The sequence below is a fragment of the Rattus norvegicus genome, chromosome 4 (genome assembly GCF_021556685.1).
Source record: "Rattus norvegicus strain SHRSP/BbbUtx chromosome 4, alternate assembly SHRSP_T2T, whole genome shotgun sequence".
NCBI lineage: Eukaryota > Metazoa > Chordata > Mammalia > Rodentia > Muridae > Rattus > Rattus norvegicus.
The window spans coordinates 79365945-79510123 of NC_141537.1; the positions used below are offsets into that span (position 1 = coordinate 79365945).

Genomic DNA, 144179 nt, shown 5'->3' on the forward strand with positions numbered 1-144179 from the left:
CTGGGTTCGGTCCCCAGCTCCAAAAAAAAAAAAAAAAAAAAAAAAAAAAAAAAAAAAAAAAATCTAAAAATGTTTGAATAGAGATACTTTACTTAAGTACCTAAGAAGATATATGAAGACGTATGGGAAACAAACATACAACAAAAAGATACCCAGTGTTTTTATTTAATAGATAAATAAATGCAAACAACCTCAAGGAAGTCCCCCACTATATAAAAATATTTAAAATTAAACGCGGTGATCATATTAAGTGATGGTGAAGGTATGGAGCAACTAGAATTATTACTTTTTATTTTTTTAAATTTTTTTTAAGATTTACTTTTATTTAATATATGTATGGGTGTTTTGCCTGCATTTATGTCTGTGCAACACATGTGTGCCCAAGGAGGCCAGAAAAGGTGTTGAGTTCTCTGGAACTGGAGTTAGATCTTTGTGAGCTGCCAAGTGGGTGGGTTCTGGGAACAAAACCCAGGGCCTCTGAAAGACCAGACAATGCTCTTAACTATTGAGGCATTTCTTCAGCCCTATGCTAGAATATGCAAACTTCAATAGCAGTAATAAAAATTGCAGTAGCTTCTTGTTAAGTAGTCTGGCAATTTCCTGTACATTCTTCTATGATTTAGCCATCCACTAGGAAACATTAACCCAAAAGAAATGAAAGAATATGTCCACACAAAGACTTGCAGACCATAACAGCTTTATTTGAAAGAAGTCTAGAGCCCAAACAATCCCTATACACAGAAATGTAGAAAAACTGTTATGTGTCGACAATGGACTAGTACATGGAAAGTTACAAGCTGTTGATATATAGAAGAAAACAGATGGAATTATCTTAGAATACCCATGCCATTTGAAAGAAGGCAGATAAAATGGTCTTTAACATTTTTAGGAAAAAAAAAAATGAACATTCAGTAACAAGAAACAGAAAGGTACATAGGAGGGCCAGTTATTGTAAACCGCATTGAGGAAACTTTTGAGGTCGACGGTAACGTTTTATTATGGGGATGACTTCAACAGTGTGTAATAATATTAAAATAGTTTACATTTAATATTTGTAGTCTATGCAAATTATACTTCAAGCTTTAGAAATTAATTGGAGAGCTCCTTGGTAGTGACCTTGCGAGAGGCCTTGGGCTTAATTCTTTCCTTTGCAAAACAAAAGACCTAGACAGAGATGGTTTTCAGCTGTGCAATGTTTTCCTATAAACCTATCCCATCCCGGTACCCACCAATTCCTGCTGTCCCCTTTAATGTTTGATGTGGATGTGTGTAAAGCTATTGATCTACAAAATGACATTGTCACTTATTACGCTATTCTTCCCTTTGGGAAAAGAATATCCAGTTTGCCCCCCATTTTGGCTTTTTTTTTTTTTTTTTTTTTTTAGCTTAAATCCCGTGTCCAATTTAGGAAGACCCACGCAACTTCACGTCACGGTCTTACGTCACTGGCGCCTGGGGAAGGGAAGCAGCCATTGGTCTACAGGTGTGGGGGCGCCTGGCCTATAAATTCACAGCACACAGGGCCACGCGGCTACTTTCGGAGCGTGTGTGGACTGTGTGCGGCCTAGCAGCGCTCGAGGCCTTGAGGCAGGCTACCCACGTGACCACCGCTGCGCTCCATCCGCTATGGCACGGCAGCATCTTGTGCGCAAGCGCAGTGTGTATCCCGAGGCGCAGAAGCTCAGGCGGTAAGCGCGCCGAGGGCTGGCCTGAGAGCTGGTGGGCTGTGGGTGGAGCGCTGGCATGTGGGGCCAGCGGCTCTTTGCTGGTACGGCTGTGGCAGAAAGTGTGAGGTTAGTGGTAGTCTTGCTGGTGAGGGCGACAGGGGCTGCTTCCAGGGCGTTTGTGTCCACGCTGTTGGCGTTTTAGGGCTCAAGGTCTGGGGTGAGGCCTATTTCCGGCCTCCCGCCGCCCTCGGGCTGCCTGCCTCAGCGAGCTCGAAGTCACTGCAGCTTCTCTTTGAGGTGCCCTTGGACCCACTGTGTGGACGTATTTCTTCCCCTTCTGGTGAATTCTGTGGTTTAGCCTTCCAAATCTACCAGAAAGCCAGTGTGGAGAGGCTTCCTTCACTTTCCGTAGTTCCATTTCCAGGCGAGATTTAAACTCACCATTCAGCCATCCGCCTCTGCTTAAAGCCATTACAGTTCCTCGGCAAGCCTTTTAAAAACGATTTAAAATACGTCTAGAAAAACAAGTTTCTTAAAAACAAGTGGCGGGATTTCCAAAGTAAACTTTTAATTTTTACCAAGCACATGGCAGTGGTAACACGCTTTAATCTCAGCACTTGGGAGGCAGAGGCAGGCAGATCTCTGAGTTCGAGGCCAGCCTGGTCTCTAGAATGAGTTCCAGGACAGCTACAGAGAAACCTTGTCTCGAAAAACCAAAAAAAGGCGGGGGGAGTGTTTTCCAGAGAAATATTCTCTCTAAAAGATTCCAAATTTTTTGTAACAGCTTCTCATACAGCTGATTTTCAAAACTGCTTTTTAAAGGATCCCTGATTTGAAGATGCTTCAGTGACACTATTTGAAGAAAATTAAGCTAGACAAAAATCGGCAGTTTTAGAGTCCTATAAATAAGCTCCGCTATTTTCTGTGATGAGTTAATTTCTCTTTTATAGTTGAGAGCATTTGAAACTTTGATGAGGATGTTCTTGGATAATTTAAATACTCTCAAAAAATGCATTTCAAAACATGACTTGTACCCTACGTTTTAAAGGCAGTTTTGTGAAAAATGATTTTTTCCCCTTTTTATTGGAAAGTGTAGGAGAAACCAATGCTCTAACCCCTATTCCCACCCCACCCCGCAGCTTTGGACAGTGGAGATTGTGCCTATTTGAGAATAAAATCAGTTGGAATTGAACAGTGAAGTAAATTACAAATTTTATCATTTTAAGATTCATGAGTGAAAAGTGATTCCTGTATTTTTGAGAATCAAATTGTAAAGTAGTAGACACTTCTTTTGAAATATTTTTATGTAATGAACATGAGTTTTGAAGTAATAGGAAATTTGATATATTTCAGTTTTTAATTTTAGGGCATTTTAAAAAATGCAATAGTTACTCTCAGGCATGTGTTCTATTTCTTTCTTCCCTTTTTTTTTTTTTTAAATTGTGGAATTCTTCCTCTTGTTTAAGAGGGCTTTTAAAAAATTTTTTTGAATATGGGTCTAGCGAGATGGCTCAGCAGTTAAGAACATTGTTGCTTTTCTAGAGGACTAGGTTCAATTCCCTTACTCCATGTTGGGATTTGGGATTTGGGCAGCTTGGTTCTCTAGAAGTATCAACATGGCAGTACATCTGGTTTAACTTTAGTCCCAGTCCATCCGAGCCCACTTTAGGCCCTCTTCTGGCCTCAGCATGCACTGCATGTCCACAGATGCACATTCAGGCACAACACAGACAGACAGACAGACACACACACAGAATATGCATATTGTTTCAAAATACTGATTTATATAAGTGATCGAAATAATCTATTTGAATTATCTTGTAAATCTGTAAAGGTTTGGCTAAAGATAATGATAGGGATCGAGATGATATATTTTACCATTGGAAACTAATATTTTCAGAACAAACACCAGAAACAGTCATTAGCAAACAGGCAGTTTTTAGTATAGAGTTTGAGTTGTGATAATCACCTTAGGGCAAATGCTTTCAATATATGTGGTTTAGATTTTTTTCATTGTTAATAGATATGAAAATCTAATTCAAGGTATTGAATTGTTAGTTTTCCAGGACTTGTCCAAATGGATGAAGATACACATTACAATAAAGGTACTAGCATTAAATATTATTCGGGGGTATAAGAGCTAATTGATACCGATTAACTTCTAATTTGTTTTGCCTTATGACTTTGTTTTAGTTGAAGATGTTGTTGGAAGTCATGTAGAAGATGCAGTAACGTTTTGGGCCCAGGTAAACATAATATCGGTTGTTTTCTCTCTTCTACCTTCCTCTTACCCAACTGAACTCTTTTCCAGCAAAAATAAAAATCTAAGAATAAATGTGTTTTTTGTTTTCATTCTCAGTACTTAATCCTGATTAAATCATGTAGCACAAGACATAATTAAAAGACAACTTGCAGTTTTTCTATGTTGAAAAAAATGCTTACAATATAGCTGAATTAAAGAAGAACATAATCAGGATTGGAACTTGAGAGTCGTGTTCAGTGGGACAGGAAGCAGCAGCCGTTGTGTCTGTAAAGCTGCAGCTCCACCCAGGGGTCTTTTGTAAGATTGTTTCCGCAAAACTTAGACTAAACTTTTTTTTTTTTTTTTTTATTGAGTATTTCTTATATACATTTCAAGTGTTATTCCCTTTCCCGGTTTCCGGGCAAACATCCCCCTCCCCCCTCCCCTTCCTTATGGGTGTTCCCCTCCCAACCCTCCCCCCATTGCCGCCCTCCCCCCATAGTCTAGTTCACTGGGGGTTCAGACTAAACTTTTTAAAATTACTCAAAATCCCTTAATCCAAAAAACAAAACCAAATTGTAGCACACTGGTGTGTGTGTGTTTCTCTTTTTGTGCCCTTAACACATTGACAATATTTTTCTTGTTTTTATTAGTCCTTTGAGGATTTTATTCAAAGTATTGGGGACATAACCACCCCATGCCCCTCTCCCCCTCAAAATAAAGTTTTGTTTTGATCCTGTCATGGACAAGTTTAGCATTTTGGAGGAATTATAGACATCTCAGAACAGTAGCACCTTTCCAAGTTGGCCTCCCTGTAAGTCACACGCAGAAATTTTGTGTTTTCCCAATTTTCTTGGTATAAAAGTAAATAGTTCTGTTGATGGAGGTTTGGGGCAATCTAATTAAAAAATAATATTAATTATATTTAACTTATTAATTATAGTTAAATATACAATTCATACCTTTATAAAATAACATTTTAGCATATTTCTGTTGTATTTTTAATTTTTTGTTCTTTTAGAATTTCATAGTATATTCTGATTTTATTATTCCCACTCCCAACCCCTAGATCCTTACTTACCTCCCTACCCACACAATTTCACTTTCTTTGTCTTTCTTTAAAACAAATTGAAAACCCATAGTGTTCAGTTTGTGTTGACTGACTAGTCCTGAACCTGAGGCCTGCTCCACAACGTGATCGATGTATCCAGTATCACTCCAATAAGAAACACTGATTTTTTTTTCTTTCCCAGAAGCTATCAATTTTGAGTAGCTTCTTCGCTAGGGGTGCCCACTTCCCTCTTCCATGCTGGGGTTTAGGACAGCATTGTTTTGTGAGAAGTTATGTTGTGAGGAAGCCCAGGTGATATGTTAAACATTGGATCATTTCGAATACACTTAGACCATTTCAAAGAAGTTTCTTGAACGTTTCTAGCTTGTCAGATAGTGGTAGACTATAAAGGGAGTAAAGCTAGGGAGAGAAAAGTATTCTACTATAGCCACTGGGAGATGAAGACGACAGAAAACCCAGTCTCTTTTTCAAATGACCTGTGCTTTATGGTGAGATAAGTATTGATATAAGTATAAAATTTGTAGAACTAATAAAGTGTGTCTTATTTCAATGATTGACTGCAAATCAGGAAAGTATATTTAGTTTTAAATACAAAGTTAAGCATGGTGTGGTGGTCGCACCGCTTTTATCCCAGCACTTGGGAGGCAGAGGCAGGTAGATCTCCAAGGACAGCCATGTCTATATGTTTTCTCGACAAAACAAAACAAAACAATATTAAGCACCAAAGTTCTTAGGTTTCAAATGTTGAGAAGTGAATTTCTAATGTACTCTACTGATGAATTTTTGATTCTGCACGCTATACATGATGGGGACAGGGGAGGAAATCACATTTAACTTCACTTTCCATGGCTTGGGAACTCCTTTATGATGAGGTTAAGTGGACAGTGTAAATTAGAAGTTATAAACAGCTATATAAGAATATGATTAAGAGTTCTTAAAAAACTACAGAAAAATGGGCAGAATTTGTGATAAATTGTATACTTAGGCACAAACTTTGTTTTTAAAAATTATATGCATGTTTTTGCTGTGTTTATGACCCGTGTACAACTTATGTACCTGGTGTCCATGGAGGTCAGAAGAGGATATTGGATCATTCCTTTGGAAGAACAACCAGAGCACTTAACAGCTGATCTGTTTCTCCAGTGGTACATATAATTTTTAAATGGTGCTCACATGTTGTGGATCTGTGTGGTTCTGTATTGTAAGGACTAGCACATGTACCACTTAGTGGTAACCCACACTGAATGACAGATTATACATTTAAGATCATGTAGAAACTATGTATGTACTAACTTAATACTTCCTAGATTAGTGCTATTATTGTAGAAATACAGTGTGAATCCTATGAGTAATTAAAAACTAGTTTTAGCAGCTACATTGGTGCAAGTAAAAGGAACAGGTAAAATTAATTTTAATACATATTTTTACTTATGTAGTATATCCAAAATATTGTTTCAAAATCTTATCAGCAAACTAGGCATGGTAATTCCAGCTCCTGGGGGCTGAAGCAAGAGGACCTTGAGTTTGCAGCTGGCTTGAAAACTTAGTCCCTGTTCAATAAACAAAGACTGGGGATGTGGTTTAGTTGTAAAGTACTTGCCAAATGGAAAAGGGTTCCATTTGCAATGCTAGAAGAAGGTGCACTCATGATGTTGGTATAAATATGAACAAGACATTTTGTATTTCTCTTTTTATATTGTTATTTATTTTTTATTTTGTTCTTTTATTTTATTTATTTTTCTTTGTATAGCTCTGACTATCCTGAACCTCACTCTGTAGATCAGGCAGGTCTCAAACTCACAGCAATACACACTGCAAAAAGTTAGAAAATATTTCTTAGATGAATGAATTAAAAAAGATTAAAACTACTGTTGCTATTCTTATCCATCTAATGCCTATCCCAAGATGCAAAACATAAGCTCTTTTTGAGATTATGTTGAGATGAGTGCAGAGACACATAAGTAGAGATTTGGGAATATGTAGGCAAACTAGGGTGAAGATCTATGATTTCTGTCAAGAGAGTACTTCAGGATTGTCAGCATTCTTAGCCAGACGAATGGCAACGAAAGTACTTTGCCTTCATCTCTTTACTTTCTCTGTTCTTTTCTTCCTTTCTTTCCTTCCTTCCCTCCCTCCATATCCTCCCCCTCTCTTTCCCTGTCCCTCTCCTCCCCTTCTTCTCTTTTTGTGCTGGGGATTGAACCCAGGGCCTCATGCATTCTACCAACTTTGCTATTACTACAACTCCTAGTTCTTGTTTTTTTGTACGGTGACATTGGCATTCATCACAGTCTCTTGGAACTGCTCTTTGAGAGGTTTTCTATCACCAGACATTATAGCCTCATTGAATATTTTATTCTTGTGTTTCTGTAAAGCTTGATGTATGTGTGTATATATTTGATTTTATAGGTGTCTTTGAGGCACTACAGTCCAGCTGGCCTCACACTTAAGGTCCTCCTGCATTCCTACTCCCAAGTGCTGGGGTTGTAGGTGTGCAGTTCCACTCCCAGCTTATATTTAATTTCTTCTAATTTGAAGAAATTTATTCACAGTAAAATTTAGAATCAGTTCAAAAGCTTTTTGTGTACTTCTCACCCAGTTTCCATTAATGGTAACTTCTTATATTAACCATAGCACAGTGGGACAAAAGTCAGAAAATTAATATTGGTACAGTATTATCATTTGAACTTTATCTAGACATTATTTCAAATTTTACCAGTTGTTTTTCATGTTCCATGATCCATTCTAAGATTTACCCATTGTATTTTTAAGAGACTTCTAACCTTTGCTACTTTATCAAATTTCTTGACTTTGAATATTTTGGATGCGTCCCAGTTTTTATAAAGTATCTGTTAATATGGGTTTGTTTGATGATTTCTCATAAATTAGCTAAAATGCCCATAGATGATGTTGTGTCTATTGTGTGCATTGAATTGGGCTTCCTAATGTCATCATGTTTTATTAGATATGTTAACTTAAATCTACTTGGTTGAGATGTTCATTTCTTAAAAATATAATTAATATTTTCCTTTGTAATTAATAAATGTTTTAGAGAAAGACACATGGAATTGACTAGTCTTGTTTTTCCTAACTTTTTACTCTAAATTTTTATGTTTTCTTGGTATTGTACTGGCCTAATGTTGGCCTTTCATATTTCTTTATTCCTGCTGCTTCTATTCATTGTTTTTCTGTGAGGGTCATTTCTTTTTTTTTTTTTTTTTTTTTTTTTTGGTTCTTTTTTTCCGGAGCTGGGGACCGAACCCAGGGCCTTGCGCTTCCTAGGCAAGCGCTCTACCACTGAGCTAAATCCCCAACCCCGTGAGGGTCATTTCTTTTCTGCCACTTAATTATTCATTTATTTATGTAACTACAGTGTGACTAGTGGATATGCCACAGGTTGTAATTGGTTGCTGTTATATTTATTTTTGCTGTTTGAATTCTTCATGTCTGGCTAGTGGAGCAGAAGATGGCCAAAGAGCATAGGTTGGTTCCATTTCTTCTAAAAATGTCTTAGTCTTTCTTTGAGCATTTGTTTATTTTTGGTTACGATAATTACCCAGTTATTTTTTAAGAAACCTGCTTATTATGAGTTAATAATATTTGGCACTTTATTTGAATTCTATCTAAGCCTAGTGTCATTTCTTATAAGAACTCATTTGAACTATGAAGAAAATGGTAGCACAAGAATGTGATCTAATTACCAGTGCTCTAAAGTTCCTTAAATATTAGACCTAGAACCCTCAATTTTATATGATACTCTCAGAAAATAAATTATTGAATCTCATACGTTTTCTGATTTCTTCTTAGAATGTCAGTAGAAATAAGGATATTATGAAGATTGGGTGTTCACTTTCGGAAGTTTGTCCTCATGCTAATTCAGTTTTTGGGAATCTTGATCCTAAGAAGGTGAGCTTTATTCCTGGATATAGTCATTTATCCTACATGTCAGCTTTTCTAGATTTTAGATTCTAGATTTTGGAATTTGTGGCCTATTTGAATGACAGAGACAGATTTTGTATAAACTACATAGTAAATTTACTAAAATTTATTTGTTAAAAATGACTTATGGACAGAAATTCTGATGAACTACAATGTGAATTACTCTCGATTAAGCATGGGACCTGTACACCTTGGGTGAGTACTCTACTAACGAGCTCCATCTTCAGCCCTCCGTATTGATATGAGTCTGTCTTCTGTACGTGTGGCTCGTACTTACTCCTAGTCTGTGGCTAACTTAATTACCTTTTGAAAATCATTTGAAATCTGATATATATTAATATTTTCTTTTTTGATATGTGATTTCTCTTTCTTGTTTCAACTTTTCATCTACAGAGAGATGGGGGATAGGGAAGGAAGGCAGAGGGGGAGAATGAATGAAAATAAGAAATAAAAGGGAAAGGCAAGGAAAGGACATGATTGCTCCTAGGCATGGTGGAGGGGAGAATTTATTAAAGATATGTGGGAAAGCATGTCCAGAGTGGGCATGCCAGTCTGAGCTGGGCCTTGTGGGGAGAGCGGAAGAGAGAGGGGAGAGAGGGGACCAGGTGCAGCAGTGAGGAGTCCAAAGGTATAAAAGGCAGGTGACCAAAACGTCTAGATTATATAGGAAAGAGCAATTGAGGGAAGGGTAGCCAAGCCCCTGGGCTGGAAATTTGGCTAGGGGACAGGGTATGCTAGCTGGTAAGGACTGCAAGATGCTGGGAGAACCTGGAGGGCAGGTCCACTTTGTTATGTTAAATAGGCACCTCAGCCACTTGTCCTGGGTTTGAAACTGATCAGAGAGGAAAGAGAGAGTGGGTCAGAGACCCGGGGGATTGGGGGTGGGTGGGAGGAATGGGGGGGTGCGGGGTTGGGGGGCAGGGAGGCAGCCCAGAGGGAGGGAAGGATGGGGCAGGGAGAGAGATAGAGAGATAGATTGTCCTTCTTGATTTCCTTTTTTTTTTTTTTTGAGAAAGGGTCTGTCATTAAAGCTGAGGCTCACTTGTTTTGGCTAAACTTGCTGACTTTTTCTCATTATTTCTTCCTAAGAAGCATTTTTGACTAATTTTTTTCCTGGTGGGTCTTCTCCAACAAGACATTATAATATCATATTATGGATAAATTATATATGTTGTCTGGTAGGATAGGACTTTGGAGGGCTATCTATTATAATAACTAAGATTTCCCTTGTATCCTACTCTCAGATCTATTTTTTGTTCCCATGGAGACAATATTGTTGTTTTTAAGAATGTATGTTTTTAAGTGGTTATCACTGTGGAGTGAGTTTCATATCCAACACTTTCACTCTTAGGAGACAATTGACAATGAAAGGAGATACTTTTGGTTGTCACAACTGGAAGTGGTCCTACTGGCATCAAATGGGTGAAAGCCAAAGGAAATGATGGTAAACACCCTCTACAGCTTTTCCCTCTAAACAAAGAACCATCAGTCACAATGTCAGTAAAGCTGAGGCAGGAGCAACATTCATAACATTTCTTAGCTCTTTTATTAAACATCATTAAACTAAAGTATAAATTTAAGTGAAAGCTTGGTTTTAAGAATATTGTCTAATTTATTCAGTTAATCATGCAGCAGTAAAGCATTTGATTTTTGTTGTTGCTTAATCAAACAGTAATTCAAGAGAGAGGGATAAATGAAGAGAACCTAATTGCCCCCCTCCCCCCCAAAAAAAAATGGAGACCTGGCTCTGCTTGCAGTTTAGTCTCTCACCTCCAGGGACCTGAGGAGTTACAGTATAGGAATAATGAGGAAGAGGCTCCAGAAAGAAGTATGTGCCTTTTCTGTGAATAGGCACAGATCTTTCAAAACCTGTGCTCTGTGATTGTCTGTCTTCTGTGGTCTGTTATTTTCACATTTAACTAAAAGGTTAAAGTCTAAAAGGACACAGATCTTTTGGTCTGGTTCTAGTCACAGACATCTGTAGGCCCAATGAATCAAAAGTGGCCTTCAAGTCCTTGCCTAGTGACTGTTACTACAACTCACACAACTTGTAGAGGCAAGTATATAGCAAATTTATCTGACAGTGCATTGGCCTCCAAAATTATTAGTGACTTTTAAGTTAACTAAGAACACAGAAACTTGAGAGTTTTAGTTTTTTTTCTTGTTAAAAATGTTCCTAATGTCCTTATATAAAGTAAAAAGCATAAAAATTATGCTTGACTCACAGGAAATATGGATTCTACCAGGTTCAGGATTACATTTAAATAGACTATTCTTGTTATGTTTAGGTATAAACATATTTTACCTGGTTTTTCAGACATTAAAACAGTAAGATACTTTTTAAATTTTGTTTCTTTATATCCTTTTATAATACCTTTTTACATTTTTAAACTTATTTTTGATTGGCATTTCTTTTCCTTTTTTGAGGATCTTTTATTTATTCTTTGACAATTTCATATATGTGTATGATACATCTCAATACTATCTAACCCCAAATCCCTTCACTCACTCTTCTCAGACACCCTGATATGTTCCCTCTCAGTTTTATGCTTTTCTCTCTCTGTCTTTTTGAGGTTTTTTTTTTTTTTTTTTTGTAGCTTACTGGGCCCAATTAGTGCTCCCTTCTAGGGTGCTGACTGATCTTAGGTAGGTCTGATGCAGGTAAGTGCTGGAGTGAGTTTGTAAGTGCATGGACAATGCCATATCCAGGAGAATCCATTTTCCAGCTCTTAGAGTCTTTCTGCCCTTTATTTCATGATGTCCTCTGAGCCTTAGAGATTGTACTCAATAGGGCTTTGTACTTAGTAGTCACTTAGTCTCAACATTTGGACTAATAAAGAGTTCGTGAATTAACTGCTGCCACTACAGAAAATAACTTCTCTGCCAGAGTTAAAAGTAGCACTAAGATGTGAGTATAAACATAAGTTGTCTTAGTTTGCTTTCCATTGCTATGACAAACCCAATGACCAAAAGAAACTTGGGAAGGAAAGGGTTTATTTTACCTTGCAAGTTGTAGTCTATTTGGAATTCAGGGCAGAAATTTAAGGCAGGAACCTAGGCCAGGAACTGAAGCAGAGACCATGGAGGAACATTGTTTTCTGTCTTGCTTAACCTTCTTTCTTACACAACTCAGGACTATCTGGTCAGGGGCGATACTACTTACAGTGAGCTGGGCTCTCCCACATCAAACATCAATCAAGAAAATGCCCCACAGGTTTGCCCACAGACCAATCTGGTGGGGGCATTTTCTCAATTGAGGTTCCCTCTTCCAAAATGACTAGCTTATGTCAAGTTGACAAAAAACATGGGCATACATATTTAGAAGGCAGTTTGACAACATGCCCATTTAGCAAAACAACACTAGTAGGCTCTCCTACCAGGCATGAACTCCTTCCTCCTATGGAACAGGCCTTAAACCCAGTCAGAAAGTGGTTGGTTACTACCACTACGGTGTTTACATCTTGCCTTGTAGAACAATATTGTAGTAGTCACTATTTACTTCTGGGTAGAACCAGGAATGGCTTCCCCAGTAGCTTATATAGCACTTATGGCACTGTGAAAGATAGCAAGCAGGTAGGGAGTTTTCAGTAAAGTTGCAGTTTTATTTCTCTATGTCCTAAAACCAAAGTGTATTGGGTCAATAGAGTCTTACCATCTAGTTAATGATGGTCAGCCAAGAGCAATGCAATAGTCTATGCTAATTTTTCCAGACTTCTGAGACTTCTCTGACCAGTTAGTCAAAGGGAGTTGATTTATGTACATTGAACCATTTCTTCATCTCTGGAATAAAGACAACTTGGTTATGGCAGGTGATATTTTTGATGTGTTCTTTAATTAAGTTTGAAAATAGTTTGTTGATATTTTTGTGTAATTTCATTATGGGAATCTGTAATTTTCTTTTTGTTGTTATTGTGTCTTTATTTACTTTTGGTATTAGAGTAATGCTAACTTACTAAATAGAGTTGGGTGATGTTACTTTCTTTTTTTTTTAATGGTAAGGTGTGTGAAGAATTAGTGGTGGTTCTTCTTTGAAGATTGGTAAAATTCACCAGTGATTTCAGCTGGGCCTGGAATTCTTTTAGTTAGGAAATTTTAAATTACTCATTCAGATTCACTGTTTGTTATAGACAGACCTGTTTAAATTATTCATGTCAGATGGCTTAGGAATTTATGAGTTTCTTTTAGTATTTCTGCTTTGTGGGAATGTATGTTTTCAAGGTAATATCTAATGATTTTCTCATTTCATTGGTAATTGCTATAAAGACTCCCTTTTTTCACTTTATCATTTGGGGTAATTTCTTTCTGGTTATTTGGATAAGGGCTTCTCAGTTTTATTATGTTTTCAAAGAACCAAGTATTTATTTAATTGATTCTTTGTATTTTGCCTCATTTCATTTTTTTTTGCCTTATTTCTTTTCAGTTACTGATTTGTTATTTGATGTTTCTTTTCCAGGGTTCTAAGGTGAATGAATATTTGACTTCTTTATTTGAGGGTTCTCAGATTTCTTAATGTAGGCACTTAGACTACACAGATTCCCTTAGGATGCTTTCATTGTATTCCATAGGTCTTGGCACATCCTGTTTTCATTTTTATTTGGTTTTAGGAATTTATTTTTATTCACTTCTCTATTTCTTCAAGGACCCAGTTGTTTTTCAGCAGTGCTTTATTTGATAGGATAGATTAGCCTTTCCTGCGGCTTCATGGGTTTGTTTTACTCTGCTGTTTAATGAATTTCTTGAAATATTTTGCTGTAGAGCTGGAGTGGTGGTCATAAATTCCTTCAGCTGGTTTTTATCATGGGGAGATTTTATTTTTTTCTTGAATTGTGATGGGGAGCTTTGCTAGGCCTAGTAGTCTGGGTCGGCAATTGTTTTTTAGAACTTGAAATACGCCTGTTCAGGCCCTCCTGACTTTTAAAATTTCACCGAAAAATCTGCTGTTATTTTGATGGACCTATCTTTTTTTTTTTTTTTAAAGATTTATTGATTTTATGTGACTACACTGTCATTGTCTTCAGACACACCAGGAGAGGGCAGATGGACCTATCTTTATTTGTGGTGTTTCTCTCTTGCTGCTTTCAGAATACTTTCTTTATCCTGTATTTTTGAATTTTAATTATATTGACAATATGTGGTTCTTTTTTTTTTTTTTATTAACTTGAGTATTTCTTATATACATTTCGAGTGTTATTCCCTTTCCCAGTTTCCGGACAAACATCCCCCTCCCCCTCCCCTTCCTTATGGGTGTTCCCCTCCCCACCCTCCCCCCATTGTCCCCCTCCCCCCAACAGTCTAGTTCACTGGGGGTTCAGTCTTAGCAGGACCCAGGGCTTCCCCTTCCACTGGTGCTCTTACTAGGATATTCATTGCTACCTATGGGGTCAGAGTCCAGGGTCAGTCCATGTATAGTCTTTAGGTAGTGGCTTAATCCCTGGAAGCTCTGGTTGCTTGGCATTGTTGTACATATGGGGTCTCGAGCCCCTTCAAGCTCTTCCAGTTCTTTCTCTGATTCCTTCAACGGGGGTCCTATTCTCAGTTCAGTGGTTTGCTGCTGGTATTCGCCTCTGTATTTGCTGTATTCTGGCTGTGTCTCTCAGGAGCGATCTACATCCGGCTCCTGTCGGTCTGCACTTCTTTGCTTCATCCATCTTGTCTAATTGGATGGCTGTATATGCATGGGCCACATGTGGGGCAGGCTCTGAATGGGTGTTCCTTCAGTCTCTGTTTTAATCTTTGCCTCTCTATTCCCTGCCAAGGGTATTCTTGTTCCCCTTTTAAAGAAGGAGTGAACCATTCACATTTTGATCATCTGTCTTGAGTTTCATTTGTTCTAGGCATTTAGGGTACTTCAAGCATTTGGGCTAATAGCCACTTATCAGTGAGTGCATACCATGTATGTCTTTCTGTGTTTGGGTTAGCTCACTCAGGATGATATTTTCCAGTTCCAGCTATTTGCCTACGAATTTCATAAAGTCGTTGTTTTTGATAGCTGAGTAATATTCCATTGTGTAGATGTACCACATTTTCTGTATCCATTCCTCTGTTGAAGGGCATCTGGGTTCTTTCCAGCTTCTGGCTATTATAAATAAGGCTGCAATGAACATAGTGGAGCACGTGTCTTTTTTATATGTTGGGGCATCTTTTGGGTATATGCCCAAGAGAGGTATAGCTGGATCCTCAGGCAGTCAGATCTTTTCCCAATCTGTTGGTTGCCGTTTTGTCCTAACCACAGTGTCCTTTGCCTTACAGAAGCTTTGCAGTTTTATGAGATCCCATTTGTCAGTTCTTGATCTTAGAGCATAAGCCATTGGTGTTTTGTTCAGGAAATTTTTTCCAGTGCCCATGTGTTCCAGTTGCTTCCCTAGTTTTTCTTCTATTAGTTTGAGTGTGTCTGCTTTGATGTGGAGGTCCTTGATCCACTTGGACTTAAGCTTTGTACAGGGTGATAAGCATGGATCGATCTGCATTCTTCTACATGTTGACCTCCAGTTGAACCAGCACCATTTGCTGAAAATGCTATCTTTTTTCCATTGGATGGTTTTGGCTCCTTTGTCAAAAATCAAGTGACCATAGGTGTGTGGGTTCATTTCTGGGTCTTCAATTCTATTCCATTGGTCTATCTGTCTGTCTCTGTACCAATACCATGCAGTTTTTATCACTATTGCTCTGTAATACTGCTTGAGTTCAGGGATAGTGATTCCCCCTGAAGTCCTTTCATGTTGAGGATAGCTTTAGCTATCCTGGATTTTTTGTTATTCCAGATGAATTTGCAAATTGTTCTGTCTAACTCTTTGAAGAATTGGATTGGTATTTTGATGGGGATTGCATTGAATCTGTAGATCGCTTTTGGTAAAATGGCCATTTTTACTATATTAATCCTGCCAATCCATGAGCATGGGAGATCTTTCCATCTTCTGAGGTCTTCTTCAATTTCCTTCTTCAGTGTCTTGAAGTTCTTATTGTACAGATCTTTTACTTGCTTGGTTAAAGTCACACCGAGGTACTTTATATTATTTGGGTCTATTATGAAGGGTGTCGTTTCCCTAATTTCTTTCTCGGCTTGTTTCTCTTTTGTATAGAGGAAGGCAACTGATTCTTTTCTGGTGTTGGTGTAAATGCCTCTTGTATCTGAATTGGTATGCATCTCCTTTCTCAACTCTGCGAAAGTTTCTATTATGATTCTTAAAACTGTTTTCTGTATCTTTAGATTTCTGTATTCTTTTTCTTTTCTATGCCCTTTCAGATGGAATTTCTTGTCACCTTCCTTACTGTTCTAACTTTGCCTTGTTTGATTGTTCCAGTTCTCCAACCTCGTCCTCAAGCTCAGATATTCAGTCCTCTCCATGATCTATTCTGTTAGGCATTTTATAGGGCTTTTAATTTGATTTTATTATTTTTCCAACATTTTATTGTTTTTCCTCAGTATTTCTCTTTGTTTAATTTCATGGTATTACCTAGTTTTCCTTATTTTATCCATCTGTTTTGTGTTCTCAATCAGGCAGGAGCTTGTTTCCTTTGATTTCCTTGAACATAGTTACAATTCTTTGGCGCTCTCTGTGATTTCATTTAACTCATTTTTTCTAGATGTCATTGCTAGATTAGTAATATTTGGAGGGATTATTTTGTCTTTTGTGTGTAACTGCGTTAGGATTGACATATGTGTTATTTTACTTGCTACACATGTTTTTATATCAGCTATATTCTTTCAGTTGAAGTATTTGCAATATATTTGTGGGACTTAGATGTGGTAGAGTTGGGTGTATAGTTCAGAAAATAGATCCCAGTTAGGAGCTCAGGATGCTTGGTATGAATTATATATTACTTTCTGAGCAGGATATAAATTTTGAGATCAACCACAGCTGCTTGATATTACTACAATGGAGATACTGTACTAGCCAGTTAATGACAGTGCCCCTTTGGCTTCCATAGCTGCTGGGGGATAAATAACAAAGGACAGTATAGAATGTACTCAGACTTTAGTTAATAAAATTAGGAGTGGTAGGGAGGTGGAATGGGTAAGGATAAGGATTAAGTATTTGTCTTAGTTAGGTTTCTATCGCTATGACAGAACACTGGCCCACACCCTGACCTTATGGAGATGCTGTCTTATTTGAGGTTCTCTTCTCTTAAATGACTACAGTTTGTGTCAAGTTGACATAAATCTAGCCAGCACAGTATTAGCTTCACTTTGAAAAGAAAAAAAAAATCAAGGTGTATAATGTAACTAGGAAGGGAAACTTAGGATTCTGTTAGGGTCCACAGATATTAGAGGTTGTTATATCTATGGAATGTTGTAATTAAGTAAAAATAAGAGGTGATAAGATGAAGAGAAGACATAGGAATAAGAGTGGTGATATATGAGACGTCAGAGAAGTGTGTAGTAGAGAGTGCTTTAGATTACACTGAGGGAAATAGTCCTGAAACCTGTCTGAACAGTATCTGAACACAAGTTCATCTTGATGAGACGGATATGCAGGACTGAAGATTAAGTAATAGAGAATAAAATAAAAAGAATACTTATGGAGTGAGTTTCTGGAACAGCTGTGCTTAATTGAAAGGTGATACCCTCAGATTCCTGTGGCTCCAAGCAGGCTCCTAGTTGTGTGAGGGGCCAGTAGGTTTGGGCACATATGTGGTGGAGGAGGTTGTAAGACCTTCCATGGTAGTTACCTTGGATTTCTGCATTCTGCCATGGTCTTTTCTTGTCCTTCAGGTTACCCTCAAATTCACTTTAGTTCTTCAACAGTTTCATATGTACATATACAATGCATTCTGCTCATCTTTTTCCCATACCATCTCTATCATCCTGTTTCCTACTTGCCTTTCTCAGATTCATAACTTTCTGCTTTGTTTTGTAGCCCTTTTAGTTTAACCAGGGAAATCTTTGTGAGTGTTGGAGCCTGGTGGGTTCACTTGTAGGTGCACAACTGAAAGGCAGTGATTATTACTTGATTGATCCAGAAATTGTTCAGGAATGACATGAGCTCCCCTGGGCTTCTCCTTTATCTGTTCCTGGATGTTGATGGCCCCATGGTTATGTAGACTCAATACAGTCATATGTGGTTGTTGGAAGTACATGACTGTGATGGCTGAGTATTGTCCTCTCCTAGAAGGGGTCTTTTTTTTTTTTAACATTTTATCTACCTTTTTGAGAGGTAGCCTGCTAATGAATTCTAGAGTCAGAAGTTTGAATCTTGGTTCTGCTGAAGACTAGGTTATGACTAGGATACATAATGGTATAAACAAAGTGCCTGCCTCACAGGTATGTCAGAATAATAGATAAGTTATTGTATAAAAAGTAATTATTAACATAAAATAGTGCACAATGTTACATCCTGATCTACTTAGTATGCTTTTAATCATAGTGACAATTTTTTTCTTTTACAGATTTATGGTGGATTGTTTTCTGAAGATAAGTGCTGGTACAGATGCAAAGTGCTAAAAACTATCAGCGACGATAAGGCAGGAAATATGTATTCATATTTTGGGCTTTAGAAATGTTTATTTTGGTTACAACACTTTCTAAAAATATAGTTTTTAATTTGTTTACAATTATTTATTTTTGTGTATATATGTGTAAATGTATTTATGCACACACACACGCGCACACGCACACACACACACACACACACACACACACACACACACACACACACAAAATAGTGCATAGCATATGTGAGGCCTGAGGGAGTTGATTCCTCCTAACCACTGAGTGGGTCCTGGGATTGAACTCAGGTCATCAGCCATAACAGCAAACATCCTTAACCTACTAAGCCATTGCTTCTGAAACTTAATGCCTATTGAGTATTATTGTTTATTCACAGTGATAATGTCTAGTTTAATAAACTTAACATTATGAAAGTATTTTTCTTGTGAATATGGAAATAGATTAATTTCTTAAAACAAGATAAGATTCAAAAATATTTTTCAGAATTTTAAGTTTCTGTACAATCAGGCTGTCTAAAAATAGATATATTTCATAATGTATATGTGTGATAAATATTTTTCTTGGTAAAATAAGTGGAAAATTTCATAATTTCTCTGGTTGGTTTGTTTTTTAAAATATGACTTACTAGTGCTATAAGGTTTTATCTTTGTGAAGTCAACTTTTCTAATATAAATTTTCCCATAATTTGACAGTTGAAGAATATATTTTACACTTATCTTTTGGATTGACTTTAAGATTTTAAATTAAGGCATGAGATAATGCATGATTTTGTAATATACTTCTGGAAAATTTTTAAAAATTAAAAAAAGTGTGTCTAGGAGTTCTCTCTGTATGACCATGTGTATGGTATGTGTACCATGTGTGTGTAGTGTCTGTGGAGGCCAGAAGAAAGTGTTGGAGCTGGAGTTACAGATGGTTGTGAGCTGCCATGTGGGTGCTGGGAAGTGAACCTCAGTCTTCTGGAAGAGCAGTCAGTGCTTTTAGTTGCTGAGCTCTCTATATAATGCCCAGAAGAAACTTTGAACAGGACATAAGGGTGAATTTGGTCAGTTTCAAGGTATAGCCAGAGTGGGTTTATTTTTTTTCCTGTGGGGGGGGTGTCCCCCCAGGATCTACCATTTTCAATGTGAACTTAAGAATGTAGATTGAGGGGTTGGGGATTTAGCTCAGTGGTAGAGAGCTTGCCTAGCAAGCACAAGGCCCTGGGTTTGGTCCCCAGCTCCGAAAAAAAGAAAAGAAAAAAAAAAAGAATGTATATTGATTTTAATATTAGTGATTAGAAAGGATCACAATGCCGTATACTCACGTTTGTATAAAAACCAGTGGTTAAAAAAGACAAATGACAAATGGTATTCTTGGAAATTAGTCCCAAATGTAGGATTTTTTTTTCTTTCTCTTTTTTTTCTTTTTTTCTTTTCTGGAGCTGGGGACCAAACCCAGGGCCTTGCGTTTGCTAGGCAAGCGCTCTACCACTGAGCTAAATCCCCAACCCCAGATTTTTTTTTTTGAGGTTGTTAACTAGTATTTCTGAAAGTGTCCATATCTGAAGTAACATTTATAGATTTTGTTTACAAATTTGTAGTCTATGTTTAGTACTACTGTTTGCATCCAATTTTTTCTAGTGCCTGGTGAGGTACATAGACTATGGAAATACTGAAATTCTAAACCGATCTGATATAGTAGAAATTCCTCCGGAGCTACAGTTTTCTAGTATTGCCAAGAAGTATAGACTTTGGGGACTACAGATTCCTTCTGGTCAAGAAGTTACCCAGTTTGATCAGGCAAGTCATACATTTAAATACTTTTGTTAATATATTATACTTGAAACTATATACTTGAAAGCATATGCACTATTAAATTCTGAATTTGTTTAGAAAAATATGATAAAGTAATTTATGAAAATATGAAAAATAAAATCTGAAAAAGTAATTCAGGGTTATGGATACAGTTCGTGGAAGAACACTTATTCAATATGATCAGACCCTGGTTTTGATCCTTGGTACTTACCAAAGAGATAAATGAGCATAAATACTGTTAGGAGAAGTATTGGCTTAGGACTCTCAAGACCAAGTTCTTAGCACAAAGGAGATACATTTGACCCATAGGGACAGAGATCAGGGAATAAGAGACAAAGACAGGAGATACAAGATGAGGGAGAAAGGGAGTAGGGATATTTGCCTGGGAGGGGCAAAGGACTGCCTCTGGATAGAGAGGAGACAGACGTAGCACATAGGAAAATGACAGTTTATAGAGGTCTGAGGGGAACCTCATGTTAGGATGAGATTTGAATTGGGCATGTTAATTCGGTGAGCCAAAGGGACTTTTGATTGCTCAACTTAAATAGTTTGATTGGTGGGCCTTGGTGGTCAGCCTCAGGGGGAGGCAGCAGCCAAATAAGGGAATAGACTGTGGTGGCTAGTTTTAGGGATGCAATCTAAGATTTTAGCAAGGCAGAGGGAATTGGGGAGAAGGGCACAGCCTGCTACACGGCCTGGCCCATGGACATGTATGTGAGAGCTTGTTTTGACTGCTAGTTGATGTGAGAAGGCACAATTCATACATGTGGGCAGTAGCATTCCCTGGGTAGGGTTTCTTGAATGATATAATACAGGAGATAGCTAGATGAGAGGAACAATCAGGTAACATGGATATATTCATTTCTCTCTACTTTTAAGCAAGGATGTGGTATGGTTGGCTGTTTCAGCTTTTGTGACTTCCCTACAGTGTTGAATATAACTTGGAATTATACGGCAAATAAACTTTTTCCCCTTCTGTTTGTTGTGTGACAAAACTTTTCTGGGGAGACACACATATGTCTACTCACACCAGTGGGTTATCCCATGACAGACTAAAGTATGGATATCACCGAAGTCCAAACTTGGTGAACCAAAGAGTTTATTGGGTTACTTGGAGGAGCAGAAGTGGCTCAAAGGCTTGATTACCAAAGCCCACCCAGTATGGGTGACAGCTCACAAAGCTAGGACTTGGAGAGCACTGCACAGCCTGCAGGCAGCTCAGCAGATTTTTCAGAGTATCCTTTCCAGATGCCTTTGGTCTAAACCTCTCTGAATGAGCTGGGCTGATTTTTGCTTTCTCAGGAGCTATTTTTGTATCAGAGACTTTAGTTTTTTTCCTCTGAAAGTCTATTTTATTTTATTTTATTTTATTTTATTTTATTTTATACTTTAGCTTGTCTGAATCTTTATGGCAGGTCATCCCATTTCAGAGGCTTCTTGGTGGTTCAGCTTCCTCTTCTGAGAGGGACTCTCAGCTTTTCTGGCTTACTCGGGCAGGGAGGGGCCTAGTGAATCTGGTCAGGGATTCCCTGAAGCTATTTTGAATTGTTTACCTTTCTGCTTAAGGAGATTCCTGCAGAATGGAATGTTTTAATTTAGGAGGAAACTATTATCCAATACTATACCCTTTCCTTTGGCTCTTATACTCTTTCTGTGCCCTCTTCAACCTTAAGCCTTGAATTCCTGAGCCTTGAAGGGGTTGCCAATAGATAGAGAAATAGGTCACCGTGTCACAGTAACAACCACTTGATCTCAGGAGCCTCCTCAGGGATTATGAGTTGAGGTGTTATATCTAAATACATGTGTTTAGATGAGAGTTTGACAGGCACATCATATCTATCTAGAAAAGCTGCCTTCTGGCATTGGAGTTCTTATTTAATAACCTTATAGTCTCTGGAATGCTCTTTTTTACCCATGTATGGTGGGTACCTTTTGGATTTTTTTTTTTAAGTAATTCACCCCAGTAGGGTTGTAAGGTAGGTAGAAGTACATTGTATCTGATTGCCTCTCCAGTGGCTTTGCAGATCTGCAAAACACAGGATAGCATTATGTTATCTTCATAACAAAACCTTTTCCAGAAGATGGGCAGGACAAGGCAACATCCAGTACTACTGTCTCATAAAGGCTGAGAACTTCACTCATCTGTAGATATAAAAGTAACGTAGAAGGCAGTTTAACGTCAGTTCAGTAAAACCACAGTAGTAAGTTCCCATCTAGGGACAGTGACCTCCCCTTGTCTTTTTAATAATAGCAATGATTGGTCATCTTTTAGCACATATAATTGAATCACTTTTGATCCCTTAGATGCATTCTCCCATGTCTGCATGTTCTTAATATGTTGTTAAATCAAACCCACACTGAAATATTTTCTTTGTCATACAATGCATTTTTTACATTGAAAAAAATTCTCAGAAGTCTACAATCATTAGAGTGATTAAAAAGAGCCCATGTATAAGAAAACTTTGGGACTTTTACATGGGTTTTATTTCTGTCCTTATATATCTATTTCCCTATAGAGTTAGGGGAATAAAATATCTTTACAGTTTTCTAAAATTTTTTGGATATTGAGTTTTTTTTATTTTTTAAAAGTGAGGCTAGTTTTTTTTTGGGGGGGGTTTTTTACATTCTTGTTTTTATGATTGCTGTTGACATAAGTCTTACTTGGTTGGCATACATCATTCATATATATTCTTTTTGGTAGTGGAGTTGGGGTTTGAATATAGGCTATCCTAAGTACTAGGTAAGCACTGTATTCCCACCCCAGCCAATTATACTCTTTTCATATCTATTGAGACTATAGTTAAAAATAAAACTTAAGAAAGAGAAGGTCCATTTATTTTAATGGTTCCCCTGTTTCAAGGAAGATATGAACAGGTAAATATGAGCAGTAATCTCTCATTTTTAATTTTTAATTTATACTTTGTATATTCTGAAGTATTATTTATAGTGTAGGCTGAAGTCAGGAGAGAAATGTAGAGAAATTGAGAAGAAAAGAGTACTTAGACTATATCAAAGTAATTTTAGGAATTAAGATTCTCAACAGTAATAAAATTCTTGGTAAAATGAAGTCTTAAGGTACTTTCCAATCTCAAATACATTTTATTAGAGCTTTTCTCAGTGTGGTGTGTTGGTAATAATGAAAAGTTAGGGTGTAGCTAATTTCTCATATGATGATGCTGATAATGGCCTCCTTAAAGTTCTGTTTAAGGGAGATTTGAATAAACAATTTCTAGTGTCTCACATTCTGTAATTTAAATTTGGTGATTTTAAAAAAAATCTGGAATTTTATAATTGAAATTCTTTAACATTTATTTATTGTATGTGTATGTACATGTGTGCACATGCATGTGGCATGGCATATGTGGAAGTCAGAGGACTTGTATGAATTGTTTTTCTCCTTCCATGTGGCTTCTGAAGGTTGAACTTAGATTGCCCAATATGGTGGCAAGCTCATTGAGCCATATTGTAGCATCTGTTTTGTGTTTTGAGATTCTACTTCTTTGTCTTTGTTCTTTAGTTTGAAATCAAAGTATCTGACTTTGCCTTTAAAATAATAGTTTTGGGGTTGGGGATTTAGCTCAGTGGTAGAGCGCTTACCTAGGAAGCGCAAGGCCCTGGGTTCGGTCCCCAGCTCCGAAAAAAAGAACCCCCCCCCAAAAATAATAGTTTTATTGAATTCCTTTTAGAAGTACTAGAATTCTTTTTAAAAATCTAGCTCTTTAGGACATCATCACATCCAGGCCTGCTGGCACAGCCTTTAATCCCAGCACTAGGGAGGTAGAGGCAGGTAGATATCAGAGTTAAAGGCCAGCCTAGTCCACAGAGCAAGTTCCAGGACAGCCAGGTCTACACAAAGAAACCCTGTCTCGAAAAACAAAAAATCCCCAACAAACAAAAGCACATCATTACATTTAGTTGGAACTAAGACAGAAAAGTTTTTTCTCATATATTCAATTAGCATTCATTAAACCGTTTATAAATATAGTTGAATACTAGCTTTACTTCTGGAAAAGAATGTTTTCACACACATTGGACTATATTGGAGACATTTTCATAAGTCAGCAACAAAGTAAAATTCCTAGTATATAGATTTTAGGGAAAAGAAATATAGTGCTTGGAAAAAATAGAAACAAAGTAAGTGTGAAAAGTGTTAATGGCTTATGTCTTTTTTCCTATCTCTTTTTAGGGCAGAACATTTTTGGGGAGTTTGATTTTTGAAAAAGAAATTAAAATGAGAATTAAAGCAACCTATCAAGATGGAACAGTTATTGCTCAGGCTGAGTACGGCACTGTCGATATAGGGGAAGAAGTGGCAAAGAAAGGGTTTGCAGAGAAGTGCAGACTGACCTCAGGCATTGATGCCTCTGAGGCAAAGAAACCAGATCCTAATCAGCTTGCTCTCAGGAGTCTCAAGAACCCTATCCCCCTGTGGGGACGCAGATCAAACCAGTCGACCTTCAGCAGGCCAAAGGGGCATTTTAATGGGAGGCTGACTCTTGATGTGAAGTATGAGACTAATGCAGGAAATCACGTGACATTTCCAAAGTAAGACTGTGGAGCTGCTTTAAAAATTTAATTGATTTCAAATTTATGGTAGTAGCCTTTATAGAACTCGTTCTTAGGCTTTGGGAATCCTTAACAGCACCTGCGATTTTGTGAGAGATCTTACATAATTTCTGTTTTCCCCCACTCTGACACTTGTTTCTCTGTTCTTTAGCAGGGGTGTTTTCCTTAAAAGCCAATTAGAAAATAAAATTGTTCTTAATTATTTAAAGTTCCCTTGATAACTTTTCATTTCATTTTTGAACATCTTTAACAAAAATAAAAATCTTCCCCTAGTATTAATTATTCAGAGTCCAGAATTCACAATAAGATTTGAAGCTGGGCTTGTAGCTCAGTGCCTAGTATGCAATATCTTGGCTCTGGATGCAGTCTCCATCCTCTTAAGGGAAAAAGATTGATTCCCCCAATCCCCTCTGGCTGTTAGACTGTTTTTCATGTGTTTAAGAGAGCTTTTGTGTGAAAACTTGTGGAGAGATTTTAAGGAGTTAAGATTTTAAGGTGCTCTGTTAAGGAATTCATTTCGTTTGAGTATTTCTTTTTTGATAGTGCTTGGGGTCAAACCTAAGGTCCGATGCATGCAGTGCATATACTTTACCAATTGGTCTGCACCCTTAACCTGCATTTTTAATACTTAACTGATCAAATAAGGTATGATATGTTGTTTGAATTCATGTGTGTCATATAATTAAAAGGTTGAGGAAGTGTCATATCTGTTACCATAGGTATATATAGTTTGAGCTACTATTTTAGATAATTTTGAATTATCCAGTTGAGTCAGTCTAGATACTCATGCATACCAATATATTACTTAAAAATATTATTTTATGTGTTGGTGTTTGGCTTAAATTCATGTATGTCTGTGCACCACATGCATGCCTGGTGCATAGAGGCCTGAAGAGGTCATTGGATCCCCTGGGCCTGGAGTTACAGAAGGTTGTGAGTGGCATGTAGGTACTGGGAATTGAACCAGGGTCCTTCATAAGAACAGCCAACAACTTAACTGCTGCGCATCTTCTCTAGCTCTAGTGTATACCAGTTATACCAGTGTATTCTTACCTATGCTGAATCAAGCAATGATGTCATGGCAGTTTGATGGATTTTTATTGGTGGTTTAGGAACTACACAAATGAAAAGGTATAGGGAGGAGGGATTAGAAAAAAAGGATAAAACAATTTGATGTTCATGATGTTCTTTGAGGTTGATACTGCTATAAGGGATTTGGAATATAAGACATTGTAGGCGTTGTTTTTGAAGAATGCCCCAGTTAATATAACCTAGTTTTCATTAAAATAATTTATTTTCATGTTTTGATATATAGTCTGACTTTGTAGCAAGAACTGCTCTCAAACTCTGTGTATAGCTGAAGGTGGCCTCAGATTTTGTATGTATTCACTTTGCCTTTCCAAATTCTGGGATTGCAGGTTTGTGTCAACAGGCTCAGCTTAAATTATTTTTTAATGTTGAGCTGGGCAATGGTTTTAATATTCACAATATTGTAAAGGGTATTATAAAGAGCCCATGGTAATTTCAGTTTTTGAGTTCCAATAGCCTTAAGCATATTTTAAAAAATGAATGAATTTGTTTTTAACAGGGAAAGTTTGGCGGCTGGTGACTTTAATTTAGGGTCTAATGTCAGCTTGGCAAAAATTAAACAGGACCAGAAACTTATTGAAGAGAATGAAAAGCTTAAAACAGAGAAAGAGGTTCTTCTAGAAAATTATAAGGCTTTAGAATTGAAAGTTGAACAGACTGCACAAGAGCTTCAGGTATGTCAGAGGCTTGTGAGAAAGAATACTCTGTGAAATATGTGCACTTAGCACTTATAAAAGTAACTTTTTATTCATCCGATGCAGCTTTTTACTGTGTCTGTGTGCTAACCTAGGCCGAGTCCTGGAAATTACTAGTCTTGATAAATCTAATCTAGGCCTAGAATGTTTTAGCCTGTGAGACTTGCTGCTGAATAAGCTGACCCCTTCCTAGTTCTTTCTGAACTCTGGCTGGCTGGTTCAACTCAGTTGTTCTGGCCCAAACCCCTCTCCAAGCTGACTGATTCAATCTGGCTTCTCTTGGCCACTGCTAAATTACTCTGCTTGGCTTCAAACTAACTCTGGCAATCCATTTTAATCTGGCTCCTTCTCGTTCTCTGGCCTGTTTTGTCTTCATCTATGTCTAACATGTTCTCTTTCTGCAACCTGTCTCTGTATGACTGTCCCAGTAAAACTATCCCTTAGCCTCCCCCTTGCCCCCACTCTTAAGTAGCTTCCCTTTCCTCTTTTCTTGAGAGTTTAGCACATCTTATTCTGTCAAATCTTTTTTCATTGATTCATCACTTTGCCACTTAATTAGACATTACTTTCAGACATTGGTGCTTCCTTCAACAAACTAATTTTATCTTCATTATTTGGGATTAAAGGGAGGTACTAAGGTCACGTCTATATTGCATCCAGAGAGATTAAAGGTGTGTGCTAAATATGAGCCACACAACAACTAGAAACAGTTATTTTCAGTAAATAACATAATTTCTGGGTTCACTGCAGTGTGATCAAATACCCTGCAACTAGTGTTCTTAATTGTTATTGTCACTCTGTCTCCATCTGTTCTCTTTTTATAACTCTGTAAGGAGAAAACTTTTTTCTTACATTTTAAGCTAACCGTGTTTATATTTCATTGACTGTTTGAAATTTAATTATCTTCTCATTTGTATTTTCCCTATGTTCTTAAACTTTTTGTGTGTATATTGACTGTGTGTATGCATGTGTGCAGGTTCATGTACATGTGTGTGATGATGTGTGTGGAGACCAGAGGTCAATGCCAGATGTTTTCCTCATTTTCACCTAGTTTTGAGACAGGTCTTTCAGTGAATCTGGAGGATGCTGATTTTGCTGGATTGGCTGGACAGAAGGAAATCCCCAAAGACCCTCCTGTTTCTGCCTCTCCAGTACTGGGTTACAGATGTGTGCCACTGCTGTGCTTGGCTTTTTAATGTGGTGGTAGGGACCTAACTCAGGTCCTCATGCTTTTTTGGCAAGCATTTTACTGACTAAGCCAATGCTCCAGCCCTTAAAACTTATAAATTTTGGAAATATCTCAAAACATTCCAGAAAGGATTCATAATTAATCCATATATTGCTCATTTTGATAGTTTTTGTTTCATCAGTCTTTTGTTTAAAATGAGTCCCATCAATAGTATTTCACCTGGGGATCCATCCCATACACAGTCACCAAACCAAGACACTGCTGGAGATGTCAAGAAGTGCATGCTGACAGGAGCCTGATACAGCTGTCTCCTGAGAAGCTCTGCCAGAGTCTGACAAATACAGGCAGATGTTCGCAGCCAACCACTGGACTGAGTACAGTGTCCCCAGTGGAGGAGTTAGAGAAAGGACTCAAGTAGATGGAATTTGCAACCCTGTAGGAAGAACAATATCAACCAACCAGAGCTCCCAGGGACTAAACCACTAACCAAAGAGTACACATGGAAGGACCAATGGCTCCAGCTGCATATGTAGCAGAGAATGGTCTTGTCAGGCATCAATGGAAGGAAAAACCCTTGGTCCTGTGAAGGCTCGATGTCCCAGTGTAGGGGATTGCCAGGGCAGGGAGGCAGGAGGGAGTGGGTAGGTGGGTGGGGGAGCGCTCTTATGGTGGCAGGGGGCAAGGGGGATGGGGGATGGGAAAAGGAGTTTCTGAAGGGGGATAACATTTGGGATGTAAATAAAGAAAATATTCAATAAATTATATTAAAAATTAAAAAAATATGTCTTGCGGGGCATTTATGGTGCACGCCTTTAATCCTAGCACTGGGGAGGCAGAGGCAGGCAGTTTTCTGAGTTCTCAGCCAGCCTGGTTAACAGAGGGAGTTCCAGGGCAGCCAAGGCCACACAGAGAAACCCTGTCTTGAAAAGCCATTAAAAAAAAAAGTAAAAATTACATTATTCCAGTGGAGTAGCTAAAGCAGACAGATCTCAACCTGAGCCCAGCCTGTTCTACATAGCAATTTCCAGGCCAGCCAAGGCTACAAAAAAGAATAAATCTATTTTAATATAAGCAGACATTTAAGAAGCTAGAGTTGAATGTGGCAGCACATGCATTTTTTTTTTTTTTTGGGTTCTTTTTTTTTGGAGCTGGGGACCGAACCCAGGGCCTTGCGCTTCCTAGGTAAGCGCTCTACCACTGAGCTAAATCCCCAGCCCCCAGCACATGCATTTTTAATCTCAATACTCAGGATACAGAGCTTGATGTACATAGTAAGTTCCAGGCCGTCCAGGGTTGTACAGTGAGACCCTGTTATCATCATCACCTCTACCACCACCTCTACTGCCTCCATCACTACTACCACTACTACTTTGACCACCTCCACCACCTCCACCACTTCTTCCTCCACCACCACCTCCTCTAAAGAACTACATCTGTGTACAGGTGTCCTGGGTTAGATCTCAGTCCTCCCCAAGCTAAAGCCAATCAAATTATAACCATAGTATATTGTTCATAGCAAAGTAAGCAGTAATTGTGTAATATCATTTCCCATATTGTTTTATGGAGTATTTAAAATTTATCTCTTTAAGCTAGGATCTCAGACCTGGTACTAGCTAGATGTCCCATAGTTCAGTTCAATTCTAACAATAACATTTGTTTTTTAACTCAGCATTTAACTTGAGTCTAACTAAAAAGCTATTTGAATGCTATAAGTATGGTGTCCTAGTTGGTTCCCACTAAGATAGTATTTTTTTTTGTTGTTTTTAATGTTTCAGCAAGAGAAAACAGCTACCATGGATCTGACTAAGCATTTAGAAAGCACTCTGAAGACGTGTGTAGGAACCAGGCTGAAGAATCTGGCTGCTAAAGTAGAACTATTGAAAGAAATTAGGTACTTTAAGTAAAATTATGTGTATTTTTTGTAGTCCTGGTTATAGAACCCAGAGTCTTGTGCATATTAGTCAGATAATTTACCACTGAGCAAAAATTTAGCTTCAAAGAATATTTTATATGTGGATGTTTATGTGTGTTTTTGAGGATACATGTATGTGAGCACATGTGTGGAGGTCAGAGGACAGCTTCCAGTGTCATTCCTCAAGTGCTTTCTGTCTTGGTTTTGAGACAAGGTTTCTCACTACCCTGACCTCTTAGACCCACCTGAATGCACTAGTCTTCACCTCCTTCACAGGGATTACAATGAACACTGCTAGGCCCAGCCTTTCAGAGTTAGATTCTGAGGATCCAAGTTGCTAATTAGTTGGTACTTTGTTTATATTTTATTTGTATATACTTTTTGCTTTTGAGGTTTAATCTTTGGATTTTTATGACTTCAAAGAGAAAGTTCTAAACCTAAGGTTAATTTTATAGAAACTTTTGGTTAGTTTTCTGTTCTCACTTACAGCCATAGTGTCATAAGTTCATCTTTGAGAGTGAAATTAGAACCCCCTCAAAAACATACACACATTTCAGCCTCTAAAGTGGTGGTTCGTTGGGGAACTAGCATATCAAATTGTACTATTTCAAGATTTTTTTATTTTTAGTTTACTGGAACTGAAGGTTTTATTAATATGAATTTCTTCATTAATTCTATCTAAAGAAATATATTACTTGTAAAATGAAGAGACTCTGTGACAAAGACAACTCTTATAAAGGACAATATTTAATAGGGGGGCTGGCATATAGGTTCGGAGGTTCAGTCTATTATCGTCCTGGACGGAAGCATGGCAGTGTCCAAGAAAGCATGGCACAGAAGGAGCTGAGAGGTCTACATTTTGTTCTGAAGGCAAGCAGAAGACTGACTGCCTTCTAGGCAGCTCAGAGGAGGGTCTCAAAGCCCACCCCACAGTGATACACTTCCTCCAACAAGGCTACACCTACCCAACAAGGCCGTATCCCCTAATAGTGCCACTGCTTGGGCCAAGCATATTCAAACTACCACACTAGTCATAGGCCAGTGTAAATAGTAACTTTAAGATGTTTCAAATGAATTTCCCTCATACAAACTTTGCAATTTCTTGGTGTTTTCCCTTTTTTCCTTTTCTGTGTTTTTAAATAGACATATTAACATCAGTATTCGCTTTGGAAATGACCTTTCAGATGCTATGCAAGTGTTGGATGAAGGGTCCTTTACTACTCTAGCATCTTTGAGTGAGTTAGAGAAAATTTGGGCTGAATATAATGTTGCTCAGGAGAAGATCCAAACTTGTCCTAATGAGGTGGGAAGAATTTCCTCTTTTGTGTTTTTGTTTTTGTTTTTAAATCTGTTGAATCATTTAAGAAAGCAGAGAGTCTGATACGGTAGTCATACTTTATTTACATAAAATAAGTGTTTACTTTAAGAGAAAGTTAGAATAGGTAATTGGCAACTAGAAACATTGTTTAAAAATCTTTTCCTATTCTGTGTGCATATTTAATATTTGAGCAACTTTCCATTCTTCTGGAAATCTGATAAAATGTTTCAACCATGTTAATAGTCAATATTATTTACTGTAAATATTCCTGTTGTGTCTGTATTAGGAAGACTGTAAAGCACCCAATGAGGACTCTTACAACTGGGTACGTCCTTTAGGACTCTTAGAAGCTAAACCTGTGGAGGACTCAACAGAAATACTGGCTTTTGAGGGCCTCATATGAGATTTTAACTAGCGTGACTTCTAAACCTGCTGATATGACCTTGTATTTTGGTCTGAGTAGTATGTTTTATGTTACTACAGTATTGGAATCTGACACATTATTATATACTGGCTGTATACTATGCTGTTATTATATATACTATTGTACTCCCACAGTGTTGGGAGGTAGTTTATGTGAAGGGAGGGGTAGCACGAAGACTGAAGTCTACCTAGGAATTGTATACTTTTTTTTTAAAGGAACAAGTTCCTCATGGTAAAAATAATAGGGAAAAATGAGCTTAGCAGGATTATTGAACTTAAACGTTGTATATTATTGTAGTATAAAGCTTTAGAAATCAGTATTGTCCATATAGGTGAATGTGTGAAATTACGTGATGTCTTGCTCATCTTATTTTCTTTTCTTCAGAATGAAGGTAATATTTTGATTGCTGAAAGGAATGAAGTACAACAGAAGCTGTTCGTGGCTGTAGATGTTTTTATTCTGGAAGTAGATGAGTTACCACTTGATAAACGCTTAAAAACATTGCAGGTTAGAATTAAGATATACATATATATTTTTTAAAAATTTACTTATTTATTTTTTTTCCAGAGCTGGGGACCAAACCCAGGGCCTTGCACTTCCTAGGCAAGGGCTCTACCACTGAGCTAAATCCCCAACCCCAATTTACCTATTTATTTACATCCCAAATACTGCCTCCCTCCCAGTCCCCCCTCACAGAGTCCCTCCCCCTCTCCCCTTTCCTTTGCCTTTGAGATGCCCCTTCCCCCACCCCTACCCCCTGGTGCATCAAGTCTCTGCAGATTTAGGCACATCCTCTCCCACTGGGGCAGGACAAGGCAGCCCTCTGCTACATATGTGTGGGGGAGTGGGGTGGTGTCTGGAGGATGATGCTGGGGAGGTCTCCATCCAGCCTGTGTATGCTCTTTGGTTGGTGGCTTAGTCTTTGAGAGCTCCCAGAGGTTCAGGATAGTTGACACTGCTGGTCTTCCTGTGGGATTCCTACCCCCATGGCCTTCAATCCTTCCTCTAACTCTTCCATAAGACTGCCTGGGCAATGTCCAGTGTTTGGCTGTGGCTCTCTGCATCTGTTTCAGTTAGCTGCTGGATGAAGCCTGTCAGAGGACATTTATGCTAGACTTCTGTCTGCAAGCATAATAGAGTATCATTATTTTACCAGTATATGTATATGCCCCTCCTTTCTGCCACCCAGGTCCCTGCCTCCCATGACTATTATGTTCTTCCTTCTGAGTGGGATTCAAGCGTCCTCACTTGGGCTTTACTTCTTGTTTAACTTCTTTGGGTCTGTGTGGTGTGTTATGGGTATTCTGTACTTGTCAGTGAGTACATACCATGCATGTCTTTTTGGGTCTGGGTTACCTTATTCAGGATGATACTTTCTAGTTCCACCCATTTGCCTGCAAACACATGATGTCCTTGTTTTTAATAGCTGAATAATATTTCATTGCACCAATGTACCACATTTTCTGTATCCATTCTTCAGTTGAGGGACATCTAGATTGTTTCCAGTTTCTGGCTATTACAAATAAAGCTGTTATAAATATAGTGGAATGTCTTTTGGTTATGTGCCCAGGAATGGTATACCCCAAGTCTTGGGGGTTGGAACTATTCCCAGTGTTCTGAGAAACCACCAGACTGATTTCCAGAGTGGTTGTACAAGTTCCCAATCCCACCAACAATGGAGGAGTGTTCCTTTTTCTCCACATTCTCACCAACCTGTGGTCATTTGACTTTTTGATCTTAGCCATCCTGATAGGTGTAGGGTAGAATCTCAGAATCATTTTGACTTGAATTTCTCTGATGATTAAAGATTTGAACATTGCTTTAAGATTCCTCTGTTGAGAGTTCTCTCTTTAGCTCTGTACCTGTTTTTTAAATTGTGGAATTATGTTTGTTGGAATCTAACTTCTTGAGTTCTTTATATATTTTAGATATTAGCCTTCTGTCAGATATAGGGTTAGTGAAGATCCTTTTCCAGTCTGTAGGTAGCCATTATGTCCTATTGATAGTGTCCTTTGCCTTACAGAGGCTTTTCAGTTTCGTGAAGTACCATTTATCAACTGTTGATTTTAGAGCCTGAGCCACTGTTTTTCTGTTCAGGAAATTGTCTCCTGTAACAATGTGTTCAAGGCTATTTCTTACTTTTTATTCTATGAGAATTAGTATATGCAGTTTTATATTGGGGTCCTTAGACTTGAGTTTTGTACAGGGCAAAAAATAAGGATCTATTTGCATTTTTCTGTATGTAGATACCCAGTTAGACCGGCACTATTTGTTGAAGATGCTTTTTTTTTTCCCATTGTGTGGTTTTGGCTTCTTTATAAAAAAATAAGTGTCCATAGGTGTTTGTGTTTATTTTTGGGTCTTCAGTTCAATTTCATTGATCAACCTGTCTGTTTCTGTACCAATACCATGCAGTTTTGTCCTCACTGTTGCTCTGTAATTCAGCTTAAGGTTATGGATGGTGATTCCTCTTGAAGTTCTTTTATTGTTTCAAGATTGTTTTGGCGATCCTGGGGTGTGTGTGTGTGTTAGAGAGAGAGAGAGAGAGAGAGAGAGAGAGAGAGAGAGAGAGAGAGAGAGAGAGATTTATATATATAAATTGAAGTTAGGAATTATTCTTTTTTTTTTCCCTTTACCCCCTTTTTTTCTTTTATTGGGTTCTCAATTCAATAGTTGGCTGCGAGCATCCACCAATGTATTTGTCTGGCTCTAACAGAGCCTCTCAGGAGACAGCTATATCAGGCTCCTGTTAGCATGCACTTCTTTTTATCTGCAATATTGTCTGGGTTTGGTGGCTGTATATGGGCTGGCTCCCCAGGTGGGGCAGTCTCTGGATGGCCTCACCTTCAGTTTCTGCTCGACACTTTGTCTCCATATTTCCTCCTGTGAGTATTTTTGTTTCCCCTTCTAAGAAGGACTGAAGCATCCACACTTTGGTCTTCCTTCTTCTTGAGCTTTACATGGTCTATGAATTTTTTCTTGGGTATTCTGAGGTTTGGGCTAATATCCACTTATCAGTGAGTACGATACCATATGTGTTCTTTTGTGATTGAGTTACCTCACTTAGGATATTTTCTAGTTCCATCCATTTGCCTAAGAATTTCATGAAGTCATGGTTTTTAATAGCTGAGTAGTACTCCATTGTGTAAACATACCACATTTTCTATATCCATTCCTCTGGTGAAGGGCATCTGGGTTCTTTCCAGCTTCTGGCTATTATAAATAAGGCTGCTATGAACATAGTGGAGCACGTGTCCTTGTTATATGTTGGAGCATCTTTTGAGTATATGCTCAGGAGTGGTACAACTGGGTCCTCAGGTAGTACTATGTCCAATTTTCTGAGGAACTGCCAGACTGATTTCCACAGTGCTTGTACCAGCTTGCTATCCCACCAACCAAAGAGTGTTCCTCTTTCTTCACATCCTTGCCAGCATCTGTTGTCACCTGAGTTTTTGATCTTAGCCATTCTGATTAGTGTGAGGCGGAATCTCAGGATTGTTTTTATTTGCATTTCCCTGATGACTAAGGATGTTGAACATTTCTTTAGGTGCTTTTCAGCCATTCGATATTCCTCAGTTGAGAATTCTTTGTTTAGCCCTATAGCCCATTTTTAAATGTGGTTATTTTATTCTCTGGAGACTAACTTCTTGAGTTCTTTGTATATATTGGATATTAGCCCTCTATTGGATATAGGATTGGTAAAGATTTTTTCCTAGTCTGTTGGTTGCCCTTTTGTCCTAATGACAGTGTCCTTTGCCTTACAGAAGCTTTGCAATTTTATGAGGTTCCATTTGTCGGTTTTTGATTTGGTTGGTGTTCTGTCCAGGAAATTTTCTCCTCTGCCCATGTGATCGAGACTCTTCCCCACTTTCTCTTTTACTAGTTTCCGTGTATCTGGTTTTATGTGGAGGTCCTTGATCCACTTGGACTTGAGCTTTGTACAGGGTGATAAGAATGGATCAATTTGCGTTCTTCTACACGCTGACCTCAAGTTGAACCAGCACCATTTGTCAAAAATGCTATCTTTTTTTCACTGGATGGTTTTAGCTCCTTTGTCAAAGATCAGGTGACCATAGGTATGTGGGTTCATTTCTGAGTCTTCAATTCTATTCATCTACCTGCCTGTCTCTGTACCAATACCACACAGTTTTTATCACCCTTACTCTGTAATACAGCTGGAGGTTAGGGATGGTGATTCACCTAGAAGTTCTTTTATTGTTGAGAATAGTTTTTACTATCCTAGTTTTTTTGTTATTTCAGTGAGTTTGCAAATTGCTCTTTCTAACTCTGTGAAGAATTGAGTAGGAATTTTCATGGGGATTGCATTGAATCTGTAGATTGCTTTTGGCAAGATGGCCATTTTTACTGTATTAATCCTGCCAATCCATGAGCATGGGCGATCTTTCCATCTTCTGAGACCTTTGGTTTCTTTCTTCAGAGACTTGAAGTTCTTGTCATACAGATCTTTTACTTGCTTGGTTAAAGTCACACCAAGGTATTTTATATTATTTATGACTATTGTGAAGGATGTCATTTCTCTAATTTCTTTCTCAGCCTGTTTATCCTTTGAGTAGAGGAAGGCTACTGATTTGTTTGAATTAATTTTATATTCAGCTAATTTGCTGAAGGTGTTTATCAGGTTTAGGAGTTCTCTGGTGGAATTTTTGGGGTCACTTAAGTATACTATCATATCTGCAAATAGTGATATTTTGATTTCTTCCTTTCCAATTTGTATCCCTTTGACCTTCTTTTGTTGTCTAATTTCCCTGGCTAGGGCTTCCAGTACTATATTGAATAGGTAGGAGAGAGTGGGCAGCCTTGTTTAGTCCCTGATTTTAGTGGGATTGCTTCAAGTTTCTCTCCATTAAGTCTGATGTTGGCTACTGGTTTGCTGTATATGGCTTTTACTATGTTTAGGTATGGATTTTGAATTCCTGATCTTTCCAGGACTTTTATCATGAAGAGGTGTTGAATTTGTCAAATGCTTTCTCAGCATCTAATGAAATGATCATGTGGTTTTTTTTTTTCTTTGAGTTTATTTATATAGTGGATTACCTTGATGGATTTCTGTATATTGAACCATCCTTGCATCCCTGGTGTGAAGCCTACTTGATTGTGATGGATGATCATTTTGATGTGGTCTTAAATTCAGTTTGTGAGAATACATTGATATTCATAAGGGAAATTGGTCCAACGTTTTCTTTTTTTTGCTGGGTCTTTCTGTGGTTTAGGTATAAGGGTGATTGTGACTTCATAGAATTGGTAGTGTTCATTCTGTTTCTATTTTGTGGAATAGTTTGGAGAGACTTGGTATTAAGTTTTCTACGAAGGTCTGATGTAATTCTGCAGTAAACCCATCTGGTCATGGGTTCTTTTTGGTTGGGAGACTTTTAATAATTGCTTCTATTTTTTTAGGAGTTATGGGGCTGTTTAGATGGTTTATCTGAACCTGATTTAACTTTGGTACCTGATATTTGTCTAGAAATTTATCCATTTCATCCAGATTTTCCAGTTTTGTTGAATATAGGCTTTTGTAGTAGGATCTGATGATTTTTTTTGGATTTCCTCAGATTCTGTTGTTATGTCTCCCTTTTCATTTCTGATTTTGTTAATTTAGATACTCATTCTGTGCCCCCTGGTTAGTCTGGCTAAGGGTTTATCTATCTTGTTGATTTTCTCAAAGAACCAGCTTCTGGTTTTGTTGATTCTTTGCACAATCCTTTTTGTTTTTACTTGGTTGATTTCCAGCCCTGAGTTTGATTATTTCCTGCCTTCTACTCCTCTTGGGTAAATTTGCTTCTTTTTGCTCTAGAGATTTCAGGTGTGCTGTCAAGCTGTTAGTGTGTGCTCTCTCCAGTTTCTTTTTGGAGGCACTCAGAGCTATGAGTTTTCCTCTCAGCACTGCTTTCATTGTATCCCATAAGTTTGGGTATGCTGTGCCTTCATTTTCATTAAATTCTAAGAAGTCTTTAATTTCTTCCTTGACCAAGTTATCATTGAGTAGAGCATTGTTCAGCTTCCATGTGTATGTGGGCTTTCTGTCCTTTTTGTTGTTATTGAAGATCAGCCTTAGTCTTGGGTGATCTGAGAGGAAGCATGGGATTATTTCAATCTTCTTGTATCTGTTGAGGCCTGTTTTGTGACCAGTTATATGGTTCATAACTTATGTTAGTTTCCCTCTGTCTCTATTTAGTTTCTGTTTGTGTGATCTGTCCAATGATGAGAGTGGGGCATTGAAATTTCCTATTATTGTGTGAGGTGCAATGTGTGCTTTGAGCTTTAGTAAAGTTTCTTTAATGAATGTGGGTGCCTTGGCATTTGGAGCATAGATATCCTGTGTACAGCAAAATGCTGGGTCCTGTTTACATATCCAGTCTGTTAGTCAATGTCTTTTATTGGGTCCAGTGATGTTGAAAGATAATAGGCACCAATTATTATTGTTTCCTGTTATTTTTGTTCTTAGAGGTAGAATTATGTTTGTGTGGCTATCTTTTAGGTTAGTTGAAGGATCTTTTTGTAGGGTTTATTTTCCCTCCTTGTGTTGGAGTTTTCCATCTATTATCCTTTGTAGGGTTGAATTTATGGAAATATATTGTGTAAATTTAGTTTTGTCATGGAATATCTTGGTTTCTCCATGCATGGTAATTGAGAGTTTTTGCTGGATATAGTAGCCTGGGCTGGCATTTGTGTTCTCTTAGGGTCTGTATGGCATCTGCCAAGGATCTTCTGGCTTTCATAGTCTTTGTTGAGAAGTCTGGTGTAATTCTGATAGGTCTGCCTTTATATGTTACTTGACCTTTTTCCCTTACAGCTTTTAATATTCTTGCTTTGTTTTGTGCATTTGCTGTTTTGACTATTATGTGATGGGAGGGATTTCTTTTCTGGTCCAATCTATTTGAAGTTCTGTAGACTTCTTGTATGTTTATGGGCATCTCCTTAGGTTAGGGAAGTTTTTTCTATAATTTTGTTGAAGATATTTACTGGTCCTTTAAGTTGGAAGTCTTCATTTTCTTCTCTACTTATTATTCTTTGGTTTGATCTTCTCATTGTGTCCTGGATTTCCTAGATATTTTGGGTTAGGAGCTTTTTGCTTTTTTCATTTTCTTTGACTGTTGTGTCAATGTTTTCTATGGTATCTTGCGTCTATGACTCTTGATCTCTTTTCTAGATTTTCTATCTCCTTTGTAATATCTTGATTTCTTTATTGTTTCTATTTCCATTTTTAGATCCTAGATGGTTTTGTTCAATTCCTTCACCTATTTGGTTGTGTTTTTCTATAATTCTTTAAGGCATTTTTGTGTTTTTTTTTTTTCTTTATGGTCTTCTACCTTGTTTACTTGTGTTGTCCTGTATTTCTTTAAGGGAGTTAATTATATTCTTCTTAAAGTCCTCTAATATCATCTTGAGATGTGATTTTCAATTAGAATCTTGCTTTTCCAGTGTGTTGGGTTATCTAGGGCTTGCTGCAGTAGGAGAGCTGGGTTCTGATGATGCCGAGTGGCCTTGCTTTCTGTTGCTTAGGTTCTTACACTTGTCTCCTGCCATCTGGTTATCCCTGGTGTTAGCTGGTCTTGCTGTCTCTGACAGTGGCCTGGCCCTCCTGTAAGCCTGTGTGTTAGCACTCCTATGAGACCAGGTCTCTTCCGTCAGGTTCTGGGTACAGAGAGCTTTGGCACAGGGTCAGGTTCAGGCACAGAAGGAAACCAGAAGTGAGAATTATTCTTTTTAGCTCTATAAAAAATGTAAGTTGTAACTTTGATAGGGGTTGCATTAGATCTGTAGATTGTTTTCGGTAAGATATTCCTTTTACTTGTTACTATTTACTATGTTAATCCTCTCCTACCTATCCATGGGCATGGGAAATCTTTCCATCTTCTGATATTTTCCTCAGTTGCTTTCTTCAGGGAGTTGAAGTTCTTGTCATACAGCTCTTTCACTTGCTTGGTTAGAGTTACACCAAGGTATTTTATATTATTTGTGGCTGTTGTGAAGGGTGTTGTTTTCCTAATTTCTTTCTTAGCCCATTTACCATTTGTATAAAGGTGAGCTACTGATTTCTTTCAGATAATTTTATATCCTGTCATTTTGCTCAAGTTGTTTATCAGGTGTAGGAGTTCTCTGATAGAATTTTGGGGGTCACTTATGTATACTATCAAATCATCCTTGAATTGTGATACCTTGACTTCTTCATAATATGTAACCCTTTGATCTTTTGTCTTTTTGCTCTAGCCCAAGTTTTAAGTACTATATTGAGTAGATAAGGAGAGAGTGGGCAGCCTTTTCTAGTCCCTGGTTTTAGTGTGCTTCCTTCAAGTTTCTCTCTACTAAATTTGATGTTTGCTATTGTTTTGCAGTATATTCCTTTCATTATATTTAGGTATGTGCCTTGAATCCCTGATCTTTCTAAGACTTTTAACATGAAGGGGTGTTGTATTTTGTCAAAGGCTTTTCCAGCATCTAATGAGATGATCATGTGATTCACAGTTTGTTTATGTAGTAGATTACATTGATGGAATTTCATATATTGAACCATCCCTTCATTCCTGGGATGAAGCCTAGTTGATAATAATGAATGATGTTTTTGATGTAATTTTGAATTTGATTTGTAAGAATTTTATTGAGTATTTTTACATCAATGTTCATAAGTGAAATTGGTCTGAAGTTCTCTTTCTTTTTTTTTTTTAAAGACTTGTTTATTTTATATAGTTGAGTTCAGTGTTGCTGTCTTCAGACACATTGGAAGAAGGCATCAGATCCCATTACAGATGGTTGTGAGCCACCATGTGGTTGCTGGGAATTGAACTCAGGACCTCAAGAAGAGCAGCCAGTACTCTTAACTGCTAAGCCATCTCTTTAGCCCTCTAAGATGGGTTTTTAAATAGTTTCTTCTGTGAATCAGTCTCTTACACAATAAACAACGGCAACAACAAAACACTTCTGTGAAGTTCTCTTTCTTTATTGAGTCTTTATGTGGTTTAGGTATCAGGGTGTCTCTGTTTCTGATTTGTGGAATAATTTGCAGAGTATTGACATTACCTCTTCTCTGAAAGTCTAGTAGAATTATGCACTAAAATCATCAAGCCTTGGGCTCTTTTTGGCTGTGAAGCTTTTTATGACTGCCTCTATTTCTTCAGGGGTTACGGGACTGTTTAGATAGTTTACCTGATCGTAATTTAACTTTGGTAAGTGGTGTCTGTTTAGATTTTCCAGTTTTGTGTTTTGTGGCTTTTGAAGTAAGACATAGTGACTTTTTTAATTTCCTCAATTTTTGTTGTTATGTCTCCCTTTTCATTTCTGATTTGTTAATTTGGATACTGTCTCTGTGCCTCTTAGATAGTTTGGCTAAGGATTTGTTTTTCTTGTTGATTTTCTCAACCAGAGTTGATTTTTTGTTTTGTTCTCTTTGTTTCTAATTGATTTCAGCCCTGAGTTTGATGATTTCCTGATGTCTACCCATCTTGGGTGTGTTTTCTCCTATTTGTTGTGGAGCTTTCCGGTGTGCTGTTAAGTTGTTAGTATGCGCTCTCTCCAATTTTTTTATGAAGGCACTTAGTGGTGTGAATTTTCCTCTTAGCACTGCTTTTACTGTGTCCCATAAGCTTGGGTATGTTGTGCCTTCATTTTCATTGAATTCTAGAAAGTCTGTATGATTCCTGTAGAAAGGCTTCTTATATTTTTATAGCCATCTCTTTCTTTAGGTTATGGAAATTTTCTTCTAAGATTTTGTTGAAGATATTTTTTGGCCCTTTGTCCTGGGCATCTTCTCCCTCTTCTATGCCATTAGGAGTTGCTTTATGGTTATGTTCATTTAGCAGACAGAATAGTACTAGGTTCCCCCAGGGCAATGTTGTTTCTAGTTTCTGGTTCTTGGCTTCATTAAACAGTGTCAGGCATAAATTTCACTTGCTGGGTGGTTTTTAAATCTAACTAAAATTAGTCAGTTATTCCCATAATATATATTTGTGTCATTGTTGTAACAGTATATCTTGCAGGCTGGTTGTAAGTTACAGGGTTTATTTTCTTCTCATGTATAACACCTTCTAGCATTATGAATGCTAATTTGTAGTGGTGAAGCTTCTAGTTAGGCACCAGTTTGATTTCTCCATGTTTGAACACATAAGTAAGTAGTGTTTTCAGCCATAGGTTCTTACCATCATGTTGTGGAAGGCAACCAAAACATTAGAAATAACTTGTAATGTTTGTGGGGTCTGTGGATCCCTTTGGTCAGTGACTGCAAGATGTAGCTCATTTCTGGTATTAGGGCTTTTTCTTGGTATTATAATAGCTAGTTGGGGCATTGCCTTTCTCATTATTTGGTAACTCACTAAATTTCCTTTTATCTGTTTTAGGAAACTTACAGTAGTCATGTTTTTTCAAAAGACCTTTAGTGTTAGTTATCCTTCTGCATATTCTCTCCTTTATCCTGACCTCCCTTCTCCTTTCTCACTTAATCCTCCCATTCTGGTTACCTCTTTATTCTTTTATACCACCGTATTCTAAATCATCTTCCTTAGAAGATCCCTTTCTCCCCTTGTGTCATCAATGATACCTAACCTCTGTGGATAGTCTAAATGAAATATCTAAAGCTTAAAAGCTAACATCCAAATATAAGAGAAAACATGCAATGTTTGTGTTCTTGGGTCTGGGTAATTGCACAAAGAATGATTTTTTTCTAGCTTCATACATTTATCTGCAAATTTCATAATTTAATTTTTGAACAGTTGAATAATGTTTCATTGTACAAATAAACTATAGTTGCTTTGTCTGTTCATTAATTGATTGACATCTGGGCTATTACCAATTTCTGTGTGTTATGAATAGAGCAGCAGTGAACATGGCTGAGCAGCTCTTTCTGTAATAAGATGTAGAGTTCTTTGAGAGTGTGCCTAAGAGCAGTATAGTTAGATCTTATAGTAGATCTATTTCTTCCTTCTAAGAAACCGCCATACTTACTTCCATTGTGGTTTATACCAGTCTGCATTCCCATCTGCAGTATGAAGTGGTCCTCTTCCTCCACACTCTTGCTAGCATCTGTTTTCATTTGTTTTATAAATTTTAACTGTTCTGACTGTGGTGAGATGGAATTCTAAAGTTGTTTTGATTTGCATTTCCCTGGTGGCCTAAGGACATTGAACATTTTAATAAAGTGTTTCTCAGCCATTTCATCTTCTGAGAACTCTGTTTAGTTCCATATCCCATTTTGAATTGGTAAATATATTTTCCATTCTTTAGGAAGAACTTCATTAAAAGATAGTGTCTGTCCTTTGGTGTACAGATGCTTTCTTTTTGTTACTGTTTTTTAAGCTTATAACGTCTCTCTTTTCATATCTGATTTTATTAATTTGGATCCTCTCTCTTTTGGACAATTTGATAATTGGACTGAAAATTTGCCTATCTTTTGTCCCCCAAAGAACCAAGTTTCATTGGCATAACTTTCCTGGACTAAAATGTATCTATTCTACTGTCCTGACTACTCTAGGCATACTAGCTGGCACCTGTCTATGTAAACTTTGAGAAGGTGAATATGAAGGTCTAGAACACTTCCAGTATGTTATTCTAGGTGTTGTGAGCATTTTATACGTGCTATATAGGTTATATGAAATGTATGTAAAGTTTCATTCATTAAATTAACTATCTTATTTAACCTTTTTACTTTAAAATTTTGATTCTTGTAATCTTTTAAAACATAGACACATTATGCAGCTGTCAAAAGTATTTTCTCTGAGCTTAGGTTTATAAGATTTTTAAATTAGATTTTTATTTTTAACTATTCCTATTATTTTATTTTAAAATAAAAGTTTATATTATTTTATTTTATATTAGTTTATTGTAAAATATTTTAACTATTCCTATTAGATTTTTATTCTAATTTTAATCTAACTGAATTTTATTGTAAATTGATAAGTACACAATACAGAACCTTAATTGTTGATACCTCTGTCTTCCACTTCCCTGTCCTGTCTCCCAGAAGGTCTTCATTTGGGTAACAAAAGGCATAGGACAGATCATCACCTTTGTTAACAGTGCCACCTTCTGAAGTATCTTCTGAAGGACTGACTTGTCTGAGGCTGTTCTATAGTTAACTACTTTAAACAGAAAGCATTTACTGTTTATAAAATAAAAGGAGAGGATAGTAAATACATAAGATAGTAGTAATACTTTGACTCATAATATTTAAAGCAAACACTATATTTGTAAAAAAGCATTTTCTTTAAGCTTTATAAGCTTAGGTAACAATTTTTCTCATTTTCTTTCTTATCTGATTGGAAGTACAGTAGGTTTTCTCAGAGAAATGCCACCAGAGATGTGTCAGTATTGTGTCATGAGGACTAAGTAGCAGGAATTCTTAATCTTAGGGGACTGACATTATATTTAGTTGGTCTTTGAATGAAATGACTCTGTATTCCCAAGTTCTAATCTTTATTTAGGCTTAGTATTTGGTTTGATTAGTGCATCATTTTTTAAGTTTCTTTTTCTGTCTGACATCTGTCTTAGGTTTCTTTAGCTGAAAATACTTTAGTGTTGCAGAGCTGGACATTAATGTACTCATAACATGACTTTTTTTCACTTTTGTATTTTGGGATAAAAGTTTAGTTTTATTTAAAAATTCTCTTCTTAGTTTTATTTTTTGTTAGTATATTGTATACATTTTCTTTTTTTAAAACCTTAAATATTTTCTTTTTTAAAAAATTGCTTCTTCTTTTTAAATAAACAAGTTAAAAAAGACTCCTAAAGCTACAAAAAGTTAACTCAAAAAAGCTTTTATCCAGGGACTTTTTATGTGTTGGGGGCAGGGTTGGTATGTTTGGATAGATTCTTGTTATGGAGCTTAGTCTGGGCTTGAACTTGGGATATTTCAAGAATATACTACCACATTCAGCTATATATTCACTTTTCTTTTCTCCATCTTTATTAAATTGGGTATTTCTTCTTTACATTTCAATTGTTATTACCTTTCCTGGTTTCCAGGCCAACATCCCTCTGACTCCTCCCCCTCCCCTTCTTTATGAGTGTTTCCCTCCCCATCCTCCCCCCATTACCATCCTCCCCCACAACAATCCTGTTCACTGGGGGGTCTATATTCACTTTTTGAATTGTCTTACATTTAACACACTAATGTGTCAATTTTTTTTAGGGTCAAACTTACTTTTAGTTGGTAGCTTATTTGATCATGTCTATAATTACTCTTTGATTAGAACTCATTTCTGTGATCTTATTTCTGTATCTTTGTCAAGTTTTCTTCTCTGTTTTTATTTTTATTGATGTCTCCCCTTTGTGTCTTGATTTCTTTCTCCAAATCATCAGCAGAACAGCCACAATTGTCTGGGACTTCAGTTACTGTTTATTCTGTCTATTATATGATACAGTTAAATAAAATAGTTATTTTCTAGTTTGTGTTTCATAATTTGTTTGGCATTTCTTGTCTTCCATATGTGGAATATTTTCTGTAAGAAAGCTTTTAAAGAGGTCTTTTTGGAATAGGCTTTATGGGTATTAAATGTTTTAGGGGGTCTTATTCTAGTTTCTCATTTAAACAATTGTTTTGCTCTTTATGAAGTACTAGACCTGAAAGCTCTATTGGAAGTGTAGTTAGTGAAAATCTTTCCCCATTCTGTAGGCTGTCATGTCTGAATGAAGGTGTCCTTTACCATACCAAAGCATCTCCGTTTCATGAGGTCCCATTTATTAATTGATTTTAGTTCCCCTATGAACAATTTTCTGTTTAGGAAGTCTTTTCCTGTGCCAATGAGTCAAGGCTATGAATCACTTTTTCTTCTGTCAGGCTCAGTGTATCTAGTTTAATGTTGAGGTTTTTGATCCATTTGCAGTTAAGTTTTGTGCAAGGTGATAAGTGTGCATCAATTTGTATTATTCTACTCAGCACCATTTATTGAAGATGCTGACTTTTTTCCAGTGTGTATTTCTGGCTTCTTTATAAAAAGTCAGGTGTCCATAGGTGTGTGAATTTATGTTTGTGTCTTCATTGGATTCTCTTGATCAACATTTCTGTTTTTGTGCCAATACCATGTTGTTTATTTATTTTTATTTTTTAGACAGGGTTTCTCTGTGTAACAGAGCCCTGGCTGTCTTGGACTCATTTTGTAGACTAGGCTGGCCTCAAACTCAAGGAATCTGCCTGCCTCAGCCTCCTAAGTGCTGTGATTAAAGGTATGTGCTACCGCTGCCTGGGTTCCAGCTAGTGGTTTTGTTACCATAGCTTTGTCATGTAAATTAGGTTAGGGATAGAGATAACTCCTGCAGTTCTTTCTCCCCCCCCCCCCCCCCCCCCCAGCTGAGGACCGAACCCAGGGCCTTGCGCTTTCTAGGCAAGTGTCTTTTCTTAAAGATTGTTTTAGCTATCCTGATTTTTTGTGTTTCCATATGAAACTGAAAACTTTTTCTCTTTTTCTTTTTTCTTTTTTTTTTTCCGGAGCTGGAAACCGAACCCAGGAAACTGAAAACTTTTAATATTTGACAAATTGTGTTAGAATTTTAATGTGGATTGTGTTGAATCTATAGATTGCTTTTAGTTTGATGTCCATTTTTGTTATATTAATTCTACTGATTCATGAAACTGGAAGACCTTTCTGATATCGTCTTCATCTTTTTTCCCCAGTGTCTTAAAGTTTCTATCATACAAGCTTTTCACTTGCTTGGTTAGAGTTACCCCAAGACATTTTGTATTATTTGAGTCTTTTGTGTAATATGTTGTTTCCATGATTTTTTTCTCATTCTGTTTGTCATTTGTATATATGAAGGCTACTGATTTTTGTGAGCTAATTTTGTATCCAGCTACTTAGCTGAAAATGCCTATCAACTGTAGGATTTCCTTTGGAGTTTTAGGGTCATTTATGAATACTATCGCATCATCTGCAAATGAAGATACTTTGACTTTTCTAAATTTTATTACCTTAACCTTCTTTAGTTTGTTATTGCTCTAGCTAAGGATTCATGTGTTATATTGAATAGGTACCGAGGGAATAGATCAATCTTGTCTTTTTCCTGATTTTAGTGGAATTGCTTTGAGTTTCTCTACATTTAACATGATGTTGGCTATGGGCTTGCTGTAAACTGTGTTTATTATATTTAGGTTTGTCCCTTGCATCCCTGATCTGTCCAGGCCTTTTATCATGAATGAATGTTAAATGTTGTCAAAAGCCTTTTCTGCATCTAATGAGATGATCATGTGCTTTTTGTCTTTCAGTTTATTTATATGGTAGATTCTGTTTATTGATTTACATATATTAAACCATCTCTTCATCTCTGGGATCAAGTTTACTTGATCACAATGGATGATCTTTTGATTGTATTCTTATATTTGTTTCGTAAGGGAAAGTATTCTGTAATTTTCTTTGTTGGATTTTTATATGATATATATATATATTCTATTTTGTGGAATAATTTGAGGAGTATTGGCATTGACTCTTTGAAAGACTGGTAGGCTTATGTGCTAAAAATTTTCAGGCCCTGTAAAGGTTTTGGTTGGGAGACTTTTTTTTTTTTTTAATTAACTTGAGTATTTCTTATTTACATTTTTTTTATTTATTTTATTTTATTTTATTTTTTTTTTAATTTACATTTCGAATGTTATTCCCTTTCCCGGTTTCCGGGCCAACATCCCCCTAATCCCTCCCCCTCCCCTTCTTTATGGGTGTTCCCCTCCCCGCCCTCCCCCCCACAATCACGTTCACTGGGGGGTTCAGTCTTAGCAGGACCAAGGGCTTCCCCTTCCACTGGTGATCTTACTAGGATATTCATTGCTACCTATGAGGTCAGAGTCCAGGGTCAGTCCATGTATAGTCTTTAGGTGGTTGGGAGACTTTTAATCACTGCTTTTATTTTACTAAGGCATATAGGTCTTATCTGCTTTTGATTTAACTTTGGTAAAAAAAAATTATCTTTTAGATTTTTCCAATTTAGTGGAGTATAAATTTTTAAAGTATGCTCTTTTGATTCTCTTTTGATTCTCTGGATTTCCTCTGTGCTTGTTGTGTTTTTTTTTTATTTTTAATTTAGTTTATTTGGATATTTTCTTTTTGCCTTTCAGTTATATTTATCCATTTATTTTAAAAGAGTAGGCATTCAACATCATGATATTTTATCTCTTAGATCATATCACAGTGCTTAAATCCTAACGTTGTCTTTAGGATTTAGCAACTTCTTTAGAATCAGTGTATGGGAAGGCCAAAGAAGGAACTAACTCTGAAGAAATACTCAGGAAGTTTTATGACTGGCAGTGTACCAAAAGAGAAGAGTTCGCCAGTATTCGGAGTGAGACAGAGGCTTCTCTGCAGCATCTCGTGGCATGGTTCCAGAACAGCCAGAAGGTAAGCAGAGCTCCAAATTAGCAATGTTTATGGAAGGAAGAAGCAGAGATTGCATGTTTGTTCTCATTCTGTTTCTTTCTTGTTCAAAAGCTGGCATGATGTGTTTCTAGCTATCAAAGTTAGTACAGGGCAGTCAGGATTTTTCATCACCATTGAGTCAGATTGTTGGTTTTATTATATAAAAAATTCATCTTGTTTTTGTTTCTATTTTTCTCTTTCATTTGAACTAGCTACTTGCCTTAACACCGGTTTTCTTTAAGGACACTGTGCTTATGTATCTTTTTTGTTTTTGTATTTAAGTTTTATGAGGGTGGTGTATCTATGTTCTTTTCACAGAATTTTCCTTTTTCTGTTTTGTCCATGGTAGAGCTTTATGTGCTACTCCAGGTACAATGAATGCTAACTGAATTACTTAATTGAAATACCTCATGTTTTTATTTTTGAAAATAAGGTTTTTGATCTGTCTTTGGATGAACCACTGACTTCAGAAGACATGATTGGTAATATTGATGAAATTCTAGAGAAGACTGAGTCATGTGTCTGTAAAGAGCTAGAGCTGTCTCTCATTGTGAGTAATGATGCTATGTATTATTAAATAGATCTTGTGGGGTTTAGAAGACTTGATTTTAGAAGTTGTTGCTGAGAGACAGTTTCTAAAAATAATAGTGTTGAAGTTTTATTTACTGCTTATGCTTTTATTTAGAATGTGATTGTCCTAAGATCCTTTCAGACAGCTTCAGAAAGAATTCATGGCATAATTAGGATAACATTTTGCCTATGAGCATCCATTGGTGTTGGTATTCTGTCTAGAAAAAGATTTGAGAAGTATTTTGATATGATAGAGCAATTATCAAAGATGTTTTCACTTTGAAGTATATTGTTTTAACTATTTTGTTGTTTATGTTATAATTTCATCCAGGAGCAAGGTGTTGTAGACAAGGAGATTATTTTAAGTACATACAGTCAAGTGCTTCAAAGGATCCATTCTGAGGAAAAGTTTATTGCCACCATGCTGTCCAAGTATAAGGACAGTGTTGAGGTTGGATTTTGCTTTCTCTGATTTGTCTAATGAATTGATATTTTGTGTTTCTTAACTTGTTGAATTTTTCTCAAGTAGCTTAATATCCAGTGTGTTAATTAGTACTCCTAGAAAAATGGTATCCCTTTGTGGTCTGTATAATTGACTTCACTGTAGAATATGAATGGTGATTTTGTTGATAATAGACATTTCACCGAATCTTGGAATATTTGAGTTTCTTATGAACTAAAATATCTTTGTCATCATTTTCTGTGTTAACATATTTACTATAGAAAATTTACTATAAACAGGAATTTGAAAAATAAAACATTGTTTTTGATACTTTGAGTGTAAGAGATAGTTACACAGAATGTGAATGGGCGCATTCATTCATTGATGAGTACACACATATGCTCTGCATTTTGTTGTCCTGTGAAGATATTTTTAATAACTTTATAGTATATTATGAACATTTCCCCATTTTCAAATGATTTTAATTCTTTCATAAATATATAATATTATTTAACCTTATAATGTTATGTTGGATATTGATGTTGCTTCTATTTTTTTTTATCATGTAGATAATGCTTTATGTATCTTTGAACATAACTTTATGTATAATTAAAAACTACCTTTTATTCACCTGATGTAATAGTTGTCTTGGAGGCTTGCTGCTGAATAAGCTCTTGTGAACTCTGGCTTTTTCAACTCATCTGTTTTGGCTCAAACTCCTCTGCAAGATGATTGATTTAATCTGAGTTCTTTCAACTTCTCACTGAATTACTCTGTATGGCCTCCAACTAACTCTGGCAGTTTTAATCTTCTGGCTCCTTCTCATTCGCTGGTGCATTCTGTCTTCATCTGTGTCTAGCTTGTTCTCTCTGCAACCTGTATGTAAAACACTAATCCCCACCCCCTTTCTGCCTGCTTTTAAGCAGACTCTCTTTTCTCTTTGTTCTCCTGAGAGTTGGGCTTATCCTACCTCTTGACTCATTTTGTTAAACTGTTCTTTGATTCATCACTTTGACTGCTGCTCCTTAAACTAGAAGTCACTTTGTAACATGGCTACTTCCTTCTACCAGCTTCTACATATATCTTCTCAGACTCCTATACTTTATAATTTTTAAATTAAAATGAATGAACATTATGAAACTTGATACATATTATCAAACCACTTTTGAGAAGAATCATTTCAGCTTCAATTCTCACTATAAATTTCTGTATATATTTATGTCAGCAGTATGTGTCTAATTTCATGTCTCAGTTGAATTGAAGAGTATTTCCTTTGGTACCTTGAGCACCAAACCTGTGATTCTTCTAAATAGAAATAGGAACAATTAGGAAAATCAGTTGATAGCATTGCTTTTTTAGAAAGTTATGGAATTTTCTTAATATTTACTCTAAACCCAGGCACTCATAAAATAATGATGTTTGGTGACTGTTGTTTCATATGCTTGAAAATATGGTAATTCTTTTTCTCATATAGTTTAAAAAGCAGATCATTGACTGTTTAAATAAGAGCCCCAGTGTGGATTACTTGCTATCCATTAAGAAGACATTGAAAGGCTTAAAAGCTCAACTGAGATGGAAGTTGGTTGAGAAGAGTAATTTGGAAGAAGTAAGGAAAAAATTCTTCTAGCTAATGTGTTCACTTTGATTGATCTATTTTATAAAGCCGTGCATAAATACATTCTCTAAAACCAGAGACCCATTGTATTCATATTTTGTGTTATGTGCTTTGATAGTTTAAAATTTGTATTTTCATTACATTATTTAGTGCACATGTGCGAATGTATGGGTGGCCTGTATCACTGTGCACATGTGGATGCCAGAGGATAACTTGTTAAGAGTCAATTATTTCTTTCCACCATGTGTGTCTCAAGAATTGAACGCAGGTCACTTGACTTAGAGGCAAGTTCCTTTATCCACTGAGCAATCTTACAGGCCCAGTACTTTATCTTTGTATATGGAAATAATTTGAAATGATAATCATACCGAATACATGTCTCCCATGCAGTCAAATATTTAACAACTTAAATGTTTTATATTCATACATTGATTTTTAGTAACACAGAAATTGTAGAATAAAATTTTCAATGTTTTATTTCCTCTGGACTGTTAGAATGTCTGTTAAAAGGGGAAAAATATCCATAGGAAGGGATATGGAAGCAAAGTTCAGAGCAGTGACGGAAGGAATGGCCGGCCATTCAGAGCCTGCCCCACATGTGGCCTATATATATTTAGCCACCAAAACTAGATAAGATTGATGAAGCAAAAAAAAATGCATGCTGAAAGGGACCGGATATAGATCTCTCCTGAGAGACACATCCAGAGCATGTCCAATACAGAGGCCAATGCTAGCAGCAAACCACTGAACTGAAAACAGGACCCCCTACTGGAGGAATTAGAGGAAGGATTGAAAGAGCTGAAGGGGCTTGCAACCTCATAAGAACAACAATGCCAACCAATCAGAGCTTTCGGGGACTAAACCACTACCGAAAGAGACTATACATGGACTGACTCAGGGCTCCAACTGCTTATGTAGCAGAGAATAGCCTTGTTGGTGCACCAGTGGAAGGGAAAGCCCTTGGTCCTAACAAGTGCAGGGGACTAGGGGGAACACCTGTATGGGGGAGGGAGAGGGGTAGGGGAGGGGGAAGGGGAGGGGATGGTTATGGACAGGAAACCGGGAAAGGGAATAACTTTGAAATGTAAGTAAAGAATTATATCTAATAAAAAAAAAACAAATAAAACTCAAAACAAAAAACAAAACAAAAACCAAACCAAAACAAACAAACAAAAAAACCCATGACATTTAGGTAGTATGATATTTTCCCAAAGGTTGGGTTTCTTTTGTGTGTGTACATGTATGTGTGCTCATCTGTGCATGGAGGTCAGAGGATAACCTTAAGTGTCATTCCTCAGGCATTGTCCCCTTTATTTTTGTGTTTTGGAGCTAGTGTGTTACTGGCTTGGAGCTCACCAGATAGGCTAGGTTGTGCCCTGGGGAACCATCAGTCTCTGCCTTTCTAGAGTAAGCTTCACACTACTTGCCTTTTCCCACCTTTTTCCTTTTTAAATATGAGATTGGATTTAGGTCCTCTTACTTACAAGGCAAGCACTTTAGTGATTGACTCCCATCTCCAAAGGTAGACTTTTGTGATAAAGTAACTTTGAAGAGAATGGTCACTTCTGTAAACTTAACACTGGATATATTTCTTGCAAGTTTTAAAAGTTGTTTCACATAGTACTGGAGCTGATAGGATTAGGATTTTCTAATTTTGACTACCCTTCTTAGGCATGAAGCTTTGTGAATGAATTATAATTCTATACATTTTCTTGGGGATTTTATTTAAATACAGAAGAGATCTGAAGTGTGTCTTTATCCAACTTGATATCTCTATTCCTCTTCTTAGATTTAATTGAAAGCAAGAGGGAGCTATTCTAGAATTAACTGCAGTTTAGGAGGCCTCCTGTTCTAGGTTGTGGAGAAGGTAGTCTTTTTCAGTCTTTTAAACTTTTGGAGAAATATATCCAATTGAATTGGGCACATTCAATTTACTTGGGCTATAGACATTGAAGACATATCTAACTTTTAAATGCAGTTGTACCTTTTGAGGCAACTTACTACTACTCCATTGAAGTCATATGGAACATTTCTAAATCACAGGTTTTTCTCATAGTAGATAATTTAGATTCACTCATCATTTTGTTGAGTGTGCTTTTAGAAATCTGATTTCAAGTAAAAATTTCACAGACTCTAATTTAGTTGTTCTTCTTAATATTTATTTTAAGATTAAAATTAGTTGTTTTTATCTGCAGGAAAATATGCAGGAACTTAAAATACTTTTTTATAGTTATGGGAAAAATTAGTGTTAAAATAAATAGATTTATTTAATGTTAGAAGACCTGCTATATGCTAGATACTGAAGGGTGCATTAGAACTGCATGGAATGATTTACTATGGAAATTGCATTAGTTCTTAGAGGAAGACTTGCTTTCATTCTAGTATAATAATCCTGTTGACTACTTTTTTTTCTCTGATAAAGTCTGATGACCATGATGGAACTGAAATTGAGAAAATAAAGCAAGAAATAACGCAATTGCGCAGTAGTGTCTTTCAGGAAATTTATCATGAGAGGGAGGAATATGTAAGTATTTCTGTGAAATTTTAAATTAGATTTTACTCAGGAAATTGAATTTAAAGTCACAGATTTCATATAACCATGTACTAGAGGTATTATATTGGCATCATAATGTTCACATGCATTTACAAGTTAATTTCATATGTCAAAATTCATGGGAGTTGTACCAGTGTAGAAATTTTGGGTTACCATAAAGAAAAGTCTTTTGTTATGTTCTTAAAATTCAACTTCTTGATAGTTTTTTTTTGGCTTGATTTTAGAATTGAGCTTGTACTCACACTTTTGTATAATATTTTGTTATTTAACATATAACATGGAGATTGTCACAGATTTACATGAATATTCTTTTAGCTTGAGAAGCAATAAAAACATAAATGGAGCAATTTGATCCACCTGAGAGATGTAACCAAAAAGGTCACACCATTGTCTCCACTCCTCCTAAGTTCTGTGGCCTTAGAAAGTCAGCAATCTACTTTTTCTTCCCAGGGGAAAGAATACTGCATTTTATGTCTGAGAGATATTATAAGGAAGAGTTAATTAAGGGACAAATAAAAAGTAAAGTAAAAAGTTAAGTAAAAATAGTATGCAAATACTAGATATTTTAAGTACAATTTATGTACTATGATACAATTCATGTATCTATGGCATACCTTTGACTCTTTGAATAAAATCTGGTGTTTAGAAGTTTTCCTTAGTAAACATGTTGCTTCATGACTTTCCTTTATAAAATCCTAGTTTTCTCATTTGCTTAAAAGTGCTTTATGTAGATTATGTACCTGTTATTTTTTATCTCAAGGCTTTTAGGATTTTTTTCTTTAATTAACTAGTCATTTAAAAATGTTATTATGTTCTTAATATTTTGAGTAATGAATTTATTATAATGATTACAATATTTCTTTTTATTTTACTTTAAATATGAAGTGAATCATGTTTTGCTTGATAGTTCTTGAAGTAGAAGTAAAATATTAAAGATTAGGTATTTTATTAGAAGTAAAAAGGCAGATGGAAATATAGTTTCCCGAAAAGCAACATGCTACAGTTGAATGCATGTTGGTCTATAATAAAAATACTTTGTAACTGCAGGAGAAACTGAACAGCTTGACCCAGAAATGGTTCCCTGAGCTGCCTCTGCTGTATCCTGAAATAGGATTGCTTAAATATATGGTAAGCTATGTACGCTTCCCCTGAGAATGCCACCATGCAGAGAATGTAAAAACATGGTAATGTTCATATCATTTCAGTGTCAGATTTACAGTATCATTTCTATGAAAATGCTCCCAATAAATATTTAAAATGATTATTTGAACTGTTCCTCAAGACTGTGTTAAACTAAATAGTTTAAAGTAGAGATATTGACATGGGTTTAGTGTTCTTGGCAAGCAGGACTCAGAATGGCCAGGAGATTAGTACGTTAAATAACTCAAAGAATAATTAGGAGTTAACTTTGTGGGGAGACTTATATCCCTGGTGGTGATGAAGCACTGTTATTCTCTGATTTTTAAAATTGCTTCCTAGACTCCTTGGATTCCAGAATCCAACATGTAAAATTTCTTAACATAGAATGGTATAATATTTGAAAATGTGTTTTTGTTTTTGATTTTTGAAAAAAGAGTCTTGGGACACAGCCTGGACTAACCCTGAACTTGTCATTCTCCTTTGATCCTGCTGTGAGTTCTAGGATTACAGACTTGGGTGACCATATCCTGTTTTCCCAGTATACTTTAAAATCATATGTAGAATACTTATAATACCTAGTAAAATGTAAGTTTTACATAAACTAACCAGCATACAGTGTTTAGGAAAAATAATTTAATTTTGTATTTTCACTTAAAATTGATTGGACACAAGGAAGCAGAATCAACAGTTGAGAAGATTCAGATCTCAGATTTTGGGAAACTGAGGCAATGGGATTGCTGTCAGTTTGAGGGCAGTCTAACCTGGGTGACCTGAGTTCCAAGATAGCCTGGGATACCACGTGAGAGCTGTCTTAGAAACCCCGAAACACCAAACCAAAACAGTAAAAAACAAAACAAAACCAAAAACCAAAAAAACAGCAAAAAAGTCGATTTCTTCTTGATGCTAGTAACTCTATCTTTCAAGACTGTCTTGTGTCTGGTAAACTATACTGTAATACTTATCTTTATACCTACCAATAAGTATAATACAGCTAGAAATTATAATGGGAAAGTGACATCACGATGTAGATAGAGGAAATCTCACAAGGCCCCACCTTAGATAAAGAGCTGGAGGCAGTTAATGATCATGAACGAGGGAAAATCAGTCTTCTCCAGAGATAAGCCCCTTGCTGTTACTCAATATTAAGTGGTTAGCATTAAAAACATACTCATCTGGGCAGCAATAAGTGGACTCATCGGGTTGTATTTATGTATTTATTTGTTTATGTGTATAACAAATATTAAAAACAAATTAGGCTATGAATTTGAGAGTAGGGAGACAGTGTTTGGATGGAGGGAACATCATGTAAATACAGTATATGTATATGAAAATTTAAAAACTAAGTTAAAAATAATCTACTAAAGGAAAAAAAACCTAGTTTTAATGTAAACATAAAAATGGTAGAATTAAAATTTTTGAAAATATTTCTATATTTAAGGATGTTAAGCAGGATAGAGGTGTCAGCATTATATTATAGTCATATTTTTTAGATTTCTCATTGCTGTCCTTTATCTACTTTTATTTGTCTTTATTTTAATTTTTAGGACATATATAAGGTTTTTCAGGTAAGTAAAGCAGTTCTTTTTAAGCTTGTCTTCTTAACCTCATTTGTTTCTACCGTCTGGTCTACATTTACAGAAGTGATTAAATGTCTGGTAATTACACAGTAGACAAGAGAAGCTCAAGAGCCAGAAATTAAAAAGAACCTAAACTTTAATAAGCATTTTGTTTTCTTTCTTAGTTTGATGATCTTCACTGCATTTAAGTGTATATCTCTACCCATGTTATGATTTGAAAGCCCTAAGACATTTTTTATTGTCTAAATGTAATAAAAATTTGTGTCTAGAATTCTGGTGGTCTTCTTACTATGAGCTTAGAGCGCGACCTTCTTGACACTGAGCCCATGAAGGAACTTAGCAGCAAGCGTCCTCTGGTGTGCTCTGAGGTTAATGGGCAGCCTGTTCTCTTAAAGGTAAGTTTAAGTCCTGATCTACGGAAGTTTCAGAAGTATAAAGGGAGTGGTGACTTGACTTCTAAGGGAGAAAAGAAACTCACTATTTTTAAAGTGTATAAGTTGACTGGTATGATGATCATGATAGAGCTAATTTTGAATTTAAAGTTCCTCTTCTTTCCTTAATGAGTGCTGTCTTTACTAGGGTTATTAATTTTCTTTTTTAGGGTAACTTACTACATTTTATTCACTAACTCTTAAAATTCTTGTTTTTCTTAGATATTTCTTGAAAGCTTACCTATATTGCCAACACAGTCTTGTGCTGCTTAGTTTCCTTAAGTTTTTTTTTAATTTTTGTTTTATGTGTGTAACCGTTCTGCCTTCATGTGTATCTTTGTTACATATGTATGCCTGGACATGTTTTGGTTAGAAGAGGGCATTGGCTCCTCTGGAACTGGAGTTCACACAGTTGTGGGCCACTATGTTGGTGCTGGGATCCAAATTCCTATCTTTCACAAGAGCAGCAAGTACTCTTTTTTTTTTTTTTTTTAATTATTAACTTGAGTATTTCTTATTTACATTTCGAATGTTATTCCCTTTCCTGGTTTCCGGGCCAACATCCCCCTAACCCCTTTCCCTCTCCTTCTTTATGGGTGTTCTCCTCCCCATCCTCCCCCATTACCGCCCTCCCCCCAATAATCACATTCACTGGGGGTTCAGTCTTAGCAGGACCCAGGGCTTCCCCTTCCACTGGTGCTCTTACTAGGATATTCATTGCTACCTATGAGGTTAGAGTCCAGAGTCAGTCCACGTATAGTCTTTAGGTAGTGGCTTAGTCCCTGGAAGCTCTGGTTGCTTGGCATTGTTGTTCATATGGGGTCTCGAGCCCCTTCAAGCTCTTCCAGTTCTTTCTCTGATTCCTTCAACAGGGGTCCTGTTCTTAGTCCAGTGGTTTGCCAGCAAGTACTCTTAACCACTAACCAGCTCTCCAGCCCCCTAGTTTCTCGTTATGAGCTAAAGATTGTGAGTTAACATCAGATCTTTAAGTTGCCCTATTGTTACATATTTGGGAATGTAGAGTAGGCTGCAGGTAGAATTACTCCTTCTCATAATATAGCATTCAATGTAAATGGAGATGGTACTTAAAAGTTAAAATAGAAAAATAATTAATTTAATTTATCATACTTAAGTTGAAATAATAAATTAGAATTAGGTTTTTAATGTTGAAATTATCAATCCTGTTTTTTGTTGTTGTTTAGGGCTATTCTGTGGATGTTGACACAGAAGGAAGGGTGATTCAGAGAGCAGCCTCCTATCATAGAGCTTGTGGATATGCCAAAGAAGAAGAATCTGGGTTACTGCCATTAATATTCCTGTTTATGTGTAAGGTAAAGTTCTTAAGCTAATCTATTGTAGAAATAATTCTTTTTAAAATACATTTAAAGTAGTAATTTATTCTTTTTAATGTAAAATAGTAGTTACTCCATAGAATTAGTGTATGGTGCAAATATATTGATGAATTGTTCACTTGAGTTACATTTTCTCTTTTGCTTCTTAGTCTGATCCTGTTGCCTATCTGATGGTCCCGTATTACCCTAAGGCAAACCTAAGCGCAGTTCAAGCCAGTATGCCTTTAACTTCAGAAGTAAGTAAAAATCATTTCCTAGTTGCATGGAATGAGAAACTAATTATCTAATATGTAACACCATGTACTCCATGCTGTCCGGCAAAAAGATTTGGCCTGCATTATTCTATTTCATTCTTGCATCAGCCTGTGCTTTATCTTGTTATACATGAGAAAAATGAGGCTGAGAAAGATTGATTTGCACAGAATCGCTTTATCCAGAAGAGAACTGAAGCTGTGTTTTTCTGGTTTCAGAGCCCAGACTTACAACTATTAAGCTGTGATAGGTGTGTGTATGTGTGTTTGTGTGTGTGTGTGTGTGTGTGTGTGTGTGTCTGCCTGCATGTGTGCAAAAAGTACTTATGATGTTACCAGCTATGTAGAGTATTACTTTTTATTGCTATGATAGAATTTCATGACTAAGGCAACTTATAAAAGAAAACATTTAATTGGATTTAAAATTCCAGAGTGTCCCCATGGCAGAATAAGACATGGTGGTGGCCACCATCGGTAGCTCCTCTGTCTTTAAAGGAAGGCAGAAGGCAGAGAATATACTAAGAATGACTCAAGTCTTCTGAAATGTTTAAGCCTGCCCTTAATGACATACATCCTCCAACAAGGTCATCCTTCCTGAACCTTCCCAAATAGGGCTACTATCTAGGGACTGAGTTTTCAAACATATGAGCCTATGGAGGCCATTCTTGTTTAAACCGCTGCACATTGTTAAGCTTTATCTAGCCTTTAATTCTTTGTCTATGCTATATCTTTAACTTGAGGGAAGCTTTACTTTAGTTCTAGGATAACCTTGTAATAGAAACAAAATTTACATATTAAAATAAGGTGTCAGTTTTCGAAACTCCACCTTTTCAATGTGTATTTATTTGCAGGAAGCTTTAAAAGTCATGAAAGGTGTTGCCCGAGGACTGCATACATTGCACAGTGCTAACATAATTCATGGATCACTTCATCAGAACAATGTATTTGCCTTAAATCGTGAACAAGGAATTGTTGGAGATTTTGACTTCACCAAATCTGAGGTAAAATATCATGGCTTTATAGATAGAAACTCCTTATTAAAGCACTTACACACACGTGCTGATTGATTGTAAGCCTGCACTTTCAGTTAAGGTGTGCTATGTAGTACACATAGTATCTGTAACAGTCATCTGGATGGTTGTGAGCAGTGTGTGGTTTTACCATAAATACAGAAACAATTTGATGTACTCAGTGGCATTGATCATTTTCTCATCAGGAAACAGTTGCTAGAAACATGCAAGTACTTCCCTCTGCTTGTGTTCCTTTCTTTCACAGATTAAATTTAAATATACATACTTTGTTGTTATCAATATAGTATATTTTTGGAAGCCTGGGATCCATGGATGTTTTTATTTAGTTTAAGTCTAGGTTCAAATATGTAGCTTTTAATTCATTGCCACATTATCTCCCAATAGGCACTTTGTAGAGATAACAAAGTCCAGACAATTAAGAGAATGTGATATTTTTATGTGTATGTGTGGAATGGGCAGTCTAAGAATATATAGGATTACAAAGGAGAAATTTTTCTTCATTATTTTAATTGACAAAGATATATGTTTATTGTATATAGGCCATTTTAAAATATGTATATAACATAAATGGCTAAATAAACATTTAAATGTTCCCATTTAAAGTACAACAGTTTTATTGAAGTAGAGTTCACATAGGAGATAGTGTAGAATTCAGTGCTAGTTTTTAGCATATTCATATAGTGGTATATTGATTATCATTCTGTAATTCCAGATGTTTATCACATTCCAAAGTAGTTACTGTTTAGTTAATTTTCATTCCCGCTTCTGCTTAGGCCTTGGAAACCAGCAATATATTTTGTGCTTCTGGATTTTCTTTTTCTATAATCTCATATAAGTAATCTTTTTCTATAATCTCATGTAATAGTTGGCCTTTGGTGAATCATTTTTGTTGTCTAGTCTAACATTCAAAGTTAATCTATGTTGTTGAGTGTTTAAGGATGTAATTTTTTATGGGCAGATGTATTTAATTGTATGTTCATTGATACTTTGGTGTGTGTTTCATCAGTGGATAGATATTTGGGTTTACACTTTTTGTTTTTGCTTGAGACAGCGTCACACTGGGTAGCAAATCCTGGCTTTGAACTATCTTGGTAGTACAGATCTTGAACTCCCAGTGATCTTCCTGCCTCATGCTGAGATTACAAGTATGTACCTAGAGCCTGTCTCTAGGTTTATGCTTTTTAATTATTGTGAGTTAGGTTGCCATGAACATTAGTGTACAAGTTATTTATGCAGGCAATCTCATTGCTTTGGGAAATTGTCATGTAATTCTGTTTTCTTCCTTTTGAAAATTCCTAGTGTTTGATAGAACACTTAATGTATGGGGTTGAGTAATAGTTTGTATTAGAGTTGATGTCCACATATCCCAAAACACATAAACAAACAAAACTGACTTGCAAAAAAAATTACTGTGGTGGTTTGAATATGCTTGGCCAAAGGAGTGGCACTATTGGGAGGTGTGGCCTTATTGGAGGAAGTGAGTTACTGTGGGAATGTGCTTTGAGACCCCTCATGGCTCACTGAAAGACAGTCTTCTGATGAAGATTTAAAACTCTCAGCTTCTGCAGTGCTATGCATGCCTCCTGGTTGCTGCCATGCTTCCCATCGTAATGATAATGGACTGACCTCTGAGCCTGTAAACCAGCCCCAACTAATTGTCCTTTATAAGAGTTGGTTTAGTTATGGTGTCTCTTCACAGCAAAGGAAACCGTAACTTAAACAGCCACAGATTTTTGTGTGTGTGTGTGTGTGTGTGCATTGGTGTTTTGCCTACATGTATGTTTAGGTGAGTGTGTCAGATCTTAGAGTTACAGACAATTGTGAGATGCCATGTGGATGCTGGGTATTGAACCCAGGTCCTCTGGAAGAATGTTCAGTGCTTTTAACCATTGAATCATCTTTCAGGTCCCACAGATTAGTGGCAGGAATTCTTTTTTTTTCTCCATCTTTATTAAATTGGGTATTATTTACATTTCAATTGTTATTCCCTTTCCCGGTTTCCAGGCACAACATCCCCCTAGCCCCTCCCCCTCCCCTTCTCTATGGGTGTTCTCCCCATCTTCTTCCCATTACCACCCTCCCCCCAACAATCTAGTTCACTGGGGGTTCAGTCTTGGCAGGACCAAGGGCTTCCCCTTCCACTGGTGATCTTACTAGGCTATTCATTGCTACCTATGAGGTCAGAGTCCAGGGTCAGTCCATGCATAGTCTTTAGGTAGTGGCTTAGTCCCTGGAAGCTCTGGTTGGTTGGCATTGTTGTACCTATGGGGTCTCGAGCCCCTTCAAGCTCTTCCAGTTCTTTCTCTGATTCCTTCAACGGGGGTCCCATTCTCAGTTCAGTGGTTTGTTGCTGGCATTCGCCTCTGTATTTGCTGTATTCTGGCTGTGTCTCTCAGGAGAGATCTACATCCGGTTCCTGTCGGCCTGCACTTCTTTGCTTCATCCATCTTGTCTAATTGGGTGGCTGTATATGTATAGGCCACATGTGGGGCAGGCTCTGAATGGGTGGGTGTTCCTTCTGTCTCTGTTCTAAACTTGTGGCAGGAATTCTTGATCAACTAGTTTATCTTTCTACCATGCAAGATTATGCTCTATTGTTGATATTCTGGTTGAAAATTTTCTCCATCTAAGTTTCAAGGGCCCCAGTATAGAGAATCTAAATCCTTAAGCATTACTATGCCTGGATTTTTTTCTGAATATTTTTTTATTTATATTTAAAATGTTATCCCCTTTCCCAGTTTCCTGTTCATAAACCCCCTATCCCATCCCCTCTCCTCCTTCTTCTATGATGGCGTTTCCCCACCCAACCACCCACTCCTTCCTACCTCCTGGCCCTGAGATTCCCTGATACTGGGGTGGGGGGAGGGTGTCCAGCCTTGGCAGGACCCAGGGTTTCTCCTCCCATTGGTGCCCAACAAGGCCATCCTCTGCTACATATAGAGCTGGAGCCATGGGTCAGTCCATGTGTACTCTTTGGATGGTGGTTTAGTCCCTGGGAGCTTTGGTTGGTTGGTATTGTTGTCTTAGGGGCTAGACATTCCTTTAGCTCCTTCAATCCTTTTTTCAACTCCTCCAATGGGGACCTTGTTCTCAGTTCAATGGCTGACTGTGAGTGTCTGCCTCTGTATTTGTCATGTTCTGGCAGAGCCTCTCAAGAGACAGCCATTATGTCTGGATTTTTTACTGCCAAAACCTGTTAGAAAAATTGACAACAGAACTTTTTTGCTATATTTCAGGTGCTATGGACTCTAGGAATAAGAATACTATGTTTTATTCTCTTCTTAAGAGACAAGCTAAGACCATTTTTAAAAAGCAGGTTTTAAATTGTTTATAGTAACGATCAACACAAAAATTTTAAGTAATGTATTGATTCTGATAGGTTTAAAATAAATACATCCAGTTTACTGTTTGCCTTCTTGAGAAACTTTTCCAAAGTGCCTATTTTTTTTTTTTTGTCCTCATGAGCATCAGACAAAGGTCCAGTTTCTTCACATACATTCTTGTCAAGCATTAATGTTTTGTACTTTGGTCATTTACAAGCTTTAGAATAAATGATGGATATATAATCTTAGTGGTTTTCATATGATAGCTCAAAAGGATAAAAAAATTAATATAAAACTAATCAAAAGTTGTACAGGATTTACATAGATTAATTTTCTGAAACATTCTATTGTTGCACATTAATTTATCTAAGAATTATGACAGCATAAGGAAATAAGGATTTTACAAGTAAGTTTTAAGGATTCATGTCAGTTTATTTTTTGAGCACAGCATTGGTACAATTGTGGACCTGACTATTCCGACCATCACTCCTCCTCTTTTGTATCCATTCGTCGTCAGGTATTCTTTCCCATCATGCTCTTTTAGTTGCTCATTTAACTTTCCCAGTTGATACCTTAGCTTCTGGATCTTAGACTCTACTTAGAGAAGTTGGGGTAGAGATAGTAAATGGAGAAGATGTACAATTAAGACTTAGTGACATGGTAGGTGCTATGCTAACTAACATCTTTAGGACAACTCTATTATGTAGATGTTATTTCCATTTTAAAAATTAGTTTAGACTTGGAGAAATTAAAGTTTAAATCATACAGCAAATAAATGTAAGTCAGAATTGTACCTTAAGGGCAGACTGAATTTATTATCATGAATTGCCTTTATATTTATTTGATTTCTTGGAAAATGTTATATTTAGAAAATGGTCAAAAGAAAGAGTAATTTGTATAATTTCATTTAAAATATTTAGGATGTTCAGAATTAGAAAATAGTACTTCTTTGTCAATTTATTAAACTATACAAGTAGGGAGCAGGGGAGGTGGCTTTGTGAGGGCTGTCTGTGCAAGCCTGATGACCTGAGTTTGATCCCTGGAGACCTTGTAAAAGTCAAGAAAACCCAACGCAGTGGCCTATACTTGCAATCCCAGCACTTCCGGATGGAAGGTAGAAATAAGAGAATTCAGTTTGCTGCCCAGTTTGCTTTAAGTAGATGGTGTAGTAGCAGAAAGAACAAAAAGATCCTGCTTCAATAAGGCAAAAAGGCAAAGGCTTTCTCCAGAAAGTTGTTCTCTGACCCCACATATGTTGAGTGACACACATGCTTGCTTTTTCATCTGTTCATAAGCATATATACACACAAACATGCACATGTTGCCCACATTCGTATACACATGGTAGATTAAAATTAAAAAACACAAAATGATGTCTGTGATTAAAAACACCAGAGTCAGTCGTTTTCAGTCCATATCTACACTTGAGTATAATAAAAGTAAAATTTGTAAGAAAATTATATATTTGAGAGATAGACAATGAAATATTTCAAAAAAACTTTTAAATTGAGAACAGAGTCTTTCACACAAAACCTTCATTGTTTAAAATACTGTTTTTGTAGAGCCAGAGAGCTTCAGTGAACATGATGGTTGGTGGATTGAGTTTGCTGTCACCAGAGTTGAAAATTGGAAAACCTCCTTCTGCAAGTTCAGACTTATATGCTTATGGCTGTCTTTTATTATGGGTATGTTGCTTTAAAAATCATTAACAATTTACATATATTTCAGAATGTAAAGGTATGACTTTAGTTATTTTTAGCAATTTTTCTGCATGAAGAATAATGCTACATTTTTTAAAAGTAGAATTTGCTTGTGGATGTGTTTGTGGATGGTTGTGTTTGTGTGTAGTGGACTGCATCTCTGTGTGTATGCTTGTGTGGAGTGCACTGCATCTGTGTGTGTGTGTGCTTGTGCGTAGTGCACTGCATCTCTGTGTGTATGCTTGTGCGTAGTGCACTGCATCTCTGTGTGTGTGCTTGTAGAGGCCAGGGGTCAACTTTGGATGAATCACTTAGGGTCATCTTGGGTTGCTGAGACAGGGTCTGTCATCGTCCTGGAGCTTGCTGAGTAGGCTAGGCTGGCTGCCCATTAATCTTCTTACACTGGGATGACAGGCTTGGGCAACTAGGCCCAGCTTCTTTTTATCCTTCTTATTACATGGGTTCTGGGGATCAGACTCAGGTATTCATGCTTGGGTGGCAAGCTATTTACTGACTGTACTGGCTGGTTTTGTGTGTGAGCTTGACACAAGCTAGGGTTATCCTAGAAAAAGAAGCCTCCCTTGAGGAAATGCCTCCATGAGATGTTGCTATAAAATTGTAAAAAATAAAATGCTGTCTTTTGCCCCCACTTGGTCTGGCATTGCAGTGCCCCAAGATATCTGATAGATATCTTAATCTCAGCAAAGGCTCTCACCTGCTTTGCTCCATCCCATATCACACTGCCAAAGGCTTTTCTCTGCACTGGACAGCAATCTCTCTACCCATCTAACTCCCAAGGCAGGCTTCACTATGCCAGAAATACACATCCTGACTCGATGGTGGCCCAGTGACTCTGCTGCCACACATTCTCTCAAACTAGGAGGAAGCCGCAGAGAGAACATGGAGGTTGACGTTAAGCCTTCCTCTACTCAAAAGATAAACAGGATGAGAAAGAAATTAGGGAAATGACATCCTTCACAATAGTCCTAAAATAATATAAAATCTTGGTGTGACTTTAACCAAGCAAGTGAAAGATCTGTATGACAAGAACTTCAAATCTTTGAAGAAAGAAATTGAAGAAAATGTCAGAAGATGGAGAGATCTCCCATGCTCATGGATTGGCAGGATTAATACAGTAAAAATGGCCATTTTGCCAAAAGCAATCTACAGGTTCAATGTAATCCCCATGAAAATTCCTACTCAATTCTTTATAGAGATAGAAAGAGCAATTTTCAAATTCATTTGGAATATCAAAAAACCCAGGATAGTGAAAACTATATTCAACAATAAACAAACTTCTGGGGGTATCACTATCCCTACAGAGCAATAGTCATAAAAACTGTATGATATGGGCACAGAGATAGGCAGATAGATCAGTGGAACAGAATTGAAGACTCAGAAATAAGCCCACACATCTATGGTCACTTGATCTTTGACAATGGAGCTAAAACCATCCAATGGAAGGAAGAAAGCATTTTCAACAAATGGTGCTGGTTCAATTGGAGGTCAGCATATAGAAGAATGCAAATCGATCCATTCTTATCACCCTGTACAAAGCTCAAGTCCAAGTGGATCAAGCACCTCCGGATAAAACCAGATACACAGAAACTAGTAGAAGAGAAAGTGGGGAAGAGTCTTGATCACATGGGCATAGGGGAAAATTTCCTGAACAAAACACCAGTGGCTTATGCTCTAAGATTAAGAATCAACAAATGGGACCTCATAAAACTGCAAAGCTTCTGCCAGGCTAAGGACACTGTCATTAGGACAAAAGGGCAACCAACAGATTGGGAAAAGATCTTTACCAATCCTACATCTGATAGAGGGCTAATATCCAAAATATACAAAGGACTCAAGAAGTTAGACTCCAGAGAGCCAAATAACCCTATTAAAAATGGGGTAAAGAGCTAAATAAAACATTCTCAGCTGAGGAATATCGAATGGCCAAAAAGCACCTAAAGAAATGTTCAACACCCTTAGTCATCAGGGAAATGCAAATCAAAACAACCCTGAGATTCCACCTCATGCCAGTCAGAACGGCTAAGATAAAAAACTCAGGTGACAACAGAGGCTGGCAAGGATGTGGAGGAAGAGTAACACTCCTCCATTGTTGGTGGGATTGCAAACTGGTACAACCACTCTGGAAATCAGTCTGGAGGTTTCAGAAAATTGGACGTTCCACTACCTGAGGACCCAGCTATACCTTTCCTGGGCATATACCCAAAAGATGCTCCAACATACAACAAAGACACATGTTCCACTAAGTTCATAGCAGCCTTATTTATAATAGCCAGAAGCTGGAAAGAACCCAGATGCCCTTCAACAGGGGAATGGATTAAAAAAATGTGGTACATCTACACAATGGAGTACTACTCAGCTATCAAAAACAATGACTTCATGAAATTCATAGGCAAATGGAATGAACTAGAAAATATCATCCTGAGTGAAGTAACCCAATCACAGAAAAACATACTTGGTATACACTCATTGATAAGTGGGTATTAGCCCAAAAGCTCGAATTACCCAAGATGCAATCCACAGACTACAGGAAGCTCAAGAAGAAGGATGACCAAAATATGGATGCTCCCACTTCTTACAATCAGAAAAAAATATACATAGGAGGGCATATGGAGGCAAAGTTTAGAGCAGAGACTGAAGGAATGACCATTCAGAGCCTGCCTCACACGTGGCCCATATATATACAGCCACCAAAACTAGATAAGAAGCTAAAAAGTGCATGCTGAAAGGAACCGGATAGAGATCTCTCCTGAGAGACACATCCAGAGCATGTCTAATACAGAGGTTAATGCTAGCAGCAAACCACTGTACTGAGAACAGGACCCCCCCCCCCTTTGGGGAATTAGAGGAAGGATTGAAAGAGCTGAAGGGGCTTGCAAACCCATAAGAACAACAATGCCAACCAACCAGAGCTTCCATTGACTAAACCACTACTGGAAGACTATACATGGACTGACCCAGGGCTCCAACTGCATATGTAGCAGAGAATTGCCTTGTTTGGGCACCAGTAAAAGGGGAAGCCCTTGGTCCTGACAAGGTTGGAACCCCAGTGCAGGGGAATGTTGGGGAGGGGGGATGGAACAGGGTGGGGAACACCCATATGGGGGAAGGGGAAGGGAATGGGGGCTTATGGACAGGACACCGGGAAAGGGAATAACATTTGAAATGTAAATAAAGAAATGTACCTAATAAGAAAATAAAATTTTAAAAAAAGATTCCACTCTGTGTATTTACAGGTGGTTATGAATATTCTTAAGGGATGGATGTGTATGTTTAGGTGGGCAATTATATCTTATCAATTGGATCAGAGTTTATTGTATTGTGTGTTCTTTCATGTAGCGTTTAAGTTTAAGAGAGTGTGTGGCGGCTAGAGAGACTAAGCCACCACAGAGTTGGGATATGTGTTTCTGGCAAGATAGCTACCAGATATCTTGGGACACTGTGGTGTAAGACCTAGTGGGGGATAAAAGACAGCATTTTATGTTTTATAATTTTACAGCAACAATGAGAACTGGTTGTAAGGTATTTTCTCAATTAGTGATCAAGGAGGGAGGACCCAGTCCATTGTGGATGGTGCCATCTCTGGGCTGGTAGTCTTGGGTTCTATATGAGAGCAAGCTGAGCAAGCCAGGGGAAGCAAGCCAGTAAGTAACATCCCTCTGTGGCCTTTGCATCAACTCCTGCTTCCTTATCTGTTTGAATTCCAGTCCTGACTTCCTTTGGTGCTGAACAGCAATGTGGAAGTGCAAGTTGAATAAACACTTTCTTCCCCAACTTGCTACTTGGTCATGAAGTTTTGTACAGAAATAGAAATCCTGAAAAAGACACTGACTGTGCTATATTCCCATGCTTAGAACTTTTAGAAGTTTTTTTGAATTATAAACTGTTGATATCTTTCTTATTACTATCAACTTTCTATAATATATATACTCATATATATATAAATTATAGGCATTATATTGTTTTTTGTTATACTCAATATTGATAGTGAATATGATTTTATTCTATAGTAATATGTAATGAATGCATGTATGGGAGATAATGCTAAGTGGACACTTAGTATGTTCTTGACTTAGCATATGCATGCTACATATTGCTTAAGAATTTAAGTAAGTACTGGACAGATGGCTTAGTGCTTAGGAATTTAAGTGGTTAGATATTTTTTTTTATTTATTTAATACTTAATAATAATTCTTTGGTTTCCGGGCAAACATCCCCCTCCCCCTCCTCTTCCTTATGGGTGTTCTCCTCCCAACCCTCCCCCCATTGCCGCCCTCCCCCCAACAGTCCAGTTCACTGGGGGTTCAGTCTTAGCAGGACCCAGGGCTTCCCCTTCCACTGGTGCTCTTACTAGGATATTCATTGCTACCTATGAGGTCAGAGTCCAGGGTCAGTCCATGCATAGTCTTTAGGTAGTGGCTTAGTCCCTGGAAGCTCTGGTTGCTTGGCATTGTTGTACATATGGAGTCTCGAGCCCCTTCAAGCTCTTCCAGTTCTTTCTCTGATTCATTCAACGGGGGTCCTATTCTCAGTTCAGTGGTTTGCTGCTGGCATTCTCCTCTGTATTTGCTGTATTCTGGCTGTGTCTCTCAGGAGAGATCTACATCCGGCTCCTGTCGGCCTACACTTCTTTGCTTCATCCATCTTGTCTAATTGGGTGGCTGTATATGTATGGGCCACATGTGGGGCAGACTCTGAATGGGAGTTCCTTCAGTCTCTGTTTTAATCTTTGCCTCTCTCTTCCCTGCCAAGGGTATTCTTGTTCCCCTTTTAGAGAAGGAGTGAAGCATTCACATTTTGATCATCGGTCTTGAGTTTCATTTGTTCTAGGCATCTAGGGTAATTCAAGCATTTGGGCTAATAGCCACTTATCAGTGAGTGCATACCATGTATGTCTTTCTGTGTTTGGGTTAGCTCACTCAGGATGATATTTTCCAGTTCCAACCATTTGCCTACGAATTTCATAAAGCCGTTGTTTTTGATAGCTGAGTAATATTCCATTGTGTAGATGTACCACATTTTCTGTATCCATTCCTCTGTTGAAGGGCATCTGGGTTCTTTACAGCTTCTGGCTATTATAAATAAGGCTGCCATGAACATAGTGGAGCACGTGTCTTTTTTACATGTTGGGGCATCTTTTGGGTATATGCCCAAGAGAGGTATAGCTGGATCCTCAGGCAGTTCAATGTCCAATTTTCTGAGGAACCTCCAGACTGATTTCCAGAATGGTTGTACCAGTCTGCAATCCCACCAACAATGGAGGAGTGTTCCTCTTTCTCCGCATCCTCGCCAGCATCTGCTGTCACCTGAGTTTTTGATCTTAGCCATTCTCACTGGCGTGAGGTGAAATCTCAGAGTTGTTTTGATTTGCATTTCCCTTATGACTAAAGATGTTGAACATTTCTTTAGGTGTTTCTCAGCCATTCGGCATTCCTCAGCTGTGAATTCTTTGTTTAGCTCTGAACCCCATTTTTTAATAGGGTTATTTGTCTCCCTGCAGTCTAACTTCTTGAGTTCTTTGTATATTTTGGATATAAGGCCTCTATCTGTTGTAGGATTGGTAAAGATCTTTTCCCAATCTGTTGGTTGCCGATTTGTCCTAACCACGGTGTCCTTTGCCTTACAGAAGCTTTGCAGTTTTATGAGATCCCATTTGTCGATTCTTGATCTTAGAGCATAAGCCATTGGTGTTTTGTTCAGGAAATTTTTTCCAGTGCCCATGTGTTCCAGATGCTTCCCTAGTTTTTCTTCTATTAGTTTGAGTGTATCAGGTTTGATGTGGAGGTCCTTGATCCACTTGGACTTAAGCTTTGTACACGGTGATAAGAATGGATCAATCTGCATTCTGCTACATGCTGACCTCCAGTTGAACCAGCACCATTTGCTGAAAATGCTATCTTTTTTCCATTGGATGGTTTTGGCTCCTTTGTCAAAAATCAAGTGACCATAGGTGTGTGGGTTCATTTCTGGGTCTTCAATTCTATTCCATTGCTCTATCTGTCTGTCTCTGTACCAATACCATGCAGTTTTTATCACTATTGCTCTGTAATACTGCTTGAGTTCAGGGATAGTGATTCCCCCTGAAGTCCTTTTATTGTTGAGGATAGTTTTAGCTATCCTGGGTTTTTTGTTATTCCAGATGAATTTGCAAATTGTTCTGTCTAACTCTTTGAAGAATTGGATTGGTATTTTGATGGGGATTGCATTGAATCTGTAGATCGCTTTTGGTAAAATGGCCATTTTTTACTATATTAATCCTGCCAATCCATGAGCATGGGGGATCTTTCCATCTTCTGAGGTCTTCTTCAGTTTCTTTCTTCAGTGTCTTGAAGTTCTTATTGTACAGATCTTTTACTTGCTTGGTTAAAGTCACACCGAGGTACTTTATATCATTTGGGATTATTATGAAGGGTGTCGTTTCCCTAATTTCTTTCTCGGCTTGTTTCTCTTTTGTGTAGAGGAAGGCTACTGATTTATTTGAGTTAATTTTATACCCAGCCACTTTGCTGAAGTTGTTTATCAGCTTTAGTAGTTCTCTGGTGGAACTTTTGGGATCACTTAAATAAACTATCGTATCATCTGCAAATAGTGATATTTTGACTTCTTCTTTTCCTATCTGTATCCGCTTGACCTCCTTTTGTTGTCTGATTGCTCTGGCTAGAACTTCAAGAACTATATTGAATAAGTAGGGAGAAAGTGGGCAGCCTTGTCTAATCCCTGATTTTAGTGGGATTGCTTCAAGTTTCTCTCCATTTAGTTTAATGTTAGCAACTGGTTTGCTGTATATGGCTTTTACTATGTTCAGGTATGGGCCTTGAATTCCTATTCTTTCCAGGACTTTTATCATGAAGGGGTGTTGAATTTTGTCAATGCTTTCTCAGCATCTAATGAAATGATCATGTGGTTTTGTTCTTTCAGTTTGTTTATATAATGGATCACGTTGATGGTTTTCCGTATATTAAACCATCCCTGCATGCCTGGGATGAAGCCTACTTGATCATGGATGATTGTTTTGATGTGCTCTTGGATTCGGTTTGCCAGAATTTTATTGAGTATTTTTGCGTCGATATTCATAAGGGAAAGTGGTCTGAAGTTCTCTTTCTTTGTTGGGTCTTTGTGTGGTTTAGGTATAAGAGTAATTGTGGCTTCATAGAAGGAATTCGGGAATGATCCATCTGTTTCAATTTTGTGGAATAGTTTGGATAATATTGGTATGAGGTCTTCTATGAAGGTTTGATAGAATTCTGCACTAAACCCATCTGGACCTGGGCTCTTTTTGGTTGGGAGACCTTTAATGACTGCTTCTATTTCCTTAGGAGTTATGGGGTTGTTTAACTGGTTTATCTGTTCCTGATTTAACTTCGGTACCTGATATTTGTCTAGGTAATTGTCCATTTCCTGTAGATTTTCAAGTTTTGTTGAATATAGGCTTTTATAGTAAGATCTGATGATTTTTTGAATTTCCTCTGAATCTGTAGTTATGTCTCCCTTTTCATTTCTGATTTTGTTAATTTGGACACACTCTCTGGGTCCTCTCGTTAGTCTGGCTAAGGGTTTATCTATCTTGTTGATTTTCTCAAAGAACCAACTTTTGGTTCTGTTGATTCTTTGTATAGTTCTTTTTGTTTCTACTTGGTTGATTACAGCTCTGAGTTTGATTATTTCCTGCCTTCTACTACCCCTGGGTGTATTTGCTTCTTTTTGTTCTAGAGCTTTTAGGTGTGCTGTCAAGCTGGTGACATATGCTCTTTCCTGTTTCTTTCTGCAGGCACTTAGCGCTATGAGTTTTCCTCTTAGCACAGCTTTCATTGTGTCCCATAAGGTTGGGTATGTTGTACCTTCATTTTCATTAAATTCTAAAAAGTTTTTAATTTCTTTCTTTATTTCTTCCTTGACCAGGTTATCATTGAGTAGAGCATTGTTCAATTTCCAAGTATATGTGGGCATTCTTCCTTGATTGTTATTGAAGACCAGTTTTAGGCCGTGGTGGTCTGATAGCACGCATGGGATTATTTCTATCTTTCTGTACCTGTTGAGGCCCGTTTTTTGACCAATTATATGGTCAATTTTGGAGAAAGTACCATGAGGAGCTGAGAAGAAGGTATATCCTTTTGCTTTAGGATAGAATGTTCTATAAATATCTGTTAAGTCCATTTGGCTCATGACTTCTCTTAGTCTGCCTACATCTCTGTGTAATTTCTGTTTCCATGATCTGTCCATTGATGAGAGTGGGGTGTTGAAATCTCCCACTATTATTGTGTGAGGTGCAATGTGTGTTTTTAGCTTTAGTAAGGTTTCTTTTACGTATGTAGGTGCCCTTGTATTTGGGGCATAGATATTTAGGATTGAGAGTTCATCTTGGTGGATTTTTCCCTTGATGAATATGAAGTGTCCTTCCTTATCTTTTTTGATGACTTTTAATTGAAAATTGATTTTATTTGATATTAGAATGGCTACTCCAGCTTGCTTCTTCTGACCATTTGCTTGGAAAGTTGTTTTCCAGCCTTTCACTCTGAGGTAGTGTCTGTCTTTGTCTCTGAGGTGTGTTTCCTGTAGGCAGCAGAATGCATGGTCCTCGTTGCGTATCCAGTTTGTTAATCTATGTCTTTTTATTGGGGAGTTGAGGCCATTGATGTTGAGAGATATTAAGGAATAGTGATTATTGCTTCCTGTTATATTCATATTTGGATGTGAGGTTATGTTTGTGTGCTTTTCTTCTCTTTGTTTTGTTGCCAAGACGATTAGTTTCTTGCTTCTTCTAGGGTATAGCTTGCCTCCTTATGTTGGGCTTTACCCTTTATTATCCTTTGTAGTGCTGGATTTGTAGAAAGATATTGTGTAAATTTGGTTTTGTCATGGAATATCTTGGTTTCTCCATCTATGTTAATTGAGAGTTTTGCAAGATACAGTAACCTGGGCTGGCACTTGTGTTCTCTTAGGGTCTGTATGACATCTTTCCAGGATCTTCTGGCCTTCATAGTTTCTGGCGAAAAGTCTGGTGTGATTCTGATAGGTCTGCCTTTATATGTTACTTGACCTTTTTCCCTTACCGCTTTTAATATTCTTTCTTTATTTTGTGCGTTTGGTGTTTTGACTATTATGTGACGGGAGGAGTTTCTTTTATGGTCCAATCTATTTGGAGTTCTGTAGGCTTCTTGTATGCCTATGGGTATCTCTTTTTTTTAGGTTTGGGAAGTTTTCTTCTATGATTTTGTTGAAGATATTTACTGGTCCTTTGAGCTGGGAGTCTTCACTCTCTTCTATACCTATTATCCTTAGGTTTGATCTTCTCATTGAGTCCTGGATTTCCTGTATGTTTTGGACCAGTAGCTTTTTCCGCTTTACATTATCTTTGACAGTTGAATCAGTGATTTCTAGGGAATCTTCTGCTCCTGAGATTCTCTCTTCCATCTTTTGTATTCTGTTGGTGAGGCTTCTATCTACAGCTCCTTGTCTCTTCTTTTGGTTTTCTATATCCAGGGTTGTTTCCATGTGTTCTTTCTTGATTGCTTCTATTTCCATTTTTAATTCCTTCAACTGTTTGATTGTGTTTTCCTGGAATTCTTTCAGGGGTTTTTGCGATTCCTCTCTGTAGGCTTCTACTTGTTCTCTAAGGGAGTTCTTCATGCCTTTCTTGAAGTCCTCCAGCATCATGATCAAATATGATTTTGAAACTAGATCTTGCTTTTCTGGTGTGTTTGGATATTCCATGTTTATTTTGGTGGGAGAATTGGGCTCCGATGATGCCATGTAGTCTTGGTTTCTGTTGCTTGGGTTCCTTTGCTTGCCTCCCGCCATCAGATTATCTCTAGTGTTACTTTGTTCTGCTATTTCTGACAGTGGCTAGACTGTCCTATAAGCCTGTGTGTCAGGAGTGCTGTAGACCTGTTTTCCTGTTTTCTTTCAGCCAGTTATGGGGACAGAGTGTTCTGCTTTCGGGTGTGTAGTTCTTCCTCTCTACAGGTCTTCAGCTGTTCCTGTGGGCCTGTGTCTTGAGTTCACCAGGCAGGTCACTTGCAGGGGAAAAGTTGGTCCTATCTGAGGTTCCGAGGCTCAAGTGTGCTCATGGGGTACTGCCTAAGTCCTCTCCGCGGCGGCAACAACTGAGAAGATCTGCGCCGCTCTTTCCAGGAGCCTCCGTGCACCAGGGTTCCAGATGGCATTTGGTGTTTTCCTCTGGCGTCTGGATGTGCGCAGAGTGCAGTCTCTTCTGGTTTCCCAGGCGTGTCTGCCTCTCTGTAGGTTTAGGTCCCCCTCCCACGGGATTTGGGTGCAGAGAACTGTTTATCTGGTCTGTTTCCTTCAGGTTCCGGCGGTGTCTCAGGCGCAGGGGTCCTGCCGCTCCTGGGCCCTCCCCTACGGGAACCCAGAGGCCTTATACAGTTTCCTCTTGGGCCAGGGATGTGGGCAGGGGTAGGCAGTGTTGGTGGTCTCCTCCGCTCTGCAGCCTCAGGAGTGCCCACCTGACCAGGCGGTGAGGTCTCTCTCCCATGGGGTTTGGGAGCAAAGACAAGTGGTTAGATATTAAGAGGGAAGGATATCTGTTCTTCTAGTGAGCATTATATTTACCCAGGGATGAGCAAATGTTTTCTGTACCGGGCGGCTCATTATATTCTTAGGCTTTATGACATGTTATATGTTGTCATTACCGAGTTCTGCTGCTGTTGCACTAAAGTATAAACAAGGGATTGTGACCTGTTCCAATGAAGGTTTATTAATGGATTTTGAAATTTGAATTTTATGTAGCTTTCTTATCTTATTAAATAGCATTTCTTTGATATTCTTTTAAATATTTAAAAGCATGAGAATAATTTTTGGCTTACACTTTGTACAAAACAAATAGTAGCATTGATTTGCTGCAGAGGTTGTAGTTTGGTAAACCCTGTTCTACCTAGTACAGATGAATGAAAGGAAAGTCATTAAATTTAATGCAAAGAAATGAAGCCGTGTTCATTTGCAGATGACATGATTGACAATGTATAGCATTTTTTGGAGTTTATATAAAATCTGCTAGAACTATTTGTCAAGATAACAGTTTTAATTTCAATGTAATCCTTACATACTAGTAGAAAATAGGAAATTAAAAATTATGAAAATATGTCCCTGAGAGATGGCTTAGTGCTTAAGAATGTTCATTCTTTCAGAGAACCCATGTTTGTCCCCAGAAATCATAAGGTGGCTCATAAATTATGAGTACCTCAAGTTCCAGGGGATCTGATGCTCTCTTTTGACTTCAGTAAGCACTAGGCATACACATTTTATACATACATACATGCAGGCAAAACAGATAATAAATAATTTTAAAAATCATGAAAGTAACTGTGTAAATGGCTCAGTGGGCAAGAAGGCCTACTGTGTAAGAATGAGGATCTGGAGTTGAAGCCACAGAACCAGGAAAAGCCAAGCATGGCCTTCTGCTGTGCCTCGTTCAGGGAATAAGGAAGAGAGGGACAGAGGAAGACAACTGATGCATATGGAGTTGTGTGTGTGCACTCCGTCACAGACTCATAGGAAATCTTGACAATACCAAAATATGAAACGTAGGATAATTTTAACCAAAAGTGTGCGAGACAATGTACATAGAAAACTACAAAGCTTTCCTAAGAAAAAGCCACAGATAGATAAATACACTTTTTTGGACTGGAAAACCTGATGTTTTATGAAAGTTCTACTCATGATTGACCTATAAATTCAAAGTACTTCCATGAGAAATGCTGGTAGTGTGTATAAATCAATAATTAGGTATTATAATACATGTTACAGTTGACATAAAATATGTAGGATTGGTAGTAACTAAGATAACTTTGTGAAAGTTAAAAATTAGAAGGCTTGTGTAGGATCAGATTTCAAGAGAATAAAATAATAGCTTATAAAATCTTATAAAAGGCTGATATCAATGTTGAAGTTAGATATGTAGATGACTAGAATGGTATTGTGCAGTGGTTCTCAACTTTCCTAATGCTGTGACCCTTATAGTTTCTCATGTTGTGATGATCCTCAACCATAACATTATTTTGTTGCTACTTCATAAGTGTAATTTTGCTATGGTTATGAAGTATAATGTAAATATCTCATATGTAGGATAGCAGGTTGACCCACATATTGAGAAATGTTGGTATAGAGATTAGTAGAAATAGATTTGTCCATATATGGCCAGTTCACTTTTTAAAAAAGGTGTATGTAAGTATGTACATACGTATGTATGTACGTATTTATTTATATCCCAAATGCTACTCCTGCTCTTGGTCCCTGCCTCACAGAGTCCCTCCCCCCATCTCCTTTCCCCTTGTCCTCCGAGAGGGTGGATCCTCCCCCTGGATATTTCCCTACTCTGCATCAAGTCTCTGAAGGATTAGGCATATCCTTTCCCACTGAGGCCAGCCCTATTGGGGAACAGATATCACAGCCAGGCTACAGCCTTAGAGAGAGCTTCTACTCCAATTTTTGGACACACATGGAGACTGAACTGCATGTCTGCTACATATATGATGGGGGCTTCAGTCCAGCCTATGTATGCTCTTTGGTTGGTGGCTTAATCTCTGCAAGCTTCCATGGGTCTAGGTTAGTTGATACTGTTGGTCTTTCTGTTGGGTTCCTATCCTTTTCAGGGCCTTCATCCTTCTTTTAATTGTACCATAAGATTCCCCAACCTCCATCTATGTTTGTCTGTGGGTATCTGTATCTGTTTCAATCAGCTGCTGGTTAGAGGCTCTCAGAGGGCAGCCATGCTAGACTCCAGTCTGCAAATATAACAGAGTATCATTAATGGTGTCAGGTATTGATGCTTGCCCATGGGATAGGTCTCAAGTTGGGCAAGTTATTGGCTGGCCATTCCTTCAGGTTCTGCTCCATCTTTGTCCCTGCATTTCCTTTAGATGGGACAGATTTTGGGTGAGAAGTTTTGTGGGTAGGCTGGGGCCCTTATCCCTCTACTGGTAATCCTGTCTGGCTGCAGATGACCTCTTCAGGTTCCATGTCCCCATTGTTAGGCATCTTGGCTAAGGTCACCTGCATTGACTCTTGGAGCCTCCTGCATCTCAGGTCTCTGGGACTTCTAGATAGTGAGTTCTACCCTGCCCCCCTAGCAACTGCAGATTTCCAGTCATTCTCCTAGCGCTTTGAGTCTTTCTCCTGTCTTTTCCCACACCTAATCCTGCTCCTCCCAAAGCAGTTATCTGAGTGAATGGAGTGCTGGAACAATGGACATCCATATATGGAGAATAAACTCTAAGTCCTTGTACTAATGAACAAACTTAAGAGGAACATTTGTTAGATCTAAGTGTAAAACCAGACCTTTTAAGGTTTCAAGTAGAAATTACTGGAGAAAATCTTTTGTTTATTTTTCTGATTTCTTGGTGTAGAGGTTTTAAAAGTATGTTCTTAGCGCTTTCTGAATTTGTATTGTAATATCTCCTCTTTCATTTGTAATTTATTGCTTTGGGTCTTCTCTCTTTTGGTTAACTTGAGTAAAGTTTTGTTAATTTCATTTAGCTTTTCAAAGAAACATCATTTCATTGATTCTTTGTAGTGTGCTTTTTGTTGTTTTTTTCTGTTTCATCAATTTTAGCCCAAATTTTGTTAATTTATTCCTGCCTACTGTTTGGGTTTGATTTGTTTTTATTTTTCCAAGACCTCTGGTACATCAATCATTAGAGATCTTACATTTTTATGCCTTGACACTTTGTATTGTAGACTTTCCTCTTAGGAGTACCTTTGTTATGTCTCATTTTAGTATATTGTTTATTTCATTTTCATTCAGAACTAGGAATTTTTGATTTCTTTCCTTATCCAATTATCATTCAGCAGTGTAGTAACTGCTGCTGCCATTAAGGAATTTTGTAATGTGCCCAAATTGATGTGTATTGTCCTTTGTAACCAAGTTCTTTCTCTAATCTTTTTACATTGAAACATGAAATTTCTATTAGTTTAGTTAATAACAACAAAAACTACACACAGAATTTCATAATGATTTAAGTAAGTCTGTGATTTTGTATTAGGTCATTTCATAGCTACTCTTGGCCTATGGGCCCTGGTTTGGACACATGTGTAGGAGTACTCTTTCACTCTTAAGAAACATTGTTCTTTTTAAAAGCACCTGTATTTTTTTCTATTGAAGACGGCCACAAAACAATAAATATACAAGAATATTTTCTTTCAGTGTAATGCCCTTGAAATTCATGCATGTTGTCTAATGTAGTTTTGTATGAGTATACCAAGATAATTTGTTCACTTATTAAAGAATATTTGGGTAGTTCTAGTTTTGGGTTATTTCAAATAATGCTGCTTGTAACAGCTTTGTGTATAGGTTTTGTTGTAAACAAAATGTATTTTTTAGGATAAATATCTATCTGAGTGAGATCAATGGGTCAGATTGCAATTGTGTGAATAATTTTTATTCTCTGCCAAACTACTTTGCAGAGTGACTATCAATTTTGGCTCTAGTCATGAAAATGAGTTCCCTTGTCTACATTATTGTCACCACCTGGTATTGTCATTCTCTATTTACCATATGCATAGGTGTGTAAAAGTATGCTTTCATGATATTAGTTTTTATTTACACAATGGATAGTTATGTTAAACATGTTATGTTTTCTATATTCTTGAAGTCTCTTCAAACCCTTTGCCTGTTTTTAATTGGTTTATATTCTATTACTTTTTTAAAAGTATTTAAAATACCTGCTAGAGGTATAAAAGTGTCCTATTCACTCTATTCACTTGTTACTGCTTGAGGCTTACTATTTCCATGTACTCACCTAGGCCTAGTTTTGGAAGCTTCTAGCCTCCACACAATCTTATCTAGACCTAGAATGTTTTCAGCTTCTGAGACTTTCTGGTTAATAAATTCACTCTTTCTAGCTCTTTCTAAACTCTGGCTGGTTCAACTCAGCTCTTCTGGGCCAAACTCTTCTCCAAGCCAACTGATTCAATCTGGCTTTTTTCTTAGCCTCTAACTTTTGCTGTGCTTGGCCTCAAACTAACTCTGGCAATCTGTTCTAATGTTTGGGCTCCTTCTCATTCTCTAGCAATTCTGTCTTCACCTTTGTCTAGATTGTTCTCTTATTGTAACCTGTCTCTGTAAAATTTTCCTAGTAAAACTGCCTCCTCTCTCTCTGCACTGCTTCTCAAGTAGCTTCCTTTTCCTCTCCTTGTGAGTGTTGGGCATATCCTATCAAATCTTTCGTTTGTCACTTTGTCTGCCACTCAACTAGACATTGCTTTGAAACATGGGTGATTCCTTCTGAAAACTAACTTTACCTTCATTGTTTGTATTAAAAGTGTGTGCTAAGGGAGTGTCTGTGTTCTAGTGAGAAGGATCAAAGGTACCTGCTAAGGATGAGCCACATTACAACTAGGAACAGGTTTTTCCAGTAAACAACATGATCTTGGGGGGTCACAGTGTGATCAAATAACCTGCAACATTTCCCCTTTTTTTGTCTAAGTAAAAAGGAAAAGATTTTAACTCTAACACAGTAAAAGTATTTTAACAGAAACAATTATCAATCCCATAAATTTAACAGTCCAGTGTCCTTATGATGATCCATTGGTGAAAGAGAACAGGAATTGATTAATTGTGAACTGCATTGGATTTTTCTATCCCCCTCGACTCCTATCCCTGCTCTCAAGGAATCTGAAATGGAGTTGATGACAGTTCGCTATCTTAGAGGCTCTTGTGTCATTTTTTATCTCTGGACTTGAGGCTCCCACTGCTTTGGGACTTCTTCTGGGCCACTTTGGACATCCAGCTGAACTTGAAGAAGATAACCCAGGAAAATTTCTCCTGTTTTCTGTCAGTTGTCTTCCTGTCCTCTGTGATATTTCTGTCAGTTGTTTTCTGCTCTTCAAAACATTGGTGAGTCAGATGTTTCCTGTCTTCTTCAATATTTCTGTTAGATGTCCTTTGCTTTCTGCTGTGTTGGTGGGATTTTTGTTTTCCACTTACATTGTGTTTGCCCTCCACACAAGTTAAATGCCAGATGTAAAAGCATTTTTTAATTCTCTTGAACCCCAGTCTTCTAACTTATGCCTAGTCCTGGAAGTTGCTAGCCTCCATACAATCTAACCTAGGCCTAGAATGTTTTCAGCCTCTGAGACTTACTGCTGAATAAGCTCACCCCTTCCTAGTTCTGGCTGAACTCTTCCTGGCTGGTTCAACTCAACTCTTCTGGCTCAAACTCCTCCCCAAGATGACTGATTCAGTCTGGCTTCTCTCTCAGCCTCTGTTATAGAGATACTTGATATTTTTGGTTATGTATATGTCTAAGGATTAAACTAGTTTGAATGAAATTGTCTTTCTGATATCTTATTCAGCAAAGTTTTTATTAATGTATATCAATATTACTGATTCTTTTATATATTGAATTTGCAACCTGATACTTTTCTGAATCTTTTATCATATCTAGGAGTCTTCAGATTGGTTCTCCAGGAAAATTTAAGTATAGAGTCATATGTATGTCTTGGGGGTCACCTGCCCATAAGGGCGGAGGGAGCAGAAGCAGCAAGCAGGGTTCAGATGGTCTCTGTGTGTGGAAGTCAGAGGTTGACATTATACATCTTCTTAGTTGTTTTACACTATTTTCCCTACTTTGATACATGGTCTCTCAAGGAATATAGAAGTTGCTTATTTTGCTAGCCTGGCTGACTAGTAAGTCCCATGAGTCCTGTCTGTCTCTCTAGTATTGGGATTAAAGGCACACACTGCCTCAGGTGACTTTTAATGTTGGTGCTGGGGATTCTTATGCTTATACCGCAAGTGCTTTACTGTCTCTCACCCTCTCTGTGATTTTCTTAATAGTCTGTCTGGACATAAAATATGCATATGTGGTTTATTATGTTCTAGTAGTGCATTAGTTACTTTAACTGTTACACACACACACACACACACACACACACACACACACACACACACACACATATTCCTAAATACATCAATATGCTTTCAGGGGACCATCTCATTGTTAGATAACCAGTTGGAGGGCTCTTCCTACATGCTAACACAGAAGGGGAAAACTCACTGGGCTCATTTCTAGACAAAGAGCTATAGGCAACTGGGCAATGCTGAGATCAAGAAGTATTGTTGCCCTAGTTTTTCATAGTTTTTTTTTTTTTTTTTTTGTGGTTTCGTCCTGGGATTTGCACATCTGGATTAGTTTGGTTGGTTTTTAAAACATACCCACTTTCTTTCAGTGTGTTTGCATTGTTCAGGCCCCTAGTCTCTAGTACTTAACTGAAAGTAGACTATTGTCTGAAAAAATTATCCCTCTCAAAGGCTAGATCCATTATGAACTTAAAATAATAGTCAAATAATCATCACCCTTTAAAATGTAACCAAGTAAAAGATACTGATAGTACAGTACATAATAAGATGATAATTACTGTGGCTCTGAGTGGAAGGTAGGAGAGTAAAACCAGTGGCTAATATTGGGTTGATGAGGAAGAAAAAGCAAATAGAAAGAGGAAATAAAAGGGATGAGGTGAGGGTCCATCAGTAGAAGCTCAAGATAGAATAAAAAGAAGAAATGTAGTCAGACAACTTAAATGGGTTCTGGGTCTTGAGAGTTTGTTAAAGACTCTTTAGCACTCATTGCTGCGGTCCAGACACCACCCGGATCTGAAGGGACCCAGTCAAACAGCTCCCTGCACCCAAATCCCATGGGAGGGAGAGCTAGACCTTCAGAGGGGCAGGTACCCCTGGGAAGCCAGAGGAGACTACTCTCTGCCCACATTTCTTTTTTTTTTTTTTTTTTAGTGTTCATATGCAGGGCACACTCAATATATATTATTTATTAGCATTATTCACTTCTTTTTTTTTTATTAACTTGAGTATTTCTTATATACATTTCGAGTGTTATTCCCTTTCCCGGTTTCAGGGCAAATATCCCCCTCCCCTTCTTTATGGGTGTTCCCCTCCCCATCCTCCCCCCATTACCGCCCTCCCCCCAACAATCTAGTTCACTGGGGGTTCAGACTTAGCAGGACCCAGGGCTTCCCCTTCCACTGGTGCTCTTACTAGGATATTCATTGCTACCTATGAGGTCAGAGTCCAGGGTCAGTCTATGTATAGTCTTTAGGTAGTGGCTTCGTCCCTGGAAGCTCTGGTTGCTTGGCATTGTTGTACATATGGGGTCTCGAGCCCCTTCAAGCTCTTCCAGTTCTTTCTCTGATTCCTTCAACGGGGGACCTATTCTCAGTTCAGTGGTTTGCTGCTTCTGCCCACATTTCTGATGCTAGAGGAAAACACCTAGCACCATCTGGGCCCCTTGTGCACAGGGTCCCCAGCAAAGTTGGGGCAGGCCCTTCTGGTTGCGGCCCTCACTGAGAGCTGAAACCCAGATCTGAGAAGCGACTCCAGGACTGAGACCAGAGGCAAGACCAACTTTTCTGCTCCAAATGACCTTCCTGGTGGACTCAGTACACACGTCCACAGGAACACCTGAAGACCAGTAGACAGGAATGACTACATACCTGAAAGCAAAACACTCTGTTCCCATAACTGGCTGAAAGAGAACAGGAAAACAGGTCTACAGCACTCCTGACACACAGGCCTATAGGATGGTCTAACCACTGTCAGAAATAGCAGAACAAGGTAACATCAGAGACATGATGGCAAGAAGCAAGTGCAGGAACCCAAGCAACAGAAACCAAGACTACATGGCATCATCAGAGCCCAATTCTCCCAACAAAGCAAACACTGAATATCCAAAATATCCAAACACACTAGAAAAGCAAGATCTAGATTTAAAATCAAATTTGACATGATGATGGAGGACTTTAAGAAAGACATGAAGAACTCCCTTAGAGAAATGCAGGAAAACATAAATAAACAAGCAGAAACCTATAGAGAGGAAATGCAAAAATCCCTGAAAGAATTCCAGGAAAACACAGTCAAACAGGTGAAGGAATTAAAAATGGAAATAGAAGCAATAAAGAAAGCACAAAGGGAGACAACCCTGGATATAGAAAACCAAAGGAAGAGACAAGGAGCCATAGATACAAGCTTCACCAACAGAATGCAAGAGATAGAAGAGAGAATCTCAGGAGCAGAAGATTCCATAGAAATCATCGACACAACTGTCAAAGATAATGTAAAACAGAAAAAGCTACTGGTCCAAAACATACAGGAAATCCAGGACACAACGAGAAGATCAAACCTAAGGATAATAGGTATAGAAGAGAGTGAAGACTCCCAGCTCAAAGGACCAGTAAATATCTTCAACAAAATCATAGAAGAAAACTTCCCTAACCTAAAAAAAGAGATACCCATAGACATACAAGAAGTTTACAGAACTCCAAATAGATAGGACCAGAAAAGAAACTCCTCCCGTCATATAATAGTCAAAACACCAGATGCACAAAACAAAGAAAGAATATTAAAAGCAGTAAGGGGAAAAGATCAAGTAACATATAAAGGCAGACCTACCAGAATTACACAAGACTTCTTACCAGAGACTATGAAAGCCAGAAGATCCTGGACAGATGTCATACAGACCCTAAGAGAACACAAATGCCAGCACAGGTTACTGTATCCAGCAAAGCTGTCAATTAACATAGATGGAGAAACCAAGATATTCCATGACAAAACCAAATTTACACTATCTTTTTACAAATCCAGGCCTACAAAGGATAACAAATGGTAAAGCCTAACACAAGGAGGCAAGCTACACACTAGACAAAGCAAGAAACTAATCATCTTGGCAACAAAACAAAGAGAAGAAAAGCACAAACACAATCTTACATCAAAACACGAATATAAAAGGAAGCAATAATCACTATTCCTTAATATCTCTCAACATCAATGGTCTCAATTCCCCAATAAAAAGACACAGATTAACAAACTGGATATGCAATGAGGACCCAACATTTTGCTGCCTATAGGAAACATACCTCAGAGACAAAGACAGACACTACCTCAGAGTAAAAGGCTGGAAAACAACTTTCCAAGCAAATGGTCTGAAGAAGCAAGCTGGTGTAGCCATTCTAATATTGAATAAAATCGATTTTCAACCAAAAGTCATCAAAAAAGGAAGGACACTTCATATTTATCAAAGGAAAAATCCAACATGATGAACTCTCAATCCTAAATATCTATGTTCTAAATAACAAGGGCATCTACGTACATAAAAGAAACCTTACTAAAGCTCAAAGCACACATTGCACCTCACACAGTAATAGTAGGAGATTTCAACACCCCACTCTCATCAATGGACAGATCATGGAAACAGAAATTAAACAGAGACATAGACAGACTAAGAGAAGTCATGAACCAAATGGACTTACAGATATTTATAGAACGTTCTATCCTAAAACAAAAGGATATACGTTCTTCTCACCACCTCATGGTACTTTCTCCAAAATTGACCATATAATTGGTCATAAAACAGGCCTCAATAGATACAGAAAGATAGAAATAATCCCAAGTGTCCTATCAGACCACCACGGGCTAAAGCTGGTCTTCAACAACAATAAGGGAAGAACGCCCATATATATATATGGAAGTTGAACAGTGCTTTACTCAATGATAACCTGGTCAAGGAAGAAATAAAGAAAGAAATTAAAGACTTATTAGAATTTAATGAAAATGAAGGTACAACATACCCGAACTTTTGGGACACAGTGAAAGCTGTGCTAAGAAGAAAACTCATAGTGCCTGCAGGAAGAAACAGGCGAGAGCATATATCAGCAGCTTGACAGCACACCTAAAAGCTCTAGAACAAAAAGAAGCAAATACACCCAGGAGTAGTAGAAGGCAGGAAATAATCAAACTCAGAGCTGTAATCAACCAAGTAGAAACAAAAAGAACTATACAAAGAATCAACAGAACCAAAAGTTGGTTCTTTGAGAAAATCAACAAGATAGATAAACCCTTAGCCAGACTAACGAGAGGACACAGAGAATGTGTCCAAATTAACAAAATCAGAAATGAAAAGGGAGACATAACTACAGGTTCAGAGGAAATTCAAAAAACCATCAGATCTTACTATAAAAGCCTATATTCAACAAAACTTGAAAATCTGCAGGAAATAGACAATTTCCTAGACAGATACCAGGTACCAAAGTTAAATCAGGAACAGATAAACCAGTTAAACAACCCCATAACTCCTAAGGAAATAGAAGCAGTCATTAAAGGTCTCCCAACCAAAAAGAGCCCAGGTCCAGATGGGTTCAGTGGAGAATTCTATCAGACCTTCATAGAAGACCTCATACCAATACTATCCAAACTATTCCACAAGATTGAAACAGATGGAGCACTACCGAATTCTTTCTATGAAGCCACAATTACTCTTATACATAAACCACACAAAGACCCAACAAAGAAAGAGAACTTCAGACCAATTTCCCTTATGAGTATTGATGCAAAGATAAAAATTCTTGCAAACCAAATCCAAGAGAACATCAAAACAATCATCCATCATAGTCAAGTAGGCTTCATTCCAGGGATGCAGGGATGGTTTAACATATGGAAAACCATCAATGTAATCCACTATATAAACAAATTGAAAGATAAAAACCACATGATCATTTCATTAGATGCTGAGAAAGCATTTGACAAAATTCAACACCCCTTCATGATAAAAGTCCTGGAAAGAAAAGGAATTCAAGGCCCATACCTAAACATACTAAAAGCCACATTCAGCAAGCCAGTAGCTAATATTAAACTAAATGGAGAGAAACTTGAAGCAATCCCACTAAAATCAGGGACTAGACAAGGCTGCCCACTGTCTCCCTCCTTATTCAATATAGTTCTCGAAGTCCTAGCCAGAGCAGTCAGACAACAAAAGGAGATCAATGGGATACAGGTTGGAAAGAAAGAAATCAAAATATCACTATTTGCAGATGATATGATAGTATACTTAAGTGATCCCAAAAGTTCCATCAGAGAACTCCTAACCCTGATAAACACTTTCGGGAAAGTTGCTGGGTATAAAATTAATTCAAATAAATCAGTAGCCTTCCTCTACACAAAAGAGAAAGAAGGCGAGAAAGAAATTAGGGAAACAACACCCTTCATAATAATCCCAAATGATATAAAATACATTGGTGTGACTTTAACCAAGCAAGTGAAAGATCTGTATGATAAGAACTTCAAGCCTCTGAAGAAAGAAATTGAAGAAGACCTCAGAAGATGGAAAGATCTCCCATGCTCATGGATTGGCAGGATTAATATAGTAAAAATGGCCATTTTACCAAAAGCGATCTACAGATTCAATGCAATCCCCATCAAAATTCCAAGCCAATTCTTCATAGAGTTAGACAGAACAATTTGCAAATTCATGTGGAATAACAAAAAATCCAGGATAGCTAAAACTATCCTCAACAATAAAAGGACTTCCGGGGGAATCACTATCCCTGAACTCAAGCAGTATTACAGAGCAATAGTGATAAAAACTGCATGGTATTGGTACAGAGACAGACAGATAGAGCAATGCAATAGAATTGAAGATCCAGAAATGAACCCACACATCTATGGTCACTTGATATTTGACAAAGGAGCCAAAACCATCCAATGGAAAAAAGATAGCATTTTCAGCAAATGGTGCTGGTTCAACTGGAGGTCAGCATGTAGCAGAATGCAGATTGATCCATTCTTATCACCGTGTACAAAGCTGAAGTCCAAGTGGATCAAGAACCTCCACATCAAACCAGATACACTCAAACTAATAGAAGAAAAAGTGGGGAAGCACCTCGAGCACTTGGACACTGGAGAAAATTTCCTGAACAAAACACCAATGGCTTATGCTCTAAGATCAAGAATCGACAAATGGGATCTCATAAAACTGCAAAGCTTCTGTAAGGCAAAGGACACTGTTGTTAGGACAAAACAGCAACCAACAGATTGGGAAAAGATCTTTACTAATCCTACAACTGATAGAGGGCTTTTATCCAAAATATACAAAGAACTCAAGAAATTAGACTGCAGGGAGACAAATAATCCTATTAAAAAATGGCTGGGGATTTAGCTCAGTGGTAGAGCGCTTACCTAGGAAGCGCAAGGCCCTGGGTTCGGTCCCCAGCTCCGAAAAAAAGAACCAAAAAAAATGGGGTTCAGAGCTAAACAAGGAATTCACAACTGATGAATGCCGAATGACTGAGAAACTACTAAAGAAATGTTCAACATCTTTAGTCATCAGGGTAATGCAATTCAAAACAATCCTGAGATCCCACCTCACATCAGTCAGAATGGCTAAGATCAAAAACTCAGGTGACAGCAGATGCTGGCAAGGATGTGGAGAAAGAGGAACACTCCTCCATTGTTGGTGGGATTGCAGACTGGTACAACCATTCTGGAAATCAATCTGGATGTTCCTCAGAAAATTGGACATTGAACTACCTGAGGACCCAGCTATACCTCTCTTGGGCATATACCCAAAAGATGCTCCAACATATAAAAAAGACATGTGCTCCACTATGTTTATAACAGCCTTATTTATAATAGCCAGAAGCTGGAAAGAACCCAGATGCCCTTCAACAGCGGAATGGTACAGCGGAAAATGTGGTACATCTACACAATGGAATACTACTCAGCTATCACTTTATGAAATTCATAGGCAAATGGATGGAACTGGAAAATATCATCCTGAGTGAGGTAACCCAATCACAGAAAAACAAACATGGTATGCACTCATTGATAAGTGGATATTAGCCCAAATGCTCGAATTACCTTAGATGCACAGAACACATGAAACTCAAGACGGATGATCAAAATGTGAATCCTTCACTCCTTCTTTAAAAGGGGAACAAGAAAACCCTTGGGAAGGAATAGGGAGACAAAGTTTAGAACAGAGGCAAAAGGAACCCCCATTCAGAGCCTGCCCCACATGTGGCCCATACATATACAGCCACCCAATTAGATAAGACAAATGAAGCACTGAAGTGGAGACCAACAGGAACCGGATGTAGATCTCTCCTGAGAGATGCAGCCAGAAACAGCAAATACATAGGCAAATGCCAGCAGCAAACCACTTAAGTGGGGATGGGACCCCCATTGAAGGAATCAGAGAAAGGACTGGAAGAGCTTGAATGGGCTTAAGACCCCATATGAACAACAATGCCAACCAACCAGAGCTTCCAGGGACTAAGCCACTACCCAAAGACCATACATGGACTGACCTTGGGCTCCAACCTCATAGGTAGCAATGGATATCCTAGTAAGAGCACCAGTGGAAGGGGAAGTCCTTGGTCCTGCCAAGACTGAACCCCCAGTGAACGTGATTGTTGGGGTGAGGGCGGTAATGGGGGGAGGATAGGCAGGGAAATACCCATATAGAAGAGGAGGGGTAGGGGTTAGGGGGGATGTTGGCTTGGAAACCGGGAAACAGAAAAACAATCGAAATGTAAATAAGAAATACCCAAGTTAATAAAGATGGAGAAAAAAAAAAGACTCTTTAGCCAGGTTATAGCCATTCCATTCCAAAGGAAAATAAGATAGAAATTATTAGACAGAAAAGAATCAAGGGAGAGGAGTTAAGGTCACAGATACTAATTCCAGCAGTGATCAATCCTTTGTCAGGTCCCAGATTGTAATCTTGTCTCAGCTTTTTGGAGTCCAGTTTACTGCTGGCATACTCCTGGGTTGTCCTTCCGAACACTGAGCATGTTGATATTCCGCAGATACTCTGTTCCTGTCCAGGTTTTTGCCTTGGGACTTACAGTGTATCAAGTACCATAGTTTCTTCTTAGCTTATTGTCTTGTAGCATATGCCTTCTTTGGGTTTCCTGACAGCATAGTTTATTTATAGGGGGCAGGGTGCTTCTGGGGCCATGAAGCCACTGAACAGTAGTGTCTCTCATTTTTTGTAGTAAAATACTTATATGTGAAATTAAACATGTGTGCTGGAAAGATAGATCAGTTGGTAAAGTGCTTGCTATGCAAGCATGAGGTTCTGAGTTCAATCTCCAGAACTCATGTGAAAAAGCCAAGTGTTTGGTGTGTACCTGTAATTCTAATATTAGGAAGTTGGAGACAGATAGATCCCTGGGGATCACTGGCCAGCCAGGCTAGCCTAATCTGGGAGTTTCAGCATAAGGAGAGACTCTGTTTCAAAGCATAGGGTAGTTGATGACTTTTGTGGTTTGAATGAGAAAGGCCCTCATAGGCTTATTTGTTTGGATTCTTTCACCCTAGTTGGAGGGACTGTTTGGGAAGGACAAAGAATCATGGTATTGTTGGAGGAAGTGTGTCACTGCGGGCAGGCTTTGAGGTTTCAGAAGACTTCACCATTCCCAGGGTCTTATATCTTTTTAAAAACTTTTTAAGTAAGATATATTATTTCTTTATTTACATTTCAAATGTTATTCCCTTTCCTGGTTTCCTGTCCATAAGTCCCCTTCCCCTCCTCCTCCCTTATATGGGTGTTCCCTCTACCCACCCACCCTTACTCCCTGCCCCCCTCCAACATTCCCCTGCACTGGGGGTCCAACCTTGTCAGGACCAAGGGCTTCCCCTTCCACTGGTGCACCAACAAGGAATTCTCTGCTACATATGCAGTTGGAGCCCTGAGTCAATCCATGTACAGTCTCTTTCAGTAGTGGTTTAGTCAATGGAAGCTCTGGTTGGTTAGCATTGTTGTTCTTATGGGTTTGCAAGCCCCTTCAGCTCTTTCAATCCTTCCTCTAATTCCCCCAAAGGGGGGGGGTCCTGTTCTCAGTTCAGTGGTGTGCTGCTAGCATTGACCTTTGTATTGGACATGCTCTGGATGTGTCTCTCAGGAGAGATCTCTATCCGGTCCCTTTCAGCATGCAGTTTTTAGCTTTATCAATCTTATCTAGTTTTGGTGGCTGTATATATATATGGGCCACATGTGGGGCAGGCTCTGCATGTCCGTTCCTTCCGTCTCTGCTCTAAACTTTGCTCCATATCCCCTCCTATGGATATTTTTCCCCCTTTTAAGAAGGGGTGGGAGCTTCCACAATTTGGTCATCCTTCTTGTTGAGCATCCTGTGGTCTGTGGATTGCACCTTGGGTAATTCGAGCTTTTGGGCTTATACCCACTTCTAATGAGTGCATACCTAGTGTGCTTTTCTGTGATTGGGTTACTTCACTCAGGATTTGTTTATGTATGGAGATCTGAGTGTACAGCTACTGCTTTAGTGCCATACCTGCCTGTCAGCTACCATGCTCACTGCCATGATGATTACAGACTCTAACCTTGTGGAATCATGAACTCCAAATTAAATAGTTTGTTTCATAAGTTGTCTTGGTCATGGAATTTTATCATAGCAATAGAAAAATAATGAATATAATTTCCAAGGAAGGACAACTGAAGTCGACCTCTCTGCATACATGCGTGCACACATGGGTACACACACACTCTTGTGTACCTGTATTTCTCTCTCCCCCCCCCCCTCTCTCTCTCCTTCTCTCCTCCTCCTCCTCTCTCTTTTCCTCCCTCTCTCCTCCCCCCTCTCTCTTGTGTAACTGTATTTCTCCCCACCAAAATAGTAGTAAGTATGGAATATGGATTTATGTATAGGAGAAGAGCAATCATTGATTTATAGTTGTTAGGGATGGGTGATGATATATATAGGAGTCAGAATACCTTTGTGAATGTAAGATATTTGGTATATTTAATAGTATCTTAGTTAGCTTTCTATCGATGTGATAAAACAGCATTATAGAAACTTGGGGTGGAAAAAGTTTATTTTGTTACACTTCCATATCAGAATCCATCATCATAAGTCAAGGCAGGGGCCCAGAGGCAGGAACTGAAGCAGAAACCACGGAGGAGTGCTGCGTACTGGCTTGCTCCTCATGGCATAATCAGTGTCTTTACTTAGGCCCATCTGCACTGTTGATACTACTTAATGTGGTCTGGGCCCTCCCACATCAATTATTAATCAAGAAAATGCCCAACAGATTGGCCTAAGTAAATTTTTTTGGAGCTATTTTCTCAATTGAGAGTCCCTCTTTCCAGATGACTCTATTTTGTACTAAGTTAACATAGAACTAACTAGGAGAAATAGTTTCTTAAAGTTTGTCTTATATTTCAGGAACAGAAGGTAAGTGTTAGAATGGAAGGAAACTTACTGAATTTATTTTCTTGGTATTTAAATTTTGAGAATAGGTAAATCCAACATAATACAGATTACTAAATTTCAGAATATTTTCTTTTTTAAAAAATAGATTTATTCACTTTATTTCAAATGAACATTTTGCATGCATGCATGTATGTACACAATGTGTGTGTCTGGTTCTGCAGAAGTCAGAAGAGGGCATTAGATTTCCTAGTTATTCATGGTGTGCACCACTATGTAGATCCTGAGAATAGAACCCAGGTCCCTTGTAAGAACAGTAAGTATGTATAACCACTGAACCAGCTCTCTAGCTCCTATTACATTTTCTTAGAACGTGAGGAAATATACAGTGCGTATTTATGGTGTGCCTATCAACTAATTATCACTGTAGGTGCTTCAGAAGCTATTTGCTTATTTGTGCAAGCAGTTTTTACTAAGAGTTTTTATCCTGCATGAGAAATATGCTTTATTATGAGCTTCTCTCTATTCACCAGAATCTAGAGGTATCCAGTCTTTGGACATTGTGGTCTGATGTTGCACTTTACAAAGTGCTGCGTTTCATTCCTGTTTATTCCAACATACACGCAGCCAGTGGGCTATGGGTCGATTATTTGTGAAAATGGTCCAGATTAGACTCTCTAGGATTAGTAATTAAACCTCCCTAGTGCTGTGACACTTTAATACCTCATGTTGTAGTGACCCCCAACTGTAAAATTATCTCATTGCTACTTCATTACTATAATTTTACTACTGTTATGAATCATACATATAAACATCTGATATGAGGCTTCTGTAGGTTGAGAACCACTGATTTCGATACTTTTGAAGCCTATTCACTTTTGTGTTCTTTTGCAGCTTTCTGTTCCAAATCAAGAGTTTGAGACAAATGAAGATGGAATTCCAAAAGTAGATCAGTTTCATTTGGTGGGTTTCCTTCAGCTATTTACTCATTTGGAATATGTAGTAATATAAATTTACAAGTCTTTGAAAATGTTCTCTAATTTTTATAAAAATTCAAACTTGCATTAGGAATAAAGAAGCATAGAAGAAAATAGAAGTACTATACGTGTGCCACTGCCAGATAATTAACAGATTGTCTATGTAATAAGGAAATACAGTGTTTACTATATGTTCCAAGGTTATTTTGTTTTGAAATAAATGTTTTATTTTTGTAAGTGTCTAAGATGTAGATCTTTTCTTAGAAATTCATGTATGTTGTTGATATAGCTTTGCCATTAACATGTTTTCAGACAACTTATTTTGAGTACTTGTCTGGGACCAGGAATTATTGAACTAGGTACTAGGGTATTAGGGTATTAGGGTACTAGGTACAAGGATTGAAACATTGGAAGTGAAATTAACAGTGTAATCTTGCCAGGATCTTTTTCTTGAGTAATTACAACTTTTTTTTGTGTATGTGTGTCTTTCTAGTTCACTTTTGAACTCTTCTTGCATTGTAGATCTTAGTGGAAAAAGTCATCAGTAGCCATTCCACAGCTTGAATGTTCTGTCTTGAACTTTCCCCTGCCAGATACATTAATGTATCATTCCTTTATTCAGGTTCTCCTCACACCCAGGTTCTCAGGGTATGGGAAGAAAGCACAAGTTTTGTTTGTGTTTTTTCTAGACTATCACATGGATTGCCTCTAGCACACTTAACAGTAAGAATCCTGTTCCCCTCTGAAACCTCAAGGAGTAAACTGCTGCTAGATGTCAGATGATGTCCTTTTGGCACTCTTACCTAACTCATTAGAAGCACAGCATACTCTGCTTGCAACACTCCAGGGGATTCCACAGTCCTTCTGTAGAGTTCCAAAGACCCAGGAACTACAGGGTCAGATTACTGATCCTTGCTCTCAGTATGGGATTTCTCCGTTAGTTACTTTTATTGTTATGATCAAATACATGCCAAGAAGCAATTTAAGGAAGGAAAGGTTCGTGAGGCATTTTTTTCTGTTGGAGCCTTTTTTTTTTAAATCATGGTTCATCATAGCTTGATATTTAATTTTCTTAAAAATTTAATGGATCTTAAAGTTTAGTGATATATAGCATACCTTTCTGTAAAGCATTAAATAATTTAAAAATACAAAGATAACCAACTTTACAGTTTATCCACCTTAAGTGTTGACTTAGTGGTTCTTAGTATAATTATATGTGTCCAACCAACACTACAGACTCATCTCATTGCACCTGCCATCTCTCACTATTGGTATTTCTTTACCTTAATTCTAATTAACTACTTACATGTTTTCTGTTTCTTTATAATTTGCTATCATATAGGTATAGTATGCTTTGCTTTCATACTTTGTATGCTTCAAGCTTCATGCAAATTCTAGTATTAGTATTTCATCCCTTTCATGGCTAGGTAATATTAGTGATAGATTCATTACAATTTATTATACCTATTTATGGACATTTTGGTTACTATGGAGAATGATATAAACATTTGTATACAGACAGTTGAGCAGGCATATTTCCCTTCTTTTGGGTATATACCTAGTGGTAGGATTAATGGGCCATGTGGCAGCTGTTTATTTAGTACTTTGAAGACTCACTAGATTCCAAGAAGTTATCTTACATTTGTAGTGGCATATGTGAGAGCTCAGTTTCACTGCAGTAACACTGGTTATAAGACTTTTTGATTCTAGCCACCATAATGGGAACACTGACTCATTCACAGTCTTCGTTTAAATTTGTGGTGTCTTCTTCAGAGAAATGCCTGTGCAGACTCTGACTGTTTTTTATAGTTTAAAAATTGTGTTGCCCTTAGATTTTTGAATTTTAATGGTTGCTTCTATATTCTAAACAAGTAATATATTGGACACGTGGTTTGCAAATAGTTTACCTCATTCTGTATTCATTTTCTTGATAGTGTTATTTGAAGCAAAAGTATAATTTTCAATTCACACTGTCCATTGTTGCTTGTACTTAAGGGAGTATTTTCAAGAGTTTTTATTAAGTCTAAACTTGGAAAGATTTACCTCTATATTTTCTTCTTACAGTTGTATAATTTAAGTTTTTATATTTAGATCTTTTGTCTATTCTGAATTAAATTGTTGGATATTTTAAGAGGTAATATTCTAGCCTTGGTCTTTTGCATGTGGCTGTCTGTCCCAGCACTATTTGTGGAAAAGACCATTTTATAATCATTAGAGGGTCATGTCATTCTTGTCAAAATCAGTAGATGACAACTGTGTGGGTTTCTTTCTAGACTCTGAATTCTCTTTTGCTGTGTTACAGATGTTCCTCTTATTATGATAGAATTATGGCCATATTTTAAGTTTAAAATGCATATAGTCCATATTACCTGCAGGATTTACAGTTTAGCACACAGTACACTTCAGAAAATTGCTTGATTATCTTGGTAATCAAGTGAGTGCACATCACTGAGGATTTTCAGCATCAATGAGAGTATTATACTACTTATTGCTAATATTGGAAGTATCAAAATTTAAAATTTGAAGTATAATCTTAGAAAAGTGCTTTTGGTTTTACATCATAGTAAAGTAAAAAATGTAAGTCCAAGCATCAGAAGTCAAGGACAATCTGTGTCTGTTCCTTTGCCAGTGTCATGTTGTCTTGATATCACTGTTAATAGATATTTGAAATTGGGATATAGGAGTTATATGCTCTTTTAAAAATCGTCATAATTATTATTCTGATCTATAAATTTCAGAGGTAGCTTGTCTGCATCTATAAAGATGCCAGTTAATCTAGTAAGGCTTGTTTTCACTCTGTGGCTTCTTATTCTTGTTATTTGCTGATCCACGAAACATTGATGATTTCCCCATTTACTTAGAAATTTTATTTCTTTCAACTATATCTTATGGTTCAAAGTATATGGTTCAACTATATCTTATGGTTTGAAACTCTTTTGTTTAATTATTCTTTGTTTTAATTTATTTATTTTATTAATGTGAGTACACTGTAGCTGTCTTAGACACAGCAGAAGAGGGCATCACATCCCCATTACAGATGGTTGTGAACCACCATGTGGTTGCTGGGAATTGAACTTAGGACCTCTAGAGGAACAGGCAGTGCTCTTAATTCCTGAGCCATCTTTCTAGTTTAATTATTCTTAGTTATTAGTTCTAATAACTTTTAGTGGGCTTCTTAATGCTTTAACATACCTCTGTATCATTTGCAAATAATGATGGTTTTATATCTTCACCTTTCAATTTTTTTGTTTTATTTTTGTCTATTTTCCCTGGCTAAGTTGTTGGAGTCTCCCTTACAATGCTGGGTAGTAGTGGTGTGGAATTTTCATGTTAAGGAGCAAGTTTTTTTCATACTTCACTCATTTTATTGTAGCTATGATTCTCTTTGCTTTTGTATTTCCCCTGGTAAGTAAATTCTGTTTTCTTATTACTGGAGATATCTCTTTCCAATGAAATGTAGATAAACTTGGAAAGAATCTAAACATCTAGATAGAAAACTGAGGTTAGCCTATGCCAGTAACTAGAAGGGGTGTTTTTGTTTTTGTTTATAAATTGGATTCTGTCATTATAGATTTGTTCTTTTTGTCATTAGTTTTGATTTTGATTATTTTTTTACATACATTTATTTATTTATTTATTTATTTATTTATTTATTTATTTATTTATTTGAGACAGGGGTTCTATGTGCAGCCTTGGCTCTGATTATTTATTAAATGTTTCTTTTTTCTTGCAGGATGATAATGTCAAGTCCCTCCTCTGTAGCTTGATATACTTTAGAAGTTCAATGACTGCTGAACAAGTTTTGAATGCGGAATGTTTCTTGCTTCCAAAGGGGAAAACAATTCCAAACACAGAAAAAGAGATTGAATATACTCAGCATAACAAAGAAGATGAATCAAAGATAGAGAGTTTGGATAGATATAAAGAAAAGGCAAGAAATGGGGAAGCCAACCCTTGACTGACAGATTAGTCCTTTGTTGTTGCTGTATATGTCCCTTTAAAAACTTTGTTCTGTTTGCTTAGTAGACAAAAATGTGTGTAAATGTTCTGGAACTAGTTGGATTGCATCTTTGGACTCGGGTCATAAAAAATAAAAGACATGTTTTGGTTATGCCTGAAAATCATTCATATTCTTTGCAATTTTGCCCAAGTTGTCATTGTTATGGAAGGAGTTACTCTTTAGACTTACTGGAATTAAGTCATTATAGTGTGAGTTCTCTATTGGTGTATGCTAGTTGGTTGTGGTAAAGGCTGATGTTTTTAGTAGCAACGGATAATTGGCATCTGTTTTGTATCTAGTTCTAGCAACATAAAAATAAGTTAAAACATGTTCCTTGTACTTATAGGGCCAACAGTTTGAAAAATTTTCAATGTTTAAAGAGATCTGTCTAAATCATGAGTGCACTGGTCCCATTATTTCAAAAAGACAACTGTTTAGCCTTGGTCTTCCTTGACATTTAACTTTTACAGCCATCATTACCCCCTCTTTTGTAATGATCCCTGGACCTTGAAGGGAGAGGGTGTAATACTCAATTTATGTTCCATTTACAACCCAGCATTCCACAGATACTATCTGCAGTTTCCTGGCTTCTATAAGACATCCAAGTTAGTCATATAGATCTAAAGATTTGATGGTAAGAGCCACATAAGAATTAGAGTGCACAACATTTATTTTTATATATTTGGTTACTTCATTCAATATAATGTTTTCCAATTCTATCAATTTACCTGCAGTTTGCATAATTTGATGTTACCTTACATGAATATAGGTACCAAGTTTTCATTATCCATCAGTTAATAGAGATCTGAGGAGCAATGAACATAAAAGATAATTTACTTTTGTAGTAGGATGTAGAATCCTTTGGGTGTATGATAGCTGGATTATACACTAGGCCTAGCTCTATTATTTTGAAAAACTTACACTGATTTGCACAGTGGCTTTATCAGTTTGCAGTACCACCAAAAGTGCATGACATTTTCCCTTACCCCAAATTCTTGTCTGTTATCATTTGTTGGTCTTGACCATTCTGAGATAAAGTCTCAAAAAGTAATTTTAATTTGCATTTCCTTCATGGCTAAGAATGATGAACACTTTAAATTATTTTTTAGCCATTTATGTCTTTTTTTTTAAAGAAATCTCTATTCAGTCCTTTACTTTAATTTTAAATTGTGTCCATAGTGTTTAGTTTTTTGAGTTATTTTTATATTCTCCACACTAACCCTATGTCAGATGTGTAGCTGGCGTGATTTTTCCTATTCTGTGGGAGGACTCTTCAGCTGATTAAGGATTTTTTAATAGTACGGAAGCTTTTTAATGTCATGAACTTCCACTTGCTGAATATGTGCCCTATTTCCTGGGTCTTTTCAGAAAATCCACAACTGGATTATATGCCCATTGTCAGTATTTTATTTAGACTTTTTAGGTATGTATTCATCATGACCAACAACTGGCCTGTAATTCTCCTTTTATGTTGTGCGGACTTTATTTGGTTTTGAAATCACAGTGTTGACTTTGTAAAAAGAGTTTGGCAGTTTTCCTCCCTTTTATAGTTTGTTTTGAAATCTGCTAGAATTCTATGCACATTTCCCAAAAGATCCATTTTTTCCTTGGGTATTTTTGGGAGATTTTGAATTGCTTTTATCTTATTTTATGGATATGTTTCAGTTATTTACTTCATCTTGGTTTAACCTCAGTAGGTCATATTCATCTAGAAATTAAACCATTTCTCTAAAATTTTCCAATTTAATGGATTATAATCTTTGACAAAACAAAATATAAGCAAAAACTATCATATCAAAGTTGGACATAACCTAACAGTAGGAAAAGAGTCCCAAAAGCAAGAATCAGATCCACTCGTTCTCACAGTCAGGAGGCCCATTTAAAAAAAAAAAGACTAATAGCTATAGTATGTACAGAGAGGACTTGGTACAGACTCCTGTAGGCCCTATGCTTGCCGCTTCAGTATGTGAACTCATATCCAGATATTCCGAGGACCTTTTTCTTCTCATGTTCTTTATCCCCTCACACTCTTTTAAAAATTATCTATTAATGTATATGAGTACACTGTAACTGTTTTTAGCTGCACCAGATGAAGGCATCAGATCCCATTCCAGATGGTTGTGAACCACCATCCCAGTGGTTGCTGGGAATTGAACTCAGGACCTCTGGAAGAGCAGTCAGTGCTCTTAACCACTGAGCCAGCTTTGCATTCCCCCTTCCCTAAGACTGTTACATGTTCTCCCTCTTCTTCCATGAGATTCAATGAGTTCTGCAGGGAGAGATTTGGAGACCTCCAATTTATTCTCCACATAGTGCCTTTCTGTGAGTCTCTGCATCTGTCCCCATCTGCTGCTGAAGGACGCCTCTCTACGAGTTACTGTATAAGACACTGGGAGGGATATAGGGCAAGACCACTAGGAATTACTGTTTGTTTTAAAAGACCAGCAGCGTTTGGTTTTTACCTTAAGCCTTTGAGCTAGTTAGTAGTTGTTGGTCATCAGGCAGTGTTGGGTATGGGTTCTGTCTCTTGGAGTGGACCTTAAGTAAAATCAGACATTGGTTGGCTTCTCCCCAAAGTTCTGTGCAACTATTGCCCTAGCATATTTTGCAGGCAGGGCAGATTGTACGTCAAAGGTTTTGTGGCTGGGTTGGGGTTTATGTTTCTCTTTCGGTAGCCTGCAGAGTACCTTTCTATGTTAAAGACACTGGAACGTGGGGATGAAGGATCTATGTAGGGCTCCTCTCAACCTCTCGATGTTAGATGAGTTGCGTGAGTGTTGTCTTCAGCATTGGGGGCTTGTTGTCAATTTTCAACATTTTGTCTTAGCAACAGCCTGGCTTATTTGGGTATCTCTATGGGACCTCCTTGGCCAACAACTCAGTTGACTGCAACTTGTCCTACCACTGGAAGCCTTGCCTCGCTATAAGGAATGGCCAGTTAAGACTCAGTATTTCCCTATAACTAAGAGTCTTCATTAGGACCACCCTCTCATAGATTCCAGGAAGATCTCACTGTACTAGTTTTCTATACCACCTCCTAATGCTCGCCAATTCCAGCTGTGTTTCCTCAACTCTCTCCCTCCAATCCATCTCCCTCTCCCATCTGATTCTTTATTCCTACCCCCACCAACCCACCTCCAGTCTGCCTGTAAAATCTATTCTATTTCCTCTTCCTAGGGAGGTCCCTGCATTCTCTCCAAACTGCTCCTCTTTACCTAACTTCTCTGGTTTTATGGACTGTAGCTTTGGTCATTTACTTAATGGCTAATGTCTCATTATTATTGCAGAAAACATTTAATCCCACTCTGAGCATTACAACTCATCATATATCTAACCTCTATGCTTTTAGAATCTTTTGTAATCGCTAACCCCGAGTTATTACTATGTTTCATCTGGACTGCTCTTAACACTAATTGGCCAGGTCCATGCTTTGACTCCTAACCCATGATATCTTCCTCCTACTCCTTCACCTTCCTCCCTCCTCATTCTCCTCTGACCCCAAACCTGGGAATCCTAAACCCTGCCTATGTCTCTTCTGTCTAGCTATTGGCTATCTGCATCTTAATTTACCAATCAGATTACCAATCAGAAATAACTTGGGGGGTAAGGTCGCATAATGTCACTTGGGTCTACATGTGAACTGTCTTATCTCTGGGGCAACCAATTCTTGTTGGCCATATATAGCAGAAGACCAAACGTCAACACCTTATAGGTGATTTTTTTATGGTGGAGTAGTACTTTATTGTATAAATGTGCCACAGTTTTTCACCTGATCTTCTGTTGAGGGACATTTAGGTTGTTTCCAGTTTCTAGCTATTATGAATAAAGCAGTTTTAAACAAGTACCCTTGTGATAGGATGGAGCATTCTTTTTGGTATTTGCCCAAGAGTGGTATAGCTGGGTCTCAAAGTACATTGGCCAGTTGATTCACAACTTTCTGAGGAACTGCTATATTAACTTCCATAGTGGTTGTACTAGTTTTCACTCCCATCAGCATTGATGGAGGGCTCCCTTTGCTCCACATTCTCACCAGCATGAGCTGACACTTGTGTTACTGATCTTAGCCATTCTGAAAGGTATAATACGGAATATCAAAGTAATTTTAATTTGCTTTTGCCTTATGGCTAATGATGTTGAATCTTTCTTGAAGTGTTTCTCAGCCATTTGAGATTTCTCTGTTGAGAATTCCCTGCTTAAATCGCACACTAATTTAAAATTGGATTTAAAAAAATACGTTGTTTCTTGAGTACTTTATATACTTTCAATGTCAGCCCTCTATTGGCTATAGAGTTGGTAAAAAAAATCCCTTCCATAGGCTGCTGTGTTATCTGATTGTATTCTTTACCTTACAGAAGCTTTTCAGTTTCATAAGGTCTCACTTATTAATTGTTGGTCTTAAGGCCTGGATTATAGGTGTTCTGTTTAGAAAGTCTTTTCTTGTGCCAATATGTTCAAGGATATTCTCCACTTTCTCTTCTGTTAGATTCAGTGTAACTGTTTTTTTGTTGAGGTTTTTGTTCTAGTTGAGTTTTGTTCAGGGTGAAAATTATGGATCTATTTACATTCTTTTTTCCATCCATCCATCCATCCATCCATCCATCCATCCATCCATCCACCCACCCACACACACTCCAGATTCTATTCCCCTCCTGGTTCACCCCCCCTGAGGGTTCTACATCCCATACCTCCTCCCTGCCCCCCCACTCCCCTGTCCTTCTGTCTCCACAAGGATGTCCCCACCCCACCCATCCCACCAGACTTCCCCACTTCTTGGGGCCTCCAGTTTCTTGAGGGTTTAGGTGCATCTTCTCTGACTGAACACAGACCCAGCAGTCCTCTGCTGTATATGTGTTGAAGGCCTCATCTCAACTGGTGTATGCTGCTTGGTTGGTGATCCAGTGTCTTAAGAGATCTCAGGGGTCCAGGTTAATTGAGACTGCTGGTCCTCCTACAGGGTTGCCCTTCTCCTTAGCTTCCTCCAGCTTTTCCCTAATTCAACCAGAGGGGTCAGCAGCTTCTGTTCCTTGGTTGGATACATATATATACTTTCAGCTGCTTGTTGGGTCTTTTGAAGAGCAGTCATGATAGGTCCCTTTTTGTGAATGCCCCATGCTTTAGTAATGCTGTCAGGCCTTGGGGCCTCCTCTTGAGCTGGAACCCACTTTTGGCCTGTCACTGGACCTTCTTTTCCTCAGGCTCTTCTCCATTTCTATTCCTGGATTTCTTTCATACAGGAAGAATTGTGGGTTAGAGCTTTGACTGTGGAATAGCAACCTCATCCTCACTTGATGCCCTGTCTTTCTGCTGGAGGTGGATTCAGTAAGTTCCCTCTTTCCAATGTAGGGCCTTTCATCTAGGGTCCCCCCTTTGAGTCCTGAGAGTCTATCACTTCCCAGCTCTCTGGTACAATATAGAGTGTCTTCCCTACCTCCTTCCTCCTAAGGTCGCCTGTTTCCATCTTTCTGCTGACCCTCAGGGCTTCAGTCCTTTTTTTTCCCACCCAATACCAGATCATGTTGCCCTCTCTGCCCACCTCATCCCCTTTCCCTCCTTTGTCCCTCTCTCCCTTCTCCCTTGTGGTTGCTTTCTTCTTCCTCCCAAGTGGAACTGAGGTGTCCTCACTTGCGCCCTTCAGCTTGTTGAACTTTTTGAGTTCTGTAGACTGTATCTTGGGTATTGGGTATTCTGTACTTTTTTTCTGGCTAATAGCCACATATTAGTGAGAACAGACCATGCATGTCTTTTGGGGTCTGAGTGAGGGTCAGGATGACATCCATTTGCCTTTAAAACTCAGTATGTCCTTGTTCTTAATAGCTGAGTAGTATTCCATTGTGTAAATGAACCACATTTTCAATCTCCAATCTTCTGTTATGGGACCTCTGGGTTGTTTCCAGCTTCTGACTATCACAAATAAGGCCACTATGAACATAGTAAAACATGTGCCCCTGTGGCATGGTAGAGCATCTTTCCCAAGCATGGTATTTCTGGATCTTTAGGTAGGTCTATTTCCAATTTTCTGAGGAACCTCCAAATTGATTTCCAGAGTGGTTGTACCAGTTTGTGATCCCACCAGCAATGGAGGAGTGTTCCTCTTTATCCACATCCTTGCCAATGTGTGTTATCATCTGAGGTTTTGATCTTAGTCATTTGACTGGTGTAAGGTGGAATCATCTCAGGGTCGTTTGATTTGCATTTCTCTGATGACCAAGGACTTTGAACATTTCTCTAGGTGCTTCTCAACCATTCGAGATTTCTCTACTGTGAATTCTTGGTTTAGTTCTATACCTTATTTTTATTGGATTGTTTGGTTTTTTTGGTGGTAAGCTTCTTGATTTCTTTATATATTTTGGATATTAGCCCTCTATCAGATGTGGGGTTAGTGAAGATATTTTTCTCAATCTGTAGGATGCCAATTTGTCTTATTGACTGCTTCCTTTGCCTTACAGAAGCTTTCCAGTTTCACGAGGTTCCATTTATCAATTCTTGATCTTAGAGCATGAGCTATTGGAGTTCTGTTTATAAAATTTCTGCCTGTGCCAATGAGTTCAAGGCTCTTTCCCACTTCCTCTTCTATTAGAGTCAGTGTATCTGGTTTTATATTGAGGTCCTTGATCCACTTGGACTTGAGCTTTGTGCATAGTGACAAATACGGGTCTATTTTCATTTTTCTACATACAGACATCCAGTTAGACCAGCACCATTTATTGAAGATGCGACCCCCCCAATTGTATATTTCTGGCTTCTTTGTCAAAGATTGAGTGTGTGTAAATGTGTGGTTTATTTCTGGGTCTTCAGTTCTGTTCCATTGATCAACCTGTCTGTCTCTGTACCAATACCATGAAGTTTTTATCACTCTTGCTCTGTAGTAGAGCTTGAGGTCAGGGGTGGTGATTTCCCCAGCTGTTCTTTTATTGTTAAGAATTGTTTTTGCTATTCTGGGTTTTTTGCCTTTCCAGATGAATTTGAGAATTGTTCTTTCCATGTCTTTGAAGAATTGTGTTGGGATTTTGATCGGGATTGCTTTGAATCTAAATTGCCTTTAGTAGGATGGCCATTTTTACTATGTTAATTATGCCAATCCATGAGCATGGGAGATCTCTCCATTTTCTGAGATCTTCTTCAATTTCTTTCTTGAGAGACTTGAAGTTCTTATCATAAAGGTCTTTCACTTGTTTGGTTAGAGTTATCTGAAGATATTTTATATTGTCTGTGGCTATTGTAAAGAGAATTGTGTCCCTAATTTCTTTCCCAGTCTGTTTATCATTTGTATAAAGAAAGGCTACTGATTTATTTGAGTTGCTTGTATATACAGCCACTTTGCTGAAGTTGTTTATCAGCTGGAGAAGTTCTCTGGTAGAATTTTTGGGGACACACACACACACACACACACACACACAATCATATCATCTGCAAATAGTGATGCCTTTAATTCTTCTTTGCCAATTTGTATCCCCTTGATCTCTTTTTGTTGTCTTGTTGTAGCTAGCCCTTCGAGTACTATATTGAATAGATATGGGGAGAGTGTGCATCCTTGTCCCAGATTTTAGTGGGATGGCTTCAAGTATCTCTCCATTTAATTTGATAGTGGCTGTTGGTTTGCATTAAATTGCTTTTATTATATTTAGGTATGGGCCTTGAATTTCTGATCTCTCCAATACTTTTAACATGAAGGGGTGTTATATTGTGTCAAATGCATCTAAGGAGATGATCGTATGATTTTTTTCCTTTGAGTTTGTTTATATGGTGGGTTACGTTAATGGATTTTCATATATTGAACCAACCTTGCATCCCTGGGATGAAGCCTACTTGATTATGGTGAATGATGGTTTTGATGTGTATTTGGATTCAGTTTGCAAGCATTTTACTGAGTATTTTTGCATCAATATTCATGAGTGAGATTGGTCTGAAGTTCTCTTTTTATAGGGTCCTTGTGTGGTTTAGGTATCAGGGTTATTGTGGCTTCATAGAATGAATTAGGCAGTGTTCCTTCTGTTTCTATTTTATGGAATAGTTTGAAGAATATTGTTATCAGGTCTTCTTTGAAGGTCTGGTGAAATTCTGAGCTAAATCCATTGGCCCTGGGCTTATTTTGATTAGGAGGTTTTTAATGACTTCTTCTATTTCCTTATAGGATATGGGCTTGTTTAGAAAATTTACCTGCTCTTGATTTAACTTTGGTATCTGTCTTGAAAACCATCCATTCTATCTAGATTTTCCAGTTTGTTGAGTATAGGCTTTTGTAGTAGTATCTGACTAGTGTGAGGTGGAATCTCAGGGTTGTTTTGATTTGCATTTCCCTGATGACTAGGATGTTGAGCATTTCTTTATGTTCTTCTCAGTCATTCGGTATTCCTCAGCTGAGAATTTTTTGTTTAGCTCTTTACCCCATTTTTAATAGGGTTATTTGGCTCTCTGGAGTCTAATTTCTTGAGTTCTTTGTATATTTTGGATATTAGCCCTCTATCAGATGTAGGATTGGTAAAGATCTTTTCCCAATCTGTTGGTTGCCCTTTTGTCCTAATGACAGTGTCCTTTGCCTTGCAGAAGCTTTGCAGTTTTATGAGGTTCCATTTGTCATTTTTTGATCTGGTTGGTGTTCTGTTCAGGAAATTTTCTCCTATGCTCATGTGATCGAGACTCTTCCCCACTTTCTCTTCTACTAGTTTCTGTGTATCTGGTTTTATGTGGAGGTGCTTGATCCACTTGGACTTAAGCTTTGTACATGGTGATAAGCATGGATTGATCTGCATTCTTCTACATGCTGACCTCCAGTTGAACCAGCACCATTTGCTGAAAATGCGATCTCTTTTCCACTGGATGGTTTTGGCTCCTTTGTCAAATATCAAGTGACCATAGGTGTGTGGGTTCATTTCTGGGTCTTCAATTCTATTCCACTTGTCTATCTACCTGTCTCTGTACCAATACCATGCAGTTTTTATCACTATTGCTCTGTAATACTGCTTGAGTTCAGGGATAGTGAATCCCCCAGAAGTCCTTTTATTGTTGAGGATAGTTTTAGCTATCCTGGGTTTTTTGTTATTCCAAATGAATTTACAAATTGTTCTTTCTAACTCTATGAAGAATTGAGTTGGAATTTTGATGTGGATTGCATTGAATCTGTAGATTGCTTTTGGCAAAATGGCCGTTTTACTACATTAATCCTGCCAATCCATGAGCATGGGAGATCTTTCCATCTTCTGAGATCTTCTTCAATTTCTTTCTTCAGACACTTGAAGTTCTTGTAGTAAAGATCTTTCACTTGCTTGGTTAGAGTTACACCAAGATACTTTATATTATTGGGACTATTATGAAGGGTGTTGTTTCCCTAATTTCTTTCTCAGCCTGTTTATCCTTTGAGTAGAGGAAGGCTACTGATTTGAGTTAATTTTATATCCAGAGACTTTGCTGAAGTTGTTTATCAGGCTTAGAATTTCTCTGGTGGAACTTTTGGGGTCACTTAAGTATACTATCATATCATCTGCAAATAGTGATATTTTGATTTCTTTCTTTCCAATTTGTATCCCTTTGATCTCCTTTTGCTGTCTGATTGCTCTGGCTAGGACTTTGAGAGCTATATTGAATAAGTAGGGCAAGAGTGGGCAGCCTTGTCTAGTCCCTGATTTTAATAGGATTGCTTCAAATTTCTCTCCATTTAGTTTAATGTTATCTACTGGTTTGCTGTATATTGCTTCTACTATGTTTAGGTATGGGCCTGGAATTCCTGATCTTTCTAGGACTTTTATCATGAATGGGTGTTGAATTTTATCAAATGCTTTCTCAGCATCTAGTGAAATGATCATGTAGTTTTTTTCCTTTGAGTTTATTTACATAGTGGATTATGTTGATGGATTTCTGTATATTGAACCATCCCTGCATCCCTCGGATGAACCCTTCTTGATTATGTTGGATGATGATTTTGATGTGTTCTTTGATTCGGTTTGGAAGAATTTTATTGAGTAATTTTGCATCGATATTCTGAAGTATTTTTGCATCGAAATTGGTCTGAAGTTCTTTCTTTCTTGGGTCTTTGTTTGGTTTAGGTATGAGCATAATTGTGGCTTCACAGAAGGAATTGGGTAGTGCTCCGTCTGTTTCTATTTTGTGGAATAGTTTGGCCAATATTGGTATGAGGTCTTCTAAGAAGGTCTGATAGAATTCTGCACTAAACCTATCTGGTCCTGGGCTCTTTTTGGTTGGGAGACTTTTAATAACTGCTTCTATTTCTTTAGGAGTTATGGGGTTGTTTAGATCATTTATCTGATCCTGATTTAACTTTGGTACCTGGTATTTTTCTAGAAAACTGTCCATTTCCTCCAGATTTTTAAGTTTTTTTTGAATATAGGTTTTTGTAGTAAGATCTGATGATTTTTTAAAATTTTCTCTGATTCTGTTGTTATACTTCCCTTTTCATTTTGGATTTTGTTAATTTGGATACTGTCTCTGCCCTCTGGTTAGTCTGGCTATCTTGTTGATTTTCTCAAAGAACCAGCTCCTGGTTTTGTTGATACTTTGTATAGTCCTTTTTGTTTCTACTTGGTTGATTTCAGCCCTGAGTTTGATTATTTCCTGCCTTCTACTCCTCTTGGGTGTATTTGCTTCTTTTTGTTCTAGAGCTTTTAGGTGTGCTGTCAAGCTGCTAATGATGCTCTCCCTCGTTTCTTTTTGGAGGCACTCAGAGCTATGAGTTTTCCTCTTATCATTGCTTTCATTCTGTCCCATAAGTTTGCATATGTTGTGCCTTCATTTCAGTAATTCTAAAAGTCTTTAATTTCTTTCTTTATTCCTCCCTTGACCAAGTTATCATTGAGTAGAGCGTTGTTCAACTTCCATATATATGTGGGCTTTCTGCCATTTTTGTTGTTATTGAAGACCAGCCTTAGTCCGTGGTTATCTGATAGAATGCATGGGATTATTTCAATCTTTTTGTATATGTTGAAGTCTTTTTTGTGACTAATTACCTGGTCAGTTTTGGAGAAAGTACTGTGAGGTGCTGAGAAGATGGTATATTCTTTTGTTTTAGGATGAAATGTTCTATAAATATCTGTTAAGTCAATTTGGTCATAACTTCTGTTAATTTCTCTATGTTTAATTTCTGTTTCCATGATCTGTCCAGTGATGAGAGTGGGGTGTTGAAATCTCCTACTATTATTGTGTGAGGTGTGCACTGTGTGCTTTGAGCTTTAGTAAGGTTTCTTTTATGAATGTAGGTGCCCTGCATTTGAAGCATAGATATTCAGGATTGAGAGTTCATCTTGGTGGATTTTTTCTTTGATGAATATGAAGTGTCCTTCCTTATCTTTTTTGATGCCTTTTGGGTCCTCTTTACATATCCAGTCTGATAGTCTATGTCTTTTTATTGTGGAATTGAGTCCATTGATGTTGAGAGAATATTATTATTAAGGAATTATTAAGGAATAGTGATTATTGTTTCCTGTTAGTTTTGTTGTTAAAGGTAGAAGTATGTGTGTGTCTCTTCTTTTGGTTTTGTTGCAAGGAGATTACTTTCTTGCTTTTTCTAGGGTGTAGTTTTTCTCCTTGTGTTGGAGTTTTTCATCTATTATCCTTTGTAGGGTTGGATTTGTGGAAAGATATTGTGTAAATTTGGTTTTGTCATGGAATATCTTGGTTTCTCCATCTATGTTAATTGAGAGTCTTGCAGGATACAGTAACCTGGGATGGCATTTGTGTTCTCTTAGGGTCTGTATGACATTGGCCCAGGATCTTCTGGCTTTCACAGTCTCTGGTGAGAAGTCTGGTGTAATTCTGTTATGTCTGCCTTTATATGTTACTTGACCTTTTTCCCTTACTGCTTTTAATATTCTTTCTTTGTTTTGTGTATTAGGTGTTTTGACTATTATGTGACAGGAGGAATTTCTTTTCTGGTCCAATCTGTTTGGAGTCCTGTAGGCTTCCTGTATGTTCATGGGCATCTTTTTCTTTAGGTTAGGGAAGTTTCCTTCTATAATTTTGGTGAAGATATTGACTGGCCCTGTAAGTTAGGAATCTTCACTCTCTTTTATACCTATTATTCTTAGGTTTGTCTTCTCATTGTTTCCTGGATTTCCTGGATGTTTTGGTTAGGAGCCTTTTGCATTTTGCATTTTTTGACTTGTTGTGTCAATGATTTCTATGGTATCTTCTGCCCCTGAGATTCTCTCTTCTGTCTTTTGTATTCTGTTGGTGGTGCTTGCATCAGTGACTCCTGATCTCTTTCCTAGGTTTTTTTTTTTTTTTTTATCTCCAAGGTTGTCTCCTTTTGTGCTTTCTTTATGGTATCTATTTCCATTTTTAGATCCTGAATGGTTTTGTTCAATTTCTTCACCTGTTCAGTTGTGTTTTCCTATAATTCTTTAAGGGATTTTTGTGTTTCCTCTTTAAGGACTTCTACTTGTTTTCCTGTGTTCTCCTGCATTTCTTCCAGGGAGTTATTTATGTCCTTCTTAAAGTTCTGTATCATCATCATGAGATGTGATTTTAAATCCAAATCTTGTTTTTCCAGTGTGTTTTATCCAGTACTTGCTATCGTGGGAGAACTGGGTTCTGATGATTCCAAGTAGCCTTGGTTTCTGTTGCTTATGTTCTTGTGCTTGCCTCTTGCCATGTGGTTATCTCTGATGTTAGTTGGTCTTGCTGTCTCTGACTGGAGCTTGTCCCTCTTGTGGGCCTGTGAGCCTGTGATCTTAGGGTTGAGTGCTCCTGGGAGACCAGCTGTCTCAGAGCAGGTTTTGGGTCTGGAGTTCCTTAGCTCTGAGGGCAGATGGAGACTGGAAGTGTCCTGTTCTAGTCTGCCCTGAGGCTCATGTGCCCATGTGCTCTTGGTTCATCTTTCTTTGGATAGTCAGTGGAGAGAAAGTGGGCTTAGGAGGGAGAGCACTCCTGGGAGACCAGCTCTCTGCGGGCAGGTTTTGGGTCCAAGGGCTATGGGACAACCCCAGCTCTGGGCGCAGATGAAGACTGGAAGCTCTCTTGCAGTTTGTAATAATTTTTCTTCATTCTGTATGTTTAGTGTTTTGATTATTATATGTTGATGGGACTTTCTTTTCAGATCCATTGTATTTTATGTTCTCATGCTTCTTGTACCTTTATAGGCACCTACTTTGTAGATTAGGAAATTTCTTTTTTCTTTTTTTTTATTATTAACTTGAGTATTTCTTATATACATTTCGAGTGTTATTCCCTTTCCCGGTTTCCGGGCAAACATCCCCTCCCCCTCCCCTTCTTTATGGGTGTTCCCCTCCCCATCCTCCCCCCTTGCCGCCCTTCCCCCAACAATCTAGTTCACTGGGGGTTCAGTCTTAGCAGGACCCAGGGCTTCCCCTTCCACTGGTGATCTTACTAGGCTATTCATTGCTACCTATGGGGTCAGAGTCCAGGGTCAGTCCATGTATAGTCTTTAGGTAGTGGCTTAGTCCCTGGAAGCTCTGGTTGCTTGGCATTGTTGTACTTTTGGGGTCTCGAGCCCCTTCAAGCTCTTCCAGTTCTTTCTCTGATTCCTTCAACGGGGGTAGATTAGGAAATTTCTATTCTGTGATTTTGTTGAAGATACTTTCTGGTCCTTTGTGCTTGTTTTCCTCCTTCCTCTATTCCCATTTTTAGAACTTTTTCATAGTGTCTCAGATTTCTTGGATGTTTTGTGTTAGTAAGTTTTTAGATGTAACATTTTCTTGGACAGATATGTCTGTTTTTCTATATCTTCAATACCTCATCTTCATTCTCCCACCTCTTGTATTTTGTTGGTAATGCTTGCCTGTTTGAATTGCCAAGTTTTTCATTTCCAGAATTCCTTCAATTTGGGTTTTTCATTCTATTTCTATCTTCAGGTCTTATTTCTTTGCACTATTTTGTGTTTTTCTGGATTCCTTTAAGGGATTTTTAAAAATTCTTTTTTAAGGGCCTCTATGATCTTCATAAATCCTGTTTTAAAGTCTCCCCCCTCCCCCTTGTTTCAGCTATGTTAGTATATTCAGTGCCTCCTGTGGTATGGCTGCTAGTCTCCCTCCACTGGGGACATATTGTCCTGGTTGTTACTGATTGTATTTTTATGATGGTGTCTAGGCATCTGCTATTGGATAGATCTGTGTGATAATATCTAGTTGTGTCTCTGTTGGGTGATTGTTTCGTTCATTGAATTCTGATTCCTCTCTTGATTTTAAGAGAGTGTTTACTGTGTGCTGCCTGGTAGAACATTTTCTGTGGACCTTCTTTCCTGTCCTGCTCATATGCTGTGTTTCCAGCGACACCTGATGGTGTTAGATGCTTGGATAATGGGATGATTTGGGGGAAGGAAGTTGAAGAAGACCTTTGTGATCTGCTGTGAAGGCCGCCAGAAAGGAAAGGGACAAGCACAGGCTGCAGAGCTGGGGATGAGACTGGGGAGAATTGGATCTGGAAGAACTGAAGGAGAGGTGTGGATCTGCCATCTGCCTACTTGTTGCTCTGGCAGGAGGGGCCCTTGGATTATCAGGGGTGTTTGCTGGAGTTGGGAGCTATGACAAGTAAGGGGTTGGGGATGGGAGATTAGAAGGGGAAGGCTTATGGAATTCACGTGAGATGGAAACAGACTTGTGGGGAAGGTCGCTATAGATGGTCTACTGCAGAGCTGGTAATGAGACTAGGGGATTGTGTCTGGAGGAATAGAGAACACACACACACACACACACACATTTAATTGAAAAGAAACTTGAAATAGTAAAGTGGAAGTTTCTGGATATGTCATGTGATAAAACCTTATGTGGTATTTTGCTGAGGCAAGACCCATAGTAGGACAGGTGATATTTGGAGACAGTATAAGTAGGAATCAAATGGACAGTGATGGTGCAATTGTGGTTCTTAATGAAGCTTTTGACAAATGTTTTTTGTCATCTTTGTGAAAAAAGTAATCTTAATTACCATCTATGTTGGGGAGTAAATATCTTAAATATGAAATACTTTGGTGCCTAAATGAACCATGAAAAAATGGAAAGTCATGTGACGCAGTTACTTAAAGATTCATAGTCCTTCTCTGTACCTGAGGGCCTTGAAGGACAGAACATTCTATCTCAGCAATAATGAATGGCTGTTGACACCTGTATTAGACAGGTTAGGTATCCTTGGCAAATGAGAGTAGAGAACCTACTCCAGACTTTTCTTATTAATAAGCCGATCATATGCCTTTGCTGATGAAATCTGCAAAAAGATAAAATAGAGGCTTCTCTTCCTCATAGAATCAGTATAGTTACTGAAAATATAGGTAAACAAGATCATTTTTTTAAAAGATTTATTTATTTATTCAGACACACCAGAAGAGGGCATCGGATCTCTTTACAGATGGTTGTGAGCCACAATGTGGTTGCTAGGAATTGAATTCATGACCTCTGGAAGAGCAGTCGGGTGCTCTTAACCGCTGAGCCATCTCTCCAGCCCACAAGATCATTTTTAATAGAATGATTTTAAGAGCAGTTTCCTAGATAAGATAGAGCCCTGTAAACTGTTAATTTCATTTGCTTTTATATGAAATTTCAGTCAATTTTCTTGCAGTTTGACCCTCTCTTCTTCAGTGTCTAACAGAATTAATACTGGCCAGTGTAACCTTAGGTAGATAGGCAGTAATCCTTGGTTCCTGCTGTGTCAATATTCTATTGTTCTTGATCTTCCTGTCATTGCAGAACCCTTTAGCAACCTCCACATTTAAGTCAGGTGTCAGGAATGGAAGTCTTGTGTGTTGATGTGCTTCCAACGGTAGATGTGGCTCTTACTGCAGATGCTAGGAATAGAGGCATCTGTGGTCTCTGAATCTCATCACTTGAGAGACAGAAATGAGGAGTGGGAAATGAGTTCAAGGCCAGGCCTGCCTATGTAGCAACACCAGGTCTCAAAAATCAAACAGACATTAGAGAGGGACAGAATAATGATTGATTGAAGAATTGGAAATGCTGCATATTAAAAACCATGTGAATAAATTTTTTAAGGTCCTAGTTGTCATATATCATGAAGTAATAGACAATTTTTTTTGATGTAGTCAGAACTTATTTCTTTGTTTTTTCCATATCTCAAAAGTCTTATTCTTGACATGGACCAACTAAACACATGATTTACATTAAAAAAAATCAAAAATAGCTTAATATGTATATAGATAGCAAAAAACAAAACATCGTTAAGTGAATTTGAGTTGTTGGAAAATAGTTGAATGTCGTATCTAAATCTACTTTCCATATGTCATTGAAATAAATGTAAAAACATTTATAGGTTAATTCCTGGCTTTCTGGAGTCTGACAGACTCAGGTCCCTGTATCAGTCTGAAACAAAAGGCAAGCAGGGGTTCTGTTGATTCAGTAAGAAGCTAGACACCCCTGTAGTCCCTTCTGCATTGCCTTCCTTCCAGATGAAGGCAGCATTGGGGGGATGGACTTAATGTAGAGATAAGGCTTGGAGAAATGTCTGGGTGGCATGGGGGCTGTAGGAGATGATAGAGGAATATACCCTGGGATGTCAGCTCATTTAAAGGTTCACGGTAGGTTTCCTGGTCACCATAGAACTGGCATAGACAACATGATGTCATGTCTATGTTGGTGACTCCTTGTAAGAAGAGAGATGCAGGGGTGGAGGCAAGGATGTTAAAATAAAAAACAAACACAGGAAAGGTGTTTTTCTGCATGAATATTACAATCTGGATTATCCGATCTAATTAGTCAAAGACTTTCATTGAAATAATTTGTAAAATTTTACTTACAAATTTTAAAATGAAAATAAAACCATGCTGTTTTAACTTTACTCCCTCTGGCTCTAACTCTTCCCATTTGCCTTCTTCACTCTTTTTCATATTTATAGCATTTTAAAAAATTGATACCTATTTATAGATAAATGCATACATTATGTACACACTGTGCTGAGTCTGTTCAGTGATGGTTGCATGTATATATACTTGTCAGGTCTATATACTTGGTATTGAATAACCAGGTCAGAGATTCATCTGTGGGGACAACTAATTCTCCCTCTCTAAGCACTGTTGATTATATCTCTTTGTCTCGAGATGAGTTCCCATGAAGTTTCCCCATCTTTCCAAACATGCCTAGTGTTTCAGGATGAATCCCCATGAGGTTTTCCCACCCACACTAGCATTTCTCATGGTATTATTGTCCTTGTTTGGGTCTCTAGTAGACAGCCACATTGTTGTGGTTTTTTTGAGTGCAGTTTCAAGGTTATTTCTAGGAAACACCTATCCTGTGACTATTAGAATAAATATGTAGACTGTGACCAGAAATTACAGTGGTTTAGTAAAGTTCCAGTAAGAACTAAATAAAGAACTATGACCTCAGCAGCCATGAGCCATTGGCTAGGATTCCAGTGCCAGGCAGAATTTCTCTGTTGAACAATCTATAAGTAAGTCCCATGATATAAACCATCCATCACCAGATTTGAGTGCCTCTATTTCACTTTTGACAACCTACCATGTTGGTCACTTGGTGGTTTGTGGGATGATGTCACAGGTGAGGCAGGTACAAGATAGAATGAGGCCTGTCATTGGACAAGAAGGAAGGATGGGCGGGAGAAAAGTTTGAAGGAAGAGGAGGAGACGGGAATGGAAGAGGAGAGGAAGGAGAGAAGCTGTGGCGGGACTATATGGAGGCTGACGTTAAGATCCCACGCTGTACCTTTACAGGTTGTTACGAATGTTCTTAAGGGATGGATGTGTATTGGGCTTTGTATATTTAGGTGGGAAATTATATCTTATCAATTGGGTCAAAGGTTATTGTGTTGTGTGTTCTTTCATGTGCAGATTTAAGTGTAAGGGAGTGTGGGGTGGCTAGTCTGGACCGCCACAGAATTGGAATGTGTGCTTCTGGCAAGATATCCAGCAGATATCTTATGGCACTGCAGTGACAGACCTAGTGGGGGATAAAAGACAGAATTTTATTTTTTATAATTTTGCAGCAACAGTGGTTAACAGGCATCACAATTGGTTACTTCCCTCCATTGGCAGCTTCTATAGCACTGGCCATTTAATTTAAGCTTCCCAAGAGGGTCAGAGGCATGTTCAGAGATGCAACCTATCAGCCTGTAGTTCCTCTAATTGAAGGAGCACAACACATTTTACTGATCCTTTGACATGAATATGTAGCTGACTATATTTGGCACCATGTGGCTATCACTGGGAATGCATTTAGCCTCATGTGGAGTCTTAGCCTGGTACCCTACACCCAGACTGAACCTTGTTCCTTCTCTGCTTCCCAGCCTTTCATCAGCAATTCTCAAAAAATTCTTGCTAATCTGATATTGGCACTAGAAGGAATAGCTGCCCTTCTAATTTAGAAATATTCTACCACTAATTTTAAGACTAGGTGGTGACTCCTGCCTACTTAGTCCTGTTCACTAATTTTTAGTTGTTTTACTTTTTACTCTAACAAATGGCAAAGATACAAACCATGGATAAAGATATGTTGATCTTGAAGATGAGGTTAAAGCATAGTATATTTGCTGTATACATGGAGCCCCTACACTTGTTACAAGTAACCATTTCAGTCTATACTTAAATACTCAAAGATTGAAAAGGTCATTTAGAAATATAGGGAAAGAGCTCAAGCATCTCAGGATAATATCAAGGTGTTACATGAAACATTTAAAACTGTACACACAATGCTAGGTGAAGACATGTACAATGTCAGATTACAAAGTTAGAGAAATATAAGAGTGGTATAGAATTTGGTATAATTCTAGATTCTTCTGGAAGGCTCTGATGAGGGTTTAAAGAATCCTAGGCATTATATCTAGCTAGCGAACATGTCCACAAATATGCTTCCAGGGTTGGGATTTCAGGGTTTTCCATTACACAGTTGAGTTATATAGTTATACCTGTATTCTTGTATTATCACTTTCTTAATACAACCAGTTTCTTGATGTTTCTAATCAGGTCAGGTGGAGGGCCAAGCCAGCAATGAGTGGTTGGTGAACCTGTGTCAGGACATGAGGGTGATGTCACATATCATACCACCAACTTTGTGGTGGTCATTGGGGTGGTTTGAGTTTCCCCTGAGGTCTTGGTGTTGGCTAACACATATTAGATCACTTGTCCTGGATCTCTTGAAGACAGTGGAGCATATAATTGCTCCTGGGTGCCCCCCCCCAGCATGCCAAATTCTGTCGAGATTGTTTCTCTAGAGTGGCCCCGACATGATGAAGGCCATGTTTTATGATTATCTGACCTGAGAATAATTCCTGGGTTTGATGAAGAGAGGGTGTGGCCCACCACCCTTAAATTTGGCCAGGCTTCTTAGTTGTAAGGGAGCCCCAGCTTACATTGATATCAATTGTATGACAGTCATTAGTTTAGGAAGCCTTGTTTATGTATCTAAGACTTTTGGTGAACAGAGTCTAGCTTGGGTAAAAAGATTAGGAGAAGTCATGATAGGACTATGTGTGCCATCAAATCTTTCTTGATATTAAGGCATGGCCATGCTGTTTGTTCATTAACAAGAGTGGGTCTTTGTCCCCTTTAAGGTCATGTGAGTTCCTAAATCACTTACTGTCAGCATAGTACTGGGCCACATGAGAGAGTGTAGCCCACATACACTTGAATTTAAGCTGGAACCAGAATACTCAGTAATGGGAGTTGGCAGGATCCTACTAATGTCATGTTATGGCCTTTTGTTCAGATATCCACCTCATGGTGTTAAAGTGTCTCCAACCTTCCTGGAATGTGTTACTTAAGTCAGAGTTGATGTCAATTTATTGTCCTTTGTCAGACCTGGACACAGAAGATCCTGGGGGTATAGTCCACACACCCTTAATCCCATGGTGGGTCTATGCTCTTTGATGTTCATGTGTGGTCCAGATTACTTAAACACAATGTCTTGACACAGTTGAGATGAGTTGTTGCTGTGTTGATAGAGTAATGAGAACAGCCCACAGCCCACAGTGGATCTTTTAGATTAGCTGTGTTTGAAGATCATGGTCTGTGATGTGATGTTATTCATCAATATTGGGTCTAAATTTCTTGTTAATATGTCTTGGACTGGGTCACCACTAACCTATGATTTATTCAAGAAAATAAGTTAAAGTGAGACAATGCCTGGCTACAGACAAGGTCAGGGTCACAGTTGTGTCCATTTCCTTTGGTCATTCAGGTGAGGGTTGATCCCCTTAAGTCCTGGTTCCTTTGTGGCAGAATTGAGTCCTAGGTTGGCTAAACGGTGTGGCCCACTTTTGTCAAGAATATGGGCCCAGCCTATTTGGGGTTTAAGGTTTCTTTTGAGGTTTATTTATGGGCTTGCTCCGATGTTAATAACCAGGTCATCATAAAGATCTGCTTCCTGGAGAATAAAATATGTACAGATGTCAGTTAATTGGAACAAGACCAATTTTGGGTTAGTCCAAGATTCTTGGTGAATAAGCTGTGGCCTGAGTTACATTTAAAACTGTTCTTAACTTACACTCAGATGCAACTTGAACCCCTAGGTGTTCTGACATATCCAGGATCATAGGATCACAGGATCACAGACTCATAGGAGGGACAGGCTCCAGTCAGACAGCAAGGTCAGTTAACACCAGAGATAACCAGATGGTGAGAAGCAAGCGCAAGAACATAAGCAACAGAAATCAATACTACTTGGCAATATCAGAACCCAATTTGTGCTTTGGTGTCTTGAGGGTTAGGGATAAGCCTATGCCCAGATCTGTTCTACTTTAGCCCCAGGCCTCATCAGAGTTAGGGAGAGTCCAAGGCCCACATCTCTTCTTACTTGGGCCCAGGCTTGTTCATGCTCATGCATTGGCCCAGGTCCACATATATTCTTTTGGGGTCCAGGCCACTTCAAGGGATAGGGATAGGTTCAGGCCCACATCTCTTCTTCTTTGGGCCCAGGCCTCTTCAGAGGTAGGAAAAGGCCCAGGTCCACATTTCTTTTTGTTTTGGGCCTGGTATCTTCACAGTTAGAGACAGGTGAAGTGGAGACTTTAAGGGTTTGGGTATTTTATTGTGGGGCCTCCAGCTGATAGGCCCCTCAGTTTGTTTCCAATCATAAGAGGTTACCTCATATGTCTCTCTTGGATTGGTAATGTATTGACAATGTTTGTCCTTTCCACAGTGGCTACAATACCCTGGAAACCTTTGTGGCTCATAATGACCAGCACCTGCTTATCCTTGTCTATGATTACCATATTCTCTAGAGTCAGTATACCTGTTTTAAGATGTGAATCTTTCAACCTTATAATTTCTTTGGAAATGACCTAATTTGCCACAATTAAATCATTGAGCAATATTGATTCCTGGTCTTTCTAGCTATGATTTGCCCCATGATATTGGCATTATACTCCTGAGAACCAATATTTGTTGTTTTTCTTATCCATTCTTCTATAGGGGCTTCACATGCTTTCAATGGTCTGATTGCTCTCTTACATTTGATATTTGCATTCTCAAATGCCAATGTTTCTATCAATGACTGTCTAGTTTCAGGGTCTTTTATGACTTTATTCACAGCTGAAACTCAACCTCTTTAAGAATTATGTGAAGATAAGGAGGCAAGCTATACCCTAGAAGAAGCAAGAAACTAATCGTCTTGGCAACAAAACAAAGAGAAGAAAAGCACACAAACATAACCTCATATCCAAATATGAATATAACAGGAAGCAATAATCACTATTCCTTAATATCTCTCAACATCAATAGCCTCAACTCCCCAATAAAAAGACATAGATTAACAAACTGGATACGCAACGAGGACCCTGCATTCTGCTGCCTACAGGAAACACACCTCAGAGACAAAGACAGACACTACCTCAGAGTGAAAGGCTGGAAAACAACTTTCCAAGCAAATGGTCGGAAGAAGCAAGCTGGAGTAGTCATTCTAATATCAAATAAAATCAATTTTCAACTAAAACTCATCAAAAAAGATAAGGAAGGACACTTCATATTCATCAAAGGAAAAATCCACCAAGATGAACTCTCAAGCCTAAATATCTATGCCCCAAATACAAGGGCACCTACATATGTAAAAGAAACCTTACTAAAGCTCAAAACACACACTGCACCTGACACAATAATAGTAGGAGATTTCAACACCCCTCTCTCATCAATGGACAGATCATGGAAATAGAAATTAAACAGAGACGTAGACAGACTAAGAGAAGTCATGAACCAAATGGACTTACAGATATTTATAGAACATTCTATCCTAAAGCAAAAGGATATACCTTCTTCTCAGCTCCTCATGGTACCTTCTCCAAAATTGACCATATAATTGGTCAAAAAAACGGGCCTCAACAGATACAGAAAGATAGAAATAATCCCATGCGTGCTATCAGAACACCACGGCCTAAAGCTGGTCTTCAATAACAATAAGGGAAGAACGCCCACATATATGTGGAAGTTGAACAATGCTCTACTCAATGATAACCTGGTCAAGGAAGAAATAAAGAAATTAAAGACTTTTTAGAATTTAATGAAAATGAAGGTACAACATACCCAAACTTATGGGACACAATGAAAGCTGTGCTAAGAGGAAAACTCATAGCTCTGAGTGCCTGTAGAAAGAAACAGGAAAGAGCATATGTCACCAGCTTGACAGCACACCTAAAAGCTCTAGAACAAAAAGAAGCAAATACACCCAGGAGGAGTAGAAGGCAGGAAATAATCAAACTCAGAGCTGAAATCAACCAAGTGGAAACACAAAGGACCATAGAAAGAATCAACAGAACCAAAAGTTGGTTCTTTGAGAAAATCTACAAGATAGATAAACCCTTAGCCAGACTAACGAGAGGACACAGAGAGTGTGTCCAAATTAACAAAATCAGAAATGAAAAGGGAGACATAACTACAGAATCAGAGGAAATTCAAAAAATCATCAGATCTTACTATAAAAGCCTATATTCAACAAAACTTGAAAATCTACAGGAAATGGACAATTACCTAGACAAATATCAGGTACCGAAGTTAAATCAGGAACAGATAAACCAGTTAAACAACCCCATAACTCCTAAGGAAATAGAAGCAGTCATTAAAGGTCTCCCACCCAAAAAGAGCCCAGGTCCAGACGGGTTTAGTGCAGATGCCAGCAGCAAACCACTGAACCGAGAACAGGACCCCCGTTGAAGGAATCAGAGAAAGAACTGGAAAGCTTGAAGGGGCTCGAGACACCATATGAACAACAATGCCAACCAACCAGAGCTTCCAGGGACTAAGCCACTACCTAAAGACTATACATGGACTGACCCTGGACTCTGACCTCATAGGTAGCATTGAATATCCTAGTAAGATCACCAGTGTAAGGGGAAGCCCTGGGTCCTGCTAAGACTGAACCCCCAGTGAACTAGATTGTTGGGGGGAGGGTGGCAATGGGGGGAGGATGGGGAGGGGAACACCCATAAAGAAGGGGAGGGGAGGGGTTAGGGGGATGTTGGCCCGGAAACCGGGAAAGGGAATAACACTCAAAATGTAAATAAGAAATACTCAAGTTAATAAAAAAAAATTTCTTTCAGCGAAAAAAAAAAAGAATTATGTGAAGACTTCTCCAGAACCCTGTTATATTTTAGTAAATGAGGTGGATTCCACTCCCCACCAGGTTTTTCCAAACCAAATCCCAAGCTCTTAAAGCAGCAATACCACATTGTTCAATTACACCGTCAAGGGATTAGATTTGTTCTTTTAAGTCAGCATAATGCCATTTGCCAAGGTGCTGGTCTTTAGTAACATTTATTCCCCTTGCTAAATTATGTTGTGCTAGTTTGGTGGCTTCTTGCCTCCACCATGACAACATTGTAATTGTTGTCCAGCTTCTAATACTGCTGACACCAATCCCTTCCAATTTTGTGGGATAACCCTATGCAGTGAAGCTCAGTTATTTAGCATTTCTTTGACAAAGGAAGAATATAAACCATACATTACAATAGCCTCTTTGAAATGCTTTAAATATGACATTTCTGTTGGTCATCAGGTCAATTCATTATAAGCCTGTCCACCATTGTTAGCAAGAGTATGCTGCACAAAGACTGGGAAGACTGATGGTGCCTGTGTAGGCCCAAGCAAAGTCTCTGATGGCACACTTGGTTGTATCCATGTTACTTCCTGCTCTTTCAGCCCCTAGAAGCAGGGCTGGGCAGCACTTTTCCTTCCAGCCTAGTTTGCTCCCTGTTATCATTGTGTGGTACATTCCCAGTCTCATTCTCCAAGCTTGAACTTTTTTCTCCTTCCTGTGGTCCTTGTTTTCCAAGTACTTCTACCTCTATCCATAAACTCTCTAAGTGCATTGACAAATCTACAATCTTCTCTAACAGAAGAGAATTGTCAGGTTTTCCATTAAACTTTTTCAAAATAGAGTATAAGAAAACTATGACGCAAAACCAGAAACAAATCAAAACAAAACAAACAAACAGACAAAAAACCCTCTCTGGGAGCAAGGCAGAATACCTCCCAGTGACAGTAGCTGCCATTTTGCCAATGTCCTTAAGCAACATTGCTATCCTCTCATAATCTGCCGTTTCTCTACATTGGAAGCAGAGAAGAAGTTACACCTAACCCATGTTGGGTGTCATTTATTAACTGTTTTTTTCAAATCTTATATATATATATATATTTTTTTTCAGAGCTGGGGACCGAACCCAGGGCCTTGCGCTTGCTAGGCAAGTGCTCTACCACTGAGCTAAATCCCCAACCCCATATTTTTATTTTTTATTGGATATTTTCTATTTACATTTCAAATGCTATTTCCTTTCCTGGTTTCCATAAGCCCCTATCCCATCCCTCCCCTTCTTCGATAGGGGTTTTCCCCCTCCCCCATCACCCTCACTTTTCCCACCTCCCAGTCATGACATTCCTGGACTGGGGGGTCCAGCTTTGGCAGGACCAAAGGCTTCTCCTCCCATTGGTACCCAACAAGGCCATCATCTGCTACATATGAGCTGGAGCCATGGGTTTATCCATGTGTAGTCTTTGGGTAGTCGTTTAGTCCCTGGGAGCTCTGGTTGGTTGGTATTGTTGTTTTTATGGGGTTGCAAGCCCCTTCAGCTCCTTCAATCCTTTCTCTAGCTCCTCCAACAGGGACCCTGTTCTCAGTCCAATGGTCAAACCCTATTTTTAATGATGGTTCTTAAATGCTTTAACCTCCCTTCTAGCCCACCACTCACCAGAGGTAGTAGAAAAGAAAGGATACGGAGAAAATGGACCTGTTTAGAAAGGTTCTGTGGACTCCTATCTGTGTTGTCTGGAAATCAGCAGTTCAGTTCACAGGTCAGCAGCAGCAGCTATTCACTTGCTAACACTTCACAGATACATCAGCAGTCCAGTTCTGTACAGTCAGAATAGCAGGAGGGACCAAGAAGAATACCAGAAGTTCATGGCTGTGCTTCTCTCAGCAAGCAAATATCAGTGAAAATGAGAGACCCACAAGCTTTACATAACTAGCTCTTTAAGCAAGCCAAACTCTGACACCATCACTGTCCCTTGAGTCCTTTTATACCTTCCAAACATCAAGTGTCCTCCATGGGTCTTGCTTCAGCATGTGTCTTGCCTTAGCACGTGCATCTGTTTGAGCTGTCATCACTCCGACAGTCCACAGAAGTGACAATATACCACAAGAAGTTTCTTGTTGCATTTCTCTGAATGGCATCCCAATGGCGCTTAACTACACAATGTAATGTGGACCAATACATGCCTGTGGTTAGCAGAGAATCCCTGATGGACAGGCCCAGGACCACATCTCTTCTTCTGGCCCAGGCCTTTTCAGGGTTACTAGTAAACCCAGGCCCACCTCTCTTCATACTCAGGGATTGGCCCAGGCCCACATATATTATTCTTTGGTCCAGGCCACTTCAATGGTTGGGAATAGGCCTAGGTCCATCTCTCCTCTTCTTTGGGCCCAGGTCTCTTCCAGGTTAGCTTTAAATTCAGGCCCATATCTCTTCTTCTTTGGGCCCAGGCCTCATTAGGAACAGGTATTAGCCCAGTCCCATAACACTTCTTTGGACCCAGGCCTCTCCAAGATTAGGGATAGCCTCTGGCCCACATCTCTTCTTCTTAGGCCCAGGCCTCTGCAGGGTTAGGGATTGGCCCAGGCCCTCATCTCTTCTTTGGACCCAGGCCATTTCAGGTTTAGTATAGGAACAAGGCCTCTTAAGAAATAGGAATGGGCACAGGCCCATATATCTTTTTCTTTGGGCCCAGGCCACTTCTGTGTTAGGGATAGGCCCAGACCCATATCTCTTCTTCTTTGGTTCCAGGCTTTTCCAGGGCAAGTGGTAGACTCAGGCCCACACTTATCCTTCTTTGGGCTCAGGCCTGTAGGCCTGTTCAGGAATAGGCACTGGCCCAAGCATGTATCTCTTCTTTGGGTCCAGGCCTCCAGGACTAGGGATAGTTCCAGGCCAATCAATCTCTCCCTCCTCTCCTGTCTCTCTCTCTCTTGTCTTTCTCTTCATGCTCAGGGATTGGCCAATGCCCACATATATTCTTTGGTCCCAGGCCACTTGAAGTATTAGGCATTGACATCTTATCTAGTTTTGGTGGCTGTATATATATGGGCCACATGTGTGTCAGGCTCTGAATGGCCTTTGTTTTCAGTTACTGCTGAAAACTTTGCTTGCATATCCCCTCCTATGGATATTTTCCCCCCTTTTAAGGAGTGGGAGCATCTGCATTTTGGTCATCCTTCTTGAGCTTCCTGCGGTCTGTGGATTGCATCTTGTGTAGTTCCAGCTTTTGGGCTAATATCCACTTATCAGTTAGTGCATACCAAGTGTGTTTTTCTGTGATTGGGTTACCTTACTCAGGATGATATTTTCTAGTTCATTCCATTTGCCTATGAATTTCATGAAGTCATTGTTTTTGATAGCTGAGTAGTACTCCATTGTGTAGATTACCACATTTTTTGACTCCATTCCTCAGTTGAAGGGCATCTGGTTCTTTTCAGCTTCTGACTATTATAAATAAGGCTGCTATGAACATAGAACCCCAGCATGGGATTCTATGTCACGGAATGGGCCTTAAGTCAAGTTGAGCATCAGTTGGTTACTCCAACAAAGCTTGTGTTGCCATTGACCTAGCATATTTTCCAGGCAGGAGAGATTGTAGATCAAAGGTTTGCTGTTTGGGTTGGTGTTTACTTTCCACTATTGCTAGTCCTCACTGTACCTGTCCACACCATAGACACTAGAACATGGGGGTGAAGGTTTTATTTAGGTAAAAACTCATCCTCTCCATGTTCAATGGGTTTTGTAGGAATTGTGTTCAGCAATGGGGTCTTACTATCAGTTTGTGGAGAGCAACCTGTCTTGGCAGAAGACTGGATTATTTAAGGATTTTCATGGGACTGCTTTACCCAACAACTCAGTTGGATGAAACCCAGTCTAGCAGTAGAAGTTTTATTTGGTGACAGGAGATGAATGCTTAGGGGCTCTGTCACCCTCGTTATTTGGAGACTTCATTAGGAGATTTCACATTCAAATATTTGCTCAAATGCTCTTCAATTCTAGCTGTCTCTCCCCTCATGCCCTCCCACAATCTCATCCTCCCTTCCCCTTCCCATCTGACCCTCCGATTCTTGCCCATCCAGCTCCAGTCAACCCCTAAAATCTATCCTATTCCCCCTCCTAGGGAGATCCGTGTGTGTCCCCTAGTCCCTATGCCTAACCTCTCTGGGTCTATGAATTGTACTGGGTTATCATTGATTTAAGGGCTAATATCCAGATTAAAGTGAGCACACACCATATTTATCTTTCTGCACCTGGGATGCTTGAGAGCGGTGTAGGTGGCTCTTGAGGTAGATGGATTCCCATCTTTCTGAGGAACAGCCATGCTGATTTCCACAGGGGCTGTACAAGTGTTTACTCCCGCCAACAATGGAGGAGTGTTCACCTCGCTCCACACCGTCACCAGCGTGAGCTGTCACTTGTATTATGGATCTTATTCACTCTGACAGGGTTAAGATGGAGTCTCAAGTTGTCTTGATTTGCATTTCCCGGAGAGTTAAGGATGCTGAACATTTCTTTATGTGTTTCTCCACCATTTGAGAATCTTCTTTTTAGATCTCTCCGTTTAGATCTCTACCCCATTTTATAATCAAATTGTTTGGGTGTTTGTTGATATCTAGTTAATTGTGTTCTTTACATATTTCAGGAATTATTCCTTTGTCAAATGCAGAGCTAGTGAAAAATATTTTCCCATTCTGTAGGCTGCCGCTTTGAATGAGTTGTACCTTTCCAATTTGTATACCTTTGATCTCTTTCACTTGTCTTATTACTTTAGCTAAGACTTCAAGTCCTATATTGAATAGGTACAGAGTGGGAAAGCTTGTTTTATTCCTGATTTTAGTGGAATTGCTTTTGGTTTCTCCCCATTTAATTTGATGTTGGCTAGAGGCTTGCTGTAATCTGCCTTTATTATTTTTATTCATGCCCATTGGATCTCTAGTCTCTCCATGAATTTTTTCATGAAAGAGTGTTGGATTTTTGTCAAAGGTCTTTTCTGAATCTCATGAAATGATCATATGTGTATGTATGGGGTTTTTTGTTTGTTTAGGTAGTAGATTATATTTATTGATTTTTGCATATTGAATTACCCCTGCATCTCTGGGATAAAACATAATTGATCATGGTGAAGATTCCCTTTGATGTCTTCTTGGATTTGGTTTGTAAGGGTTTCTTTTTGCATATATGTTCATAAGGGAAACTTGCTGTAATTTTCTTTCTTTCTTGGGTCTTGTGTGGTTTGAGTAGCAGATTAACTGTAGCCTCAGAGAATGAACTGAGCAATGTTTCTTCTGTTTCTATTCTGTGAAATAATTTGTGGAATATTGTCGTTAACTATTCTTTGAAAGTCTGGTAGAATTCTGCACTAAGTCATCTGGCCCTCGGCTTTTCAGCTTTTTTCTTTTCTTTTCTTTTTTTTTTTTTAAGAAAATTACCCATTTCTTTAGATTTTCTAATTTAATAGAGTACACAGAGTACAGATTTTTAAAGTACTTCCTTATGATTCCCTGGTTTTCCTCAGTGTTTCTTGTTATGTCCTCCTTTCATTTCTAATCATGTTAATTTGGATATTTTCTCTCCACCTTGTAGTTAATTTGAATAAGGGCTTATCAAGCTTATTGATTTTCCCAAAGAACCAACTCCTTGATTTGTTGATTCTTTGTATTGTTTCTATTTTGTAGATTTCTTCCCTTAGTTTGGTTATTTCTTGCCATCTTGGGTGTGATTTTTTTTTTTGGCTTATGATAGCTGTTAGTTCAAGCACTTCTCTGTTTAGTTTTTGTCTAGATCACCTGTCTCTTGGTGAGACTACAATGTTGAAGTTTCCCACTATCAGTGTGTAAGGGTCAATATGTGATTTAAGCTGTGTAATAGTATTTCTTTTACAAACTTGGTTGCCCTTGTCTTTAGGGAATAGATGTTAAGAATTGAGGTGTGTGTGTGTGTGTGTGTGTGTGTGTGTGTGTGTGTGTGTGTGTGTGTGTGTGTTTCTTCCTTTGATTTTGGAAGTCTGAGATTATTCATCCCCTGTTGTAGTGGCAATACCTGGTTGTCAACTTGACTATCTGGAATGAACTACAATCTAGAATTGGCAGGTTCACCTGTGATCCTGATCTTGATGCTGAGAGATACAAGTTTCTGACCTGGATCTTGGCATGAAGATCTTGAGGCATAGTGTCTATGAATCCCAGGAATCTAAGGCAAGGAGATCTCTGAGTATAAGGTCATCTGGGAGAAAGCAAGTCCCAGATCCAGGTGTGGTGGTACACATCTTTAATCTGGGACACACATTCTGCTGGAGACCTACATAAGGATGTTGGAAGAAGAAAGATTCTCTCTTTTCTTCCCCTGCTTGTCTTGTGAGACTGAGAAACTTCTAGATCTTAGACTTCCATTCACAGCTGCTGCTGACCATTGTTGGGGAGTTGGACTATAGACTGTAAGTCATCAACAAATTCCCTTACTATATAGAGTCTGCCCATAAGTTCTGTGATTCTAGAGAACCCTGACCAATACACCTTTGTTTTTGTGGGTATAGTTGAACTCCTTAGGATGGTATTTGCCTTCTAGCACCCTCTGTAGGGTTGGATTTGTAAACAAATATTGCTTAAGTTTGGTTTTATCATGGAATATCTCGATTTCTCCATCTATGGTCATTGGAAGTTTTGCTGGGTATAAAACTCTTGCCTGGGCATCTTTTGTCTCTTACAGTCTGTAGCACATGTGTCCAGGACCTTCTGACTTTCAGAGTATCCATTGAGAAGTCAGGTGTAATTCTAATAGGTCCACCAGTATATGTTACATGGTCTTTCTCCCTTGCAGCTTTTACTTTCTTTGTTCTGTATGTTTAGTGTTTTGTTTATTATGTGACGAAGGGAATTTCTTTTATGATGCAATCTATTTGGTATTCTATATACATCTTGTACCTCTTTAGGCATCTCTTTCTTTAGGTTAGGAAATATTTCATTGATTTGTTGAAAGTATTTTCTGGACCTTTGAGCTGGGATTCTTCTTTTTACTCTATTCCTACTATTTTTATGTTTGTCTTTTTTATAGTCTCATAGATTTCTTGGATGTTTTCTGTCAGGAGCTTTTTTAGATTTAATATTTTCTTTGACTGTACCTTCAATGCCAAAGATTCTCTCTTCCATCTCCTGTATTTTGTAGTTCCTATTCAAATTCTTAAAATTTTCATTCCCAGAATTCCCTCAGTTTGGGTTTCTTCATCACTTCCATTTCAATTTTCAGGTCTTGAACAGTTTTAGTCATTTTCTTCCACTATGTTTTCCAGGATGTCTTTAAAGAGTTTATTTATTTCCTCTTTAAGGAACTCTATCATATTCACACAGGTGGTTTTAAGGTCTTTTTCTTGTGCTTCATCTATGTTGGGATATTCAGGGACTGCTGTGGTCGGATAGCTGGACTCTAGAGAAGAAAAGAAGTGCTGGCTGTTGGATTATATTTTTAGACTGACATCTAGGCATCTGGAATTAGGATGATTACAGCTCTAGGTGCTGGTTTCTGAATTTGTCTTTGCTTGGTGTGTGTTTTGTTCCTTGTTTTCAGTTTCCTCTGTGGACTTTTAGAGTGTGATGGTGTATATTACCTGGTAGAAAATTTTCTCTGGACCTGTTATCTGTGACCATTTTGGGGGGGGGGTTCTGGAGGGGAGCTCCAGTGTTTCTGAGTATTAAGAGCTGGCATCACTTGAGGGACAGAGAATAAATGAGTGATGTCAGTTCAAGGCCAGGACTGTTTCTGTAGCAATACTCAAAACTCAAAACAGATATTAGAAATGAACAAAATAATGATTGATTGAACAGTTGGAAATGTTGGATATTCAAAACCACATACTAAGAACTCTCCTATGATTTGGGCACTCAAGACTTTAGTTGGCACACAACCTGTAATAATCCAGGCACTCTCTGATCTAGCCAAAGTGCCTGTTGGTCTTTCCTTAGTGAACTGCACATATCTCAAAGCTTGTTCATGACATGAACCAACTAGCCACATGATTTGCATAAAAATTACAATGCTTTAATATGTATGTAGATAGCACAAAAGCATTGTAAGTGCATTTGAGATGTGAGAAAATAGTTAGACGCCCTATCTAAATGTATTTTCCTTAGGTCATTGAAATGGGAAACTTAAAAACATATTTGTAATTCCTGGCTTTCTGGAGTCTGACAGACTCAGATACTTGTATAAACCTGAAACAGAAGGCAGACAAGGGTTCTGCTGATCCATAAAGAAGCTGAGCGTGCTGTAGTCTTCTCTTCTGTGTTGCTTTCCTTCCAGATGAAGGGATGGGTTTTAGTATGAGAGATGGGACTTGGGGGAAAGTACGGGTGGAATGGGGTTTGTAGGGGTGGATAGAGCATTATACCCCGAGTTGTCAGCTGATTTAAAGTCTCAAGTACCTGTCCCCCTGCCACTATAGGACCCACATAGCCAACATGGTGTGGTAATGCCTGATTTTTGAGTCCTTGTGATAACACAGAACTAGGGATGGAAGCAGGAGTGTTGAAATACGACACAAACTCAGGAAAGCTGGTCAGCTGCATAAATATTATAATACTGATTATCTAACGCAGCCAAAGACTCCATTAAATAGTTCCTAGTTTATTTTATAATCTTTAAAATTAAAATAAAATCACATCATTTTTGTATTCCTTCTAAATCTCTTATCATTTCCTTCTTCCACACTCTCTTGATCCTTATCTATTCAAAATGCATAAATGTATGCCTACAATTTGCTGAGTCTCTTCAGTGATGCTTACATATGTATGTTTCCAGATCTGAACACTAGGTATTGGAAAGCCAGTTAGGGGTCTCAACTGTAGGAACAACTAATTCTCTCTTAGAAATGATTAGTAGTTTATAGTCCTTTGTCTCAGGATAAACACCCTTTAAGTTTCCCCAACCCACACCATCATGTCTGATGGTATTGTCCTTATTTAGGTCTCCTTTAAGCAACCATATTATCATTGTTTCATGGGTGCAGCTTCTATATCATTTTTAGGAGACACCCACCCTGTGGTTATTAGAATGTGGAGAATGTTGTAGTCAGGAATTAGTGGTTTAGTAAAGTGTTAGTAGTAGTTTCTGTCATAATATTCATGACCTCAGTATCCATGAGTAATTAGCTAGGGTTCCAGTAACTGACAAGATTTCCCTCATATTGAGCAAACCATTTAAATTCAATGACAGACATTTTTCACCAGATATGAGTGCCACTGTTGGCCCCTTTGGGCACCTATCATGTTGGTCACTTGGTGGTTAATAGGTATCACAATTGATTGTTTCCCTCCCTTGGCAGTTTCTATGGAACCTGCCAGAATATGAAAGCTAGTCCTCATGGAGGAATTTTAGTGTCACATCTAGCCCAAATTCTCTGAATTCTATGACCCACATGCTTGGTATTTTCAGCCTTGCCTTCAATTCCTAAGAAATGACTAAGGGAAGTGCTATTAATCTATATTTTTGGAGTATCTCTTGGAACTCCATGACCAGCAACTCAAAAGGAGATCTCTCTCTACCAGGGTCCTTGTGTTTGAGGATCTAGCTTGGAGACTTTTGGTTTCAGGATACATCCTGTCTCCTTTGGGGGCTTGGTTCGTTCTGGTTATTTAGGGATGAGGTTTGATCCCTGACTCCTGAATGAGAATGTGTCATAGGCTGCTCTGGGTTCATGTTCTGGCTGGGCTGCTTTCCTATTAGGCTTTGTCCTGGAGTTCTCACACTTAGGTTTTATCCAGACTCCTTTGATTTCAGAATTTATCCAGGCATAGGATACAGCCCATGCTAAAAAACCCACATATGTAGTGGCAGGACCCTCATGAGCACACCCCTAAGGCTCACCGGTGGCGTTGATCACCATTTTTCAATCCCCAAATTAATCCATCAATAGTCAGAAAATAATATAAAAAATATTCCAACAATGAATGTGATAAGAGCTTTGGGTGAGAAGACCCAAGTAATTTTAGGAATCATTCACCTTTCCCATCCCTGAAAAGTCTGTCCTGTTTTTAACTCAGTGTTATTAATTGCTAATGCTCTTTCCTCTGATGCTGGCCCAAATACATTGCATTCAGATTCTACAAGTCCCTGTCCAGGAATGGGAGCAGCCAGGTAACTGAACCTTGGACCTCCTTAGAATATTACCTCAAAATCTATGGAAAATCCAGTGAAATATGTCATCATTGACCTTTCTTTTCGTGTTGTCTGATGGACTCATATCTCTAAATGGAAAGGACATATGGGAAATGGAGTTAATCAGACTTGGATGGAAAAGAAAAACCCAGTGACCATGGATACCCAAGGAAGATATATTTACCAGTCCATGAAAAAGCCACAGGATGATGTCCGCAGAAACCCCACATAAATGCCCTGGGGCACTGTGAACAATATACATTGACAAAGACCATGGGAATGGGACACAGAGAATCTGCTGTCCAAACTTCCCAATATCAGTGGCAAGTCCAGAGCTGCAAGACATTGACCTCTAATTCATCTATTTGAAGGAACATAGCACATTTTGCTGTTCACTGGGCGGGGGCTCCTGCTTACTTGGCTCCTTTCTTTAGTCTCCTTAGGAGACTCCAACTAAAGGCAAAGACACAAACCATGGACAGAGGTGCACTCAGCTTCAGGATGAGGCGTGAGCCTAAGATGTGTGCCCTGCACACGGAGACAGCAGCTGAGAAAGAGATGAGCTAGTGCTAGACCCCACACTTGCTGTTGTAACCATCACAACCTGTTTTAAGAAGGTCAATTGAGGCAGAGCAGAAGAGACCACCAACACTGCCCACCCCTGCCCACATCCCTGGCCCAAGAGGAAACTGTATAAGGCCTCTGGGTTCCCGTGGAGGAGGGCCCAGGAGCAGGAGGACCGCTGCGCCTGAGACACCGCCAGAACCTGAAGGAAACAGACCAGATAAACAGTTCTCTGCACCCAAATCCCGTGGGAGGGAGAGATAAACCTTCAGAGAGGCAGACACGCCTGGGAAACCAGAAGAGACTGCACTCTGCACACACATCTCAGACGCCAGAGGAAAACACCAAACGCCATCTGGAACCCTGGTGCACTGAAGCTCCCGGAAAGGGTGGCGCAGATCTTCCTGGTTGCTGCCGCCACAGAGAGCTCGTGGGCAGCACCCCGCGAGCGAACTTGAGCCTCGGGACCACAGGTAAGACCAACTTTTCTGCTGCAAGTGACCTGCCTGGTGAACTCAAGACACAGGCCCACAGGAACAGCTGAAGACCTGTAGAGAGGAAAAACGACACGCCCGAAAGCAGAAGACTCTGTTCCCATAACTGGCTGAAAGAAAACAGGAAAACAGGTCTACAGCACTCCTGACACACAGGCTTATAGGACAGTCTAGCCACTGTCAGAAATAGCAGAACAAAGTAACACTAGAGATAATCTGATGGCGAGAGGCAAGTGCAAGAACCCAAGCAACAGAAACCAAGACTACATGGCATCATCGGAGCCCAATTCTCCTACCAAAACAAACATGGAATATCCAAACACACCAGAAAAGCAAGATCTAGTTTCAAAATCATATTTGATCATGATGCTGGAGGACTTCAAGAAAGACGTGAAGAACTCCCTTAGAGAAACACAGGAAAACATTAATAAACAAGTAGAAGCCTACAGAGAGGAATCGCAAAAATCCCGGAAAGAATTCCAGGAAAACACAATCAAACAGTTGAAGGAATTAAAAATGGAAATAGAAGCAATCAAGAAAGAACACATGGAAACAACCCTGGATATAGAAAACCAAAAGAAGAGACAAGGAGCTGTAGATACAAGCCTCACCAACAGAATACAAGAGATGGAAGAGAGAATCTCAGGAACAGAAGATTCCATAGAAATCATTGACTCAACTGTCAAAGATAATGTAAAGCAGAAAAAGCTACTGGTCCAAAACATACAGGAAATCCAGGACTCAATGAGAAGATCAAACCTAAGGATAATAGGTATAGAAGAGAGTGAAGACTCCCAGCTCAAAGGACCAGTAAATATCTTCAACAAAATCATAGAAGAAAACTTCCCTAACCTAAAAAAAGAGATACCCATAGGCATACAAGAAGCCTACAGAACTCCAAATAGATTGGACCAGAAAAGAAACACCTCCCGTCACATAATTGTCAAAACACCAAACGCACAAAATAAAGAAAGAATATTAAAAGCAGTAAGGGAAAAAGGTCAAGTAACATATAAAGGCAGACCTATCAGAATCACACCAGACTTTTCGCCAGAAACTATGAAGGCCAGAAGATCCTGGACAGATGTCATACAGACCCTAAGAGAACACAAATGCCAGCCCAGGTTACTGTATCCTGCAAAACTCTCAATTAACATAGATGCAGAAACCAAGATATTCCATGACAAAACCAAATTTACACAATATCTTTCTACAAATCCAGCACTACAAAGGATAATAAAGGGTAAAGCCCAACATAAGGAGGCAAGCTATACCCTAGAAGAAGCAAGAAACTAATCGTCTTGGCAACAAAACAAAGAGAAGAAAAGCACACAAACATAACCTCACATCCAAATATGAATATAACAGGAAGCAATAATCACTATTCCTTAATATCTCTCAACATCAATGGCCTCAACTCCCCAATAAAAAGACATAGATTAACAAACTGGATACGCAACGAGGACCATGCATTCTGCTGCCTACAGGAAACACACCTCAGAGACAAAGACAGACACTACCTCAGAGTGAAAGGCTGGAAAACAACTTTCCAAGCAAATGGTCAGAAGAAGCAAGCTGGAGTAGCCATTCTAATATCAAATAAAATCAATTTTCAATTAAAAGTCATCAAAAAAGATAAGGAAGGACACTTCATATTCATCAAGGGAAAAATCCACCAAGATGAACTCTCAATCCTAAATATCTATGCCCCAAATACAAGGGCACCTACATACGTAAAAGAAACCTTACTAAAGCTAAAAAACACATTGCACCTCACACAATAATAGTGGGAGATTTCAACACCCCACTCTCATCAATGGACAGATCATGGAAACAGAAATTACACAGAGACGTAGACAGACTAAGAGAAGTCATGAGCCAAATGGACTTAACAGATATTTATAGAACATTCTATCCTAAAGCAAAAGGATATACCTTCTTCTCAGCTCCTCATGGTACTTTCTCCAAAATTGACCATATAGTTGGTCAAAATACGGGCCTCAACAGGTACAGAAAGATAGAAATAATCCCATGCGTGCTATCGGACCACCACGGCCTAAAACTGGTCTTCAATAACAATAAGGGAAGAATGCCCACATACACGTGGAAATTGAACAATGCTCTACTCAATGATAACCTGGTCAAGGAAGAAATAAAGAAAGAAATTAAAGACTTCTTAGAATTTAATGAAAATGAAGGTACAACATACCCAAACTTATGGGACACAATGAAAGCTGTGCTAAGAGGAAAACTCATAGCTCTGAGTGCCTGCAGAAAGAAACAGGAAAGAGCATATGTCACCAGCTTGACAGCACACCTAAAAGCTCTAGAACAAAAAGAAGCAAATACACCCAGGAGGAGTAGAAGGCAGGAAATAATCAAACTCAGAGCTGAAATCAACCAAGTAGAAACACAAAGGACCATAGAAAGAATCAACAGAACCAAAAGTTGGTTCTTTGAGAAAATCTACAAGATAGATAAACCCTTAGCCAGACTAACGAGAGGACACAGAGAGTGTGTCCAAATTAACAAAATCAGAAATGAAAAGGGAGACATAACTACAGAATCAGAGGAAATTCAAAAAATCATCAGATCTTACTATAAAAGCCTATATTCAACAAAACTTGAAAATCTGCAGGAAATGGACAATTTCCTAGACAGATACCAGGTACCGAAGTTAAATCAGGAACAGATAAACCAGTTAAACAACCCCATAACTCCTAAGGAAATAGAAGCAGTCATTAAAGGTCTCCCAACCAAAAAGAGCCCAGGTCCAGACGGGTTTAGTGCAGATGCCAGCAGCAAACCACTGAACTGAGAACAGGACCCCCGTTGAAGGAATCAGAGAAAGAACTGGAAAGCTTGAAGGGGCTCGAGACACCATATGAACAACAATGCCAACCAACCAGAGTTTCCAGGGACTAAGCCACTACCTAAAGACTATACATGGACTGACCCTGGACTCTGACTTCATAGAAGACCTCATACCAATATTATCCAAACTATTCCACAAAATTGAAACAGATGGATCACTCCCGAATTTCTTCTATGAAGCCACAATTACTCTTATACCTAAACCACACAAAGACCCAACAAAGAAAGAGAACTTCAGACCAATTTCCCTTATGAATATCGACGCAAAAAATACTCAACAAAATTCTGGCAAACCGAATCCAAGAGCACATCAAAACAATCATCCACCATGATCAAGTAGGCTTCATCCCAGGCATGCAGGGATGGTTTAATATACGGAAAACCATCAACGTGATCCATTATATAAACAAACTGAAAGAACAAAACCACATGATGATTTCATTAGACGCTGAGAAAGCATTTGACAAAATTCAACACCCCTTCATGATAAAAGTCCTGGAAAGAATAGGAATTCAAGGCCCATACCTGAACATAGTAAAAGCCATATACAGCAAACCAGTTGCTAACATTAAACTGAATGGAGAGAAACTTGAAGCAATCCCACTAAAATCAGGGACTAGACAAGGCTGCCCACTCTCTCCCTACTTATTCAATATAGTTCTTGAAGTTCTAGCCAGAGCAATCAGACAACAAAAGGAGGTCAAGGGGATACAGATCGGAAAAGAAGAAGTCAAAATATCACTATTTGCAGATGATATGATAGTTTATTTAAGTGATCCCAAAAGTTCCACCAGAGAACTACTAAAGCTGATAAACAACTTCAGCAAAGTGGCTGGGTATAAAATTAACTCAAATAAATCAGTAGCCTTCCTCTACACAAAAGAGAAACAAGCCGAGAAAGAAATTAGGGAAACGACACCCTTCATAATAGACTCAAATAATATAAAGTACCTCGGTGTGACTTTAACCAAGCAAGTAAAAGATCTGTACAATAAGAACTTCAAGACACTGAAGAAAGAAATTGAAGAAGACCTCAGAAGATGGAAAGATCTCCCATGCTCATGGATTGGCAGGATTAATATAGTAAAAATGGCCATTTTACCAAAAGCAATCTACAGATTCAATGCAATCCCCATCAAAATACCAATCCAATTCTTCAAAGAGTTAGACAGAACAATTTGCAAATTCATCTGGAATAACAAAAAACCCAGGATAGCTAAAACTATCCTCAACAATAAAAGGACTTCAGGGGGAATCACTATCCCTGAACTCAAGCAGTATTACAGAGCAATAGTGATAAAAACTGCATGGTATTGGTACAGAGACAGACAGATAGACCAATGGAATAGAATTGAAGACCCAGAAATGAACCCACACACCTATGGTCACTTGATTTTTGACAAAGGAGCCAAAACCATCCAATGGAAAAAAGATAGCATTTTCAGCAAATGGTGCTGGTTCAACTGGAGGTCAACATGTAGAAGAATGCAGATCGATCCATGCTTATCACCCTGTACAAAGCTTAAGTTCAAGTGGATCAAGGACCTCCACATCAAACCAGACACACTCAAACTAATAGAAGAAAAACTAGGGAAGCATCTTGAACACATGGGCACTGGAAAAAATTTCCTGAACAAAACATCAATGGCTTATGCTCTAAGATCAAGAATCGACAAATGGGATCTCATAAAACTGCAAAGCTTCTGTAAGGCAAAGGACACTGTGGTTAGGACAAAACGACAACCAACAGATTGGGAAAAGATCTTTTCCAATCCTACAACAGATAGAGGCCTTATATCCAAAATATACAAAGAACTCAAGAAGTTAGACCGCAGGGAGACAAATAACCCTATTAAAAATGGGGTTCAGAGCTAAACAAAGAATTCACAGCTGAGGAATGCCGAATGGCTGAGAAACACCTAAAGAAATGTTAACATCTTTAGTCATAAGGGAAATGCAAATCAAAACAACCCTGAGATTTCACCTCACACCAGTGAGAATGGCTAAGATTAAAAACTCAGGTGACAGCAGATGCTGGCGAGGATGTGGAGAAAGAGGAACACTCCTCCATTGTTGGTGGGATTGCAGACTGGTACAACCATTCTGGAAATCAGTCTGGAGGTTCCTCAGAAAATTGGACATTGAACTGCCTGAGGATCCAGCTATACCTCTCTTGGGCATATACCCAAAAGATGCCCCAACATATAAAAGAGACACGTGCTCCACTATGTTCATCGCAGCCTTATTTATAATAGCCAGAAGCTGGAAAGAACCCAGATGCCCTTCAACAGAGGAATGGATACAGAAAATGTGGTACATCTACACAATGGAATATTACTCAGCTATCAAAAACAACGACTTTATGAAATTCGTAGGCAAATGGATGGAACTGGAAAATATCATCCTGAGTGAGGTAACCCAATCACAGAAAGACATACATGGTATGCACTCATTGATAAGTGGCTATTAGCCCAAATGCTTGAAGTACCCTAGATGCCTAGAACAAATGAAACTCAAGACGGATGATCAAAATGTGAATGCTTCACTCCTTCTTTAAAAGGGGAACAAGAATACCCTTGGCAGGGAATAGAGAGGCAAAGATTAAAACAGAGACTGAAGGAGCACCCATTCAGAGCCTGCCCCACATGTGGCCCATACATATACAGCCACCCAATTAGACAAGATGGATGAAGCAAAGAAGTGCAGACCGACAGGAGCCGGATGTAGATCACTCCTGAGAGACACAGCCAGAATACAGCAAATACAGAGGCGAATGCCAGCAGCAAACCACTGAACTGAGAATAGGACCCCCGTTGAAGGAATCAAAGAACTGGAAGAGCTTGAAGGGGCTCGAGACCCGATATGTACAACAGTGCCAAGCAACCAGAGCTTCCAGGGACTAAGCCAATACCTAAAGACTATACATGGACTGACTCTGGACTCTGACCTCATAGATAGCAATGAATATCCTCGTAAGAGCACCAGTGGAAGGGGAAGCCCTGGGTCCTGCTAAGACTGAACCCCCAGTGAACTAGACTGTTGGGGGGAGGGCGGCAATGGGGGGAGGGTTGGGAGGGGAACACCCATAGGGAAGGGGAGGGGGGAGGGGGATGTTTGCCTGGAAACTGGGAAAGGGAATAACACTCGAAATGTATATAAGAAATACTCAAGTTAATAAAAAAAAATAAAAATAAAAAATAAAAAAAAAGAAGGTCAATTGAGGTTTGAAAACCATCATTCAGAAATGCAAGAGCCAAAATATACAATTCAGGAGAAGACATGGTAGCAGATGAACATCATATTTATTGAAAACTATGTACCCAGTGCTGGAGTACGAAATGTCTGTTAAAGAATGATGTAAGACTACAAGGCCTTGGTGTGGTCCTGGCTTCCTTGTAGTGAAAGTTGTCAAGGATCGTAAAAAGAGAGAGAGTAGCCCACACACAATTGAATTTAAGCTGGACCTTGGGTATTCTGTAGTCAGGGAGCTGCCAGGATCCCTCTGATGTCACTCTGTGGTCTTTGCCATTATTGCACTCCTCAGACCAGCACCTCTTGTGGTTGTGCCCAACCATCCTAGAGTAGTGGGTATGGCCTAGGCATAAATAGTCATGGTATCAGTTGAAATTAAGACCTTGAATCAGATCACTTCATGGTATACTAAACACAATGTTTAATTTTAGGCTTGACCTGGCCACAATTATTTTTGGGCCAAGGCTTCTTTGAGCAAGGGTAAATCCAAGATAATTTCAATATTACATTTGGGCCCAAACTTCATCAGGTTCGAAGTCTGGCCTTGACACATTTTCTTTTTATATGGCCTGATGGTCTTCAGGGAAAGGGTTTGGACTGGTATAATCTTTTGGCCCAGGCCTCATTTGAAGAACTAGCCTACATCAATAGCCCCTTCTTGCTTTGGGCCCAGGCTTCTTGAAGGTCAGAAAGAGGCCTAGGTTCACATCTCTTCTACTTTGGGCCTGAGTCTCTTGAGGAGTAAGGATAGTACCAGGCCCTATATCTTCTAATTTTGGGCCATGCCTCTTCAGGGTTAGGGTTTAGTCCAGGCCCACAAATCTAATTGTTTTGGGACCAAACATCCTCAGGGTCAGGAACTGGCCCAGTCTCATATTTCTTCCTCTTTGGACCCAGGCCTCTTTAAGGATTAGGGATAGGCTCACTTCACTTCTTCTGGGCCCAGGCCTATTAAGAGTCACGGAATGATGCAGGCCCATATTCTACTTTGGGCCCAGGCCACTTCAATGGTTAGGGATTGGCCCAGGCCCAAAACTTCTTCCTTTGGACCCAGGCCTTTCAGGGTCATGGATTGGCCCAGGCCCATATTTCTTCTTCGTTGGGCTCAGGCTTCTTCAGGGACAAGGATCGGCCCAGGCCCATATTTCTTCTTCGTTGGGCTCAGGCTTCTTCAGAGACAGGGATTGGCCCAGGCCCATATTTCTTCTAATCTGGGGCCAGGCCTCTTCAGGGCACGGTTGGTCCAGGCCCATATTTCTTCTTCTTTGGTTCTAGACCTCTTCAAAGGTTAGGGATAGGCCCAGGCCCACATCACTTCTTGGGGCCCAGGCCTCTTCACATCAGGGATTGGCCTAGGCCCATATTTCTTCTTCGTTGGGCCCAGGCCTCTTTAAGGGTTATAGATATGCCCAGACCCACATCACTTCTTTGGACCCAGGCCTCTCCAGGGATACGGATTGGCCCAAGCCCATATTTTTTTTCTTTGTGCCCAGGCCACGTCAAGGATTAGGAATAGAACCAGGCCCAATTTACTTCTTTGTGCCCAGACCTCTTCAGGGTCAGGGATTGGTCAATGCCTATATTTCTTCTTCTCTGGGCCCTGGCCACTTCATGGGTTAGGGATTGGCCCAGGACTGTATTTCTTCTTTTTTGGGCCCAGGCCTCTTCAAGGATTAAGGATTGGCCCAGGTCTATATTTCTTCTTCTCTGGGCCAAGGTCTCTTCAAAGAGTAGGGACAGGCCCAGGCCCACATCACTTCCTTGGGCCCAGGCCTCTTCAGGGTCAGGGATTGGCCCAAGCCCAATTTTTTTTCTCTGGGCCCAGGCAACTTCAGGGTCAGTGATTGGCCCAGGCCCATATTTCGAGGCCTGGGCACACATCACTTCTTGGGGCCCAGGCCTCTTCAAGGATTAGGGATAGGCCCAGGCCCATATCACTTCTTTGGTTCCAGGTCTCTTGAGGGTGAGGGATTGGCCCAGACCCACAGATCTTCTTCTTTGTGCCCAGTCCTCTTCAGGGTAGGGATAGGCCCAGGCCCATATTTCTTCTTCTATGGGCCCAGGCCTCTTCAAGGACTAGGGATAGGCCCAGGCCCACTTCACTACTTCTTTGGGCCCAGGCCTCTTCAAGGGTCAGGGATTGGCCCAGGCCTCTATTTCTTCTTCTTGGGCTCAGGCCACTTCAAGGGTCAGGGATTGGCCCAGGCCCATAAAATTTTTTCCTTTGGGCCCAGGCCTCTTCAGGGTCAGGATTTGGCCCAGCCCCATTTCTTCTTTTCTGGGCACAGGTCTCTTCAAAGACTAGGGATAGGCCCAGACCCATATTTCTTCTTCTCTGGACCCAGGCCTCTTCAGGGTCAGGGATTGGCCCAGGCCCATATTTAGTCTTCTCTGGTACAGACCTCTTCAGGATTTTGATAGGCCCAGGCCCATGTTCCTTCCTTTGTTTGTCCAGGCTTCTTAAAGGATTAGCGATAGGCCCAGCCCACATCACTTATTTGGGTCCAGGCCTCTTCATGGTAGGGTTTGGCCCAGGCCCATATTTCTTCTTCTATGGGCCCAGGACTCTAAGGATTAGGGATAGGCCCAGTCCCATATTTCTTCCTCTTTGGGCCCAGGCCTCATCAAGGATTATGGATAGGCTCAGGCCCACAACACTTCTTCTTTTGGCCCTGGCCTCTTCACGGTCAGGGATAGGCCCAGGCCCTTATTTCTTCTTCTTTGGACCCAGGACCATTCAAGGGTTAGGGATAGGCCTAGGCTGACATCCCTTCTTTGGGCCTAGGCCTCTTCAGCTTCAGGGATTGGCCTGAGCCCATATTTCTTCTTCTTTTGGCCCAGTCCTGTTCAAGGGTTAGGGATAGGCCCAGGCCCACATCACTGCTTTTGGGCCCTGTTTCCTTCAAGGTCAGGGATTGGCCCAGGCCCATATTTATTCTTCTTTGGTCCCAGGCCTCTTCAATGATTAGGGATAGGACAGGGTACATATCACTTCTTTGGGCCCAGGCCACTTGAAGGGTTAGGGATTGGTCCAGGCCCACAGCCCTTCTTCCTATGGACCCATGCCTCTTCAAGTTAATGATTGGCACAAGTCCATATTTCCTCTTTGGGCCCAAGCCTCAACAATGATTAGGGATAAGCCCAGGCCCACATCACTTCTAGGGGCCCGGGTTTCTACAGGGTCAGAAATGGCCCCAGGCCCATATTTCCTCTTCTCTGAGAACAGGCCTCTTCAGGGTAGGGATTGTCCCAGGCCAATATTTCTTCGTCTTTGGGCCCAGGCCTCCTCAAAGGTTAGGCATAGGCCCAGACCCACATCACTTTTTCTGTGCCCAGGACCATATTTCTTTTTATCTGGGCCTGCGCCTCTTCCAGTGTTAGGGGTTGGCCCAGGCCCACATTTTTTCCTTTTCTTTTCTTTATTTCTTTTTTCTTTTCTTTCTTTTTGGTTCCAGGCCTCATCAGTGTCAGGCATTGGCCCAGACCCATATTTCTTCTCTGGGCCCAGGCATCTTCAAAGAGTAGGGATAGGCCCAGGCCCATATCACTTCTTTGGTCCCAGGTCTCTCCAGGGTTAGGGATTGGCCAAGACCCCCATATCTTCTTCTTTGTGCCCAGTCCTCATCAGGGTAAGGATTGGCTCAGGCCCATATTTCTTCTCCTATGGGCCCAGGCCTCTTCAAGGACTAGGGATAGGCCCAGGCCCATATTTCTTCTTCTTTGGGCCCAGACCTCTTCAAGGATTAGGGATAGGCCCAGGACCATATCCCTTCTTTGGTTCCAGGTCTCTTGAGGGTGAGGGACTGGCCCAGACCCACAGATCTTCTTCTTTGTGCCCAGTCCTCTTCAGGGTAGGGATAGGCCCAGCCCCATATTTCTTCTTCTTTGAGCCCAGGCCTCATCAAGGACTAAGGATAGGCCCAGGCTCACTTCACTACTTCTTTGGGCCCAGGCCTCTTCAAGGGTGAGGGATTGGCCCAGGTCTATATTTCTTCTTCTTGGGCCCAGGCATCTTCACTCTCAGTGATTGGCCCAGGCCCATATTTCGAGGCCTGGACCCACATCACTTCTTGGGGCCCAGGCCTCTTTAATGATTAAGGATAGGCCTAGGCCCATATTTCTTCTTCTTTGACTCTAGATCTCTTCAAAGGTTATAGATAGGCCCAGGCCCACTTCTTTGGGCCCAGTCCTCTCCAGGGTCAGGGATTGGCCCAGGCCTCTATTTCTTATTCGTTGGGCCCAGGCCTCTTTAAGGGTTATAGATAGGCCCAGGCCCACATCACTTTTTTGGGCCCAGGCCTCTTCAGGGTCAGGGATTGGCCCAGGCCCATATCACTTCTTTGGTACCAGGTCTCTTGAGAGTGAGGAATTGTCCCAGACTCACACATCTTCTTCTTTGTGCCCAGTCCTTTTCAGGGTAGGGATTGGCTTAGGCCCACATTTCTTCTTCTATGGGCCCAGGTCTCTTCAAAAATTAGGGATAGGCCCAGGCCCACATAGTTTCCTTGGGCCCAGGTCTCTTTAGGGTAGGTATGGACCTAGGCCCATATTTCTTCGTCTTTGGGCCCAGGCCTTTTCAGGGTCCGGGATTTGCCCAAGCCCATACCTCTTCTTAAGGCCCAGACTTCTTCAAGAATTAGAGATAGGCCCAGGCGCACATCTCTTTTTCTTCGGACCCGGGCCTCTTCAAGGGTCAGGGATTTGCCCAGGCCCATATTATTTCTTCTTTGGGCCCAGGTAGGGATAGGCCCTGGCCCATTTTTCATCTTCTACAGGCCTGGGTCTCTCAAGGGTTAGGGATAGGTCCAGTCCCACATCACTTCTTTTTGGCCCAGGTCACTTCAAGTGTTAGGGATTGGCTCAGGCCCACAACTCTTCTTTCTTTGGGCCCAGTCCTCTTTAGGGTCAGGGATAGGCCCAGGCACATCTTTCTTCTTCTCTTGGCTCAGGCCTCTTCAGATTAGGGAGTGGCCTAGGCCCATATTTCTTCTTCTTTGGGCCTAGGCCTTGACAAGGATTAGTTTATTCCCAGGCCCACATCACTTCTTTTGCCCAGGGATTGGCCCAGGTCCATATTTCTTCTTTGGGCCCAGGCCTCTTCAGATTAGGGATTGTCCCAGCCCCACAACTCTTCTTATTTGGGCCCAGGCCTCTTTAAGGTCAGGGATAGGCCCAGACCCATATTTCTTCTTCTCTGGGCCCAGGCCTCTTCATGGTCGGCGATTGACCCAGGACCATATTTCCAGGCATGGGCACACATCACTTTTGTGGGCCCAGGACTCTTCAATGATTAGGGTTAGGCCCAGGCCCATATTTCTTCTTCTTTGGGCCCAGGCCTCTTCAAGGATTAGGGATAGGCCCAGGCCCACTTCACTACTTCTTTGGGCCCAGGCCTCTTCAAGGGTCAGGTTTTGGCCCAGGCCTGTATTTCTTCTTCTTGGGCCCAGGCCTTTTCAGGGTTAGGGATTGGCCCATGCCCATATTACTACTTCTTTGGGCCCAGGCCTCTTCATGATCAGTGTTGGCCCAAGCCCATATTTCGAGGCATGGGCACACATCACTTCTTGAGGCCCAGGCTTCTTCAATGATTAGGGATAGGCCCAGGCCCATATTTCTTCTTCTTTGGGCCCAGGCCTCTTCAAGGATTAGGGATAGGCCCAGGACCATATCACTTCTTTGGTCCCAGGTCTCTTGAGGATGAGGGATTGGCCCAGACCCACATATCTTGTGCCCAGTCCTCTTCAGGATAGGGATTGGCTCACGCCCATATTTCTTCTTCTATGGGCCCAGGCCTCTTCAAGGACTAGGGATAGGCCCAGGCCCACTTCACTACTTCTTTGGGCCCAGGCCTCTTCAAGGGTCAGGGATTGGCCCAGCCACATTTCTTCTCTGGGCCCAGGTCTCTTCAAAGATTTGGGATAGGCCCAGGCCAACATAATTTCCTTGGGCCCAGGCCTCTTCCAGGTCAGGGATTAGGCCAGGCCCATATTTCTTCTTCTTTGGGCCCAGGTCTCTTCATGTTTTAGTGATATGCTCAGGCCCACATCACTTTCATGTACTTTCCCACATGTGGATGTGGACCTGCAAACATGAGCACACACATGAGCACATACAATACATATAGAAAGAGAAAACATTTAAGTACAAAATGGGCGGGGAATATGCTGCCATGGTGTTTCCCGTGATAGTGATATTGATGTTTGTCCCATATTGTGGCAGCTCTCTGAGTACAAATGAGAAGATTGCTACTGTCAGGGACTGAAGTCCTCAGGGAGGATCTGACACCAGTACCAGGGATGTTAGCCCCCTTCCCTGGACAAGCTATGGCTGATGGTCAAATGTGGGCATGGCAACAGCACAGCTTCCCCATTCCTGTCCTGGTCCAGATATATGTATGTGGCTTCTTTCCAAGGGTCTCTCCTGGTGAGTGAGGAGTTCCTCTCCCTGCAGTCTTGAATGGCCAGTCCCACTCCTGTGAGACTTCTGACCTGTTTCTAGCTCTCCTAGTATGTGCTCTCCTCAGTCAGAAACACCTCAAGTCCCTCTCCATGTTTCAGTCTCCCACATTTAAGACCCTAATGAGGAAGTGCCTCACACTGAGTGAGTTACTCACGTGATGAATTTCAGGTAGCGCCCATTCCAGAAAACAACCCAAACATGGACAGACACATGAGCTCCCTGTGAATCCCAGCCCTCCTTGCTGGACTCTGAGTTGTCCTCAGGCTAAGAAGTCTGCTGTTACCAGGGCGGGGCTTTACCCTGTGAGGTCACAGAGGCCTCACCTCACTGCTCTCTGAGAATCACAAGGGACATCCAGGCCTCAGTCATCTCCCAGCTTGGTGCATTCTGTTCTGTACGAAACTGGTTCAAGCATCCTTGCAAACCCTTTGGGCAAGTGGTTGCAAGTGTTTCTCAGAGACTCCTCCCTGGGAATCATCTACAAGCATCTCCTGTCAGCCCTCCATCTTCCCACATTACCTTCATCCTGAGAAGAGGAACTCAGTGGACAGCACTGCTTCCTCAGCTCAAATGTCTGACCTCACACTTTGCCTCATCACCTCAGATTCTCTATTGCCACCATAGTTTACTGCTGTCCCTCGGCCCACAGATGCCATCGTCTGCCCTTTGTCTCTGGCTCCAACAGTCACCATACCATGTTTCCTACCTCACCTCTGCGCACCATTAATATTTATCCTGAGCCGGCTTATGAGTTATTAGCTGTGTGGTTGCCTGCAATTCCAATGAACTGTGTTTAAAACAAAAATCCCAAAGGTTGGATTTTACCGATGAAGACTCAGGAACCAGATGCTGGGGTGAAAGCCTACGGGCTCAGAGAGGCAGCAAAGGCACACAGCTGACCTTCCTCCTCGACTGACATCCCATAAGGAAAGAGCTTCTTCTCCTTCTCCACACTGTCTTAAAAACCTTTCAAACCAAACATCACTCCTTTCTACCTCCTGTGAGTCTCTCTATGAATCTTCCTGACTTCCTCCCACTCTCTATGGTTTTTCCTATATTCACTCCTTGTCAACTCATTGTTTGCTCTGCCTCTTGACTTATGGTTGACTTTTTAAAATCACCACTGTCCTGTCCTGAGCCTGGTCATGAGCTGTCTTCCCCATAGGCTCACTGTGGCTCTAGCTGTCTCTGCAGTGTGGAACACAAGCATATGTGGCCACACTTGGGTGCACACTGACTTGTATCATTCATTCCTGTAAGATATCGTTCTCTAATGCAACTGAACAGTGATTGTGCAATG

At 39.0% G+C, this 144179-nt stretch overlaps 1 protein-coding gene across 2 annotated transcripts; it reads left to right on the forward strand.

Moving 5' to 3' along the window:
* Window positions 1-1479: 1479 nt before the first annotated feature.
* On the forward strand, window positions 1480-95771 carry Stk31 (serine threonine kinase 31). Of its 2 annotated transcripts, none has more exons than XM_087658725.1 (24): window positions 1480-1688; window positions 3726-3772; window positions 3861-3913; window positions 8789-8887; window positions 18308-18382; window positions 19991-20149; window positions 24351-24709; window positions 26319-26493; window positions 29479-29594; window positions 30759-30918; window positions 31742-31864; window positions 47506-47685; window positions 48137-48253; window positions 48605-48724; window positions 50190-50321; window positions 52753-52854; window positions 53932-54012; window positions 55871-55996; window positions 57235-57363; window positions 57534-57620; window positions 58487-58636; window positions 63552-63674; window positions 91572-91640; window positions 95388-95765. In XM_087658725.1, the coding sequence occupies exons 1-24, from the start codon at window positions 1627-1629 to the stop codon at window positions 95610-95612; spliced, it is 3069 nt and encodes a 1022-aa protein (XP_087514851.1). In that variant the 5' UTR covers window positions 1480-1626; the 3' UTR covers window positions 95613-95765.
* Window positions 95772-144179: the final 48408 nt, after the last annotated feature.

Coding starts and splice junctions, on each gene's coding strand:
- Stk31 (XM_087658725.1), top strand. CDS start 1,627: ATGGCACGGCAGCATCTTGTGCGCAAGCGCAGTGTGTATCCCGAGGCG. Junction 3,773..3,860: donor AGATACACATTACAATAAAG/GTACTAGCATTA, acceptor ACTTTGTTTTAG/TTGAAGATGTTGTTGGAAGT. Junction 48,254..48,604: donor AGCTAGAGCTGTCTCTCATT/GTGAGTAATGAT, acceptor AATTTCATCCAG/GAGCAAGGTGTTGTAGACAA.